Source organism: Cygnus atratus, chromosome 13 (assembly GCF_013377495.2).
Source record: "Cygnus atratus isolate AKBS03 ecotype Queensland, Australia chromosome 13, CAtr_DNAZoo_HiC_assembly, whole genome shotgun sequence".
Classification (NCBI taxonomy): Eukaryota; Metazoa; Chordata; class Aves; order Anseriformes; family Anatidae; genus Cygnus; species Cygnus atratus.
This window is the reverse complement of record NC_066374.1, coordinates 19,979,007-20,119,152: the sequence shown is the minus strand read 5'-3', so window position 1 is coordinate 20,119,152 and position 140,146 is coordinate 19,979,007. Positions and strand designations below refer to the sequence as shown.

The window sequence follows — 140,146 nt, the reverse complement described above, 5'->3', positions numbered from 1 at the left end:
GCTTTGCTGCTGGCCCTGCATAAAGCACTTAATGTCTTTGTTGCCTCCTAAGGCCTGGGAGCAGTCCTACGTGTCTCATGGACATGACCTGATTAGTTACTGCTTGGTGTCTGCTTGGCCCACTTGAGGCCAATACCTCAAGGCCAAGGCTGGGAAAAGATGGGACTTTTCTCACTCCAGACAAGTGAGACTGGGAAGGGAAGAGCACAAAAACTTCCTGCAGCCGTCACAGCTTCCTAGGGATTAGCTGGAGAAGGGAAGGTCGGCTCATCCCGGGGACAAGCAGCTCATTTGCTAAATTAAAGTGCTAACCGAGGAACCAATTTTTTGTGTGTGTAATTTCTCCCTTCGTAATACTTGGTACTTATCCTGCTAATTGCTGGTGCTTGGGGCAGAGCAGGTGGGTGTTTCCACAGCCCAACAGCACCCGGAGCTGGGCTGCTGGTGCAGGCAGGGGGCAGATCTGCCCTCCTGTGCCAGGGGGAGCGGGGCAGGGGGGCTGCTCCCATCCCTGCTCCCATCCCCGCTCCCATCCCCACTCCTATCCCCGTTCCCATCCCCACTCCCAGCCCCACTCCCAGCCCCATGCCACCCACTCCTCCCAGCCCAGCACCATGCCAGCTGCGCACCCTGCCCTCCTGCTCGGCACCGCTGCAGGAAGGGGAGGGAGGAAAAGCATTGCTTAATTCTCTTCACGAGCAGGCGAATTGCTTTATAGCCTCTCTTCGAGACGTCTCTTTTGCCACTGGCTTCCCTGTGCAGCTTCCTGGGGCACTGGCACTGCGATGGTTTCAATGAGGGAGATTTCAGAGGTGATGAGTAAGGCTGTGAAGCCTCACTCAAATACACGGACAAATCCCTCCATCAAAAGAGCCAGTGACTTTTAAGCAAAGTCCTCCAAATTCTTCCTGAGGCTCTGAGCCTGGTCCCTTCTCCTGCCCCTGGCTTTCAGGTGCCCTCTTGGGAGCTTTCACCTGTAGCTCTTGGTGGAATCAGCTTAGGTGTGCCTGCCTCCCTCCTTTCGGTGCTGACAGCGAAGCCGTCCCTGACCTCACCCGATTGCAGACAAACCACCAGGCAGAGGGCAGATGAAGAAAACGGCCTCCTCTGCCCCTCAGACCATAAGATGGAGAAGAATTGGCTTGTGGTGAGGCAGAGGCATGAAGCAAGGGGCAGGGACACGGCACTGCCCCCTGCTCTGCCACCCCCTGCCCCGCTCTCCTGGCGGGCTCCCCTGCAGCCGCCCCCCGCCGCGGGCTGCTTGCTATGCACTGAAGACGTCTCCACTTTCCCCACAACACATCATAAGGCAACCACACAAACCAGAGGATGTAAGTCTGAACGGCTCCGAGCGCATCGGGCAAATTTGATCCTGCCAGATTAGGGAAGGCATTAGCGGGGCTTTGAGCCCTCGCCTGGGTCTGGGGTTTATATATGGCCACGGTCACCGCTCCGAGAGTGACATTGCAATACATCACGCCTGCCAGCCGCAGCCCGCGGCTCCCTGGCACCCGGCCAGGCAAAGGTAATTTTGTGCTGAGTGATATCAGAAGTCAAAATGAGCCCCACATACTTCGTGCAATTCCCAGTGGCTGTAAAACACCTCGGCCGTCTCCCATCCAACATTTATGTGTTTTGCATTAAACTTCCCCAAATTAGTGCTAAGTGCATTAAAGTTGTAAAAATAGCCTGCGTAAAACCCCATTAAGTGCTTAAATATACGGACCCGGTGCACAGGGATCTATAATTCAGGCCGGAATTCGGGAGCCCTGTCAAGCAGAGGTCCCCTGCCTGGGGGACGTCGGAGCCCTTGGCTGCGCGGGTTGCTGCGGGAGGAGATGGTGCCAGAGCTGGGAACAGCTTTTCCCCCAACAGGAGCTTCCTCCGAGACGTCAGACATTGCAACTCTATTAATACTCGCCGAGCATCGGATGCAGACAAGACAGGCCGGGGGGATGGGAGGGGAGGAGGCAGGCAGGGAGGAAACATCCAGGCTTGGCCTTACGCACCACTGTCCTGGCACGTTTGGGGGATAATGGGGTGGAAGAAGGCCCGAGGGAACGCACGCTGGCCCGGGTTCAGCTATTGTGGGGAAACAGAAAACTCGCTCCTGCCCTGGATGAGGCTGTTACCATGTTTCAGAGGGAGCCAGGAGCACTGTCGTCACTCTGGGAGGAGGTTTTGCAAAGATCATCTCCCCCAGCACTGCCTGCTCAAGGTGGGGATGCGAGGGGGGATTCTCCAAGCACTGCCCATCTCCCCCAGGGGCTGTGCTGGACCCAAGTGCATCACGTCTCCGGGGACCTGGCACCCAGCCTGCATTTCTCATTCCATCCCATCTTCTCCAGCAACACTCACGTGGTTTTGGTGTTTGCATCCTGGGATGCACGGACACCCCGACCACATGCACAAGGAGGATGTCACCAGATGGCGGGTGCATTCAACGCTTCCCATCATCCAGAGACGTCTTCCTCGTGGTGCTCGTTCCTCCACCAGTGGAGCCGATCCACCGATCTCCAGATTAGCAACCATTGCAGGGCAGAACCAGTCAGGTAGGAGGCTGCCCACAAGGGTAGGGAAGGGAGATTTCCTGGTGTTTGCTTTTCCCACACGCTCCCAGAAAGGTGGGGATCTTTTCCAGGCAGATTTCAGGCTGGCTCATGGCCGAAGCAAACTGGGAAATGTGCAAACAGCCATAAAATCACCCAATCTGAAGAGGAAATAGCTCAGCCTCCCTGGTGTTTTTCCATGAGGGAGCAGACTATCAGCTCAGCCTCTGGGTCTAGAAAAGCAGACTGAGGGCCAGGGAGGGAGGTTTGGCTCCTTTGATCCCGCTGGTCAAACTCCAAAGGCTCTGTCCCACTCCCTCTGCTCTGCTCCTGCCACCACCACCCTCCGTGCACCTCCCCTGACAGCAAGTTGACCACGTTGGCACTTTGGGAGGGGAAAGGCACGACCACTTGTATCACACACCGTGCTGGGAGAAATAAGTGGGTGCTGCTGGTCCAGCACCCAGGCTGGGCACCTTGTGAGGGTCCCCTGCTGGAGGGGAGCAAAACCCTGCTGCCCGAACCCTTTCAATTGCAACTGGAGAAGAAATTTGCAACCTCACCTGCTTTTTGTTGGCATTATTCTTCTGCCCTGTAACACCTCTCCCTTGCTCTGCTCCTGCAGAAGAGAAAAAGCCCATTAGTGATGTCCCAGGCGGGGTGGCCTCGGGTGCGCGGCCAGGTCCTGGTGGCTCTTGGCCATTATACTCCGTGCTTCCTCTCAAAGGTACCTGTCCAGCTTTATTACTGTCACTTCCCAACCCTTTGGAAGCCTTCCCAAGATGTACTTACGGAATTACTGTTCCCACTCTGCAGAGAAAACAGCTAAAGCCTTGTTATAACTCCTTAATGTTAACATCTGAATGGAGGGATTATCCTCCCTTACAAAAGGCTACATGTTTGTTTAACGCTGTTTTCACTTGTTTGAAAGTGAATTTTATAAAGTCCCTTTCCCTCCCTGCACCTCCCCCTGGCTCCAACCCTTCAGTTTCTCGCTGGGGACGGAGCAAGCCGCGGGCACTTGTAGCTTTTCCTGCTGGAAACATTGCTTTTGAAGCTGCACCGAGATGGGGCCTTTGGTTTCCCTTTTTGCAAGGTTCCCAGCTCATCTGTGTGCCCAGCTCCACTTGCACTGGGAGGTCCCCAGCCCACTTTTGGTGCTGAACCTGCACGGAGGCTGCCCCGCGGCTGGCAATGCTGCTGATCTGGCTGAAGAAAATCCAACGTCAATAACAGTATTTGCCCGCTGCTGGCTGGCACTGCCATTGCTGGTGGCACTGCAGGGGCATTTGGGAAGCACGAGCAGCACAGTGACAGGATCAGGCCCACGGCTAGGCTGGAGAAGGAGCAGGAGCCAGTGGGGAGGAGACTTTCCTGCACTCAGAAGCAGCAGGAGCACAGGTTTCCACATATTCAACTTTGGGATGGGCAGAGAGGCACGAGGGAGTGGGGAGAAAGGGGAACGAAACTCCTGCAGATCTGAAAAGCTTTCAGTGGGTTCGTGCTGCCTGCATCGCATCCTGCACGGCATCCCATGCTGCATCCTGCACCACATCCCACATTGCATCCCATGTCACATCCCGCTCAGCACCCCGCTCAGCACCCCGCACCGCATCCCTGGCTCCCCCAGCGCCGCTCCTGCCTGAGCCACCCGCCCCTGCCTGCCTGGCTCTGGTGCACACGGAGCCGCTGAAGCTTTTGGACCAACTGCGTTGTTTTTTTTAGAAGCCACAATATTTATAAATGGTTGGTAAAATATTTACGTTATGAGCCAGTTTGCCTTGTTGGTTTAAAAAATTAATATAACATTAACTCCTCTCAGAACATTTAGGTTTTTAAGAATTGAGCTGAAATTTAAACAATCGTTGGATTTGTGGTGGGAGTAACGTGGCAGCAGGAGTATTTATCACGTGCAAAACAAATGGGATTGCCACTTCTCTGCCAAAGACATCAGAATTTGGGGGTATTTTTATGCCCTGAGTAAATATTCTCAATTCTTTGTGAACAGTTTAAAAAACAAAACAAAAAAAAAAAATAAAACCTGGTGGTTAAGAACGATCAAAACAAAGCCAAGACATTGATGTCATACTTAGAGAATATAGGAGGCTTAAAGATAAACTTTTACGTTGGTCAAATATAGAAACTAATTATACCACCAGAGTCCCTACAAGGATTTCTCTATAAGGTCCCTCTGGTTTTGTCCTCTTTAAAGAACTGCTGATGCCTCATGGAAAATACTGATAAACAATTTGTTCTCAAGTACAACCTGGCTCTTCCCTATTTCTTTCTCCTTTGTTCTCTTCTGCTGAGCTCCGTGTGAATGGAAACAGAGGCCAAACTCATTTGGGGTGTTGGTGCACTAAGTGGTTTGGCCAGGGCTGAGGCTGCACGGAAGGGCTGACGGTCCCATCGTGGTCACCCCCGGGCTACCGCCGTCCCCAGGCAGGGCTCGGGCCAGGGAGCGGCAGCACAGGTATGTAAAACCTCCAGCAAACATTGATTTTTGCTTTATTTTCTAGAGCCATTCCAGGGCAAGAGATGAGGCGTGCAGCGCGTGGTTGTGCCTTAGGTCCACAGTCGGGTGGAGAAAGGTCAGAGGAGGAAGAGGAGGAGGTGGATTTGGGATGGTTTCATCCTGCCCTAGAGACAAATCTTTCTCTTCAAGAAGCTACACGCTGGAACCTGAAATAAGCCCTCGAGTTTGCTTTGACAAAAGAAGCAGAAAAGGGTGCGAGAGGAGGAAAAGCACTTCTCATGGGGTTAAATATCTAGTTGAGTAACCCTAGTTTGAGTAACCCTACCTAATAACTCTCTTCCATTAATGCTTGGTGTTAGTTGAGTCATCAGCAGAAGAATAACAGCCTACATTTTCAAGAGCAACCAGTGATTTTGTGAGCCCAACTTGACAGCACTTAGAAAGCAATCAATTCTGCGCGCTCATCCTCCCAACGTCAGGCAGCTTTCAAAGGTCTTGAGATGGGCACCAAAAAAGCGCCTCTGCTTTTCAACTGCCAGGCCAACGCTCTTCGGGAATCCAAGAAATATTTTCATGGAGTAATTGTGCAAGAGCAGACTTGTCCATTAAACTGCTAGCCCTGCCCATGGTTATAAAACCAGAGGTGAAACGGCTGAGAAGGAGCAGCCGGCTGCGGAAGGGGGGTAGGGAATAATAAACCTCGCAGAGCACTGCAGAGGAGAAAGGCTGCCGAGAGTATCAGATTGGGCTTGATAAGCTGAACCATCAAGGGAGCAAGCCAATTACTGGCAGAAAAAGGACATCGTGGAGAAGGTCGGAGTGGATTGTCGTGCCAGTGGATGTGCTAAGGTCAAGGAGAAGGAAAAACAAGCCCAAGCAAGGCGTGGCAGCGAGGAAGGAGTCACCAACCCCCAGTGCTCCTCACATACCTTGAATAGCTAAAATAATAACATAATAAAATCCAAACTAAACTGAAGACGCTGATGTCACCTTAGAAAATATTTAAGAGACCTGCACTTTTATACCAGTAAAGTAAAGGCAGCGATTAATTAAACCCCAGCATGCCTTAAAAGGCGCTTCTCCCGACTGCGTGTCTGCTCTCAATGAAGTGGTTTCTGCGCGCGGGCTGGGACACTGCGGCGTGGGAACGGGATATTCCTGCACGGGAAAGGAGGTCAGGGCACTGGGGAAGGGCAGCAGGAGCCGAGGGATGCCCATGATGGAGGATGAAGGGCCACCAGTGCAGGCAGGTGGCATTTGGCACGGATGGTAGGAGAAAATCAGCCATGGGGACCTCGCTCTCCAGGTCCATGATTGGCAGCAGCCACCCCAAGTACGCATGGTGGTGGTGGCTCTTCTAGTTTGTGGTCTTCTTTTGAGCATCCAGCACCAGTCATGGTCAGAGAGAGGGGATGAACATGGGTGGGCCACCTCTCTGTGTGCCCAGGGGCCTGATTCAGCCCAGGAGGGGTGCTGGGGCCACCACCAGCCCGAGGATTGCTCATGTGAGGGCGGCTCTGGCAGTGGGCAGGAGCAATATGTCCCCGTGCCAGCTCTCCAAAGGAAGAGGTCCAGCCCGGCAGAGGAGCAGCCCCATGGGTCGGGCAGCAGCAGAGAAGCCTCTGCCTAAATTGCTTCATTTAATCTATTGTTCAGCTGACTACATTGAAAATGGAGCATGTAATTGTTTCCCCGAATAGAGTCGAACACCATTAAACACTGGTCTGAAGCTTTGCCATCCAGCAAATATTCCAGCTGGCTGGGGATCCTCGGGGATTGGCTCCGCGTCGCCATGGTTACGGACTGTCCACGGCTTTATCCCTACGGTTAATTAAAAAGCCTGTTTTACCAGGCGGCTCTGCCCGAGGTGCGCTGCTCGGCCGCCCCCCCGACCCCAGCCCCCAGCCCGCTCGGGGCACTGCGGCCTCGCTCGCTGGGTGGGCACCGGGAGCAGGAGACGCTGCTGTTCGTGGGGCTGCTGGCCTTCCTGCTCATTTTTTTCTACTACTTCAAATGGAAGGGGCATTTTGTGCACAAAACGCAGATTTTTGCTTTTTCTCAGATGTTCTTTGACACCAGGTGAGGGCTCACGGAGCTCTGTCTTGCTCCCCGGCTGCTCGTGCACACGCATTGCCAAACCCAGCTCGTGCCAGAGGTGGTCCTCGAGCAGAAACAGGTCCTCTGCACAGGACCTCTGCACAGGTATGAGCAATCCAGGAGCAGATGGGGGCTCAAGGGAGTAGGGGTGGGGAAAACCCTTCCTCCCCTGCCCCAGACCCCGAGGGGCTGCCCACGCTGCCAGCACATGCTCCCTCCCTTGAACTTTTAGGACAAATCCCAGTGCCAGAGGGAAGGGCATTGAGACCACTGCCCAGGGGAACAGAGGCGGGCAGCCGGGCTGTGCGCCCTCCTCCTGGCATTGGGGCATCACCCACCCATCCTGCCTGCGCCCCCAGGGCATCGCCAGAGAGCAGGGAGGAGGGAGCGGGGGAAGCAGCCAAGTTATGTGGGAAATTACCTAATTACTGCACAAAATGACTGAGCCACAGGGAAACTCAGACAATGCTCCAAAATGGCTGGGTGCAAATAATGGGAATGAGCCCCATGGAGAGAAGGAAGCCCCGACCACACACTGCCCATGACTGACCCTGGTGGAGGGGAGATGCAGACTGACCTGTGGGGCTCTGCCAAAAAATTAGGCCACAGAGGAGCCGAGCCCCATGGAAAGATGGAAAAGGGAGTTAGGATGCAGGCAATGTTAGTATGTCCTGCTTTTTATAGCCTTTCGTTCTCTGTTTCAAACCCCATTTGAAAAGTTCCAAGGAGCCTTGCTGGGAAAAAGTGGATCCGTTGGGTGACTGAAGTCCTCAAGGGCAGGATTCATCCCTGCAGCCAACCCTGAGAGTCAGCTGTCAACAGCAGGCAGAATCAGGGTCTCAAGATGAGGAGAGAGAGAAGGGGAAGAGAGGGAGAGAAAAGGAAAAAGGGAGAAAGAAATAAAAAGAGAAAGAAATAAAAAGAGAAAGAATTAAAAAGAGAAAGAAAGAAATGAAGGAAGAGAAAAGAGAAGAGAAGAGAAGAGAAGAGAAGAGAAGAGAAGAGAAGAGAAGAGAAGAGAAGAGAAGAGAAGAGAAGAGAAGAGAAGACTGAACGTAAATGAGGTTTAATTGTGATGATGGGATGTAGCTGATTATCAAAGCTAACGTTTAGGGCGGGATATCAGACACCATCTGGTGCTTTGCAGCAGGCTGGGAAGGGCCAGGAGAGAACAGCCTCGCGTTAAATCACTGCAAGCACTAGGTGTCGAGGGCTGAGCCGGGGCAGCCCTCACCTGCAGCAGCCCCACCGAGACCCCAGCACCCTCAGCAGGTTTGGGCCATGGGCAGGACCTGCTCTGCACCTCCAGCCCTGGCCAAGCTCCTTCCTGGGGGGGTTCCCAGCCACTATTGCATGGGAAACTCACCGTGTGCGGGCTTTGGGCTCGTGAGCAAGGCGGCTGCTTTATGAAAGAGAATTTCTGAATCCTTTTGTCAACAACTAAATGTTTCAGTTGACAAAGTCAATGCGTTATGCGAAATTATAAATATTAGATTAATAGTATTGTATAGGATTTATATCACACAAAGATCCAAAGAGTTATTTTTACCTTTGTGAAAAATAAAGCAAGAGAGTTAAAGTGATTTGTTCAGACACATTTCCCTCAAAAACTTTGTCAAAATCCGCTCATTCCCAGGGAACACTTTGATTTCGATAAAACTGCATTTCTCAGTAGAAAACTCAACCTGTCAGCGGCCTCAGCCAGCTCCAAACATTGCCTGAGCACTAATAAAGGAGGAACATGGCTCCAGAGAGGCATTTCCCGAATTGTGGGGGCTTGGTTCCCTGCCAGGGGCTGGGGGAGCTGGTGGTGTCCCCCTCCTCTGTGTGTCATGCATGTCCCCAGAGGGAAAGTTGCAGCCCAGCCCTGTGGGTGGCAATGTCCTGCACCCCCTGTGTGGTCCTGCACCCCCTGTGAGGTGCTCAACCTACCAAAACAGCCCACAGCATCCTGGGGCACCCCACCAGCAGCCAGAGGGGTCGACTGAGCACCCAGGGGTGCCGGGTCCATCGTGTCCCTGTGATGGCAAAGCCGGGGAGATGCTGTTCACCGTGCCAGCAGCTTGGTGCCAGCACCCCTGGAGCCACCCAAGCCCCAGCCCCGTGGCACTGTGCACACACCGGGGGACACTGGTATTGTCACTGCGCCCCTGAGCCTGCCCTGGCTGTAGGATGGAGGTGAGAGGCAGCCTGCGACTCCCCCCATGCAGCAAATGGGCAGAAACCCTCAACACGCCTCTGCCTCATTAACTGTGCTTTCCTGGCAATAAAAGGCAGTTAACCCACAGGCCCCTTGATCAGCAAATTCGCTCCAGCCTGGAGAAGCCCCCAGTGTGGCTGGGGCCGTGTGATGCCAGGCTCACCCAGCTGCCCCCATACCCACAGACCGCTGGCACACAGCCCTGCACAGCAGCGAGGGGATGTGCCCAGGAGCAGCCCCCCCTTAAAACCCTTTTTCGATAATGATCCTCCAACTTTTGAGCCGTCTCTTTCTAGCGCTGATGGTGCTCATGTCCAGAGCATGGCAGGCTGGATCCCAGACGATTGCATGAGTTTGTTTTGCTCCCGAGCCCCCCGTGCTCCCCGTGCAGGGGTCTCTCCCCCCCCCGCAGCCCAGCGCCACTCCCCTCCCACCTCGCCCCCTGCAGCCCCTCCTGGGACACCCCCCCCCAGCTCCGGTCCCGGCGGCTGCTGCTAAAATTAGCGAGGAGCTTCTGTCCATTCTAATAGTAATAGGCCCATTTTTAATAATGATGTTTTCGCAGCAATTTCAGCCCATCACGGTGTCACGGGGGTATTGACGAAAAAAGTGTCTAATCCCTTTTAATAGATTCCATTTGACAGCGAACGTGTCTCCGGGTTCGTTCCCAAAGGCCCCGGTGGTTTCGGTGTCACTCCCGGCTGACCCCGGTGGGTAACGAGACCTTCTCCAGAAGAATGGCTCAGTGTCCACCTGGGGCTGGGCTCCCCAGCCCCCTGCCCCTCTCCCCCACTTCTCAGAGGAGGGCTTTTGCCCGGTGCTGTGGCACAGGGGGTGCCATTTCAGTGGGTCCCATGGGGCTGCAGTTTGGTTTGCTCTTTCTTCCCCCTTGGATATGAAGAGGGAGGAAGGCAGGCAGGCAGCAGGGGGGTGCTCCCTGCCCAGCTCACAGGATAAGGGGTTCTGTACCTGGGCAGCACATGAGCAGGGCAGCCCAAAGCCTCGCAGCCTCTCCTGAGCCATCCTGCCGGACCTGTGTGGGTAAATACGCAGCACACACCTGCTGGAAGGTGCCAGACAACACGTAACAAAGCCGCAGCAATTGCAGGTCCAGGAATCATTAAGCAGGGAAGAATAATTGGCAGCTTCTCACTGGCATCACCGGGGTTGGGAGCTGAGGAAGCCACCTCTCAATGGGGGCTGCTCACCCTCCTGCAACCAGCCGGGACGGTGCCAGAGCCCCCCACCTCCTGCATGGCTCCCCGAGCCTGGAGGCAGCAGGGAACCCATCCCCAAGCCCCCCAGCACCCCACAGCCAGCCCCTGATCCCACAGCCCCATCCCGGTTCTCCCCCAGAGCCCCTTCCCTGCCTCCATCCGAGGCACGCCTGGCGGCAGGGGCTGCTCCCCTGGCAGCGGCCGGGGGCAGGAGGAAGGGCACAGCCCTGCTGTGGCTCACAGCTAAATGCTGCCTTTCACTCCAGCATTCCCAAGGAAAGTAATGAGAATAATTAAAGGTAATTTCACTTATTTCGGCTTCAGCATGTAAAGCAGATGGGGAGGGGGGGGGGTCCAGCTCCTTGCTGAAGGAGGGAGGGGAGCAAGCAGAGCTCCGAGCCAGGCGGCAGGACCTGCCTGCAGCCCCCCACCCCCTGGGACTGGCTATCAACGGGCTTACAGGGGCTGTAGGGCTGCTGGAGAGCGGGTACAGAGGGGAGAGGTGGTGCTGGGGCACCCAGGGCTCTCCCGCTGGGGTGGGGGTGAAGCGGTGTCAACTGCTCGTCAGCACCACGACCGCCCCGCATCAATACCTGACCCCAAGGAAGCTGGGAGCTGAAAGCGGGGACATTAGTTGGTTGTTAGCCACACCAGTACCCTGGGCCAAAGGGACCTAACCGGGTGGTGACGATGCTGATCTGGGTAATTACGAGGCCATAAACACACAGGTCACCGCTCTCAGCAGTGCCTTCGCCACCAGCCCTCCTGCTTCTGTGCCACAGGCTGGGGGCTAACGGAGCCACCCTGCAGCCCAGGACCTCATCTCCTCATCCTCCTCCATCAGCATCAAGCCCTGGTGGGGGTGAGCCGGGCAGACTGCTCTCTGGGTCATGTCCTAACTTCCTCGAGTGCAGGGGACGGTGCCCCAGGGCTCCCCAAAACTACGGGGACAGGGGGAGAGGTGGCACGCAGGGAGGCAGGGAGCAGCCCAAGCACCACCAGCCAAGTCCCCTGGGAGCTTGTTCAGGCACAGAGAGCTCTTTGATTCACCTGTGCTCTTGACCCCATTGTGTCTCTTCTGCATGAATAATGCCGACGCTCAAACTTCCCCAGCACGCACGCTCGTTAAATATAAATTCCACACTCAGATATTCAGTGGCAGCATTATGAGCGGTGCATTTGGGTGCGTTTGACATCCTCACCGTGCCGTAGGTGACGGAGCCACCCAGCTGCCCCCCAGGAGCAGGACCACCGGGATCGCAGCCGGCAGCACGAGCAGGAGCTGCAGGATGAACTCCCCGCCGTGCAGTCTGCAGGCGGACCCACAGAGGGAAGGGACGTCAGGGAGAAATTTGTAAATTGTTCCTTGTGACAAATATGATTTGGAGAAGCGATCTCCTCACTGAAGTGCCATTAAAAAAAAAAAAAAGAGGGAAAAGGCAAATCTCAGAAGGAATGCTTTCGCTGTGTTTTCCCCCAGCTTCACATCACCAAAACTTCATCAGTGGCTTCAGGCCTGCGGATATCTAAAGGGCCACGGGTGCCTGCAGTGTCAGACCAGGATCTCGCTGCTGTTGGGTCCTTGCTTGTCCCAGGGCTGTGAGGACACCACGTAACCTCGGAGCCAGCCCTGCCCTCGCCCCAGCCCTGATGTGGCTGCCCACCAGCCCTTCCCTCTGCTCTGACCATGTTCCCCCAGCAGCTGTGTGAACATCCTGCCCCTGTCCCCGAGGGAAAAGTCTGTGGGGACAGCCGGTGGCAGGCGGCCTGCAGTCCCCTCGGTCCCCTCGGTCCCAATCAGCTGTGATTGAATGCAGCCCAGAGCCCCCAGTTCCTCCGCACATCTCGTGACGAGCATCCGTGGAATCTGCAAGCCATTAACTCTCTGTTATCTTTCTGGAGATGCTGAGGTGAGCCATATGGAAGCACTTACTCGTCAACAGCCTGGGACAGAGTTTGGTGGGGTGGCCAGGACTCAGCCCTTTGTGAACTGCAGAGAAGCTGGAACGCGTCCATTGACCCATTTAATGAGCTCCGGCAAGGGGAATTTCACACTGTGCCTGGAGCTGCAGTAACCTTATATGTAGAGAGAGGGGGAGATAATTTCTAATCTTGTCAATCACGCCGTTGTGAAATCCGCAGCAGGGTTTCTTATAGCGTGAGGGCCAAGGAGAAGGAGGAGGGCCTGATCCCGGTTCGTGCAGAGCAGGACTGCACAAGAAAGGCCTTTCATTATTTTTCTTTGCAGCCTCCTCATTTCCTCACTGAAAAAAAACAACAATATATTTATTAACTAGACAAATATTTGACTGGGACAACATGCTGAAATGACCTGCGGACGCCTCCTCGTTCCCACCGCGAGGGGCTCCTGCTCCCCCCGGCAGCCGCCTGCACGCAGCAGGGGCAGGGCTCTGCCCGCGCTCCCCACGCCCCGCTGCCCCCCAGCCCCTTCCACCCCCTGGAGCAGCAGGAATAGGGCACAGCCTCTCCCGGGTCCCCTGCTGGGAGGGACACCTCAGCACCAATGTCACCTGGATGGTCCTGGGGGTTTGTTGCACCTCCCGACCCAAAGCTCTTCATGTCCTTGCTGTGGTGAGGAGCTGCTGCTCCAAGCAGCACTAGGCAGAAGGACGAGGGACGAGGCCACCAGCAGCTGTTGCACCTATTTCCCTCAGTGCCCCCAAGGGTGCACTGCCCCACGCTGGCCTCCTCCAGCCCCTAAAAAGAAACATCACCCCCAAATGTATATAAAAAAGACTTTTTCTAGAACCTGAGCACAGGACTTCATTGGCCTCGTGCCTCCAGAGAGCCATGTGCCCACCGGGGTGGGCAGGGGAGGCTCCTCCTGCTGTGCTGGCAGCTGTGTCCCTGCAGGGTCACCCATTTTTTGGGAGGGCAGCAGAGTTTCCCCAGTATGCTGTGACTGTGAAACTCTTTTAAAGACTTTTCTTTTTAAGAAAAACCCCACCACCCTCTGCTGGGCCATCACTCCCCAGCATAAGCAGGGTTTGCACCCGCTGAGGCCCCATCCCTGCTGCCAGAGCCAGGGGACGGCACCGCTCACCCCAATACGTGCAGGCTCCCCCCGATGCCAGGGCCCTGCCTGTTCCATCCTCCCCACCGTGGGGAAGCGCTCCAATAGTGAGCTGCAAGCTAAAGAAACAAACACAGCCTTTTTTCCCTGTTGTTTTTCCTGTTTGCCTAAGAAACATAATCTTCCCCCAAAATGAAAAAAATAATAATAACTTACAGGAAGGCCCCAAGCGTGAGCCGGTTTGTGTGCGATTTCAATCAAAACAGGCTTTAAAAAACAAATTCCTTCGATATTCATCACATGTGTAAAACACATTAAAGGGGGACAGAGGAGCAGAGCCCTCGGGGTCCTGCTGGCACCGAGGGATGCAGCCGAGCGTCAGCGGTGGCTTCTCCTGCTCGTCCCCATCCCCGGGGCCGGGGGGGGCGCAGGCACCCCCACCCTGGCAGGGACCCAGCGCTGGCTGCGCTTCCATTGCACATTACAGAACCGCTTTTATAACCACCACCTTAGATTCCCCTTGAAGCCCTGGCTCCCTGCACCCTGGTGGAGCTGAGGACGGCCACGTTCCCGGCTCTGCTCCTGGCAGAGGTGGGCAGCTGCCAGCATCAGGCTCGCCGAGCACCCTGAGTCCCGTACAACCCAACCTCGGCGGGTCCCAGCTGCTTTTTTTTTCCCCCCTCATCATAGTGGATTACTGCTTATTTGCACATATGCTAACACAAAGCGACTGCACCCCCCCCCTCCCCGGGTCACACTTTCCCTGGCAGGGTCTCTCCTCTCCGCCGGAGCCGCAGCCCTCGCTGCGCCGTGCCGTAATCATTATCCCCAGCGTAACACTGCCCGTTTTCTGTGGGTTCCTCTGCTTTTACGAGGTGTGATGGGGAAGGAATGCTGTGTACAGTTTAATTAGGGACTAAGTGCCGTGGGGGGGAGTGGAAAGCAGCAGATACCCCGGGCACTAGCCCTGGACACTCAATACCCTATTAAAGCAGCCCCTTTGATGTCTGCTGACAGCAGCCCCGGTGTCCCACTGCGCACAGCCGGGACCGGGGGATCGGTGGCCAGGGTCTGGCCATGGGGGCTGTGTGACCGGGCAGCGCCTGGCCCCCGCCACGACCCCAGTACACCCCGGGCTGAACTGGGCAGCCTGCTGAGCCGGGATGAAAGTCCCCAGGTGTCACCTTGCAGAGCTGCGGCCGGGACAGGCGGCACCTTAGGCTAGGCCCTTTCCCCCGGGGATGGAGCTCCACTTCCCCCAGCTTCTTTTTCTGCTTTGCTATCTTGTCCAAACACATCTGGGAGTGGGAACCAAGCGGAAGCATGGCCAGGCCATGGGACGGCAGGAGGAGAGCGCGCAGTCCCAGCGGGAGGCTGCACCTCCAGGGCACGGCAAGGGCTCTCCTGGCCGCTGGGCTGCCCTGCCTGGTGCTGAGCAGCTGCAAGGAAAGGGATTCGGCCCATGACACCCTTCAGAGCAGACCCCAGGCCAGCCCAGGAGGCCACAGCTGGATGGTTTTCCACTCCGTGGCAATGCACAGTGCCCGGCGGTGCCTGTCCCCAGTGCCGAGGTGCCAGCACCCGATTGTGCCAGGCGATGTGGGGGCCCCGGGAGCTCTGCTCCCACGCGCCGGGGCGGATGCCTGCTCCTCGCCCCATGACTCACGGCAGGGCCCGGCACAGGCTCCCAGGGAGGCTGAATCAGTGTCCCGGGGGCAGGATGGGCCCTTCCCCTCCCCTGTGCCGAGGAAGAAGTCATGACCTACCCCTGCTCCGTCTCCCGACTTGTTGCGGGCTGCAGGTACATGTTGTGAGAACGAGGGGGGCTGTGTCAGCGTTGGCTCATCAAGCCTGGGCTCCCACAACGTGTGACAAGATGTGGTGGCACACTGGGAGGTGAGAACACAGAGGGGTCCCGGCTGGGAGATGTGACACAGCCAGCACAGCACCTGCACCAAGGAGCTGAGCCTGGCGTCACGTACAGGCCTGCCCCATGGGAGCGGAGGTGCACAAAGCCCCTCTGCAGTGCCAGGGCCTTGAGGTGCTCTGCACAGCACAAGCTGGCTGAGGACACATCTGGGGACAGGCTGGAGGTGACCTCCCTGCCTGGCAGGCTGAGAGCTTCCCCTTGGCCTCAGCGAGGATGCTCTGTGGGGTGCTGCCTTCCCCAGCGGGGCCGGGGCTGAGGGCCAGGCTCCGGGCGCACGGTGCAGCCCCAGCAGCACCCTCCTCACCACAACACCTTCACTCTCAGGGCTGCTTCGAATTACAGAGGTAAAACCTCACTTCTCTTCCTCCCGGGCTGGCGGGGAGCCGGGAGCACGCGGGGCAGGGAAGGGGGTGTTTCTGCTGGCAGCGCTGCCAGCCATCAGAGGAGTTACAGACACTTCATAAATATCCGCTGGTTAAGAGCTTTCAGGCTGCAGATGGCCACGGCAGAGGAGGGCAGGGGGAACTCAATGCCCCCCACCAGGAACCCGACACAGGGCGAGGGAGCCTCCTGCTCCCTGGGAGGCCGCTGGGACGTGTCGGGAGAGCCCTGGCCTGGCTTCATGGGGCTCTGCTCGTGCTCCCCGTGCTGGGGCACAATACTGGGGTCCCGCACAAAGCACCCACTTGTATCCCACCTGCTTTTTCACCCCTTCCTCCCGAGCTGCAGGACGTGCACCCTCCTCTCCAGTTGCACGGGCACTCATCCGTCCCGTAAATAATTCCCATCTCCATTCCCCAGCACCGGGGTGACACGTGGAAGCGGAGATGTGGACTCGGCACACACACACATGCCTCCCCTGATTAGGACAACTTTTAAGTAGGTCAGAGCCTGGATTTAAGCCGCCTGACAGTTCCCCTATAAAACATACCTAGTTTAATGCCCTGTATATTTTTTGTGATGTGAAATAGGAGCAGTTTATAGGGGCAGTGTTGGGTAGCAGATGTTATTCCCATGCTGGGGGAGGGCAGCAGTGGGGAAAGTGACTGCTGCAAATGAGCTGGTGATTGAGGTCGTTAAAGACCCCTAACGGAGGGGCACGGAGGGGCCGGAGCCGTGCTCCTGGGCTGCCCCATCCCCCAGCTGAGCTGGTTCCATGAAGCCAGCGGGCACCTCCTCCATATAGAGTTCCTTAAAGCTCCAGCTCCCAGGGTCCTGTGATTATAAGAGAAAGGTGACTTTTGGCATCACCTTTTTTTTTTTTTTTTTTTTGGAATAAAAACGGTCACCTCTTTTTTTGTGTCTGTGGGATAAGAAGACATTTCAGAAACAAAACCCTACAGATCCATGTACCATAAGGCAGGCATTACAAAAAGCACTCATCCCGGTGAAAAATTGCAGCCACCAGATGCTCCAAAGCCCATCTCGCAGTGCCCACGTGCTTGGTGCCCAGCCCCTGCCCTGCCCAGGCTGTGGCTGCTGGAGAACCCACGTCCCTGGGGGGCTGTGCTGAGGTCCCCGAGGAGCAGGAGGCTGCTCACTCCCCCGTTCAGGGTCTGGGGGTCCTCGCCTGAGCCCAGCAGTGCTGGGATGGAGATAAAGGGAAAACCCTGTGTCATCAAAGTTCACCCCCAGGCCATCAGGGCAGCTTGGATGGGGGTGCTGTGGCGAGCCCGTTGGACCCCTGCACCTCCTGGGCTCCCTCCCTGCGGCCCATTGGAGCTCCCACAACCCAGGACATTTGGCAGCGGTTTGCTCCCCTCTAACACCCCCTCGCCCCAGCTTGCCCGCCCCCAGCCCCACTCCCCCCGCGTGCCTCCAGCCCCTGCGGACACGCTTTCTGACGAGGCAGGCGAGAGGCATGATTTAAACCCGACCTCTCACCCCGAGCTGTGTCTGTAATCAGACGAGCAAACGTTAATAGGCCGAGCCAGGCAGCGGAGCCCAAAGCCCAGATAAAACCCAGCCCCGACGACAATTCAATTTCCTTCCATGAGATCAACTTGCAGCTTTAGCAAAGCCACTTGTGAGGTCGCTGGACTGAAACAATCTGGGCTGGCAGGCACGGCCGCGCTGCCTGCAGCTGGCACCACCAGTTCCTGCACGGCAGCTCCCCAACCAGCATCTGAGAAGGGCCGCCCAGCACCCTGGTCCCAGCACCCAGCATCACCCTGCACCTTCCTGGGGGCTGCCTATCTCCCAGCACAGCCCCAGGAGCTGATCTCCCACCTCCCCCTGTACCAGGGGTTGGGAGCACACGGGACTCGGGCACCGTGTGCCTTGCAGGGAGGGCTGTTATTTCCAGGGGAGGCTTTTCTGTGCGCGTTTAACCCAGCAGGACTGGCAGGCTGCCCTTCTCCCACAGCACCCACACGCACCACAGTCCCAGGCTGCCCGAGGCGGTAAGAGGCTTGCAGTACGTTCCTGGTGCTGGGACCATCCTGCCTCCAGGCTGGCCACACTGATCCCTTCGATGTGCATGAAACCCTTTTCCTCCTCCTCCTCCTCCTGCTCAGAGCCGGTGTGTGCAGGGCGAAGGGGAAGGCTGGAGACTAACGCACAGCTGAGATGTGCTTTCTGTTGCGAGCAGCAAATCATGTCCACATGAAAGGCACGATGCTGGCTTTTGCTTTCTCTTCCTTTTTTTTTTTTTTTTTATTGTTGTTGTGCTTGCTAGTCTTTGACCTAGATAGCAAGGAAACTTGATGGGAGAGAAGGGGGCTGGGGCGCCGGCCAGGGCTGCAGCAAGCAGCATCCTGCCAGGGCATGGCACAGAGACACCATGGGGTCTTCAGGAGCAGTAATGGAAATTTTTGCAATACCCGCACCCAGCACCAGTGCACTGGACTCACCATGGTTCCCGGGGCTGCTCTCAGTAACCACCCAGCACCTCTTCCCAGCTCTGATGCACATCTTCTGCGTGTCCCCTGGGTGCCACCATGGGAGATGCGGCCCCAGATCAACCCCTTCGCTGTGGGTCTCAGCCCCACGGTGTCCATACCCCACAGCTGCCCCACACTCTTCCAGCCCCCAATCTCTGGGTGGGAATTGCCATTATCACTCATGTGCAAGCCCTGCTAGATGCCTCCAGTTTACAACCTGCTGTCACCGATTTCCAGCCCACTGTCACCAATTTGTAAGCCGTTTCTGTCGGCTGAGCGCACACGGGGATACTTTATTAAAGAAGCAAATCTGCACAAAGAAGCTTTTACTCTAAACGTGCACCTCAATAACCACAGAAAGACCGAATGTAAAAATAATCATCCGAGGTCTCAGTCCTGCATCTCCTGCATCGGCACTCACCGGCTCTGCCCGGAGATCACAAACTCCCCTGTGTGCTGCATGCACAGCTCCAACAACCCCGGTCTCAGGGAAAAGATTAGCTCTTAATTCCCCGAAGCCAAATCAGGACACGACACAGCCCATATTGTTCCAATTTACACCTCCTTATGAGTTTCCTCAGCTCCCTTTATAGTCTCAGTCTCTGTGCTGTGACTCTTCCCCATTTCCAGTCGCTCAGGTCTGGGGGCCCCTGGGTCCCACGGACCCCCGGAACCCTGCAGCCCACCAGCTTCCAACCCAGGGGGCTGCATGGACGGAGGCCCCAGCCCCTCGCACAATGCCCTGCGTGGCAGCAGCGACCAAGGCGGGGGGAGATGGGGGGTCGTGGCCATAGGGGAGCCCCCTGGGAACGTGCCGGGGGTGGTGAGGGACCAGCCAAGTGCGCTGCTCACAAGGGCCTTGGTGGAGAGCTGGGCTCCAGCCTCACGTGGGATGCTCGCCCTGGGCATTCCAGCTTCATGTGTGGCAGTTTTTTTTCCCATAAGACATTATAGACTTGGTATTTTGATGTAGGGGATATATATATTTCTTTTTAATGAAACATGAGGATCTGATGAATGAGGCAGCAGCCTCGAATAACCCCTGGCTTGGCGTGAAGGCAAGCCCTGGCTGCTTGGGATAAACACGAGCCCTGAGGAAGCCGCCCTCTCCGCAGCCCGACGCAGCGATGCTGTGGGTGGGATGCAGGGGTGGCAGGAGGGAAGCTGTCCCATCCCCTCATTCCACGGCTGCCCTGTCCCAGGCCAGCCCCAGGAGCAAACCCCGCATGGGTGGGCGCAGGAGGGAGACCCCTCCTTCCCCAGGCCCTGCTCCCCCTGGGCTGGCACCTTCCACACTGCTGGATGAGGGGCGTTTAAATGGAACTGCGCTAATTGTCCCAGCTGTGGGGTTCACCCAGGTGCTGGCTCGGATGGGGGGGCTTTGGGTTTGTGCTCGTGGCACTAACACAAACCCGCCTGGGACCCAGGCAGGGCAGCCACGGGTGCTGCCCGCTCCCAGCCTGTGCCCCCGGGACCCAGCAAAATGAGCCAGCGGAGAGCCACGGGCGCAGGCATGCCAAAAGCCCTCCTCGTGAAAGGCAATTTATTCTCAGATTCAATCCGCTGGCTTAAGGGATCTGATCTGGTATTTTCTGCTGTTAAACAGCGGCTCCTGCCATGAGATGGGAATGAAGAAATCCGGAAAAGGCTTTGTTGAGCCCAGAGTGTCTGCAGGAGGCCGGGGGCTGCCCTGGGGGAGCCCAGCACCCACCATGCAGAACCCTGGTGTCCCCTGTGGGGCAGTGAGAGCAGTTTCCAGCCCTGCTTCAGCCCCAGGCTCCCAGCAAAGCCTGGGGCTGGGCAGGGTCCTGCCCTCTCTGGTGCAGGAAGGAGTTAACGCGGTGAAAACCTCACCTCCTCCCCAGAAGGGCTTCCAGGGACCAAATCCGATTACAGTGACACGTACCTGGGGAGCGGTGGGGAGGGCAGCCATGCAGCAAACCTCAGCGGTTTGCTACCTCATTTTTTTCCCCAGGACCAGACTGCTTCTGGTGGAGCCCCCAGAGAGCAGCCCACGGGCTGGAGGAAACCCTCACAGCCCAGGAGCTGCTTTCCTGCTCTAAAAACCATAAAGGGGGGCCTTGGGGACAATACCTCCAAGCGTGCATTGCTCCCCTCGAGCCAGGATGGCACAGAGAGTGAAGGGAGAGGCAAATGCACTCGTTTGGGAGAGCTCTGGGCCAGCAGACTCACGGCACCCTGGTGCTGCCGGCGTGCCTGAGGCTCAGCCAGCCCCAGCAGGGAGCCACAGCTCGCCCCGGCCGAGCAGGGAGGGGAGAAAAAAGGAAGAAGGGAGGAAAAGGAGATCGATTACCCCAGGCAGAGGCAGGAGGAGCGGGGGCGGCTGCTTGCCGTGGTGCACAGCCCGGCGAGACCCGTGCCTGGAAAAAGAGCTCGGCAAGGAGGCGGCTGCTGGGCTGGCGGAGCGGGGTGGAGAGGGTTGGGTTGTGCAGGGTAACGGAGACCTAGTGGGGAATTGGCAGCAGCGGGGCAATGACACGGCCCTCTGCCGGAGAAAGGAGCCCTCCCGATGGGAGCCAGGTGGCATCGCCCCTCCGGCCCTGACCCCGGTCTCTGCAGAGCAAAGCCACGAGCACAGCCCTGTCTGTGGGATAAAAGCCACCGGCCCTCGCCCTGTCCCCAGAACAGTTCCATGGGGTGCCAGCAGCTGGGGGACCGCCACATCCCGCTCGTGCTGCCTGCGGCCGGGCTCTGGCACGGGGAGCAGCTGTGTCCCCAGGCCGTGGCACGCTTCCCACCGGGCTGCAGGACCGGCGGCACTGCCAGCGGGTCGCAGCCGGAGGCAGGCTGCACGGCTCTGCTGGAATGTCAGGGACGGAGGGGACAGATGGTCCGTGTCACTCAGGGAGCCCAGCGCTCCTTGGCCCTGTCCCCTCGCTGCCTGTGGGGATTTGGGGCAGCTGTCGGGGCGGCGGGCGGGGGGACGTGGGGACAAGCACCGGGGTCAGCCACGCGCGGCGATTCTTGTGCGGGACCAGCCTCGGCCATGAACACACCCCTATGGATCTGGGCACGGCGCAGGGGGTGGCAGCACCACTGCAGCCAGCGCTGCTCCTGTGCTCAGCATCGCTGCCAGAAAAACGTGTCCCCACGGCCTCCTTCGGGGGGGTGGCACGGCGCATGGTCCGGGTGGCACAGCATGTGGTCCAAGTACCCTGGAGCACCAGGACCCCTTGTGCAACCTGTCCCTACCCCAAACTGGGTGCCACCAGGAGGGGTCTTCTTCCCTGGGGGGATGAAGGGTCTTGGGACCAGGCCTGCTGTCTGGAGAGCAGAGCCAGTGCTCGTACAGACCACTTCACTTCTGGAAACTCGCGGTTTTTCCAGTGCCAGCTCCAGCTCCTGCCCCCCCAGCAGAGCTGCTCTGGCTGTGAGCTCCCTCCTGGCACCGAGACCCGTGAGATGGCACCGGACCAGACCCCGTTCTGCTCCCCAGCCCAGGGAACAGTGGGTGACTGGAAAGTGCTTTTATTTAACCACTATATCTGGAGGTACGGTGATCCAAGAATAGAGTTTATGCATAAAATTGGACTCCTCAGTCAGGGTATATAGCACCAGCACAGCAACCGGCCCCATAAATCATGCATCATAAATCTCCGATAATGCATAACCTGCACGCTGGCTGCAGCCCAGCTCCAGGTAATGGCTCAGAGAGGAACCAAACTTGGCAGCACCGTGGAAATCAGACAGGACAGACCCATTCAGACCTCCTGCAGCTGCCCCAGGACGCCCAGCCCCTGCACACTGTGTCCAGCAGAGCCCCACAATCCTCCCTCATCCCCAAAGAGATGGGAATGCTCTGCCCTGCCCCTCCCCAGCACGGCTTACGCACAGGGTCTCTGCTTTTTGCCCTATTCCTCAAGCCCCAAAGCAGAGGCCTGCCTTTCTGAAGAGCTGTGCTTTATCTGATGGTGCAACACCCATCATCTACTGGTTGCAGCCAGCCTGGGTCAGAGGCAAACCGTGACACAGTCCCCAGATTTTTAACTCTGACCTGGCTGCCTCGAGCAGAAGCCCATTTGGACTCCATCGTCCCCAACTCCCCTGGGCTCTCATCCAGAGGCAGACATCACCTCCCTGCGTGCTCCAAGCAGGGCTCAGGAACAGCTGCTGCTCCTCACTGACCGGTCAAGCACAAAGTCTGGCATGCGAAGGCCAGGAGGAGGCTGACAAGGACTGTGCCCTGCCCTGCCAAAACAGGGGAGGGCAGGATGTGCCCGCGGGCATGGGAGGCAGCGCTGTGCCTGATGCCAGCTGCTGGGCCAGGTATTTCCACGGGGCAGCCTGCAGGCATGGTGCCATGGGGCAGAGCAGGAAGCATCCAGGCAGGGGAGGCACATTTATAGCTCCCCACCCGGAGCCACCATTCCTGGACTTGGAGCCCAGTGTCAGGAGAGTCCTTGGAGGGCTCGGTCAGAGCATCCAAATGTTGCAGTTTTCATCCAAGGGTTCACTTAAGCCCCTTTCAGCTTTCCAGCTGTGCTGGAAGTCTTGTGAGGTTCCCGTTGCATCAGATTCCCATGAGTGCACTCCCCCGCAGGCACTTCCAGTTGTGCTCGAGCTGCTGCGCTGCCTGCTGCTCAGACCACGAAGGAGCCAGTTTATCCCTCCGTGGCAAAACCAAGATTCACCCCTGCTTGCTCTTCTTTGAGGTGTAAGAAGAGCATCTCTCCTTTGGTGCACCCCTCTCCGCGGTGCAGTTTCTATGCAACTTATCCTCCCTCAAAACAGCCTACCTCTCTCTGCCTGTGATACATAGGGCTTTATTAACAATTCATCTCAGTGGGGTGCACGGTGCCCGAATCAAGCCCAGCATCGCACAAGCCATAGCAAAGAAGAGGATCTGTGATGTTTCCCCAGGACACATGAGTAGGCATCCCCTCTGCAGCCGTGCCCAGAGCACAGAGCCAGGGCTGTCACTGTCCCCAGGGCTGTCACTGTCCCCAGGGCTGCCGGTCACCCTGCAGAGCAGGAGAGCCGAGCTCACGGCACCAAAACCCAGATGGAATGTCCTTTCCCTGCCGCCTTGCACGTATTTGTTGTTTTTTATAACACGAGGTTAGACTGTTTCCATCCCGACTTCCAAAACAAATCACGTTAGCATCCACAGCATCACAGCAGGGCGAAGCAGAGCAGCTCAACGGGGGCTCTGCAAAGCCGCGGCACGGGCAAAACTGGGTGCAGTGGGGATGGCCACCTCACCCAGCTCCCTCTCGCCAAGGCTCCTGCTCATGCTTGTGCTCATGTTCATGCTGGCCGGAGCAGCACTGCGCACCCAGGGTGGCACAGCCCCACGAGGGACATCGGCCACCCTGGGGTGTCCCCGCAGCATGGGAGGAGGTGTTTGTTATTCCCCCGTCAGGCAAATAAATGGACACTCACAGTGCAAAGCTCATGGCTCCTCCGCCAGATGTGCCCCGTTGCTGTTATCATGTAATATTAATCAGAAAGGCCTGTGTGTAATTTTGGAGTTTTGATTAGAGAAATCTCCCTTACAATAATAATCACGCTGGGGCCTGTATAAATACCAACGGCTCCAGGTTTGTTGGCTGGATAAAGTGGCATGTTGATTGCTCGGCTCGCCTGTTCATCAATCACTCAGCGTTGCCCCCACGTTCGCTGTCCTCCCGGAGAGCCCCCTTCGTCCCCGCTGCCCCAGTGCTGCCGGTTCGTTAAGAGCCGCCCTCCTCCTCCCCTCGCTCCCCGTCCCAACGCCGTCCCCGTGCTCGCTCTCTTCCCCCTTCCTCCTCGCCTGCTCCCTGATCCCTGCATTCATCTCGGATTATATAAAGTTTGGCTGCCTCGAGTAAAATAAATTGCAGGCTTTTGAAGGGCTGGGGCTCTGTATATTTTTACGGTTAATGAATCTTCCTGTTTGAGTTTGGAAGATGGGAACTTTAGTTTCCATCTGCCATGTGCAGCTCTGGGCCAATTAAACCAGCGGGGACTGGAAACATCGTCCTGGCAGGGGACACTGCTGGGCACGGCCGGTGCCACCCTCCCTGTGCGGTGACACCACCGGTGAGCGAGCCTGAGCCCCCAGCATCCCCAACATGTCACACCATGCATGGCACTGGGATAAAACGGGAGCAGCCCGTAAGTGGGGGGAAGGAGAGAGGCCACCGTGATGCTGCTGGGAGTTGGTGCTCTGCCTGGCAGGGGTCCTAACCCTAAAGGTTGACACCGTCTGAGCACAGACCCCTTTTTTTTGCTCATCCAAAGGGCAGAAGATGACCCATGGAGCCCTGCCCCATCTGCATGGAGCACAGCCCCATGGGGCCACGAGGGAGACACTTTGCTACGAGTAAAAGCGAGTGCTGGGCTAGCAGCTCGCACAGATCGTGTATTTGCTCGGCTTCTTCTCGCCCTCTCAGGGCCGCCTATGGGCAAACTGCTCCAGCCCCTAATTTATTCATCGTTGCGACTGATTCATCATCTACTTTTTACGTCTTGTTTCTTGGCCTGTAGACTATCCGCCAGCAGTTTGTTGAGCATATTTGACATGTGAAACTCAAGCTGTGTTTACTTGTAGTTCATGTACCATGGCGTTTGGGTTGGCCGCGTGCCACCGGCCACGTGGTGCCTGCGCCGCGCGCGGGTTGGCGGAGCGGGGCTCGCCGCCGATGCTCGCACGCCCCAGCGCCGCGCTTGCCGGCTGCAGGCGCTTCCCCCCGCTCCCCTCTCGGTGCAGCGAGCAGGGAAAGCCAATCTCTGTAAGAAGTCAGTGTATGAGATCCCGTACGATGCGGGGGCAGCGCTGGAGGAGAAGAGGTGGGGGGTTCGCCAGCCCCACAGACAGGACCGGCTTTCTTCCTCCACGTTTTCTGAGCACAGGGGGGTCTCCAAACACAAATTTCCACTCTCGCTGCATAACCCTGACCTCAAGCAGAAGAAAGGAAAGCTTTCCCAGCCCCACGTCCCGCAAAGAGCCAGAGGGGTGCCGTGCCCTGGTAGTGAGCACAGAACCAAGCCCAGGGCCGGGGGCGGGCAGAGTCCATGGGGCAGAGCCGGGGCGCGAGGCTGACCCCGCCAGGAGGGGAGCGCAGAGCCCTGCGGACGGCTGTGTGACATGCGTGTGACAATAACCCCATTAGCGTGCACACACATCAGAGACACACTCACGCTGCGGGAGAAGCAAAAAAAATGAGCCCTTTCTGTCCGATGTGCTTCAAAAATATGTATTTGATTTTCAGATGTGAAGCTGGAATTGCATCCAGATGGACTCGGGGTCACACTCCCTGACACTGGCTTCCCATCACTCTGATATTGAATGCAGATATGGTTTATGCAGCCAGCTGACAAATATAGCACAATGTTGTTTTCGGGGAGGTTTTTTATAATCCACGTCCCCCACCAGCCCCTGTTGTGCCACATCCCCAGCTCCACAACACCCCACACTGCCTGGGGCTCCCCGCATGGCCCCGAGCTCGTCCCACGAGGACAGTCGAGTGGCAGAGCCGTGTCCCCCGTGGTGGCAGCCACAGCTCCTGCACCCCCGCTGTGCTCCCCTCTCCATCCCTGCATGAGGATGGATGCAGCACTCAGACACAAAGCAAACTTCCCCAGCCACCAGCATCATCCTGGACACCAAACAAATGCAAACTGGACCGCAGCTGGGTAAGAACAAACATTTAACAAGACGGCAAGATTTGTGGGGCTTAATGTGTAGTATTAAACGTGGCAATAAAACTATACAGCTATTAATGGTGTCATTCCAGCGCTGAGGGCCTCGGGCAACTTCAAGGCTTGCTCTTGTGTTTCTCATCGTCACCATGATCTGTTGATGGAATTACAGCCACTTTATAATAGGAATAATAATAATAATAATAATAACAGCAATAATAATAACAATAGTAATATATTTTCTTGCCGTACAATTCCTCCCGATTCCCCAAGGGTACTGTGCAGTCAGTCCCACTGGTGCTGTCCCCACAGGAGGGGTCCTGCCCTGTCCCCATTCCCCTGGGAGCTGCAGCCATGCAGGAAGGGACATCGTGCACCCTGAGTGTCCCCCGTGCCCGGGGACAAGCAGACGCAGCGGGACAGGAGCTCTCCGGGTATGCACAGCCCCTAACGCTGTTTGGGGAAGGTTGCTTCTCTTTTTTTTGCTGGTTGTTGAGTTGTCCGGGAAAGGATCACTGTTTTCTCAAATGTATTCATTATCCAAAATTTTTGGGGGCCTAACATAGGGGGATCTTTCCACTGACTTAGCTGGGTTTTGGATTAGGCCCTTAATGAATAATTTCTGCAAATAATTCTTGGCCTGTGTCTTGTTCACAGGCAGTTTACTGCAAGAATTCAAAAGTCAAGCTGCTTTATTGGCCGTATAGGTCATATGGGATTATTTCCGTTCCCCGAGCAGATGACTCTTAGCGCTGAGTCTTCAGTGCACACATTTTGTATTAATTCAAAATTTGCTTTCTATGAATATTTTACAAGAGTGCCTTAAAATTCACTGTTTCCATGGACATTCCTCCTGGTAACTTGGTCTGTTTGCTTGAACATGAACCCACGGCAAACAGGGAAGGGGTGCGGGAAAGCACCGGGCACGGGGGCTGTGGGGAAGCTCGGCCGAGGAGCTTCAGAAACACCAGCACAAACAAAGCAAAGAGCAGTGCCTGCTCCCAGGGCTCACCGAGCTCCGTCCCTCCATCCCTGCAGCACCTGGCTCCAGAAAATGGGAATGTCGGGACCCCAGGCATGTCCCTCCCTCCTCTGCTCCCCCCTTGGGAACACAAGAAACAAGCAGGGCACCGTCACTTCTAGACAGCCCCGAGCTGAGTTCAGCCCTGGCTATAGCAGCAGAAATCCAGCCCAGCTCAGGCCCAGGGTGCATTTACCCCACTACAGACCAAGGAGGGATCCGTCCCGCAGCATGCAGGCTGTCAGGCCCATCACTTTCCCGGGAAGCCCTGAGAAGAAAGCGCATTTCCTCACCGCCAGGGAGCGAGGAGCCGAGTAACGGGGCGGTCTCTGCCTGGTGAAATGTGCATCGCATTTGGGCTGAGATTCTAATAGATTCTGATGCGATTTTTTTTCCTGATTTGTACCAGGCCATCTGGATTTGTTTCTGTGAGATGCTGGTTTAATACACTTAAAATTTCCCATTCAGTCTCATGCACCAAAGAGAGGGGGAGGGGGCAAATGAAAAGCAAATTTAATAACAGAAAGACCTGAAATCTATTAAATATACATTAAAATACATTTGGTTTCCCAGTGGGTGCAAAGTGCCATAACGTTTTACTGGGTTTATGACGCTGGCAGAGGCTCTGAATGAAAACGGAGCGGAGAGTCCAGGGTCCCTGCTCAGTAGTTCACGGTGGAGAGAAAGAGTCGTCTGCAGTTTGCTAACGCAGCAAAAACGGAAAAGGCTTCTCGGGTAGATCCGCAGAGAACGCGTTTCACATGTGTTTCCGTTAAGGATGTTCACAAAACCTGAACAGCGAGAGACGCTCAGGTTCTCAAGTTATTTGGGACTCTCGCTCTCCCTCTCGTGCTGCAGCGTCGGCAGGGCCCCTCGGTGTCCTTGCAGGACGGCGATTCAAGCCCTAGGAGTGCCACAGCTCCGTGCAACGCGCTGCACCCTCATCAGACGAAATCCCCACGTGCATTGCATGGCAGAGCCTGGAGTCATGCCATGCAGCCCATGCCACCCATCCCTTCCTGCAGGCACAGCTGCCAGCTCGGGGACCCCATTCCTCCCTGCCTGGGACCCCTAACACAGCGCTGGTCCTCACGAAGCCAGCTCCTGCCAAGGGGCTGGGACAGACCCTGGGTCCGTTCTCCATCTCTGGAAGGTTGGGACAGGAGGAGGGGGCTGTCCAAGGTGAGCTGCTGTCCCCTTAGCAGAGCCCACCCCGCTGTCAGTGTATGGGCTTGACCCCCTGCATTTCAGACATCTGCATCCAGCAGGAAGGAGCTTTTCTTGGCATAATTCTGCCTCTCCCAGCCTGGTCCCAGCCTGCACATGGTAGAGCAAGTCATGAGAAAGTAACAGGAGGAAATACATGCACTTGCAGCCACCCAGGGCTTCAAAAAAAAAGCTTTGTTTGCACTTATCCAAGGCTCCAGCTGCTCCTGCTTTGATGTAGAGCAGTTCATGCACCCAGACACCGAGCCTGCTCTGCAGCAGTGCGCGTGGCCAGCGGGGTGGGGCACACGTGTGTTCATGCGTGTGCAAGTGCACATGTGTGCAGTGGGGGCTGAGCGTGGCGCGGGGCATGTGCACTGGGAATGTAATGCCCAGGGCTGGGGATGTCCAGGGCAGTGGGTGCCCAGGGCAGTGGGTGCCCAGGGCAGTTGGTGCCCACATCTGCGGGTGCCCAGGTCTGCGGGTGCCTGGCCGTGCACAGGCAGCAGCAGCACGTCTGTGTGTGTTCCTGCAGCCCCGTGTCAGCCCTGCTCCCCGCCGAGCCAGCAGCAGATGTTCGGGGCAGCGCTAGCCAGCACTGGGCCAGCTTTCCATGCTGGGAAGGAGACTCCTTCCTCTGCCAAAGTCAGGACGAAGCTTCCCCCAAGATAGGGTTAGCCAGCAATACGGAGATAATGGGAAGATGTTAAGGCAACACAGCTGGCAACCATCAGCACGCTGCTCTGCGTCGGCTGCTGCAGCCCATTGCTCCATTGTTCTGGAGGGAAGAGAAATGCCGACCTCTGGCCGGCCGCAGAGCCAAGTTCGCTGGGAGGGTAGGGAACAGGAACAGGACAGGCTTCAGAACGAAGACCAAAACACAGCCCGGATGGGTCACAGATGATTAATCTCGCAGGGAGCCGCTCTCCCAGCTCCAAGAGCTACATGAGTCCCAGCACTAATGAGCCGGTGGGTGAATTCCCCCACGCAGACTTTAACGATGAGCTGGATGTGAGCCAGCCCTTCCTCTCGCCGTTCCCACAGCCACCCCTACCAAACCCTGCTGAGCCCTGCCTGGCCATCAAATCCCACCTCGCTTCAGCACCAGACTTGGGAAACGAGGGGGAAGGTGACAGGGCTAGGAGGGAGTTACCGGGGTGGCAATGGGTGGCTGGGCTCCCTCTCCTTTGTCCCCTGGGCAGCCCTCCATCAGCCAAGCCTCGAGCAGAGCTGGTGGCACTGCATGTCCCCAGCATCCCTGTCTCCAGCTCATCACCCTTTGCCTGCCCACGTGCTGCAGGTGCCCCTGGGCACTTTGGGTGCCACCGACCCAGCAGGCACACCTGCATCTGCCATCCCTGGGCTGCCCTGGGCTTGAAACCCCCCCAGATCTCCCTTTCTGCAGCAGGCAGGACAGAGCTCAGCCCTTGCTCGCTGCACGCAGGGAGGCCACGGAGATGAGCGTAATTCTTGGCTGCAGCCACAGAGGAGGAGGGAGAAGCGCTGCTACCCGGCCACCTGGCACGAGGAGCCCGCTGCAAGGATGCTACGCTCAGCGCTCTCGCCCGCGCTCCCAACCGGAGCAGGGGAACTTGGACAGGGTTCAGAAAAGAGCTGGGAGTGAGTCAAGACAGCGGAAAATATGCATTACAGTGACAGAGCGAAGAAGCTCCGGCTGTTTAGTTTATTGAGGAGACCAAGAGGTGGCTTGCTCACGGTCTATGAGCATATGCATGGGGAAGAGATTTCTGATAGCAGACGGCTCTTTAATCTAGCAGGAAAAGGCATTACAACATCCCTCGTTGGAAGCCGAAACAAGACAAATCCAGATTAGAAATAAGAAGCACATTTTTAGCAGTCAGAGCAATTAAGGGTTGGATTGTATCCCTGGGGACAGAGTGGGATCTCCATCACTCGAAGTCTCTTAATGGAGACCAAGTATCTTTCTAAAAAATATGTTTCAGCTTGAGCAAAAGTTGGGAGGTTTCTGCCAAGGCAGCGGCCTGTGGAATGCAGGAGGTCAGCCCGGCCAGTCGCAAAGGGCCCTTCTGGCCTGAACATCCATGAATTGTGCTCAAATTTTCTGATATGGGCAAAAAATTACCCAGGCTGGAGCATTTACCGCCCTGGGCATTGGGTTTTGCAGGTCCTCAGATGCTGGAGCCCATTCTGCTGCCCATGCTGGACAGGCGAGGACAAGGCAGAGCTCGGAGCCCCGAGGCCACCACGGCAGGTCTCTGCCCTGCGATGTCCCCATGCCCTGCAGCCACGAGAAGTCCCCACGTCAGGGGACAGTAGCTGTCCTCCCAGGGGGACATCCCCAGCCAGAGCTGAGAGATCTGGGCTCACAACCCAGCCGCCTGCCCATGGAGAGGTAAACCCAGGCAGAAAACCCGTCACGGCTAGAGGAAAGCCAATGTTGAATGGTTTCCTTCTTAATTAATTTAAATCTGGTTTTAATGGCTGTTCTAAGGCAGCTTTTAAGCCCAAACAAAAGGAGCTTTAAAGTCTCAAGGAGTGGTGACTGTTATAAAAGGGGCAGGAGAAGGTGGGAAGCCCATGGGACTTCGTTAGGAACACGAAGCCTGATCGCAAAGCTGCTGCTCAGCACGGCTCAGAGCGAAGCCTGGCAATTAGCACGATCCTCCGAAAAAAAAAAAAAAAAAAAAAAAAAAAACCATTCCCATTGTATACCCTCAGTAATGCTGAAGGAGCAGGGAAAGGAGATAGGGGGGCACAGAGCCACCCTACCCAGGGCAGTGCTCCGCTGGGACCCAGCACCTTGGTCCTACACAGCACCAACACTGGCCACGGCCACTGCTCAGGCGAGGGACGTCTTTGGCCGGGCACTGCACATGGGAAGCTCTCGGCAGGGCTCTGGGCTCTGCATCTCACCCCCGTCTGACCCCACTCAGGCTCCGGGGTTTCGGGGACACCAATGCCCAAGGCAGCTGGTGGCTGGAGGGGCTGCCAGGGCCAAGGACGTCCACTGGCTGCGGCACGTCCTGCCACCAGCTGGGCCCTGCAGCTGCCGTGGGGACCGCAGCGAGGTGGCACACGTCCATATACCCTTCCTCAGAGCGGGGAGACACCAAGGGGACTCGGTGGCACCTCGTGCTGAGCATCTGTGCCCAGGCAGCGGTGTGCCCCAAAGCATCCGTCTCTGTGGCAGGATCCGCCGAGCTGCGGCACGGCGGGCAGCAGACAGACGGCAGGACAGGACGGCAGCCCGGTGGGTGGAAGCCGAGCCTGGAACACCTGCCACTTGGCCACGGAAACCCAAGAGATGGTTATGACCCCATCAGCTAAGAATCTTCAAGCATTTGATACTTTATTTAATTTAATGCTCCTCTCTCTCATCCTTAATTGCATTTATCGTCATTAAAATATCAACAGAAGAACCTGGCTCGAACCCTCGAGCTCGTAGGAAATTTCCCATTTATTTGATGGATTTAGCTGATGCCCTGCCACCTGCTCTTGGCTCTGCCCTGCTCTGTTTGCAGAGGGCAAAACTTAGTCAGGGGTGAAGTAAGAGCCAAAAAATAGAAGCAAATCAACACGGGCTCAGAAATTCAGCCATTTTGGAACAGTCTGAGCAGTCATGGGGCAGGATGCAAACAGGCTTTCATGATCCCGAGCCTGGCTGAACAAAGGATTTCTGGTGGCTTCTGTCCATCTGAGCTGCTAATGCCCAGCGTTCACGGAGCCATTTTTCTCCCTCAAAAGGAGTAATAAATGTGATTAAGTCTCCTGACCACTTTGGCACGACTCGGATCTTGCAAGAGGCAGAAATTAGAAGCAGAGCAGAAAGTGGCACGATCCCCTTGCTGGTCACAGCAGGAGCTGAAGAAGAGGCAGGTGAGCTCCAGCTTCCCTCCCTGCCCCGAGCCATGACTTCCCCATGCCTCTTCTGCCAGGGGAGGAAGGTGCAGAAAATCCCCCTCTGTCCTTAAAGCCCAAGGGCTGAGCTGGAGCTCTCCCGGCAGACCACGAGCAGTGGTGGTGGCAGGGAGCACGCCACGGAGAGGACACCCCAGCCACAGGCGTGTGTGCATGCACAGCACCGGTGCTCATCATGGGATGCCTTTTTCACCCATCCATATCCAGGCACCCTGCGGAGGATGACTTTTTTGGGAAGAAAGAGTATGCCCAGCCAGGGAGCAGAGACGCAGCTGTGGGACCGCCGTGCCTGGGGATGGGGGAGTGCAGGAGAGAGGAGGAGATAATGAGAGCCACGGTACCTGCCCTGAAATATTAACAATTATCCAATGTGATGGGGATGCAGGTTCAGGTTTCCATCACTCCTTTAGCACATAATGCTGGAGGCATCCTCCATCCAGCCTCGCACCAGGAGGGACACCCAAGCAGAGGGCAGGCAGGGTGCTGAGGAAAGCAGCGCACCACGGCACGCGGCGCGGGGCTGCCAGCATGCCCCCGGGTGAGGTTACACCGAAAGGATCCTCCCCAAATGGGGCACCAGATCCCCAAGGACATACATCATGTGCTGTGAGGACACTGGCAGCGGCAGTGGAAAAATCCCGCACCTCGCCTGGGGATGTCTGTGGGGCCCCTGAGATGGGACAAGAGACGTGGGGATGACACAGAGAGGGAAGGAGAGCCAGCACAGCTCGCCCCTTCCCTTCGGATAGGGCTTTGATTTCCTCCACATTATGAGTCAGCGGGTCCCCTCTGTTTTCTTCCCAGAAGAAAGACAATACATGTCTTCAGATTTCAGGCTTCTGCCCAGGGCAGCTCTGTTAACCAGAAAATAGGAGGCATGAAGCTACTTTGGGCTCTGAAATGGAAGCGAAAACCAGACATGTTTGCATGTGAACATTTTTGCTGTCTCTGGAGCAGCAGAAATGCCTCTCTGCGGACTTCTGTGGTTTCTTTCTGTTTTTGTGATGAAATATGTGGCATGGGGAGGGGTTCATTAGCAAAGCCCCGGGAAGGTCTTGCAAAGCCCTCAAGTTCTCCAGCGCGCTCTTACCGCAGGGAGAGCCAAAGAAAACTCCCTGGCCCCATTTCAGGATTGCCTCTCTTGCAGCGGGCCTCGAAACCGCGTGGGGAGGCCTGAGCCTCCCCCGTCCTGCAGAAATGCGAAGTTCTGCCAGCCCCACGTCCTGCCCCCGGGGTGGGACACCCACAGAGTGCTACCACCCGGGGCACAGCCCGCCCAGTCGTGCCAGGGAAGGATGAAGTCAGCTGGAGATGTAGGCCGCAGAGGACATGGTCTGCACCCCATAACTCACGGCCCCTCTGGATGGCGTTTGTCTTCCTTGCATCTCCAAAGCCCTTTTGTTCCTCCCCCGAAAGGAAAGCTTTCAGGTTTTTGTATGGGTGATGTTCGTCAGACAAATCCCCTCCCGACGAGTCCTCTGAGGGAAATCAGCATCCCAGGTTCCTGGCTCACCTCCCCGCTCCCCCGGGGCTCTCAGGCACACCGACAATTGCTCTTGTGCTCCAAAAATGCCCATCCTTAAGCCAAGCCTCCCCTGGAGCTCACAGAAGGCTTCAGGGAGATGGGAGCCTTCGCCTGGCCGAGGAGAGGGCACAGAGAAGCAGGGGCCAGGCAGGCCACATGCCCTGTGGCATCTCTCGAGCAGAGGCAGGATGGAGACCCAGCCATGCAGAAACGACCAGCTTTAAAATGGTGGCACGGCACGTAATTCACGTGGCACGGCTCTCTTCAATAATTCAGGCACCCTGCGCCACGGATGGGCCCATGGGTGCGCTCTCCCTTGGCAGCCTGGCAGAATAAGCCCAGGAGAGTGGGAGCTGAGGCAGCGGGTGGGGGTCTCCCTGTGCTCAGGGTAGGGAGATGTGAACAGTGTGGGGATGCCGGAGGAGAGGTGGGCTCCGGCGAGAGCGTCCTGCCTGTGGCATGGGGCAGAGGAGCCCTGGGGAGAGCCAGGGGTGGCCCTGGCCACCCCACAGACAGCCACTTGCCTCACAGGCAGATTCAGCCCTCCAGATGGTAGGGAGATAACTAATTACCCGCTAATTATTAATCAATTCCCTGTGATTTTATCTTAATTGGGCTCTTGCCTACCCAGCCTCGTGCAGCATCTCCCTGGCTTTGCGCGAGCGGCACGGAGCCGCGGTCCCCTCGCTGCTGGGGTGTCCCCGTGCCCAAGCTGTGCCCCCCGGGTGGGTGGCGATGGGGCTGGCAGTGGCAACACTGGGACACGGGCAGTTGACAACGGGTCCCTCCTGGGAATACGGTGCCCTGGGGCATGGCCACCAGCTTTGTTTGCCTAAAAGAGTCCTCAAGCCCTTCTGCTGCAGAATGAATAATAAATACGTCTGCATAATCGATACGTGGAGGCTAGGTCAGGGCTGCCGGGGGGATGCGACAGCATCGTGCCTCTCCTCCCCACACAATTCCCCCCCAGATCAAGGCAGGACATCACCTCTCCACCCAGGGCAGGGCTGGCACTGCTCTGCCGCCCGTGTATGTTGGCAGCCCCCTGTGCCAGATCCCAGGAGGAGTCCGGGGGGGCTGAGGGACCCCGGACATGTGCAGGTGACACAGGCTGAGCACACACGAAGCACCTCACTGTGTCCCCACGGCGCCGAGGGAAAGGAACCCAGCCAGGGACTGCTGCTGGGATTTCCTCCCAGGAAAGAAACGAGGGCTGCAATTAGCACGCGCAGGCTCTAATGATCCCCTGCAACAACTGCGGGCAGGGGAGAGGTGTGTGGAGGTGGGTGCTGAGCGCAGCAGGGCTGGGGGCTGCCCAGCACCGCCGTGTTTTGGGGGCTGCGGCGGCTGGGCCGGTCCCCCCAGGGCCCCATGTGTGGTGGGGAGAGCTGGGGGACAGCGGGAATCCCTGGGAAAATCTTTTACATGATTTATTCATATTCCAGGTATTTCACTGCGTTGGCTGTAATTAAAGTTCAACATCTGAGGCAAAATAAGAGCAAAAATCTTCCAACCACTTTAAAGAGAGACTTTGAGAGAGGAAAGCAATAAAACATGCCATGCTTAAACAAATCCTCTTTACCTTTCATCATTTCCCTTCACAGCCCTGGCTAATTATCAAAGCTATCTGTGTTTTGGGAATGGGCCCCGCTCCTCCAGGTCCCTTCCCTCGCCTGGTCCTGCCTCTCACTCCCAGTCCCTCCTCCAGCGTGTCCCAGTGCTCCCCAGTACAGCGCCAGCCATGCCAGGCGCCTGCCACGAATAACGGAGCCCTTATAGTCTGCGCCCCGGCCCGGCTGCCATTGTTCGCCGGCAAGAAATTCGCCCCCAAAATGATTTATTTTGAAAAATGTGAACAAAGACGGGGCTCTGACTTGGCTGCGGGGCACGGCGGGACGGGAAGGGGAGGAAGGGCTGAAAGCCCCCATTGAGCGGGCCGATCCGGGCCGGCGCTGGGCTGCGGGCTTTGTGCGAGCCCCGTTCCCAGGCTGCCGGCCCCGCGTGGCCGCAGGCGCTTTCCCAGGACAGCAGCACCCAGAGTGTGAAGCAGCTCTTGTGGCAGCCACCGTCACCAGGACCCCCCGTGGGGCCACCACCAGGCAGGGCTGCCGAGCCCCGCCACAGTTTGCAGAGGTCGGAGGCGGTGGCAGCGCTGGGAGCACGCTCATAGTGCTGCAGGAAAGGAGGTCTGGGGTGACAACGCTGGGCAGAGGGAACCACCGTCCTCCGAGGGGCTGTGCAGGTGTTGCTGGATCCAGTGGTCCGTGCTTCAAAGCATCCACTCGATTCCCAGCAGCACGGGAAAACCTATCTCCCGCACCTGCTCGGAGCACTGATTTATCTCCTTGCGCTTCCCCTACGGCCTGGCAGGGAAACAAAGAGGGGGAAATATGAGAACGATCACTAAAATAACGATCGTTTTAGTGCATTATCAAGTGAAATGGTTTCCTAGTGGCGAAGGGATGACGGAGTGAGGCCAGCGGGGTTTGCGGGAAGGCGGTGTGGTGTTCCCAAGAGGCTGGGGGGGCCCAGCCAAAGGAGAATGAAGGTGCAAGTGGGAGATGCCAGGCAGGAGGGGAGCGTGCAGTGCCACCCCCCTGTGTGACATGTCCCATCTGTGATGGGCAGGGTGTCCCGTGCCCCAGCTCTGTCCCCCCCTTGTTTGCCTGCTGCACTTTTCTCCTCCTCTGTGGGGAAAGGTGATGGGGGAAAACGCTGGAGTGAGATTTCCCTTTGATCCTGAAAGCAGAACCAGCTGCCTGCTTTGGGTGCAGGGAGGCTGTGCTGCAGGAGGGGGGGGCACGTGGGACACAAATCAGCGTCAGGATACCCCCGGGAAGGGGGAACGTGGGCAGAGGTGCTCCTGTCCTGGAAAGCCGCCTTCCCCTTCACACAGAAGGGCTCCCAGATCCATCACTGTCTCTTGGCTTGCTCGCCAGCAGATGATGGGGAAAAAGCAGAGAGAAGAGAAAATACATGCAAGCCCTCGAGTGCAGAGTTCACAGAGTTTCAGCAGCATCCGCAGCAGCCTGCCAGAGTCTGGGGATTTCCCTTCCCGTTTCAAAGCCAACTGCTCAAGTTGCTGATCCCAGCCGAAGCGCCTGCTCCCTGGGGAATGCTGGCTGCGCTCCACTCCAGCGCGGCCGGGCAGTGCGCGTGGTGGGGGGGAGATGCAGCTCGCCCCCCAGTAGTTCCCCGAGACCCACGGCACGCCGAGCAGGCTGCCAGAGCCGCTGGTGGTGTGCGCCCCGCTGGCTCGTTCACCCTCTGGAGCCCCTCAGCCCTGCCAGGAGCCAGAAAAGGGGCTGAAAAGGTGAAACAGGCAGAAAGGGAGGGGAAAGGGGGCCAGATGCAGAAAGAGAGACTGTTTTAGGGTGGGAACCCGCTCCCGATGGTGCTGCCATCATCACCCATCCTGTGGGATCCCCATTGTCCCCAGGACACTCCTCAGACAACCCCTGGCCACCCTCTGGCAACTTGGGGCGGGCGTGCAGGCAGTATCCTGTGCTGGGTCCCGCTCCCAGGCTTGCCTTGGGGGCTGAAAAAACAGCCTGCACCCTACAGCTCTCGTCACCCACCCCATGGCCCCCACCCTGTGCCCATCCCCCAAATCCCCCACCAGCCAGCTCCGTGCCCACGTTACTGGGCCACGCTGGGACCGCTCGCTGTGCCGTGGCGTAGGAGGGCTCCCAGCCGGCACGGAGCGGAAAGAGGAGAGGGATGCTGCTCTCCAAGTCAGCACGTTCTTTGGTTTGGGTTTCTTCTTTTTTTTTTTTTTTTTTATCCAGCACTGAGAGGCTTTTGGCAGGTCAGTTCTGTGGCCATGCCAGCACGGCGAGCCGCTTGCCAGCTGCGTGCTTGCCACTGGCTGCCTTCTGGTTTGAGTTACCCGGGCTGGTCACATTCCAGTGTAAAGTGCATTTTTTCCCCCTCTCTTCCCCTTCCCCCTAGCCCCCCTCGCAGGAGCCCCCTTTGATTTAGTGCTTGTGAAAAGTTGCAGGACATGGCCCCAAGCTGCGGTTCAGGTAAAGAGCAGTGGAGCGGAGCACAAATTGCTGGGGATTAACCCCCCTGGGGAAATGGGGCCTGAGCATCCCCGCCATGGGAAGCTCACACTGGGGATGGGAGCAGGAGCGCCGACTTCCAGCCATCCCAAGAGGGGCTGAGCCCAAGTCCCAGCGAGATGTGCCGGGGAGAGCAGCGGGGTTCAGCACGTTTTTGGTCTCACCTCAAAGCATTTTCTTCTCTGCCCCCAACCCCAGAAGTGCAGGGTTTCCTCCTTTGGGACTGAAAGCCCCACAGAGGTGTGGGGCAGCAGCTTTTCTTCTGCACTGCAGGAGCAAAGTGCTCCCCGTGATACCCAGGGGAGAAAGGCGCTGGTGGGGCTGCACCAGGAGCCTCTGCCGGGCTCACAGGACCTCTCCCCAGTCTCTCCTCATCTTTTCAAGTTCCCCAAGTTACCTGCTAGTTGGAAATTTTCACAGAGACTGTGCACATGCAGAAGCCAAGAAAAATAAAGCCATCTACAGCTGCGCTGAGGAGGGCGGAGGGCACTGCGCAACCTTAACCCAACCACCTTTACAATAGATGCAAAGTGGTATTAAACCATTTTCAGGATCCCTTTTGGATTGGTAAGGAAACCCAGGAAAGCTGCAGCACCGGGCCCAGGAGCACTGCACTGGGTGTGCCCCAGCAGGGCTGGGAGACCTGAGCAGGGAGGCAGGCGTGCAGGAGCATCTCTGCCACGCCAAGCCAGTTCCTGCGCCGCTTGCAGCCCAGCTCTGCAGCTCTGAGAGGTCGGGATCCTCCCAAGATGCAGCCACACATCGGGATGATGCTTCAGAGTGTTCAAAATTTGACCACCGCTAAGGAAAAGATGAGGAAACTGAAAAAAAATAAAAAGGGCTAATGTGAAAATAATAAATTGCAAACATTCCTGTGGTGGAAGTGGATTCTCTGCCTCCTTTTATCCCTGCATATTGTCTTCGCAGCAGCCGTCTGTGAAATTGCACTGTTATTGAAGTAATTCTGGGGGTAATTAGAGTTAATAATTCAGTATTTTATTTCTATTCTCCAGTTACTGCAGGGGGAAAAACATACATATATATAATCCAGGGAGCAAAGGCGTGGTTCTCCTTTTCATGGCAAAAAATAGCCCTGCCTGGGTCCAATCCTTCCCGCGCCCACCCACGTCCCGCAGTGCCGGCCTCCTGCCTGCTGCTGCCTGTGAGCATCGAGCATCACATCGAGCATCGCATCACATCGAGCATTGCATCGCCTGGACCCATTGCCCCTAGAGCCACCAGGACTGAGCCCCAGGGCCACATCCATGTCCCATGGGGCATTTGGGCTGCAGGAGGACAAGGGGACAGGGCCAGGCTGGGGCTGCTCCGTGCCATTCGCAAAATGCCCTGGGCTAGCCGCGGTCCTGGTGCACTTACCCCCTTGAAACATTAAGGAACTTTTCTGTTAAATTATTTGGAATTAAGTTTGGCAGCCGAGCCCGTTGGGAGGGATCGGATTGATTTCCTCAGTGAAATGAGTTTGGAGAGGACTCAGGCTGGCTCCTCGTGCTAATTATCCCCTGCAATAATTAAGCCGTCAGCAGTTTGGGGGCTGCAGGGCTGTCTGGGGAGCAAAGGGGAAGGTGAGCCCCCCCAGGGGCTGCGCTCCGGCCCGGGGCTGGGCTCAGCCCTCGGAACAGGATTAGGGCAAGAGACAGAGAGAGCGCAGGAGTTATTAGAGCAGGAAATTTCAAATGATATGGAAATAATCTTCTGAGTGAGAGTTTATTTTGGAACTTTAGACTTAATAATTCAGCACTTCTGGGATTTGGCATGCGGAGTGACAAAGATTAAAGGCACATCCCCGGGCTCGCGATTCCCTGTTTTCAAACCTCGCGCCTCCTCACCTGGGCTGTAACGCTGCGGGACGCCCCCGGGACCCGGCTCGGTGGCCAGCACGGTGCCGGAGCGAGGGCTCGGGTTACCGAGACTGCAATGTTCCTCAGAACATGTGCTAGCGCATTATGAAGCATAATCATAAATAATTAAAACTCTGCTACACTTGTCAAATAAATGAACAAAGTACATTTTGTGATGTATTATCCCCGCTTTCTCTTGACTGTGTTTGTCACTCGCTCGTCGAACTGGGCAAACTATTTATAGCTAGCGATTTATTCAAAGCATTTTGCCCTTTCTTCTTTCTTCCTGCTTGTGAATTGTTCATGAACAGACTCCGATTCTTTACTAATTTCTTCACTCTTCCTAATTGCCCAAAATATGTTTCATGTGCATCGACTCCAGCATGTGGGCTGATTGCAAACAGCTTCCATTACATCCAGCCACTATTTTTGTTGCTTCCAGCCTTGGGATTGCCACTTTAGCCGCATTTTGTCCCTAGTGCAACGCAAAGGGACCAGAGCGTGGGTTTACCCGGATGCCGGAGGGAAGACGGAGCTCTGTTTTCCCACCAGCAAGGCAGCCAAGGACACAACTTCGATACGGGTCCCTCTTGGAGCTGCATTCAGTTCAGCCTCTGCAGGAGAAGGAGCCTTCCTCAGCCAGCACAGCCCGCAGGAGCGATGGGTGCAGGCTCCAGCCCCCAGCCCCTTTCCCTGCCCTGCGGGAGCTGGGGCGAAACTCCAGGTGCGCCCGGCCGGGGAGCCACGGCGTCTGGGGGAACGGTGCTCGAGGGCATCCCTGCTTGGGCTTTGGCTACTGGGGCAGGATTTTACATGACCAAACAGTTCTTCTTTGCGGCTGGTTTCGGAGCAAATATGCAGAACGAGTTACTTGGGGAGGGAAAAAAAGTGTTCAGAGCAAGCTTTTAGCATTCAGGTAGTTCCTCTTTCATTGGTTGGGCTATTTTCATACGGAAATACATTGCTTTGTTGTGTGTGGTTTTGTTTGTTGGTTGTGTTTTTTTTTTTCTTATAAAAGAGAAATCACCTTCAAAGTGGCATTTCCGTTAACCCCTCGCTGCCTGTGAGTCCCAGCACTGCAGGTAAATCCCTGTTGCAAAAGGCAACAGGGCAGCAATGATGGCTTCTGGCAGGCAATGATGAGTGAGGAGACAGAAGCACAGGCTCCCAAAATCCAGGGGAATCCCCGTAGCCTCCAGGCTGGTTTCTGCTGCTGGGGGACCCATGATATTAGCAAGGGGAGCTGTGGCCATGCAAGGCTGCGATGGGCTCCATGGGGACCCCATCAGCAGGTGTCAGTGGGGCGAGACAGAGCAGTGGGTTGACTCCGGGGACGGCCACCATGCAGCCACCAAGCCCAGAAAGCCACCAGCCACCGGCCCTGAGAGCGCAGCTGGGGGTGGAGGAGATGAAAGCGGGCGGCCGGGAAGACACCCGCAGACATCAGGATGCCGACACGCCCTGTGCCGTGGTTTCCGACTCGGGTCCGCGCCCAGGAGAAGACAAAGAGCCAGGGAAGGAATTTGACTGCAGGCTGCTGTCTCGTCAGGGCATCGTCATGCCGGCCTCGTCTGGGGCTCCTGGGAGACGTGTGTGCCTCCCGGGGAGCCCGCCGGCACCTGGCCCCTTCCTCGCCCACCCTACGGATGCTCCACGCCCGTCCCTCCTCATGGGCTTTCCCAACACCTTTCCCCTTCTCCTCCGCTCCAGACACGCAAATCCCAGAGGCAGCCGTCATGCTCCTGGTATTTCTGGTGCGTCTTTGCCCCGAGGGAGCTGGGGACCTTCCAGCTCTCCTGTTCCGATGCGGTTAGTCAGGAAATTCAGCCCAGTCATCGCAGCCTCCGTGCAGCCACCGAGCAGGATTCCCGGGAGCACCCGCTGCGGCGGGGCTGGTGCATGGGGGGACTCTGTTGGAAGGAGAAAACAGGGTGTGAGGCTCCATGAGTGCTCAGCCACCTCGGTTCCCACTCTCGGTGTCCAGGAGGAAGGATACCACCAAAAAGCTGAGGTTCACCCCTCTGGGGCATGGCCAGGTGGCTCTTGCAGGCGCTAAGCACCCAGCTTTCCACCCATCGCAATGTGCAGTGAGGCTTGGCCCATCTTTGCTCAGGGCCGCAATAATGCTAAGGGATTTGGGAGGATTTTAGGCCTTTCTGTGTCTTTCACAAATGCAGAAAATGAAGAGGTACTTAAGAATCTGCTGTTTATATTGAAAGCTAAAATCCCTTCAGAATTTAATCTCCCAGTGATGGATTTAAAACTGTTACAGGCAGTTGAGTTCTTTTTTTATCTCAGGAGTCGTGGCAACTCTTTGAAGCGGGGTTTTGTTGCAAGCACAGTATTTGTCTCCGAGGCCCCATCACGGTGATGTCCATGTCTGGCTCTGGTCACAGGCACTGTGACAGCCCCAGGAGGGGACAGCAGGGACATTCCTGCACCGTGACACAGCAAGGGCACGTGGTCCAACCTGGGGGTGCCAGCCGAGCATCGCTGCAAGGACCAGACTTTTCCCTTGCCAGGGGCCTCAGAGAGCATCTGGACCCCAAGGGGACAGGAGCCTGCAGGACATGGGGTCAGCAGGGTGCGAGCTGCCCAGCACCCAGAGAGGAGCGGCTGGACACAGGAGCAGCATGGCCAGACCCTCCCTCTCCAACATGAAAGCAACCCGCTTGCTTTAACCGGGTACAATTAGCCAAAACCCTCTTTGTTTCCAAGAAGAGGCGATGCCCAAAAGACGGTGCCCGCAGCAGCTCAGCGCCTGGCACGGCTGAATCAGCCCTGACTCAGAGGAGGCAGCCTCACCCCGAACCGCGGCCCCGCTGCCCGCCAGCGCCTGCTCCCACCGCGCCGCGCGGCTGACCCAGTTCCCACTTAGCATGTAGAAGCTGGTGAGATTATCCACCTCGGTCAGCACGCCACAGACACCCTGCGTGCCCGCAGGGGAGGAAGGACTGAGATCATTTTGATGTAACGAGGAATAAGGCGAAAAGGGAGAGATGGAGCCGCGGCTGCGTGGGGATGGAGAGGGAGCCCGCTCAGCCAGGCCCACAGCAGCAGGGCAGCCGAAGCACGCAGCTGTCCTGCAGGATGCGTCCAGCTCCTGCAGCAAGGAACGGAGCTCCAGACAGCCCGGGGCAGCTGCAGGGTGCTGGTCTCCAGGTAGCATCAGCGCTTGTAGGGTTTCCCCCGCTGACAGCCCCAGTCCCCTGCAATAGTTAGTGCTGTCACTCGGTGCCTGCAGCATGATACAGCAGTAAAAAAGCCCACTTGGACTCTAAATCAGGCATTGGGTGCTACCCCTGATTACCACGGTGTCCCCACCCCTCTGCTGTGCCCCCACAGCCCCACCGCTGTGAGTGCAGCAGCTGCAGAGGGCAGGAAGGTGCAGGGGTCAGCAGCTCAGGCAGCGTTAGCAGCACAGAAACGCACGGCTGGAGAGCAGCCCTCACTCCTCCCCAGCAAGAAAACTGCCATCAGGAGTCACCGACCTTGTCCCCATCTTCCAGATGCTGTTCCAGGAGCTCATAGGGACACACAGGGTCAGTGTCTCTGCCCGGAGGCGGCCGAGCGGCCGTTTCATTGCCGCGGAGAGGCTGGTGCTGAAGCATGGCTTGGCCCAGGGCAAGGAGCTGACAGATGGGTGCTGTGCGGGCAGGGCCAGGGAGAGACGACCGCAGCGCTTCCCAGAGGCTTCCACTTGGATTTAGGCAGCTCTTCATTTCACTCAGCAGCTCGTCCATTGCCCCCACCCAAGAGGTGGGACACGCTGTGCCCTGCGCAATGCTATTTCCCATGGGGAAGCTGCAGAGGTGTCTCCTTTTGGTGGCAGCAGTTGGACTCAGCTGCTCTGTTGCCCACATGCTTTGAAAAAGCTGCTCTAACCCCAAGCCCCTCATAACATTTAGGGGGCCTGGTCCAGAGCTTCCCACCGCAAAGGAGGCAGATGTGAGGCCCAGACAGTGCCATGTGCCATCCCTGGCTGCTGCCGCGACATGCAGGCACTGAGCATCGCTTCTGCCCTGGCCGGGCACCTGATACAGGGCTCCCGACCCTCCAGACCCTGCAATCTCCACTGACCCCAAACTGCTGCCTCGCTGTTATGCATCTGTCTCATTGGAAACTTGCTGGAATGACGTGCTTGAGAGAGCTGTCAGGTCTGCTTAAAATTAGCCCATGGACTCAGCGTTATTACCGGGGGACAGATGGACGCTGGTGCGCACACAGAGCGTGGCTGCCTGTGCCCAGTACCTCTAGGAAACCACGCTCACGTAACCACTGAGAGCCTGTCCCTTGGGAGCAGAGCCTGCAAGACACATCGGGTGGGCTTGGCGGATGGTGGAGGGATGGAAATTGGGCTAAAACCCGGGCTGGGGAGGACTGGCCCCGAGCCTGCCCAGCAGTGTGCTGTGCTGCTGCTTTCCCCAGCTTGTGGAAAACCACAGATAAGCACATCCGCGTAAGGCGCTCCTGAAACCCTCTATAAAAGAGCAGGAGGGGGCAAGCAGCCACCACCCAGCCTGGCAGTCTTTCAGCAGCTGTCATCAAGGAGAGACAGAAACACTCAGCAGAAAAACCTGTCATCTGAAAACGACCGTGAGGGACAACAGCTCCCTCCTGGTTCCCCTGCCCGGGCCCTGCTCGCTCTGCCCCGCCATGGGTGACGCTCGGGGTGCTGAGAGGCTGGGCAGGCAAACTGTGCAGAGGCTATACAAGCTGGAAAGCCCATTTCTGTGTACAGGGGTTGGCGAAAATCCCAGCCATCCTCCCTGACACCACCTGCCATCAGCGTGGGGATGTCCCAGGTGGGGTGAGCCAGAGGAGCTCCCATCATTTGCCCCATGCCGACTGCCCGAAGCCTGCCCAGCACAGGCTGCAAGGTGTCAGCATCCCAGGATACAGGCCAGGCCCTGCTTAGCCCCACCCAGGCCACTTTTACAAGCCAGGGTGGTTTGTGTAAAACCTCTCCACGCTGCGGCTGTGTTCATGGGCAGTGATTACAAGCCTTGCTGCAGGGCTCCCACAGCACTGCCCTCGTCTCGTCCTACCTGCCAATGAGCAAGCACACGGCCAATCTTCTTTTCTCTCCCAAAAAGAAAGGCCTCAGATGGGGAATTATCTCCCTTGCCAGTCCCTCACGGTCTCTCCGTGCTGGCCAGTCACTGAGCCTCCACCCACCCTTGCCCAGTGACCCTACGGGTACCTGCTGTCAGCACCGTGGCATCCCGAGCCAGCCCGTGCCATTCCCACCCCCTGGGCCCGGTCCCTTGCAGGCAGATAATTACCATCTCCTGGCCTGGGTAGTCATAATGAGGCCAGGTGCTCATTTCCCATCCAAGCAATTTACTTGGCAGATCCTCCAGCGAACGAGGAGTCCCACCGAAGGGCCTTGGAGAACGGCTGCGCCTGTGATAAATGCGTAGGACATCTGAGCAAAATTACCTCCTCGAGGGAGGAAGTGAAACAAAAGATAAGAAAAAAGGCTGGAGAGCCTGGGAAGGGGGGAAGGAAGAGACAAAGAAAAGAATGGGAAAAATGCAGCCGAGGTAGCGAAGGAAAGAGAGGCTCTGATAGATGTTGTTCTGTGGCTTCCCTGTGCCCAAGCCCTCCAGCACCTTAGCAAATACAGTCCAAAAATCCTGGTAAACACAGGCCTTACGACTACAGACATAGCAAGAGCCAGCAAGCTCCAAACGGTATAAAAACACAAACACAGGAACTCGAAGGAAAACAAAAACATCCTGCTCAGCACCAGAGGCATGTGCTGGGCAAGGGCTGGGCGCCGGGGAGGGGGCGAGGGAAGGGGGAGAGCGGACGGGAGCTGCCTGGTGCTCTGCGCCCTGCGTCCAAAGGCTGGGACCACTGCCAGGAGGTTATTTCGGTTATTTCCAGCGTTATTTCAGCCAGGCAGGTAGATTTGTGCACAGCCCCTCGCTGCCTATCCGTGCTCAGACCGACAGCAAAGCGCCTGCTGCTGTGGGTAGGGCGGGGGGATCGAGCTCGGCCAGCACCCAGCTGAATCTCTTGCTCCTCAGGTGCCCTCAGACCGGGCCTTGGCAGGGCAGGGTTTGGCAGGGCAGGATTATTTCAGTGACATCTGTGAGCTCTGCAAGACACTCCGTGGGGCAGGCGCTCTGGCAGCAACAGCGCGTCTGCAAAGGTGAGTAGAGGGGAAATATTATTTAAAAATAGCACCCGGCTTCACCTTGACACCTTTCCCCTGAGAATCCCAAACTGCTTTTCTCATGCTCCATCCTTCCTTCATGCATTGCAGGGTAGGAGATCTTCCCGTGTCGCAGTGTCTGTTCGCTTGGCTCTGGGCTCCTGGGTGGTGCTCAGCGTGCCACGTTTAATGTGGATGCATCTGTATGGATGCGCGCAGGGGTCCACGCCTGACTGCCACAGGTAGAGGGTAAGGTTAATGTCATGGAAGTCAGCTTACACACAAGGAGCAAATCACTTCCTTTGGATGCTTCGATCTAGCAGATCTGATGCGTGTACTCCCGTTTAACTTCCCTGTGCGTGGTGGGCACAAACTCCCCATGAAGCTGCTGAGCTCCCTCCTGGGCCCAGCTGGTCCCTGGCCAGAGCATCCCTCTCCCGGAGACTGCTCCGGACTCACCCCTCAGCTGGTCAGAAACCCTTTTTCGATACCTAGCCTAAATTTATTCACGACTAATTCACAGCCATTCGATCTTGTGCTGATATTATCACTTAATGTAAATGGTTTGTCTCCCTCCTTGGCAAGTGCTCCTCCAAATTTGTTTATTGAGAGTCATTACATCCGCTCTCCAGCTCCGTTTGGCCAGGCTGAACAAATCACCTCTTTTCATCTCTCGGCATGGGGCAGATAAGGCAGATCCTCTTCCCCAGCCATCCTCTCGGGGTGCCAGCCTGCGTCAGCAGCCGACACGATGCTGCCTGGGTCTGCAGCAAGGGACACCTTGGGCTTTGGCCTGGCTCCGGGGAAGGCACCCAGTCCGAGGGAAGGCACCCAGCATGAGCAAGGTCAAGTCAAAAGATGCTCTGCCCTTCACACTTCGATTTGCAAATGCAGGTGTACCCAAAAGAGACTTTTTCCCCACAACCACATTGCAGAATCGGGAAGTCTGTTAACAGGGCAGCCAGCAGTAGCTGGGGAGGCCTAGGCAGAGATAAAGCACTATTAAAAAAAAAAAAAAAAAAGAAAAACAACAAATGATCTAAATGTTAAGGGAGGAAAAGCTTAATAAATTAAATGTAAATCTATTTTTGTTACATCTGTTCGGATCCTTTAAGGAGCTTTAGGACAGATGTTTCTATATCCCATTTAATCTTGATGTTATTGTAATGAGCTAGGGCCTGGGGTCTGCGCTGGTTGTCTCCGCGGGCACATTCCTGAGCACCAGCGAGCACATCGCCCCCAGCCCCGTGGTGCCACCGGGACCCCGGGCAGCCCCGGGTGCAGACCCTGAGAAGGGGCCGTGGGGCTGCTGGAGGCAGAGAGCAGCCCTGGGGCAGGGGGGGGCGCACCCCAAACTCATCCGGGGGCAGCCCTCGCCCCCTCCCACTGCCCCCCCCATCACCCTCCGGGCCCGCCAGGCAGCCGCGCGTTGTCACGTCCCCCCTTTGCGCTCCATCTCTCCCCCCTGTTTGCTGGCGTGGTTATTACTCTGGCATTAGAGGCTTTGTTTTTAATTTCCTAAATTACAGCATAATTTAGGCTAATTATTGCTTTGTCCCTCTGATCTTATTAAACCTTTAATCCCTCGGTGATTCCCCACCCAGAGCAAAGTCTGCTTTTCTCACATTCAGTTCTGCACTGGGTCTGCTCTTGCCTCTCGCCCCAGGCAGCCTCACCTCCGAAACGCATTGCAGATGCCCCTGGATCTTCCCTCCCCGCTTCCCTCCTCTTTGGTGCCGCAGGAAGCCCTCCCGCAGGCCGGGCAGGACTCAGTGTGAATGTTTTTACCCTCCTTTTACCTTGCACCATTTGCTCCAGCTGCCTCTGGCTCCCGGGGGCTCTCCGGCAGCCATCCCGCAGCGAGGAGGGCACAGCTCGCTGCCATCGCCCTGAGCTTTCTACCTGTGGAGGTCTGCCCCATCCCTTCCTGTCAAAAATCGATGCGGCCAAGGCGCCAGGCGCAGAACGCCCGTGTTAATTTGCTTGGGCAAAACAGATTGCAGAAATGTACTTTTTATAGCTATGAAGTTGAAGGATTTTCTGACCACAGGCTGCAAAAATCCCCTTAATGAAGCCCCACAGTTCTCCGGGGCTTTAGGAAGAGCTCTGGCCCTTGGCCCCCCTTTTCCACTTGAAGTATTGTTTCTGTCTTCAGCCTCCTGCCAAGAATCTCTTCAGCTCTGCAGCTGGATTTGATACAGGGGTGGGGAGAGGAGCTTAATCACAGCAATAAAGAGAGCGGGAGAGAAGCTGCTCTGGGGGAGTCTTTCAAGGAGCAGGGTTTAAAGCATCCCCACGAGCAAAGGGGGCTCCCAGATGCACTGCCCAAAGCCGGAGGAGGAAAAAGAAGGAACAAAAATGCCAAACAAAACCTCTCCTGGGCCTTCTCTGCCTCTGATTGATCCCAGTCCCTGGCTGAAGTAGGTCACTGAAGTGGCAGCAGGGAAAGGGGTAAGGGCAGCGCTGCTGGTGTCGGCGAAGGGACAGCAAATCGCGGCCCCTGCCTTGGGGAGAGCTGCGGGCACCCATCACGGGGCAAGGGGACACGTGGGGCTGTGCTGGCTTGGAGCGAGGGGAGCAAGACAGGGGCACCGGGACCCATTTTTGAGGAGGGAGCTTCCCGCTGAGCGGGGCGAGAGGGGGCCATGGCCAGCCCGTGCCGTGCCGTGCCGTGCCGTGCCGGCCCCACAACTGCTTCCAATTACCTCCTGGGGAGCGCTGGCGAGCGCCCTACACCTGCAATTACCGGGCAAAGCGCCGCTGAGCGCGGGGGGCAGCGGAGCTCGTGCTGCTCCCAGCTCAGCACAAAGGGGCCCTTACATCAACTCGGCAGCCGGCATGCGCTGGAGAGGGGGACAATTATATTTTTATTCTCTCGTTTCGGCACTTATTAACATTCCTTCACACGGCAGCCGAGGGCCGGGCCAGAACAGACGGGAGCCGCAGCGAGGCCAGGCGTGGAGGCAGATGTCCCCAAGGCACGCTTGAGCCCGGCATCTGCCAGCAGCCCCGGTCCTCGGCGAGCAAGCGCCAGCATCCCCGGCAGCTCGGCAGTCCTGAGGCGGGCAGCATCGCACGGAGCTGGGAGAGAGGGGAGCCGGGGCTCGGCCGCGGCTGGCTGCTATAAATAATAGTAAGAAACCTGCTTGCCTCGGCCTTAAAAGGAAGTGCAAGTTGGAAGCCATCAGCTGCGGATCACGGAGCCCAGACACGCTTCGCAGAGCAGCGGGGAGCGGAGGAGAGGTTGAAATCCCCAGTAACACTAATTACACCAAGCACGAAACTGCATGGGGCCTGGGAGCTGTCACCGTCTGCCAGGGGCTCCTCCAGGTCTCAGCCTGCTCGCTGCACGCCGCGGCGTGCTCTCGCCCCAGGCTTCCCGGGGAGCCTGGAGATTTGCCGGGAAGCGCCAGGCTGGGAGGCTCGGCCGGCGCTGCGGGCACAGCTGGGGCTGGGGGCCCAGCAGGAGGACCGAGAGCCCCACGGCACGGGCAGGACTTCGGGCACAGCCGGGGCTGGGGGCTCAGCAGCAGGACCGAGAGCCCCACGGCATAGGAGGGACCCTGCCGTGAGACGTGCGGCCAGGAGCATCCTGTGCCCCGCCTCACCCGAGGGATGTTGGCCAGGGCGAGCAGAGGCTGGCTCCTACGGCAGAGGTGGGGTGGCCCTGTCCTGGGGCACCCAAAGCTGGCAGGCTGGAGCTGGGCCCGGCTCCGTGCCGCGGCGTGATGCGCGTGCAGGAGCGGGACAGGGCAACCCGCTCCAAGCCAGGCTGACTGCCGGCGCCTTCCAGGTGGCCCCGGTGGCTCCTTCTAGCCGCTCCGAGCTGCCAGCCAGGGAGGATGCTGAGAGCTGCGGGATCCTCCTGCTCCTCCCGGAAAGAAGATGCAATTTCACACCAGGTGCGAGCATTTGGAGGCTGGAGTGAAGGAGACGGGGGGGGCTCTCTGTGCCCCCAGCCCTCAGTGCCGTCCCATTGTCCCCGCAGTGACACAGCCTGTCCCACCTCCATCCCCATCCCGCGCCAGCTGAGGGCTCCTCCCCTGGCCAGTGGGACAGAGCCGCACTGCTGCCTCCAATTCATGTTTTGTGCCTGCAGCTTGGCCAGGCCCGAGCAGGTGTTTGAATGAGAGACCTTCAGCTGCCCACGAGCATCTCCCCAACTCCCCCAGCTCCTCACATTCCCCTCTCGGCTCCTGCCTGCAGTGGGGCAGGGGGAGATTGCACGGGGACAGAGGGGGCAGAAAGGGCTGGGAACGCCTCCCTGCACCTGGAATGACTCGGAAGCATCCTGGCTCCCAGTGCCCTGGCACCCCAGCCCGAGGGCTGTCCCCTCTCCTCTCTGCCTGCCTCTGGGGCCCCTGGGGACCCTCCCGGCCGGTGCCTGTGGCTCGGCGAGACCCAGCGCTGTCAGCGCTAACAATAGCGAGGAAGAGCTGGCTCTCGCTGGCGCCACGAATCCTGGGCAGCCAGGCTCACCACCCACAGCACAAAAGCAATTAAAAGTTGCACACAGAGGCCACTGTAAAGAATGAGGGCACGTAGCCATGTCGCTGCCGCGGCGTTCACGCCTGTCACACCAGCGGAGCCGGTCCCGGGGGACGCGGCCGGCCGGGGGATGCTGCTGGAGCGGTGCTGGGGCAGTCCCCAGGGGCTGGGGAGCAGGGGCCCGACCGCAGCCAAGGCGCTTGCGGAGGACCAGGGAGCCGCCGGCGGGTGCAGGGGCTTTCCCAGAGCAGCCGCCTCCCACGGCTGCCGTGTCCCCGGGGATAAATAAATCACCTCCTGGTGCCGTCTCCAGCCTCCGCTCGTGCCAGGCTGCCTCTGCTGCAGGCTGCGAGGGGTCACGATGGGCACCTCTTCGCCCGCCCGCATCCCCCCGCCACGCAGCCGACTCTGCCGCAGCTCCAGCCCATGCTCGACCCATCCGGGGCCATCCACGGAGGGGGGGCCCGGTGCCCGCAGCCCCCCGCCTCCCGCCGCAGCCCATTGTATAACATGGCCAGGCCGTCAGGACGCATCTCGTCAGGCTGCGCGGCCCCTCGCCCCCGGGGAGCCGGCGGCAGCAGCTGCCAGCACGCATTAGGCAGCGCCGCCTGCACCCAACGGGGTGGGGGCACAGCGCGGAGAAGGGGCTCGGCTCCCGGGGGGCCCTCGGCTGCTCCCCGCAGAGCAGCCCCTCCGTGGGTGCGGGGCACGAGGAGCGAGGTGAGCCCGTGTCGGAGCCTGGCCCTGGAGGCCACATCCTTGCGAAGCAGCCCAAAAAGATCAGCGACGGGGAAGCAGCGCGCCGAGCCACTCATCCTGCCGGCACATGAAGGCAGGCGGTGAGAAACCATTGCGGCAGAAAGTGGAAGAAAAACCGAGGGCAATGAGAGCTGTGAAAATGACTGACTTTGTTTTCCGTTCAGCCACCAAACAATAATAAGAATACGAGAGAGAAATCTGTTTGAGCAGACCCGGAGCAAACGAGAAATAACCACAAAAGGGAATGCCTTTGTCTCCGCGAGGGTAAACAAACAAGCACGTTGTGTACAGCTGACGAAAAAGTCAAGTTTATTTGGGGAAGGGAGAGTTATCTTTAAAAAAATGTTCCCTACAGCTTAACCTGAGCTCCAACAAGTCTCCAAAGGCAAAGCCAAAATATTGTGCTTAAAAAATGTCAAAGTGAGACATTTTTATATTTTTGAAAATCCGTTATTTTGGCCACGAATCCAGAATGCATGAATAGTTCAGGCCCATCCAACGCTGCATATTTCTGTCGAGCAAAGCATTCGTCGGAAATGTTTCACCAGGCTCCTCCAGAAACAAAAGTGCAGCCCGCGAAGCCTCTCTCATCACCCAAGCTGCGAAAGAGTGACAGGCTGGGCAGGGAGCGTAAACACGGGGAAGAAAATCAGCTGCTTCCAGCTCCTTTCGCCTTCCTGAGCGGGGAGGTGCCCCTTCGTGGCACAGCGAAGGGGGCTGGGGAAGTTTCGCTCCAAGAGCCCGAACACCCATCCCGGCGGCTCTTTGCAGCGGGCTCACAATGGGATTTTGGCCCCAGCTGTAGGGAGGCAGGCAGTGACCCCGTGGCCCTGCAGCGGGATGGAGCTGAGCACCGCACCCGCTGCGGGGACAGCCTGGGCACCGGGATGGCTCCCAGCCCTCAGGGTGCTGCAAGGCATCCCACTAACCCCCACCAGCAGCAATTCCTGGGCCTCCATCTGTCCTTGCTCTGCAGATTTTTCTCACCCTGGGGGTAAGGAAATCCCCCTGTGCATGCAGCTATGGTGCAGCGGAGGGGGAAAGGGGTGGCAGCATCCCCCTCCCTGCACACATCGCTCGGGGTTTTGGGGCCAGCCCCCGGCAGAGCAGCGTGCATGGCTGCACTCCCTGAAAGGCCTTTTCTCTCCCATTCACGCTGGCCACGTCAGGATTTGCCCAGTTACCACCGCGCATGCATCCCATCCAGGCTTGCACGCATGCCCGGAGGGTGCTGGGCACAGGCACGGCCGGCGGGGCACAGCCGGAGCAGCTCACCAAGGCAGAGCAGGGCTCGGGGCCGGAGGGAGCAAAACCCCACCTCTGGCAGCACATAAACCTTGCGGGACGTGGAGCAAAATGCAGCCCTTGTTGTGTTCCCTGGAGCATGGCACTTGGCTGCCTTTGCTGGAGCTGCAAGAAGCTCGCTGCCTGGGCTGTTACTGGGGTGCAGGATGTGACCCCGGCCCTTGGCTGCCTTCTGGCTCTCACAGACACCCGCCCCTGCGCGCAGCTCAGCAGCTCTGCCAAGGATGGCAGGGCTCGTCTTTCCCTTTTATTAAGAACTAATTACCCCTCTATTAGTTTGGGGAAGGATGGTGTCGATGTTTGTAAAATCAGCATTCATTAACCCTTTCACCCCAGCCTGGGATTAATTTCCTGCTGACCCCGCTGGGCGATGCGCGCCCGACGGGAGCGCGGGCTGGGGCGCAGACAGTGGGGCTTTGTTCGGCCGGGTTGTTGGGGCAGGATCTCCTTACGTGCGGGCGCTGCAGCCCCACCGAGGCTGCCAGGAGCAGCAGAGCCCAGCAGGCACCAGGATCATTACTGGAAGTCCGGGGAGGGCGAGGAGCAGGGGGTGGGAGGAGGCACCCCGTCCCACGCGCTCCCCAAACCCCGGTCCCCCTGTCCCCGGGGAGCCACCTCCCTGCAGCTCAACCCTCTGCAGGAGCCGCCGGCCCGCTCCTCCAGCTTCCTCCCCAGGCTTGCCTGTTAAGCACATAATTAATGGCCGACACCTTATTACATTAAGCAGCAGGAAGCCAAAGATCGCCACGCATCGTTCTCGCGCGCTGCTTTTTCATTTAGAGCGAGACCAAAGCGAGGGACGGGGCTGCCTGCGAGCCCGCGGGTCCCATCCTCACCAGGCACCGCTGCCCAGCACGGGGCAGGCAGGTGGAGCGAGCTGGCATCACCCAGGGCATGGGAATGGGGAAAAGAGGCTCTGGGTGCTCCCACACGAGCATCGTCCTGCGGCACCCAGGGCAATGGTGCCTTCTTTCCGAGGAGGACACACGTGCCCGGACCCACCACCCAGCCCACCCGTGGCCGAGGGCCACCGCGCGGTGTGGCACGAGCCACTTGCCAGCAGCAGGGGGAGGAAGGCCCCAGCTCCTTCCTCTCATTAGTGCAAAGGGAAATAAACCCCGCAGCCACCTGCCTTCCTGCGCCTGGCTCCACGGCCCCGTCTCTGCCAGGCTTTGCCCTGCCCCGGTGCCCACCCAGCCTTCCCCTCGGCTGTAACCCAGCAAGGACACGGACCCCGGGTCACCAGAGCCCTGCTGGGGGGGAAGAAAAGCCCAGCCCCAACATGGGCACAGCCCGGGGGCAGAGAGAGGCCAGGCACCAGCGGGGACACTTCCTCACCTGGGTCCCCCGGCCGGCGGAGGGGAGAGCGAAGCCCCCCCAAGCCCACTTCCCTTGGAATCGCCGTCTCCCTTCTCTTTCTGGCTCAGCTGCCTTACGCAGACCCCAGAGCCGCAGCAAGAGCCAATTTCCAGCAAGAACCTGGCGCTGGGCTCGCTCGGGAGGATTACACCAGGCTGCAGGAATTGGGAGGGGGAAAGCCCGGCTGAAACCGAAGCCTCGGCCGGCCCTTCCCAGCCGGGGCAGGGCTGGAGGCAGCCCAGCACCCTCCTCCAGCCTCGGGGCAGGACGGGGGCTGCAGGATGGGTGCAGGGCTCATGCCGCATCCCCCAGGACATGCCCACCCCGCGGTCCTGGTGTCCATGTGCCCCGTGCCCTGGGGACAGGGCACTCAGTGCAGCCTGAGGTGCGGAGCAGCCGAGCACAGCCCGCAGAGCACCCTGCCACGGCTGCACCTGGCCCAGGCAGGACCCTGCCCCGGTGGCCGCAGCGCTGACATTTCCCGTTTACCTCCCATCCTCCGTCACGGCCAGAGAAAGGAAAAGCTTTCTGTTTCCTTCAGGCCCTACTCCAGCAGCCAGGGGACCCTCTCCAAGTGTTTTGTTTCAATAACATTAAAACCTTGCACATAATTAATTTACATTTGCTGCAGAGCAATACTTGCATTTCGTTCATTTTTTTTACCAATGAAAAACTACTGAACTTGTCCTGGAGCTCCCTGTTTCGCTGGGCCTCACCTCCCTGGAAGAAATCTCTCTCCCTCCTCCACTTTCCAGTTCCTTTTCTAGGCTGCCTCACTCTCCTTCCAGCCTCGCACTCTCCCCACACCAGCCTACAACTTTCCCTCAGCTCTTGCACCCCAGGGTGCTTGCAGCCGGGCTGCTCACACGTGCGAGCCCCTGCGAGCCTCCACGTGGTGCCTGGTGCCCGCTGCCCAGCCGCCAGCAGCAGGACACACGGACACAGGCTTGGGGATGGCAGCCTGGGGGACAAACCTGCAGAAATCAGCCAGGATGAGCGTTCCCATCCCACCCCACGCAGAGCATCGCAGGCACAGAGCGAGCCAAGGGCGGTGGCCAGCGCTGGCACGGGGACGGTCCCCAGCCCCAGGGCAGCGCAGCCCCACGGGAGGCATCCTGCTGCTGTCCGGCAGCCTCCACGATGGGCCTGTGATGAACGGCCCGCCGGTGCATTGCAGTTATTGCTCTAATTACGGAGCCCGTGGGACTCGTTGCATACCACGACAGCCTAATGGATCTTCCAGGCTCCTCTTCGTGCGCGCGGAGACCAGGTGCAGCCGAGGTGGTGCGCGCTGCGAGAGCCCGCGGTGTGGGAAAAGCCCATCGCCTCGACCAGGAGAACCTGTTAGCTATTTCGGATATCCTACAGGGAAAATGAGGATAAACTTCCCAATCCTCGTTGCAGCAGCTGGCCCGGCCAAGGCTTACTGCGAGGGATCGCTGCTCTGTGGCCTCTCGCAGGCTGGCCGGACGCTCCCCACGGAGGGGATGCTGCGCACCGCAGCGGGCAGGGAGCGGTGATGCTGCAGCCGCACGCAGAGGAGCAGCACCCCAGCATCCAGCCACGTCTCCAGCACCCAGGGCATCCCAGCAGCTGCAGCATCCCTGCCTTCCCCTGGGTGCTGATGCTCTGCGGCTCCCCGAGCACGATGCCTGTCTCTGGTCGGTCCCATCTCAGCCCGGAGCTGGGCAGACGGTTTTGTCCTCGCCCACCCGCTGAGCTCAGCCCCCTGCCCGTGGCCATGGCTCAGGGCACGCAGCCTTCACAAACACCGCCGGGCCCGCTGGGCTGGCAGCTGCCTCAGCTTTGAGCGGGATCTGGCCAAGGGCGAGTTAATAAACTCGACAGAAAGCTCCTTTTACGTTAAATAATTAAAATAACTTAGCCAGTCCTGACGGATGTCCAAAAGCATCGACGGCTTTAATGAACTTTGCAGACCCGCAGGCTCCTCGGTGAGATCCCGCCGATCCCCCCGGTACCAGCCGGCCCTGGGGAGCTGAGCCCCACAGCTCGCTGTCCTCCTGTGCCCCAGCCAGGGCCGGGGATGCTCGGAGCAAAGCCTTTCCCGTGGCCAGGGCAGCGAACAGGGCGAGGTGTGGTGGCTCTCCCGAGCCCCTGCAATGGGGGCGATGCACCAGGGACCCCCGGGGCTGGCCTTGCTCTGTGCCATGCCCCAGGACACACAGAGGGAGGAAAACCCCGGGGTCCGATGTGCTCCATCCCACCGGGTGCTTTTGGGGGTGCCCCACGCCTGTGCTGGGAGGGACCCACGGCGCTGCTGCTCCCCGGCTCAGCGCTGGGCTCTGGGAACCAGTTAAAGTGCTTTCCTCCTCCTCTGGCAGGTCCGAGCAAGTTTGGCACTTAGAGTTTTACCCTTCGGGCATCGGGGACCAGCAAAGCTGTTTGAAATTAAAAGCATTATTTAATTCACCCTGGGATCAAAGCATGCAGAGGAGAGGGATTTTTCAGCCCAGCAAACCACATACAAGCAGGGCTGTCACACCCAAAGGCCCGCTCCCCCCGCCCTGACCCCGATCCCAAGCAGCCCCTGCTCGCTCCTGCAGATGCCTTGGCACCGTCCCTGCGTCTCGGGCTGCTCCCCAAGCACCCCAGGACCAGCCTGCCTCGTTTGATCTCCTCGCCCCACCTCGCCTCCCACCCCCTGCTCGTTGGCCCAGAAGAAGTTCCTCCTCCACCCTCTCTCAGTGCCTTGGCCTCATTTTTCCCCTGAGACCCCGGGAACCCAGCCCATCCCAGCACCGTACTCAGCACCACAGCCCCTTACCGGGCAGCCTGGCTTGAGGCAGGCGGGGGCTGCACCACGCAGGTCCCTGAGTGCCCCCCACCCCTAGAGCACGTCCCGCATCCCATATCCTGCATCCCGTACCCTGCATCCTGCACCCGCACACCCCTGCTGGCCTCTGCTCACCGGCAGGCTCCCCCCCCCAAAAGCCCACTGCCCCCCAGGTCCTTTGTGCCCCTATGGAGTGCTGGCCGTGGCACCTCCTCCTCTGGCATTAAGTCCATGGTGGGTTTAGAGGAAACATGCTCATTTGCTGTCCATCCTATCGCAAAAAGGATTTCATAGCCCCTGACGGCAGCTTCCTACTTCATAAAACATTTTAGGCTAGGCAAGTCCTTCTCCCGGTTCTCACCAGTGACGAGGATTATTTGTAACCTCCCCACCAGGGCTTTCCCCCGGGACCTTTCTTCCTGAGCATCCCCAGGCTCCCTGCGTGCTACCCCTGGAGCAAGCCCAAAGCCTGGTCCTGTCCCCTAGGGAGCCCACAGAGCCGAAATGCGGGCCCCAGGCTGAGCACCTCGGGTGACCAGCCTCACCGGGCGCTTCCCTCCCACCTCCCACATCCCTCGCTCCGAATTTATCGCCGTGCAGTGATGCAAAGTGCCACATTAAAGCTGGTTATAAAGAGCAAGAATGATGACTACGGTGGAGCCCATTTCGGAGCCGGTTAAAGCACCATCTGTTAAGGATTTATTGCCATCCCATTTCCTAAAACGTCTTTTTAATAACTTATTAAATGAAGGTACGCTGAGGAATGACTAAATAAATATCGGTCACCAGGAGGGATGGATGTTCCTGCCCCGAGCCATCCACAAAGTGGCTCTGGGTGCTCCCCAGCCTGGAAGCAGACCCCAAACCCTGTCCCCATCCCCTGCCACCCTGCTCCCTGGCTGGGGAGTGAGCACCCTGCAGCTCAGCACGCACCCAGCTGCAGGTAGGGTGCCAAGGGGGGGTGTAATGCTCACCCCAGCACACGAACAGCTCCCCCCACGCTGTGATGAGCTGCCCTGTCCCTGGCCTCCTTGGAGCCAAGGCTGTGGCTTCAAAGGACGACCCGGGGCAGCAAAAAAGCACACGGGAGACAGCCAGGGTTTCCATAGGAAAAAAACCTTTTATTTAACAATATATCAGGTTCCATCACGGCTCCATGGGGTTCAGATGCCACAGAGCTGGTTACCGATGGCGATGATATGCTACTGGGCGGGAGAGCTGGGGCGAGGGCGAAAGGAACCGAAAGGAGGAGGAACAATGACGAGAAGAAACAAAAGCCCCCAGCGCTGGGGGCGGCGCGGCTGGCGGGGCCGGTGCTGACGGATGCTGAGCGGTGAAGGATGCTGAGCCCCGACCCCAGGCTGCTGGCATCGCCCCACGCCACGCGGCCCCCCCCCGGGGCAGGGGGTCCTGGGCACCTCCACGCCACGGCCGCCCCAAGCCCCCGCGGCCCCCCGGGGCTGCGCCAGCCGAGCCCCCTCTTGCGTGGCACCGGGCGAGGGATGCGCGCGTGGTGGCAGCACTGAAATGTGGGAGCGGGCACGGGGGTGCTGGTGTGCGGGGCGGCGGGGGCACGGCCCTGCTGGGGGCTCCCCGAGCAGCAGGGGCTGCCGCAGCCCCCCGGTACCCTGCTGATATAATGCGGATTTAATGCATGGGCTGCTGGGGGCATCTGGGACCGCGGAGCGCGCCCAGGTGCCAGGTGTGACAGTGGCACCGAGATGGCTGCAGCGGGGACGGCCGCCTCCAGCCTGCCGGGGGGGCACCAAGCAGAGAGCGGGCTGCAGCCTGCAGCTGGAAAACAGGGCAGGGGGAGAAGGGCTCTGCGACAGAGCAGATCCACAGGTCTGGAAAAAGCAGATCTCAAGATGCTGCATGGAGTTACGTGTCTTGAGGTTTTGGTTTTGCTTTGTGTTGTTTTATTTTTTTTTCTTTTTTTTTTTTTTTTCTGTTAAATGAATAAAAGGAGATCAATTTGCTGCTGCTTGCATTTACTTTGCGTTAACAGGTCCGTGCCCAGCAGCTCCGCTTGGACCCAGCAAGGAGCTTTCCACGCACCAGGTCCAGCTCCCCCTGAGCACCGCGGGGTCCGGAGCTGCGCCCAGGGGCAGAGGGGCACCAGCCCCACACCACAGCGGGGGGAGTGGGACGTCCTCTCTGCTTGGGGCCCGGCACATCCTGCATTATACCGAGGGTACAGATCCCAATCCTGCCCCAGCACGGGCGGCTCGGGTGCCAGGAGCACTCCTGGACAGCAGCGCCCAGCACCCCTCCCCTCACCGAGGGGCGTTTTGGGGCTGGGGGCTCCTGTGGCGACCCCAGGACTGGCCCCCGGGACCCCCGCACACCAGCACAGACCCCGCAGTGCGGCTCCTGGATTTGATCGCAGTATGACAATGTTTTACACCCGTTCTCATGGTTAATTTTTTTTTTTTTTTTAGTTCTCATTTGTTTTTCTAAGAAAAAGCAACCAGAAAATAATTCGGAGTTTATACAAAACATCTTTACATTATTTCTCCCAAAAAAGACTAGTATTTACACAAACAAAACGAAACAAAACAACAACAAAAAAAAAAGAACTTCAACGCTTCCAATGAAAAGAACAGAAGGGACACTCAGTTTCAGGACCCAGCAGACCGAGGTGCTCAGCAAAAATCAAGAGTTCAGATTTCACCCTTTCTGCACATATTTACAAGTTTTTTTTCAGCTGCCCGCCGCAGAAGGAGCTGGGCTGCCCGGGGCCAGCGGCCACCCCGGAGCGCCAGCAGGGCCAGCCACAAGGACTCGCTGCTTGGCTTTTGGCACGCTGCGTGGCCAGACCCTCGGCAAATCAACCCAAAACCTGCCCCCCCCCCCCCCCCCCCCACTGCCCCAGCTTCGCCACGTGAAACTCCTGCACCGAACCCACCCCGGCTCCTGCCCGCTGGGCTCTGCTCCCTTGGGGACCTCCAGGTCGGAATTTGGGGGGGATTTTTTTTTTTTTTTTTAAGACACAATTTTCCGTGATGGAGAGCAGACCCCGTCCCCTTTGGCAGCGCCGGCACAGCGCAGCATCTGCATAGACGCCCCGAGGGGAAGGCAAGGGGCTGGGGGCGGGGAGGAGGGGGTCCGAAAGGTGCTGGCGGGGGGAGCAAGGAGAAGGGCTGGGCAGGGCAGCCCCCGCTCCCGGCTCCCCTCGGCCACAGGCAGTGACTGCGTTACTGCCCCGGGGCTGCAGCCGTCCCCCCGCAGGGATGCTCAGGCCGGGGAGGGGAGCTGGGGCAGCCCACGCTGCTCCATCCCGAACTCCCACCTTTCCAAAAAATAAAAATAAAAATAACTAAAGCAACACGAACAAACGCTCTGCTCGGGCCCACAGGCAGCGCAGAGCCGAGCACGCTCCTGCCCCAGCTGCCCCGAGCGAGGGCAGACCCCGCGGGGCTGTCCCCTCCGGGGCCCCCCCAGCTCCAGCCCTGCCCTCCTGCCACCCCCGGCCCTCTCCTCATCAAGGCACTTTTGCAGAGCAGCTCTCTCGCTCTTTGGGTACGTCCCAGCCCAGCACCCAGGGCCGCCGGCGCTGGACGCGTGCCCGGGGCAAGGCGAGGAGAAGCCGGGCAGGGGGGCGCACCACGGTGGGCAGCAGCAGCCCCTTCCTGCCCCGCGCTTGCTCCCTGAGCAAAAGCAGCTACTTCTGAAAGGAAAAGAAAGCGAGGAAGGCGCACGCAGCCGCCAGCCCCGGGCTGGGACAGGCAGGGTGGCAGGGCTGTCACCTCCAACCTGACCGCGCATCAGCTACGGCGGCGGCAGGCCCTCCCGGGCAGAGGAAGCCAGGAGCGAGCCTGCCAGAAGAGCCCAAGGCTCCAACCCTTCCCGTTTCGGGCACAAGGCGAGCCAGACCACAGCAGAGCACGGCCAGGCTGGTGACCCCCTGCAGGAGCTGGTGGGGCTGGGTGGGCTCCTACACCCAGAGCATCACCCAGGGGAGCTCCAGGCTCGGGTCGGGCCTGGAGGCAGGGTGCAGGGGGGCACCAGGGGGTCCTGGCACAGCAGGAGGGCAAAGGAGAGCCTCCAGCTCAGCTCCCAGCCAGGAGGAGGACGAGGAGGAGGGGGACGAGGAGGAGGAGAAAAGAGAGGAGGAGAAGGAGAAGGAGAAGGAGGAGCAGGGTTGAGCAGACCTGCCTGGGTGGATGGTGGAGACCCAAGAGCACCGTCTCTCAAACGTTGGCTTCCTCCTGGCACCGCCGCCCCGGCCCCGAGCCCAGCACCATCGTTTTCCAGTTTCCCTTCCAAGGAGAAGCGCCGCAGGGCTGCACCCCGGGGCGGCCAACTGCAGCACTGCCCCAGCACCAGCCGCGGGACGGGACCGGTGACACGGGTGACATGGGACGTGCAGCCAGCCCTGCCCTCCCTCCTCCCCAGGCTGCCCCACGCTTCACTTCCAGCAGTCCCGGCCCGACGGGAAGCAGCAGCAGAGGCTTCCCCTGCTCCTCGCTGCCACGGAGCCCCGGGCGGGAGGACGCCCTGGGGAGGTCCGGGATCGCCGCCGAGGCTGCAGCCTCCGCAGGGCAGGAGGAGCGCTCGGACTCTCGCACGCTGAATGCTTGAGACATCATATATATTTTTTTTTTTCTTTCTTTCTTTTTATAAAGAGACTAAAACAAGAGTCAACAGCTACGAACACAAAAGTTTAAAACGGCAGCGGCGGGCGACGGCGGGTCTGCCCCGCGGCCGGCGGGACGGCGTGCTGGAAGGAGGCGGCGGCATGTGCCCGGAGGCGGCGGGCGGCGGGCCGGAGTCCCGCCCGGGATTCACAAAAATAAAAATGTTACAAAAAAAATTAAAATAATTATAATAATAATAATAGTAGTAGTAGTAAATCGGGTTTGCCAGCTTCCTCCCTGCACAGTTCTCTGCATCTTGGCACCTAGGCGAAGCATCCTCCTCCTCCCCCCAAGGCCGCTCGCTCCTCGTCGGCCCCAGCTCCTCTCCGCGGCCCCGGCGTCCGTCCGGGCTCCTGGGACCCTCCGGGCCCGAAGCGGCGGCCGCTGCAGCACCAGGTGCACGGGCACTTAACACAAGGACGTGGAGGTGACGAGGGGAAATCCCAAAAACATAAAAGGGGAGGCAGAGTCTGCGGGGGCGCCGGCGGTGTCCGAGCGGGCGCGGAAAGGCAGGGTGCCCGCCACGGCGGGCGCTTGGCTCGCGCCCCGGCCGGCCGCAGTCTGGAGCAGGAGAGGAGGACGCTGGCGGCTCACCCTCGAAGTCCTGGGATTACAAAAGCTGAGAACTACAAAACTAAATACAAAGGGGGAGAGGCGGCGCGCGAGCGAGCGGCGCGCTGCCGGGCGCCAGCCCCCTGCGCTCCCCGCGCCGTGCCGCGGGGCCGGGGTCGCTGCCTCCCCCGGAGCCGGACCCGGCGGCCGCTCGGCGCTCCCCTGCTTGGCGGCGTGCCCAGGCTGCTCCTCACACCTTGTAGTAAATGTTGGCTGGGCTCTGCGGGGGCATCTCCTGGACGATGTAGACGGGGTGCCCGTAGTCCCCGCTCACCTTCTCGTAGTGCGGGCAGTAGTTGTTCTCTGTAGTCCGTAAGGGGATGATGATGTCGCTGGGCTCCGAGCCCGCGTTCCCGCTGCATTTGGGGCTGGCCAAGGTGCTGAGTGACAAGGCTGCGGCCCGCTGCTGCGTGTGCTTCCGGTGCCGCTTGCGGATCTTGATCAGGAGGACGACGAGGAAGATGATGATGAGGATGAAGATGACGCAGCCGGCGCCGATCGCCGCAAAAACGGCGACCTTGGAGCTCAAGAACCCGTCGCTGGGACCTTGGGTTTCCTGGCCATTTTGGTTGACGGAACCTGCAAGGCAAGGGGAGACGGGCGTCAGCGTGCACGGGTGGCCTACCCCACCTTCCTGCCCTGCTCAGCCCCTCGCGTGCCTTCACCCCTGCCTCCATGGCCAGGCACAACGTGACGGAGCCCTGGGGACCCATGTCGGAGGTGCCAGCCCATCCCCTCCTGGCTGGCTGGACCCAAATCTGGGCTGCGACCAGCACACGCCCCAGGAGCCTCTGCTCTCCGCAGCTGACCTGAACGGCGTAATGAAAGTGGGGCCTGGTACCCGGAGCCCTGCAATATCCGATTACTGACCCCCACCTCCTCCTGACCCCGGCCCGGGCAGCTCCGGGCCCCCGAGGGGAGGCCACTTGGCTGGCTGCACCGCGGGAGAAGAAAAGAGCAACTTTTCCTGACTTCATCTGATTTCACTTTTCTCTCAGCAGGGTCAGGAACTCAGGAAACCACCTTCAAAGGGCTTTCACACTGGCTCAGCTCAAAAACCCAAGGACCTCAACTCCTCCAAGCCCTCTCAGATGCACACGGAGGAACAGATGGGCAGCAGAGGGAGGAGGAGGAGCGGCGTGCTGAACCAGCGCTTCTCCGCAACGCTGCTGCCAGCACAGCCCGGCGCTGGGAGAAGGAGCCCAGGAGCCCGAGCTGCTCTGCTCAGCAGCCTCGCAGCCGGCTCCCTGCCCCGGCACAGCCCAGCAGCGCCTTGCCCATAACACCCAGACCTGGGCGAGGAGATGCTGGGGGACGGGGGTGCAGCTGGCACAGGGGCGCAGCGCCCAGCACCGCCCGGCTCCGCGGCTCCCAGCCCCTCTCCGGGACGCCGTGGCCACGCTACCTGGCTTGCCGGGCTCCTCCACCGCGGGGACCTTGTGGCGCGGGCTCTGCGTGACGATTTTCACCGTGTTGTCGGACTCCTTGCTGGGCCGACTCGTCGTCAGCTGCTCGGGGATGACCGCATTCGGATCTGGGCGGGCAGAGAGGCAACGGATGAGAAACCTCGACTGAACCTCAACAAAGGCAGCTCCCACCCCAATAAGTAACCCCTTTCTCCATCCCTACTGGCCACCCTGCATCCAAAAAGGCTCTCAGCCTGCCATCCACCCCGGTGCCGCAGGAGGAGCAGCTGTAGCACACCGATGGAAAAACCGCCCTCCCCTGTTTAGGCCAGTCCGTCCCTAGTGTAGCACCAGCCCAGACAATTATGCTGTTTCCAAAAGCTGCCAAGAAGAGCAAAGCCCTGTGGAGCCACACGCGGGGGACGGCGGAGAGGAGGCAGGTGCAGAAGGCAGCACGAGCACCCTGCGGCGCAGTGCCAGGAGCCGGGGGTTTCAGACGGATCGCAGCCACCAGGCGCCCCGCGGGGCAAAGCCAGCAACGCGTGGTGCACGGAGCAGAAAGCACAGGGCCCGTCTGCACAGAGCTGGGAAGGCATCGGGGGGACGGAGGAAGGGGCACAGGGCCAGCAGTGGCAGACCTGAGCGGGACACAAGACTCTCTGCAGGACAAGATGCCAGCCCATGGCCAACAACAAGCCTTAGATGATGACCGAGTTGCGTAGCTCCATAAATAACAAAGCTCCATGAAAACCCCCAGTGCTGGTAGCAAGGGATGGACCCAATCACACCACAACAGAAGCCTCCATCCTCAAACCTCTGACCTCCCTGGCAAACCCTGTGTTCAAAGCTCTGATTTGCTTTGCAAGCCATGGGACGCAGCCCTGCTCCTGCTCCCAGGCGCTCTGCGCCCTCCGCCACAACCCAAAAAATCACGGTGGCTTTTTGGGAAGCAAGAGGGATCCTGCCCTCTGCCGTGTCTTAAACGTGTGAGAACTGGGGCGAGCCCAATGGCAAGAGCTAGGAAAAAAGATGCAGCAGCATCACCCCAGGCTGGGCTGCCCTGGCTGCCTCCTCCCTCCTGGAAGAGACAGGAGGACGGAGGGAAGCAGCGTCCCCACCCTAATCCCGCACCCCGACGCCTTTTCATGTTTTCTGAACTCCTGCGCGTGGGCTGGAGCGAGTTTCTTGCAGGGGCAGCAGGAGGAACACGAAGGGAAGGGAGGCTGCCAAGGCTGCAGCGCTGCTTCTTTTGTTTATTATAAATACTGGCCCCAGAGTGAAAACAAAATAATGAGAAGCAGGCACCAGGAGCTCCACAGCCGAGAGGGGGCCGAAACAAGCCCAGGGCATGGCTGGGGCCAGGAGGCACTCGACAGCCCAGGAAGGGAGGTTTTGGGGGGTGATCTCCAGCAGCGGAGCCCACCCCACTGGGCAGAGGGGCAGGGGCACAGGCTCGTGGGCAGCGTCTGGCACGGAGGCCTCGGTGCTGGATGCTGTGCACAAGCCCGTGCCCTGGGTGGACCAGGGAGCTGCTCCTGCCTCAGTGCCCTTGCAGCACGCATGGGTCTTGTGCTCTGCTAGCTTCCAGCCTGGGCAAAAAACACCAGGCACTGCGGAACTGGCAATTACGCAGTCCTAATCCTAATGCGCTAAACATGTGCCAGTGTTGGCCAAAGAAAAAAGAAAGAAAGGAAGGAAGAAAGGACGAACCTAACAATGAAACCCTGCTGAACTTACTCAGGAAGCCATCCTGGCTCCCAACAGCCACTGGCCTGGCCTCAGTTTCCCCAGGATCCCGAAACAACCACATGCCAGGACACGGGCATACATGGCTCAGATTCCCCACCGAAAAGAGGGGCTGCTGTAACACAGAGCATCGCGGCAGCGAAGCAGTTTGAGGGTGACCTGCAGCCCTGCCCTGCCTCGCACACTGCTTTTCCTCCTCGCTCCCCTGAAGCAAAGTCAGGCTGATGGGAACGTTTTGGTGGGCCAAGGAGACGCTTGGCCTGCATCAGGATCCGGAGTCTCGCCCGGTCATTCAACTGCAGTGACCGAGCACTGCTCAATACCTAGCTGGCACTAAGCGTTTTTTGGATGGAGGAGTCTGGGGAGACTAGAAATGGTGTGTAAAAGGCAGGTCTGAGATGGTGCTTGGGCAGAGAAGGATTTGGGAGGGTTTCTCTGCTCCTCTGGTAGGCATGGAGGAAAGATGGGGCATGCCGGGAATGGTGTCCCGCAGCTGGCTGCGAGCTGGGGGCTCTGGGCACTTATTGTTGAGGGGAAAAAAAATCAAATAGATAACGTTATCAAGAAATGAAACCAGCTCCTCACTCCTCTTCTCATTGCCCTGGGATAACACGAAGCCAAAAGGAAGCCCTCCTCCCTCCCGGCGTTTCAGTGCCTGGGCACAGGACACTCACCCTGCCCCACTCCCATGCCCACAGCACACTCCCCCGCCCCACGTTCACACCCGCAGCACACTCCCCCTGCCCCACGTTCACACCCGCAGCACACTCCCCCTGCCCCACGTTCACACCCGCAGCACACTCACCCTGCCCCACTTTCATGACGATCTTCATGGAGCGCGTCTGGCAGACCCCCCCCTCTCGGTTCTCCAGGCCATCCAGCGTCCCGTTAGAGGTGGCTGTAAGGGAAGGAGACGGGCGGTTAAGAACTCTGCAGGAAACGCAAGAGCACTGTCAAGGCTTTTTTTAGCTCTCCCATCCGTGGCTAGTCCCTTTGGGCTAGCTTAGAAAAATCCCAAGGAGCAGAGGAAAAAAAATTATGAGTGCTTCCTCGCGTTCCCCAGCCTGAAGACCCTTGCCCCAAATGGCACCAGCGATGCTGCATTCACACGGGGCAGGTTTGTTCCCCCACGCCAGGGGGAACAAAATTCAGAGAGTTTTTACCAATAAGGCTCCATTTTTTTGGATTGCAAAGCAGCTCCTATCGGGTACAGGCAGGAGAGCACGCAAGGGTTACTCCCCGCTCTGGCACGCGGAGCAGCGTGCTGCCAGCAGGCCCCAGCAGCACGGGCGCGCCTCTTCAGAAGATGTTTGCAGTGGTGAAGAAGTGATACCTCCAGCTTCCCCTCGCCGCCACATCCACACAAGCGAGCCATTCTCAGTGCCTGCGCGCTCCTCCCCCTTTAATTCCTGGATAATTTCCTTTGCTCCTCGGTGTATAATAGGAACACATGCATATGCACAGTTTAAATTATACATATATAATTACACACTGTGCCTCAGTAAAGAATGTAAACTCAGAGCCCCAATGGGCTCGAATGGCTTTAATTGCAGGGCAGAAGTCAGTTAAATTCACATTAACTTTTTTCTTTAGCCGGCACGGATTTTTTCAGGCTCTCTCTCCCGTGGGAGCGCAGCGCGCCGCCCCCCCCCGATGCTGCCGCGCGGGCAGCCCCCCACCCACACGCCCAGCCGCCCGATCCCACGCCGGGGCAGGGGGCACGAGTGGGCAGGGGATGAGAAAACACATGGCAAAAGGAGGCATTACAGGATCAAAAAATGGCTTCTGGCCCCAAAAGGGCCCCCCGGTGCCAGGTGGCAGTGAGCGCCCAGTAGGTGCTGCACGGGGAGGAAGGGTGCTGGGCTGGGTGCCAATGGGTGCCAATGGATGCAGGGGGGCTCTGGCTCATGGCCCCTACCGAACTGAATTGACCCCCATCCAGCCCAGCATCGCCCACCAGAACCAGGCGCGAGGATTTATTCACGCAGGGGAGCCCCAAAACCCGGGGGGAGCACGGGGACGGCGCGAGGGGGCTGAGGGGGGATGCGCAACGCAGGACCACAAAGCCGCCTGGAGAATTCAACCGAGACAAGGCAGCGAAGCCAGGCAGGATCCGGCCACCACCTTCCCCAAGCCTCGGTGCCAAAACTCAGCCCCGGAGTTTCGGGTTACCGCAGAGCTCCGGCCTCGGCCGGCGGCACAAGCGCTGTGCCGGGGAGCGGGGCGATGACTGACGGTCGGCTGGGACAAATCCAGCAGACAGCCCTCGCTGGCTGTCAGCTCGCACGTTAGGGGAGGAGGCCAGCTACGAAGCGAGGTCTTTCCTTTCCTTCTGGGCTCCCCTTCCAGCATCGGGGGCCTCGGGGCGTTCGGTTGGTGCCGCGGCGAGGAATGGGAAATTTTTGCTTGGCGGCAAGGCGCAGGCTCGCGGAGCCAAAGCAGGTCTGGAAGGCCGTGCAGGGAGGGCTGGCGCTGCCCCTCCACGGGGCTGGATTCACCAAGAGCAGGGCATGGGCTCGGGAGCACCACGTCGCTCCCCGGCATCGCCCCTGCCTTGCCTGCGGGTGACGGTGAGCCTGGAGCAGGGCAGGGTGGGGGCTCCAAGCACGTCGGCTCCGTCTCTGCGATCCAGCCTCTCGCATGAGACCCCAGCAAATGTTTTCCTAATCAGAGAGCTGCTCGGGCAGCTGCGGAGTTATCGCCTCTCCAGCGACAGCAGCTTCGTTTGCCAGCAGCTCACCGGAGAAAGTCATATATCCACACGCTTGGGATTCGCCGGCCTCGGCTTTGACAGGAGCACTGTCAGCATAAATCCCAGTGCAAATGCAGGGGGAAACGGGAGAAACATCCCCTCAGTGCCTGCACAGGCTCTTCCCAACTCAAGCCGGAGGTAGGGCCCGAGCTCAAACGCCATAAAATCATCTTAGGGAGCTAATTCCTGCAACACAAACAAACAGCAGCTCTGTTCTCCCAGACCAGAAGCGCCTTTTTCGGGATAAAATAAGTCAAAATAAGCAGTTTCATGAACAGCCTCCCAGCCCAGCACCATGCCACATGGAATGGGGCCACAGGCAGCACACACACATCTGGGGGCTGCTCCATCTCTGACAGACTTCACCCATTCCTGTTGCAGCCCGGAAAGCTGTAGCATCTCTCTGGGACGGACCCATTTATGCTTGCTTTCACCCCAAACTGCAGCCCACCTGCACGTCTCGCCGCCCGGAGCATCGCAGCTCCCTGCTCCACGTGGCAGCAGCTTCTCTGCAGCCAGGAGCCAGCCCAGCAGGGCCAGGGAAAACATCAGTCAGCAACAACCGGCTCCAGCAGACCTTACAGAGGTGTATTTACAAGGTAATACCCAAATAATACCAAAACGATCTACAGAGAAAGTAGGGCTTCGGTGCACGGGACCGCTGGAGATGTTGCAAAGGTGGAGCACGTGGCGGTACCGGGAGACATCTCCTCCAAAATAACTCCCGAGACATCGCATTCAGATACGACAGAAATATGAAGTGTTCAAACAATATAAAAGAATGCCAGCTGGAGAATCACATGGCCGGACTAAAGAGGACACAGCTGAGCGTCCTTTCTCCCAAGCAGCACACAAGACTTTGTTGAAGAAGCCTCTCCTCATTCTGATCATAATAATTATGAGGAGAAAAAGTAGCTCTGAAAGGGGAGCCACATAAAAAAAAATGAAGAAGCTACTTGAGGGAACATAAAAGGGACAGCTAAAAGGGTAAAACGCTTGCAAAAACCATGGCGATCGTCTCCAGTACAGCCTCTTGAAACAGGCTTGAAACAAGGACGTGAAGGGCCCGGCTCTCTCCAGGCCCGAAATAGGCCACAACCGAAGCAAAGCGAGCTACTCCTCATGCTGCACAAAGCCAGGGCCACATCCAGATGACGAGGAGAGCACAGCTTCTGACAGGCTTTATGTAAACACCCGGCAGGGCCTCAGATGGCCCCGCAGGCGGGTGCGGGAAGGGGTGGTGGGAGCTGGTGCCTGCTGCGGGCAGCAGGGCTCCTGCGGGGAGCCACGCACAAAGCTGTTCCCGTTGAAAACGTTCCTTTTGCCCAAAAATGCAGCTGGAATGAAGAGGAAAGGGCATCTCGGGGGCACGTAACCAGCTCACAATGGACACCTGAGCTGTGCACTTTGTTTCTTGTTTTCATGGTGGAAGAAGATTTAGCAGCAGCACCTGCCCACAACCTGGGAAGCGCATTGCAAGCAGTGAAACGAAAGCTCACGAGCGATCCCGAAGTACCTGTGATAACAACTGCTAGGCCAAGTGGAGAGCTGTGGCGGCACTGGGTAGCACAGAGCAACCGATTTTAAATGGCAGATGAAATCCAGTGTCACCAAACGCAAGGTGACACACAGGAGAGGAAGGCTAAATAGACAATCGTAGGCTCAGATGAGAAAACTATTGCTCGGGCACGATGCAGGAGACAGGAAGGATCGTTTTCCAAACGACACCTTGGTGTCAGTAGGGGTGGACGCTGTTAGAAACGATGCAGAGGTGACGCATGGCACCGGGCAGGTCCAGCCCGCTGGGCTCCGTCCATCGGCGGGGACTCAGGGCGGGTGGCCGATGGGGGCACACAGCAACGGCAGGTGCAGGGCCCCGTGCCCGCATCCCCTTCGATTTCAGAGGGACTAGCACCGTCTTGTAGGAGCAGGAGAACAAAAGCAGCCTCTGGACAAACGACTTCGACACAGGCTTAACGCAGCGCAGCTCCCAGCCCGGAGAGCTATTAGATGCCTTTGCCTTAATGAAGCATTAAGCCCCAGGCTGCCGAGTGATGAGGATTTAACATTGATACTATTAACCATGTAATTGCTTGTCAACTCAGAGGAGATGCTCAGGCGGCGTGGAAGCAGTGGCAGGACCTGAGCTTGCTGGCGCCGCTCACCCCAACCCTCGTGCAGGCGCCCCCCAGGTGGCCACGCGGCAGCCCAGCCCCGGTGCCAACCAGCTGGCACGGCCCCTCTGCGGGGAATGGGGGCGAGCCATGCTTGTTCTCGTGCTCATGCTCATGTTCATGCTCATGCTCTGCTCTGCTCCGCTCCAAGGCAGCAAGCAGTACCGGCAGCTTTCTGTCGGCGCCCGCCCGCCCGCCCGCAGCTGCGCACCCGATTCATCACACCCTGCCTTCCCACCGCTACGACTTAGAGCTGCACCATCGTTTTTCTTCCTCCACTAAAAATATTTCAAACAAGAACTTGGTTTTGGCAGGCTGGAAACTCTGGAAGTAATACCTGGCAGCAGATAAAGGCAAGGGTCTCTTAAACGGTCAGCTTTGGACAGAGCGAGACGTTTGGTTTCTCTTCTGGATTCCCTCTAGCAGGACTCCGTTATGATTTGGGCCCCAAAGCACAATTAATGTGCTGAGACTGTAGCGAATCCAAGTCTCTTTCCTTTTATTATTCTTAATTACTCTTCCATCTGTGTACAGCGGCCCTGCTCCAGGCTCAGCCAAGCGCCGCATGGATCCAGCATGGACGCTGGCCCCGCAACCCTTCCCTCGCCCCCGAAGTGTCAAAGACTCAAGTTTCCCTATTTTATCTCACAGCCCGCTGCAGGGCCCGTGCTCGCAGAGGATTTCCCTTCCTTTTCTCGTGCCGGGGCTCTGCCGCCAGCTCCCACCTCCGGAAGGCTGCGGGAGCCCCGGGCGCAGGAGCACCGTGCCCTGCGGTGACAAGTGGCCTCGCAGCCCGTGGTGACGGCACTTTGGGCACAGAGAAGGGGCGGTGGGGAGGCACAGGCCAGCAGCACTCTGTGCATTGCATCTTCAAGCCTGCTAAGGGGCAGCTGGCATAGAGCAGCCTCGACACACGGCTCAGATCCAGCACAGCTCACCCAGGACACCCAAACCAGGCCGAAAGCCCTGTCCACTCGGGTCACCTGTGACCCCGAGCACGTTCCTCGTACACCTCCAATGTGCTCAGACACCACGCCAGCATCCTCCTGTGCAGATCTGCAAACAAACTCTAGGAGGATTTAAAATAAAAACCTAGCTCGTGCCATCCTCCCTGTCCTCCCAGTCTTTCAAGTTGTTTTCTGCACCCTCAAAGACCACAGTGCAGGTGTTGCATCGCTGCAGGTGGGTGCCGCATCCGTGCAGGTGTTGCAGCAGCACTCAGCCCCGTCACGGAGCACCCAGCTTCTTCCTCCCAGCGGGGCCAGCGCACCCCTCCCCGTGCCCTGGAGGACCCGCAGGGACACTTCCAGGCCCCCGGGCAGCAGCACCGTGTGCTCGGCTGCACGTGAACACTCTGCGAGCGCCTGGCTGGTCGCAGCCCCATCCCTGCTGAAGCACCGGCACGCAGCCACGCGGCACCAGCCCACGCTCCCGCTGCTGCTCTGATTATTTGTGTTTCCTTCCCGGGCCGTGCTGGAGGGCGGTGAGCCCGACGCCCTCTCCCCGCACACGTCACCCCAGCACGCTTCCCATCGGCTCCGGCACACCGGCGGGTCGGCTGCCAGAGCCCCGAGCTGTCACGCTGCCAGCAGGGCCGGGAGCCGCCTCCGACCCGATCCCAGCAGCAGCTGCGCTGGGAAGGGGCCCCGCAGCCCCAGAAACGCCTGTGCAAGCCAGGCCGGCCCCGTCCCCTCCCCAGGCTCCTGCAGGAGGTGCGGGGCTAGGATTTCACACACCCTCCTGGCAGCCGGCGAGCCGCTCCAGCCCTGCTTTCTGCTAGGGAGAGAAGGAGCAGAGCAGCCCATGCTGCCCCGCACCGCCAAGCCCCCACGGTGCCAGGGTCTGCGCCTCCTCGCTCCCGGCATTGCGGCTCCCCTGGGCACCCTCAGAGCACGGGGAGCCCCAGCACCGTCCTAACCCCGAGCTTGCGTTTCACATCAAGCACTCCCCGTCCGCTCTCTGCCTCCTCCTCTTCGCTCCTCGGGGTCCCCCAAATGCAAACAGTTCAGAAACCTGCGGGTGTTGGCTGGAAAACGCCATCCCAGGAGCGCAGAAGCTGGGAATTTAACAGCCAGGAATCGCGACTCCTTCTCAGTTCCCAGCAGCTGGTTTCACGTTCCCTCTGCCTGGAGTCTGTCACCCACAGCTCCTTCGTGGGCCGGGCACGGAGCTGAGGGCGAAACCCTCAGGGCAGGCTTGCGAGCGAGGAAGGAGCCTCCCAGCGCCCCCACCTCCCGCGCACACCGCAGCCGTGGGCACCCCGCGTCCCCGCAGCTCCTGTTTGGAAGCGCTCGGCTTTTGCTGACGGCATCAACCTCGAGCAACAGCTGGGAGCCGCGAGCAAAGGCGGCTTTTATGGCTTCACCTGGCGTGGTGAGAGCCCCGAGACGAGGAGCATGCTGCAGACACAGTGCCCGCCGGCACAGCCACGTCTGCTGGGGACCCTCACCCCAGCCAGCGCCACGCTACGGGGACGGAGCCGGTGCCGGCGATGGCCACATGGCTCCAGCTGTCCGGGGAGCGGGGGCAAGCGGAGAGGCCGGGCAGGGCGCGAGGCGAAGCCAGTTGCCGGCCGACACAAAGGCACCATTTATCGCAGCGGTGCTCGCGGGGGATTTGGGCGGGCAGGAGCACCACATCCTCCCGGGGAGCACGGGCCGGCAGGGAGGGAGCTGCTGACGCCCACCAGCAGCACGCGCCCAGCCCTGGACGTACCCGGTTAAATAAATACATGTTATATAAATAAATGCATGAATGTACATTTAAAAATGAAACGCATAAACAAATAAACAAGCTTATCTATAAATAAATAACCTTTGAACCAACAAAGCCCTATATAGCGCCAGGGAGGGAAATGCAAGCCCGGACCTCCTCCTGCCCGCCGCAGCGTGGGGCCGAGCCCTCGCAGCACCACGGCCAGCCTCCGCTCGGCCTCACGCACGGCATGAGGAAATGACCTGACGGTGCTGATTCCAGCCCGGGTCGGCTGCAGTCAGCATTTCGTGGTTTTGCACTGAATTTCCCGGCTGGCGGGAGCCCTGCTCGGATTCACCCCTTCAGCAGGGCCAGGGCACGCGGCCCCCTTGGGGCAGAGGGCACCGGGGGCTCGCAGCAGCCTCGATGCCGGGTGCCCCGACCCCACCACACGCTCTCCCTGCTTCTCGTACAGCAGGGACAGGCAGCCAGAGCCACTGTCCAAAACGGAGCCTATGCTGGACGCCGGCAGGAACTTGGGACTTTCCAGGCTGCCTTTTCTGCTGCCGCAAACTGCCAGCAAACGCCTGGTGAAAATCAGAAGGCTGAAAGACGCTTTGAACAACTCTAATCAAAATGGTTGCGCGGGGTCTGGCTGGGCAGAGTTTACTTCCTGCCGGCCGGGGTCAAACCACCACAAAGATCAATAAAGGGGCACAAACGGGAGGGGAAAACCGAGGGGAAAACCGAGGGGAAAACTGAGGGTAAAACCGAGGGACCGGCGTCAGCCTGCAAACCGGGCACGTGGTGCCGCAGCCGCGCCGGGCTCCCACCTCCACCCCCCACTCGTTCCACGTCTGTATGCAAACCACAAAGCGGGCGGTGTGCTCGATGTGGCAGAGGCAATTCTACAACAAAATATTCGGGTTTTTTAATGTTCTGGCTTGCACATTTACCTCCTCAACCGTAACGCTGCCTAGCGCTCTGCCTGCCCCCCGCGAGCGGCAGCTCCGGTGCTTTCGGACCCGCCAGCCGGGCAGCGACCCGCTGTGCCCTGCGGTCTCGGGGCGGGGGGGGAGAGCAGCAGGCCCCCCCCACACCTCGTGTACCCCGCACTGGTCTGGGACCGCCCCGGGTGCTCTGGGGCAATGGGCAAGCAGCACTCCTATTGCACAAAGGAAGATGCTTTAACGCGGGGAATGACATCAAGAGCCCAATTTCCCATAAAAACAGCTTTTTGATGGAAAAAAATATAATCAGCCCTAATTAGCAGTGCAATTAAGAGTCACAGCCACATGGCAGGTAAGCTCATCAAGGCCAGAAAGAGCTTCTCGGCTGCAAGACCACTGCTTGCTTACTCAGCCACATGCCCTTCAGCATCAAACTCTACTGAGACGTCCACGTGGGATCAGGTCACAAAATGAAGCCTTTCACTTAAGGTCCATCCGCCCCCTTCCAAAAAAAGACAGCAGCAGCAGGAGAGAAAGGTTATTTGCAACGTCTCCGTGGCAGCCCCAAGCAGCTAGCTACATGTCAGAAAGGAAAAAAAAAAAGTGCCACGTAATTCTCCACCTGATGCTCTGCCAGAGTCATTTGTGGGCCCCGCTGGGACCCAGGGAGGAGGAAAGCACTTATTGAGTTTTAACAGGGTGTAAATCTCCTCGGTTAGGTAGCAAAACATCTGTGACTCTGCCGGGGCAATCTGCCGTCGCGGGGACGGGGAGCGGCTGGCGGGGGAGAGTGCGGGTCCCTGGCGAGCAGGAAGGTGGCACGGAAGGACAGAAGGACAGAGGGACGGAGGGATGGAGGGACAGAGGGACGGGGACGTGCAGAGCAGCGCTCCCCTCCCGGCTGCAGCTGCAGCAGCGGGGTTAGCCAGGGCTGCGTCATCGCTACCCGGATGCCGAACTGGAGGCGGTTCAGAGAAAAAAATCAAAGTTATCAGGGACCGGAGCGGCTGATTTATGTGCAAATGTCCTGGAAGTGGAATCCGCCTGGCTTGGCGGAGCCACAAGCGAGGGAGAGCGCTCGGAGACGTGGAAGGCGTAAGGCGGCCGGGGGGGAGAGGAGCTCAGGGTGCGCTGCGGGACAGCCGGGAGGAAACCCGCCTGCAATTACAGGCACACTTTGCATAAGCATCAGGAACCTGCCGGCAGCGGGGAAGTTTACACGGGTGCGCAGAGGCAAACAACCCCACGGCGGGGATGGGATGCGGCCCCGGCCGCCCTCCTGCAGGTCTCAGTGCTGCTGCTGGGCGCTGCCACATGGACCTGGCGTCCCCCGAGCCACAGCACCCGGGCATTCCCAGGAGACACCGAGTCCCCCCAGCTACCCAGTGGAGGACGTGCCCGCTCGCTGGTCCTGCAGCCGCAGAGATATGGGAAGGATGGAGAAGGGCCCCCTGTGCCCCCCAGGGCAGGGCCGGCCCCGTGGCAGCGGGGAGCAGGCACCCGCTGCCGTCCCCCCGCAGCCCCGCGCCGGCTGCAATTACCTGTGCCAACACCCGCGTAGCGCCGCGGGATCAAAGAGCGGCGGCGTTACACAGCAGCAGCAGCAAAATCATCACTCCTAGGGCAAAGAAACTTCAAATAGCAACTCAAAGTCCTCCTCCCCGGAAAGGCGAGCTTCCAGAGGTGCAGCACGCAACCTGGGGAGCCTCCACCGGCACAGGCAAGCCGGCCAAGAGGATTTCAAAACACAGATCATTAGAAATTAAAAAAAGATGGAAAAGAGCTACGTATCGCAACTCATTACTGCCGGAGCCAAGCTGGCTTGCAGGCTGCACGTCTCGCAGCCCAAGCATTGCAATGCTCCCCGCAGCCCCAGCGTGCTCTCGCTCCACAGAATTGCAGAATCCAAATTCCAGTTGGATCTGCAGCTCCCCACCACTGCACAGCCAAGCGCCTACAGCTCCCATGCGAGCCCCCAGTGTTCCACCGCGCAGCAGAAGATACAAATCACGGTATTTCCATGTGAGGACAGGCCAGGTCACAGCTGAGGAGATGTTTGCAAGCCCATGAAAATGCAAAGAGGGAGAAAGCTCCGGCGGAGGCGAGCCCCGCTCCCACACAGAAGTGAGCTCCTCCGACAGCCTCGTCCCGGCTCCCCAGGGACAAGAAAGCACTGCAGGTGCACAGACAACAAAGAGAAAAGCAGCAAGAGGGTCTCGAGGCAGGAGCAGTTATTTTAAAAATACACCAAGCAAGTGGTTGCCGGCGCTTATCAGCTGCACACCCTTCCCAGACGTGCCTACACGCTGTGAGTTTTTTTCAAGCCATCTTCAAGCTGAAGGCTTCTTCAGCCTTTCAAGTGTCTTAGCAAAAATTTACTCAAATCGCAGTCATGTTTTTATCTTTTCCAGCGCTGCAGAGGAAGCCCTCAGCACTGCACACCGCTGAAGAGCAGGGTCCCTCCTGACACCGCCTGCCAGACAGAAGCACCGCTGAATTGCTGCACCACGGAGCATCCCCCAGCTGCTGGACGAAGACCGCAGGGCTCAGCCCAAAGCCCGGTGTCACAGCCCTGCCACCTGCGAGACCTCCCGGGGTCCCCGTGCCCCGGGCAGAGCCGGCTCCAGCTCCCGTGGCCACGCAGGAGGTCGGGCAGGGGCCGGGCTGGCAGCGCGCACCGGGCACGGCCCCGCGGGGCCCCCGGCCAGCAGCAGATCAAAGCGCTGGGTATTTACCTCCTGGCCGGGCGCAGGGACACTGGCCCTTTCTGATAGGGCTTTTCATCCCTATTAGCGCCATGAAAGGCTGAGCCATGAGATCAGCTGCCAGGGGCTGCGCAGGGACAACGCTGAGCCGAAAAGGTCAGGAGGGAGGAGGAGAAGAGAAAAGAGGCAGAGGCTTAAGGGACAGGGCTCAACAAAATCGCATTTACTGTGGTCACGGTCTTCAGACAAGCCCCCGAGACAAGTAACCGCGTGTTGTCTAAGGGCCATTATTTGGGTTTGACATGTCCAGCGCAGGGACTTTGAAGTTCCGAGGCGGGCACCGCTAGAGCCCGTTTGTCCCCAGCACCAGCCCGACGGCTCCCACACCGCCCAGCGCCTCTCGTGGGATGCCCCACGGCCGGGGCATCTCCTCCCCACCAAAACCACCTCCGCCACCCCTTCGCCCCCAGCCCCATCGGCCCCGGTGATGTCCCGGAGCTCGGCTCTGCTCGTGCGCCCCCGCCACCACGGCGCAAAGACGCAGAGGCTGCGCACCCGCAGCGCGCCAGCCCATTTGGGTGAAGAATGAGGAAGCTGGTTAACTGGGTTTTATATCAGCAGAAGTTCACAGCTCTCATCGCGGCATCAAACAGCACTTCTGCTTTCAACTCATCTTCACCAAACAAGTCGTGGGACGGGAGCTGAGGAGTACATGAAAGTGGCCACATTCAAATGCAGTCAGCAAAGAAACCTGGCGGAGAGCTTGGCCGGCGGGCACCCGGCACGGCACCCACCACACACGGCACCCACCACACGGCCGATGGGGAGGGAGGGAGGAGGGCTCAGTGTCCATGGGGACAGCAGGGGTGAGGGAGGAAACAATCGGGCTGCAGAAAGGCCGAGGCTCCTGGAGCAGCTCCGCGGACACCCTCGCGCAGGCTGCGACTCCCAGCTGGCTCTCAGGCCTCCTAAACCCATGGCAGCTATTTCGGGAGTCAGGGTGGAGCCAGAAAAACAAGTATGGCAGCGTGTCTCAAAGACAAAAAAAAAGAAAAAAAAAAAGAAAAAAAATTAAAAAAAGAAATAAAAAAAAAAGAAATTAAAAAAAAGAGGAAATGAAAACAAAAAAAAGGAAAAGAAAGGAAAAAAAAAACAGAGAAAAAGAGGAACAAATAGAGAAAAAGGAGAAAAAAGGAAAGAAAAGAGGAGTCTGGCACTTGGCAGTACACAGGTGACCCCCTTCTCCACATTAAAATTCCAACTAGAATAGAAATAGAAAAATGCTGAGGAAGAAAGGGCCAGGGATGAAACCCGCGTCGCAGAGGCAGCGATGGCCTACAACAATAGTTCTTGCCAGGTTGGGCCTAATTGCATCTAAAAACAGAAATGCAAGACAAGGGGTTTAAAGGAACAGTCGGTGTAATATATCAGGGCTCTCTGAATCCCGCTGCCAAAAACTGTTAGATTGGATTACGAACATCATTACATCAAAAATGGATTGAAGGGCTTAAAGACTAACAATCAACAGGAAACGCGTGAGATTTATGGGGCAAGCGTCTACTGCAGCCTCGCCTCTGCTTTAGCATTTTCTGCAAACGAACTGGAGGAGAAGGACGGCTAGTTATGAGTTGTTTTCCCCGCTGCTCTCCTTGGGGGGGACAGGTTGGGCACCACGAGAGTGCCCGGGGTCCCCACGGGGTACCCCAGAGATGCCACCTGGAACCCAGGCGGTGCCGCAGGGACAGGGCGCTGCCCGCCCCGTGTGCCAGCGGGGACTGAGCGGGACTGGAGGGACTTGGCTCTTCTGGAGCACTGGGTCCCCACCAAACCACAACCACGGCAACGGCAGAGAACAAATTGGGCAGGCGTGCCCGAGGGTACGGCCAGCGCCGGGCTGAAGGCACTCGGCATCCGAGGCATCCCCCTGCCAGGCACCGGCGGCAGCTGGGGCACTGCTGGGCTGCGGCCAGGGCTCCTGCCCCGGAGCTGCCAGGACAGCTGGATCCACATATCTCTATCTAGGCACCTCATTACCAGAGATAGCAAAACTGGAGCAGGTTCAAAGAATAGCAGCAAACGCAATTAAGAGCTGGAGAGAATTACGGAGGGGGGTGAGGAGAGCTAAACCTGTACGGCTGGCTCGGGGACGGGGAAGCCGGCGCTGCCCACAAGCATCCCGAGAGCGCAGCCACCAGGGAGGGGGGAGGAAGGTGATTCGCGTGGGACAAGGACGCGGCGGAAGCAGAGCAAACCACAGGAAATTGGGAAAAGTTAAGGCTGAGGAGCAATGTGGTTATGGACAGGCTCCGGGACCCCGCAGCAGGTGACCTGCGGGCGAGAAGCAGGACCCACAGCGACACAGCGGAGCCCCCCGAGAGTCCTCCTCTACCTTCCCAGCAGCCTGCCCACGGGCTTGGCTTCGTGCCTCGCAGAGGAAGCCCCAGATGGACTCTGCTAGGGGGCAAAAAGCAAAGACTCGTTCACCTTCCCACACAGCAATGCGGGAACCCCACAGGAGAGAACCCTCTCCCCTTCCCCGTCCCTCCCAGCACCGACCAGACACCCACGGCAGCGAGGGAGCCTGCAGGGGACCAAAGGCACACGAAACCGAGGATTGCCTGAACCTCCATCGGCCACGGAGCAAACAGAGGAGCAAAGCGCCCCGCTCCCAAACCGCCGGCCCTCCTCCTCCCCACGCCCCGCCGCAGCCCCAGCAGCCGGCAGCAGCCCCACCGAGCCTTTGTCTGCGGCACGGACGTGCAGCCAGGAGCTCCCGCATCTTTTTCTTTATGAAAAGGCTTAGGAAGAGGAATCACCTTCCCCTGTCCAGCCGCAGGAGAAAAGATGCTTTTAATGAAAGCCTCCAGCTGGCATTGAGGGGCTCGGCGCGAGGGTTCGGAGGATGGGGAGAGGTTACGTTTGCTTTCAAAAGCCTTTTTCATCGCTAAAGCAGCCTAAGCCGAGGGCTGAGTGTCCCTCGGTGATAAAAGTGGCCCTAAACAAGGCTTGGCATATCCAACGTGATGGCGGGGGAGCGGGGGGGCGGCCCTGAATGAGGAGGGACGGGGCCGTGCGGTGGCCGCGGGCTCTCGCAGCGGGGCTGGGGACGGCACCGACCCGCGGCCGCCCGCTCCCGGCTGCGGCAGCGCCGCTTCCCCCGGCTTAGGGCTGCCGGCGAAAGAAAAGGAAGAAAAGAAAAAACCTTTTGTGTGTCCAGGCGAGCTTGGGGAGAGGGGAATAACAAAAAAAAAAAAAAAAAAAAAAAAAGACAACACGTGGGTGGTCTGCTCGGGAGACTTTTGACTTTGTTTTTTTGGCTATTTTCTTTCTTGGCAGAAAGGGTTCCTGGGGCTGCCGGGCAGAGGCTACGGGCAGATCACAGGAGCATCCCCGGCCCACCCAGGGGCCAAAGTTCAGCGCACAGCGGCCGCCCGGTCCCAGCGCCGCCGAGGCTCGCTTCAAAGCGCGGAGCAGTCAAGAGAAATTAAAGTCAGAAACGGTCCGAGACGGGGGCAGAGCAGCGGCGGGCAGGGGGCACCGCCGGGGGCAGCGGGGCCGGGGGGAGCCCGCGGGGGGACGGGGACGGCACCTGGGCACCGGGACGCGGAGGTTGTGCTGGGTTTTGTGGCGGCCTCCAGGGAGACTCCCCAGGCTGGAGTGAGAACTGGATTTTGTTATGGATATAGAGAAAATTTGTCCGTATGGGACAGGATTCAGGTTTCTGGTGGCGGAATCAAGAGTGCAGTTCCAGCTTTCTCCCTCTGCAAGGGGAGAGGAAAAGCAGGGTGGGAGGTGCGCTTGCAAAGCAAGGGGAGGGGAATAAATAAAAGTGCATTCACAAGGCAGAAACTACAGTTAGATGAAACAAATGCGAGGAGTTTAAGAGGCTCGGCCAGGCCCCCGACGGGACGCACGGTGGGGACGGTGTGAGCCCCGGAGCCGGCGCGATGGAGACCCAGGTGCGCCCGCGGCTGGCCCAGCTCAAAGCCACCGGCCCTTGGGAGCCGCGCTCGCCCGCCGCAGCGCCGCCGGCTGCTTGTGAAAACACCACCGAGAGCCCCGGGCCGCTGAGGAAGCCGAGCAGCAGCTTTGGTAGGACGTGCAACGCTGCTCCGCCACCTGGGAAAGGCAGAGCCTGGCAAAGCCTCTGCCCACCCGGCCTTGCCCTCCGCCGGCACCGGGGCTTCTCCTATGGGGTGGCAAAGAGGAAACCCGTGCTCTTCTCCTCCCCGGGGCTTCCTTAGGCTCCCGAGTTCGTTCTGGAGCACGTGTTTGTCCCGGAGGGCTGCTGACCCTGCGTGCAGAGCAGCCGCTGCCCGAGCGCTTCAGGATGTTTGCCCTAAATACAAAAGGCAGATCTGTGGCGGTGCCTTGAGCCCCTCTCCCTCCTCTTCTCCTCTGCCTACTGAAGGGAAAGCTCGCAGCTGAATTAAGCCTTGCTTCAGCTGGCGAGCTGCAGGAAGGGCTGACCTTTCCGAGCCCAGAGCCACCGGGCTGCAGCCAGCCCTGGTCACTTGCAGCGAGCGAGACGGGACCGCGGGGACCTGCAAGAGGCAGCAGGAGCCGGGCAGGAGGCGAGCGGGCAGCACAGGGGGAGCCCCGGGGGAATGGGGCACAGGGCGGCTGTTGGCAGCCCCGCCTCTACCCCAAAAGCAGCAAAGATGGGGACCCCCTGCTACACGGTGCTGGGAGCAGATGACCAGAAGGGACATTTTGTTTAGAAGCTGCTGCAGCCCCTTTTCCACCATCCCATGCTCAAGCCAAGCGTTAGAGCTGAGCAACGTGTACGCTACGGATCCAAGGGCGGGCTGAAATCTGACCTGCAGGAGCCCATTTGGCTGCTTTCTCAGGACCAGGCACGCTCAAATTGTGCTGCAGTGAAAAGAAAGCCATCTCCAACACCAGACGGGGCTCACGAGGGAGCACCCAGGCTGGCAGCCTCGCGCCGCCCCACAGCCAAGCACCTCCTGCCCCTCAGCCCCGAGCCAGAGGCTGCCTGTAGGATCCTCACCACCCCCTCCAACGGCAAAGATCTCAGGCCAAAAATACCGTGTTTACTGACCCCAGTGCACCAGCCCCCACGTCTCGGCGCTGGCCTCCCACGCGGCCGGCTGACCCCTGCACTGGGCCACTTGCTGGCGAGCCCGCGGCGTGTGACAGCAAGCAAGTAGGGGACAGCAGAGCCACACCGTGCCCTTTCCCTGCTGCTCACACACGCCGAGCAGAAACAGCGCGACACGGGGCAAAGCTGGCAGGGAGCTGGCAGGCATCGCCCAGCCCCAGCACCAACCCCACGGCCACGAGGGAGGATGGAGATGTCCCGGCCGGCACCCACGGACGCACCCCGTGTGCACCATCTGCACACACGAACCATGGGCTCAGAGAAAATTCCGCCTCCTTCCTCCTACAAAGCCGAGTTGTACAGAGAAACAACAGCACCCGGCCCGCGTGCTGACAGCCATTTCAAACTGCAACAAGTTCTGGGAGCATCTCTCCAGGCTGCTTCCCACGGCGGTCAGCGAGGACGGCCGAGCCGGTAGCATTTGCCACTATCGCTCCCAATCCCTGACTTTATACCGGGAGCGTCCCAGCTCCAGGGCAGCCCTACGAGAACGGCCCCACAGCACCTCCGGCCCCGCAGCACCAAGCTCCAGCTGCGAAACCGCTCCAGACACAAACCCACTCGGCTGTGGGCAGGTCTCACCCCTGCTGGAGGGACCACTCCTGCTCCCAGCTCTGCGCAGCGGCCAGATAAGGGCCGGGACCCCTCGGCCTGCAGCGCATTCCTCCCCTTCTCCCATCCAGCGGGAAATATTTTCCGTGCGTGTCAGCTCTGAGCAGGAGCCAAGTCCCAGAGCAGCGCCTGGCAACACTGTCCAGGCCCCCGCAGCCCCCAGCCTGCGGCGCGGGGTCCGGCCGGCGGCGAGGAAGAGCGTGGCGACTCACATGTGATGAAGTAATCCTGCTGCCGCTTGAACTCCAGGCCCATGTAGTTGGGGCTGAACTCCTGGAACTTGATCGTGAAGCGGATCTCCTGCTCGGGCCGGTTGCACGTCACCAGCACGTTGGGGTCCATGACGGTGCTGCAGGCATCGGCCTGGTCCTTCTTCACCAGGTACAGCTTGTAGTACTCGTAAGGCTTGGACGGCTCCGCCTTGGGGCAGATAATGTCCAGTTTGTCCCCGATCTCTGGGTAGATGACCAGTCCCTTCCCAGTCATGAACCTGCAAGGAGAGGAGAGGGCGAGACGTTAGCGACGCTCGTGCCCAGGCGTTCCACCCCGCGCACAGCCCCGCTCCCCCACAATTTATTTCAGCCATAAACTCAGCTGTTCTCCCTCCACAAAACGCCTTTTTATTTGTCACCAACACCAAGTTCTCCTCTTCCTTCACCATCACTGCACAAAGAACCAGCACATCAGCCACCAGAACCAGAGGCTCGCCCGGTCCAGCCCTGCTCCAGTATGGCACCACCACGCACCAGTGAGCAGCGTGGCCGGAGAGGGAGCCGAGCCGCCCCCCCGCTGCCCTTCCTAGTGCAGCCGGCTGCAGACACCGCGGCTCTGCCCATGCGGCCGTGCCCCAGGGCCAGGCAGCGAGCTTCCTGCGGGACAGCAGGTAATTAGGGACAGCAGGTAATTAGGCACGGGAGCAGTCGTCAGGACGGGGCGCGGGGAGGGATCCCTTCCACGCCCCGGTTACGGAGGAATTCCTGTCCTTACATGGCAGGGAAGGAAGCATCTCGCAGGACAACTTCTACCCACCCGGCGGTTGCCACAGCTCAACGGCGTGCCCAGGAGCGTGGGAGGACCGGGTGGAGAGGAGCAAGGAGGGAGGAAAGCTATTTGGGGCTGGAAGGCAGGGCATTGTGAAGGGAAGGGAGGGAAGGTAATGTGCTGATAATTAACATTCAGATTTCATTATTGCAGAGCAATACTCTGACTTTTTTTTTTTTCACCGTGAAGTAGAGGATTAGGGCAACTAGGAGGGAAGCAGCAGAGCACCCACTTTGATGTAGGCAACATAATGCGTTCCTGATGGAAGATAACGTGGGAATGGATGTTCCTGCAAAGCTATCTCTGCTGCAACTCCCTCGCACAATTTGGGCACGGTGAAAAGCAGAGCACGTGCTCCGACGGGCTGCACGTCCACGGCTTCCCCTGCCTTCCTCCTGGCGCTGCCAGCCCCTGCCTATCCCCCTCCCGTGGCAGCGGGGCCGGAGCCTTGGGGCTGCCTCCTCCCAGCGTCAGCGGCGCAGGCTGAGACTGCAGGCACCAGGGAACAGGATCAAGCATACAGGACCAACCTGCTCCGTGGCTCCTGTGCAAGTCAGAGCAAGAAGCCAAGGAGCTGAAACCAGAGCCCGAGCAGCCCAGGCCCCAAGCCTCTCGCCGCGCGAGCTCCGGCACATTTCCACGCCGGCCGGGCTCGGAGAAGGCAGGCGGAGCCCGAGCCCACACACACCCCGGTGCCCTTGGCGAGGGCTCCCAGGCCGGGTTTCAGCTGTAGGGCAGCCAGGAGAGGCACCCGTCACCGGCACCTCTCCACAGGCAGAGGCCCAGCAGGTAGCATCGCCTTCCGTCCACGCTGCCCCCAGCCCCAGCGGGCTGCATTACGGGGTGCTGCCTGCCCCATCCCTCCTGCCCATCAGGGGAGCTCCGGCTCGGACCGAGGAGCTGAGGTTCTCCACCAGCAGCAGGAGAGCTGCCATGGCACCAGACATGGGGATAACCGGGACCATCCCAACCCCGGCACCACGGCGGCTCCACCGGCCATGTAAGCTTGCAGGAAGCAATTACGACTCCTGGAACCAGGCTCTCCTGCAGCAGCCCCAAAACAGAGCAGGGACCTCAAGCCCTGCGAGGCCCCGCTGCCGCCGGGAAGGTCGAGCGCAGGCAGCGCCGCTCCAGCCCCGGCTGCCGGCAGGTGAGCTACCAAGTAGGTCAGCTGGCCCCCGGCCAGCAGCGCGCTTCCAAAGCGTTACACGCGATAAAGGCTTCCCCCACCCACTGCCTGCGCCCTGATGCAATCCCCGGAGACGTTTAGTCAAAGATGCAAAGAAGCCCCTGCCCCTCCCTCCCCTTGCTCACCATCCCCACCCTCTGCGAGGCCACAGACATGCAACACAAGTAAACACTTGCATGCTCACTCACAGGTTCCCACCCTAAGAGGCAGCTGGATCCCACATTCATTTCTCCGCAGTTGGGCTGAGTCAGACGTTTTCTGGCAAAGGGCTCCCAAGTGACTCAAATTCCCTCCTTCAGCCTCTGCCAGCTCCCTCCTGCCCCAAAGATGCCAAACAGGAAGCCACAAACGAGTCAAGCAGATGTCTCGCAACTCCCGAGTGAGAGCAGAGAGCTCCTATCCGCCTCCCATCTCCACACCAGGAGGGCCGATCACACCCCCTGGGCCAGCGGGGGCATCTGCAGCGCCCGCGAGCCCGGCAGCCCGCGTGCCTTCCACCCGCGCTCACGGCGGGTCACGCTGGTTTTCAAGCACGGCAGGGCTGGAGCGACGCGGGGAGGGGAGAGCCGCTAAAGGCATCAAGGCAACGCGGCTGAGAACAACCAGACGCGACGTCCCGTTGGCATTCCCTCATCTCCCAGAACTCAGCAACGAGGCCAGGGCGCGCTTTATTTGTTTTAAGGACAAAGCGATAAACCAACTTTCTTACATCGGCGCTCAGCCTCAACTTCAGCAGCGCGGAGCTTCTGCCTGGGGATTAGCCTAGGAAGGCTTTCCAGACTTCCTACGTGAGAAAAAAGCACGAACCAGCTGCCGGCCGCAGTGGCCACGGAGCCCGGGGGCTCTCGCACGCCCCGGGGCCGCAGCAATCCCCGCAGCAATCCCCGCAGCTCCCCCTGGGGAGAGGCCAGGCGGGTATCTGCTTTGCATGGGTATCTGCTTTGCATCACGGCCCACCGCGGCTCAGACAATGCGCACCCTCCAACTGCTGCTTCCTGCCAGCAGCATTCCTGCGCGCGTACACATTTTGCCCTTTGTCCTTCAATTTCCCTGATTTTTTCTCCTCCATTTCCCCCTTAGTGCACTCCCTCTCTTCTCTAAAAGTAGGGCTGTTTCCAAGCTAAAAGGCTGTTCAGCATTAGCGATGATAAGAAACCCCTGAAACTGCCTTCCCAACACCTCCCTCGTTGTGCTTTGAACTCTTAACTCTATGTCAAGATTTTTTCCCCCTATTTTTTTTTTTTTTTTGTCACAAGCCACGGCTGGTGACAGTCGTTCTAGGGAAGACTGAAAATGGCTCCCATTAGGTAAGAGGCCAGTTCTCCAGGAAAGTCTCCTGTGCAATAGCGAGGGTGAAAAGCAACGTTCATCACCAGAACCGCAGAGGGAAAGGCATCCAAACAGGCTGGGGAGTCGCCTCCGCACGTTATTACAGCAAGTTTTGCATTTGAGAAATTTTACTTCTTAAGGGCCAAACCAGGCTTAGCCTCTTGGCACACGGGGACTTGTCTTTACAAGGACACATCTCCAAACTCAGGTTAACTGGGAGGAATGAGCAGATTACTTTTAAATTAAAAGGGAAACTCGCTAAGCCCTGAGAGCACACGCTGTAATTTTGGGGAGGATCTGCTGTATTCCTCATACAGACAGAGCTTGATTTCCCTGCTCTAAGGTGTGGGGGGAAATCAAATTCAATTCGACCTTAACGACGAAACTGTGACTGACATCTGCATAATAAAGCACTCTGGGATGCTCTTCGAGACATGCAGTGTATTAGACAACTTAAATTAGGATACGGCAGACTGGCGAAGCACTGAGAAGGAGGATGGCTGTTGCTCACAGCAATAACCTACTTACATCCCAACCTCAGATGGCTCTAGCCAGCGCGAGCCAGCTCCGGGGACACGCGCAGACCCTGTGGCCACCCGCACCAGCACTGCAGGAGCGGGGATGGAGCGGGCAGCATGCAGCTGGCCAAAGCAGGCGGCCTGGCACGGCACAGCACGGCACGGCACAGCACGGCACGGCACGGCTCCCGCAAGCAGAGCAAGGCTGGCAGGAGATGGACACGCAGCCGCTGCCCCACCAGCGAGCGCGTGGTGTCCCTCTGGGGGCTAATCCTGCACCGTGCGCGCTGGCACCGGTGTTCCCCTGCCAAGCCATGGAAACCATGAATGGGCAAGCCCAGCAGGCCTTCGCTTGCTCCTGCTCCTGCAAATGTGACAGCGAGCACATCCACGTGTCTTCAGCGGGCACCCCTGGCCAGACGCACGCAGCACCTTCCCCGACACCCCCAGCCTCCCAAAGCCCCCAGCCCTCTTGGCTCTTCCACGCGAACTGCGGCACGATGGCTTGGGGTGAGCGGTGCTGAGCTGCCCGGCCACCCCGTGCCCCCCTCTCCTCTCCCAGCGCCCCGCGGGGATGCTCTCGTGCCGGGGACATGGGGAGCGCACACGGCGCCTGTCCTGCAGCAAGGTCTGCCCGTGCCACCACGGACGCCAGGTACGCAGCAGAGGAAGCAAAAGCTTTGCAAGGCAGGAGAAGCCCGGGCTGCCGCACATGCCAAGACGTGTCTTCCCCAAGGACCTCCCAAGTCTAAAGGCTGAAGCCGTCCAAGTCGCTACAAAACCAGAGGCAGGCACTTGAAGCCGATGCGAATCGGGAAGCGTGCTCTGCTCAGCTGGGCCTCCTTTTTATCTGGAAATCTCAAGTGCTTCATGAGATCGAGCCTCGCAGCCACAGGAGACGGTTGAAGGACTTTGTCACCCCCAAGTGCAGCACTGCTGTGACCGGGCAGCAGGCCATGCAGCCGACTCGAGCTCAGCTCCATCTGTACCCGCCAGCAGGCACCTCTCCGGGCAGCATGCTGCCTGCCCACCGCAAGGCTCCTCTTCCCCGCTGCCCCCCTGTGCCCCCCCCAAGGAGGAGGAGGACATTTCTGCTTTGATTCACTCGCCGTTTGTACCATCGCCGGTTAAGAGCTCAGAGAAAACATCTCAGCACCTTTTCTTTTGGTGTCAAAGGTGGGAAGGATTAACTGCAGCCATTCCAGTTCGAAAAATAAAAATAATGTACCGGTGCTGCACGCATGTGCTGGAACAGAGCTGTTACCAGCAGGCTCATGATGTGAAGGCCCCCGGGGTGATTTGGGGGGCACCGGGAGCTGCCACCCGCAGACCCGCTGGGGCTCCCCGTGCCGCCGAGGAGCATCCCGGCGAGGCGGCCCCGCGCACCGGCCGGCCCTGCGGCCCCGCAAATTCCTGGCCCTGCAGGTTCCTTGGGAGCTATCAGGTGGCAGCGTCCAATTTCCTCATTGTTTCGGGAGGTGTTTTCTGATGGGAAAGGTGAAAAGGGTATTTGTGAGCCTTGTAAACCGATTCCTCCGAGTTGGGTAAACAAGGGGAGCTCTGTTGGCAGCCAGCCTCTGCGAGCCGGAGATGCCTGAGCAGAGAAACCCAACCAAGGGGCAGCCCCCCCGGCCCCAGTCAGGGGCTCAGGGGTCACTGGGAGAGCCCCCAGCCCCCCTGCAGTTGGAACCCAAGGGGCAAGCCCATGGGCAAGTCCCTCCAAGGGGCAAGTCCACTGGAAGCCCATGGCTTCCAGCCCAGGCTCTCCCAGGGCCACCCCCTCTCTGTGCAGGGGCTTGGGCTCCAAAAAGCTTCGGTGGGACCTCATGGAGTGACACGGGTGTGACAAGTGGGACCCGATGGAGTGACACGGGTGATGTGCTCCCCGCCTTGGAGTGTCTGGTGTCAGGTGTAGCCACGCTTGTATCGCAGAGGAGATTTAACAGGAGAGGAAGAGGACCGGGGTGATAAGGGATAATCCCTCAAAATATGCCGCTGGGCTACCTGGGGGGGTTTCAGTGGCCTTTGTTTCACTGCCCAAGAGAGAGTTTACACAACACTGTGCAGCCCCAGCAGCTTCCCCAAGCGAAGGAAGGGGCCTGCTACCTCCTCCCCCTTGGGTCCACACCACGGCATCCCAGCCCCCAGCCCTGCCTGCCTGCGCCGGAACGGCACAGACCCAGCATGATGACAGGCAGGAGGGGGCATCCCAGCCGCACTCCCACCAAGGGAGCACACCTCCACCAGCAGCTGAGATGCTCAAACCTCAGCCTCAAGGAGAAGCAGCCCCACAGGAGGCTGGTGGGGCTCCTGACACAGCACCTGCAAGACCACAAGTCACACCAGCCACATCAGCCAGCCCAGGAACAAGGGGACGAGGAGGAAACGTATGTACGCTTGACCCGAGCAGGCTCAGGAGTCACTGTGGGCACAGCACCTTGCTCCTCCTCTCCATGTGCACGTGCAGTGCTGGCTCTCCTTCTTCCCGTGGGCATGCACGGGCTAGCAGACCAGGTCACGTTTGAAAGTGGACTGGCTAACATGGTCAAAACAACACCTGCAAACCCCAATGCTCTGCAGATAGGGCATCTGGCACCTCTAGGAACACGTCAGTGGTCAGGCAGTTCTTCCTTAGGGAGAACATGACTGGTAAATTGCTTGAACATGTGTTGTGTGTTTTTTTAAAAGAATGGGTTAACACACTTTCAAGCAACCCATCTCCCAGCCCAGGCGCTCCTTGAATCCTGGGAACTACAAAACGTCTGGGCAGGCATCACGTTTCCCTGTGTCTGAAGAACAAAACACACCTTTCACTTTATCTCCAGCTTCGCAGAAAACAGAACAACACCGAACAACAACCCCCTCACTGGATAAGATACTCTAAAGCATTAATTCTGACATACATAGAAGATGACATATGCTAAATGCTGTTTTCTTCAAAGAAATCCAAAAATAAGCATCTTACAAGGAGGACATCTACTTTTAGCAGCTGAGGCTGCAGGAAGGCTTAGGAGGCCTGGCAGAGCCCTGGCAGAGTGATGCACAGCGAGCAGAGGACAGCAAACACCGATTTACAGAGGGCATTTACTGGTACACAAGAGCTACGGATTCGTCCAGGCTTTCAGGACTTGAAGACCACATTAGAAGAGCTCACCATCCGAAAAGCACACAGGCATGATTTGGAGTTTTCTTCCTTTCATGAGCTCCTCAAGAATGAAATTAACAGCTGGAAGAAGCGCCCAGCTGAGCGGTGTTGGGCATTTGCTGCCATTTTGTGTGCCTCAGCTCCTGCAGGTCCCCACAGCTCGCGGGAGCTGGGAAACAAGATCAAACACGGGAAACAGCCAACAGCTCTGTAAGCTGAAATGACCCAGTAAAAACGCTGGAAAATCCATGAAAAACTTCTGAAAAGCATTAATGCAGCATACGGAATCTGCGAGAGCTGTGCAGGTGTCCAACCACAGGCAGAAGCCATATTTTCTGCAAGCCAGATGAACCAAGGGGTTGGGAGCAAGCTCTGGGACCGCCAGAGCACCTTCACACCACCCCTGCCATGGCAAAACAGCATCCTCAGAGCAGACACAGCCCAGCCCAGCACCCACATCCATCCCAGAGCGGCAGCACTGTGCTGGAGCACCAAAAAAATCAGGTTCCTCCCCGCCGTTACCAGAGGCCAGTTCATGCACTGAAGCAGGAGGGTTCGTACAACTTTCTTTTCCAACGTCTAGTGTTATTACAGTCCAATTCCTTCCTTTTGACTCTTGTTAAATTCTTGGGAACAAAGATATGCTGTGGAAGGAAGTTAATTACAACTTGAATGAAGTGGTACCCGGCTCTCCTCTACCTCCCATCTGTGTCTGTCGCCTTCCCATTTGTGCAGTCAAGTTGTTCGTCGCTGCAAGAAAGGGTAAATAGGAGCACGCCATTCCCTATCCCCGCGCTTTCAGATCCCACTTCTTTCATGTGCTCTTCTATTATTAGTCTCCTTTAAGAAGAGCCTTCGATCTTTTTATTCCTGCTAATCTCGGTATAATTATTTCCACTGCCCTTCTGCAGACCTCTTCTATTTTGGCTGCATCCGCTCTGCGAGGGGAGCAGAACGCAGCGATCTGGGTGAGTCCTGAACCAGCCCGGCAGCGTGCTCGTGCCTTTGGCCTCGGCTGCTCGAAGGGAGGTGCTGTGCACCCCAGCACCTCTGCCTGGCTTGGCTTTGTCCACCGCTTGTGCCACCTGCATGGTCCACTTGCCATCCCACACGGCCTCTGCAAGTCCTGCATCGCCCACTCGTGAAGGCACGGCATGGCACAGCACGGCGAGCTCCTGCCCCTGCTCCAGCCACCCCGAGTCCTAGGGGAGCCCGGGGGGCTCCTGGGGGCCATTTCACACCACCAGGACTTCAGCAAAGGAATCACCCACCGGTTCGGCCCCGTCACCACGACCAAGGAAGGCTGGCTGGTTGCTACCCCCCCGCGTTAAGTGGCCGGCTAATCTCCCCAGCCGGCTCCTTCCAGCAATTTATCTGGCTCTGTAGCAATGCGCCCCAGTCCATAATTCTCAGGATCATTCCTAATACCTTTAATGATAAACACAATGCTGGCTCCCTGCCCGCCCCCCAGCAGAGCAGCTGAATTAACGAGGGATTCCACCTCGTTAGCGGCGCAGCAGCGCGAGGGCAGGCGCTGGGGGTGACCACGTCCTGGTGCCCCCCAGCGTCCCACTGCCCCCCGGCTGGAGGCCCCTCGCCCGTTTTCAGCATCAGCTGGGGCAGCATGAGCAGAATCCACACTTTTTTGACTTAAACACGGAGCTGGGGTGCCAGCGGCCCCTGGGAAGGGCAGCCCTCGTCCCACAGCCCTGCCTCCTCCTCTCAAAACCACCACAAGGAGCCCGCTCCCCACTCGACCCGTCCCCCTCCCAGACACACTTTAAGGCCTTTTTTTTCCCCATTTCAGGTTTAATGAGGCCCATTCAACCCTCCCAAAGACAAAAGGCCCTTCTCGTTTCTAAATGGATTTACACGACAGCATCAGTGAGGCAGAAACGGGTCGCCATGGCAACCCCCCCCCCCCCCCCCCCCCGCAGGCGGCTGCCATTTTGTAACTCCGCTGCTCCCCCAAACCCCCCCTGCTGTAACTAGGGGCACGCCTGGGGAAGGTGGATGGGAAAGAAAATCGGCCCTGGAGGAGACACAGGAGGGATGCCCTAGGGAGCGGAGATGCGAGGCCCCTCGGGACCCCCTGAACGTGGGGTCCCTGCTCTGTGCCCCCCCCCCCCCAAAGCAGGAGCTGCTTGTCCCAGGCTCCCCCGGCCCTGAGGAGGGTCCTCGCAGTGGCAGGGAGGGACAGAAGGGACATGTCCCCCAGCACCACCAACTCATCGCCCTGCGACACCTCACAGCCACGGCTTGGCCGCTGAAGGGCCAGTGTCCCCCCTCCCAGGAGCAGCATCTCCTCCGATGAACTTAAATCCGCTTAAGTAAATGTTTCTCCAGCATATGTAATCCCCTGCAAGTTTTGCGCTGATGACTGATTGGGGTTTATTACCAAACCGGAGCTAAAATGTAAGCAGCAGGCGAGTAAACACCAGCTGCAAGGGGAAAAACACGAGGAGGACACCCAAGGCTCCCCAGGCAGAGGCTGTGACGGGAAGGCCAAGGGGGGGGAACGCTCCCCTCTGCCGCCCACGACCGCTGCATCGGGGGGATGGAGGAGCCCGGCAGTGCCAGCCCCTTCCCATGAGGCACAGAGGCCTCGCCGAGGCACGGAGGCCTCGCTCTGGGCTGGCCTCCACGGCCACATCCTTGCCCAGCAGCACCAGGGAGCGTGATTGCAAATGTCAAGTACAAGGTGATCAAACAAGCTGCCCGTCCACCTCAATTTAAGCGCGACGGGCGTTCTTCACACCTCGGCGAGTGAATGTGACAGCAGCCTTCTAATAAACACCACCAGCAGCTTTGGTCGCAAGGTGCGCGGTGGCCGCCGAAACGCTGAACAGCAAACGTGAGCGGGGTCGGGGGCTGCTCTGCCCTCACGGCCGGCTGTGCCCGACTAGGAAAAGGACAAAGAGCAGAGAGACCCTCCTTTACCACGAACACACAATGTGGAGGGTTTGCTGCAAGAGGAAGCCAGAAGGAGGGCTCGTGTCCCCCCTGCCAACCTGCAGCTCGGAGGAGGCTTTGGTTTCCCCTCTCCAGGCACAAACACCTTCTCTAGGAGAAAATAAATCCATCACAGCAGCAGGCAGGCTGTGGAACCGGAGCTGAACCCAAATCTTCACCCGCTGCCATCGCCCGGCATTTCCATCAAAGGAGGTGCTCTTCATCCAGGACAGCCATCCGCCAGGCGACAGCACAGTCCCTCCAACGTGGAGGCACATTCCTCCTTGATTATCGCTGCACCAGAAGACATGGCAGAGGAAGTCTGGTTCAGGAGCAACTAGCAGAGGTCACCAGGCAAAAAGGACAATTCCCACAGCCTCGGGCTCGCTCTGTTCCCCCAAGCAGGCTTTCCTACCCACGCTCAGATCTCCTTCCACTCTTACAGTCCGCAAGCACTCGAGGCTCCAGACCGCACCACACTTGCCACCAGCAGCACCAGGCGAGTAGAAGAGGGCTCCAGGGGTCTTGGTATGAGGATGCTGCAGAAAGCGGGACGGCCGTCCAGGCTGCAGGGTGGTGGTGCCCACAGACACCCAGGCAGGCTGCGTGGCCCCGTCCCTCAGAGCTGGGGGATCTCTGGGTTTTTATTGTCTTGGGGTAACTTTGGGCTTTCCTCGTCTGGATGCAGTCGCTCTTTGATGCAAACTGGGTGCTCTTCTGATGCCCCCACCAGATCTCCAGCAAGGCCGTGAAGCAGGATGGATGTGGCTGAGGCAGCGCTGACCACGTGCTCATTTCATCGAGGAGTCACAGAGCCGCTGTTACGCCTTGCAGCCGCCTCCCAGCTCCAGCCTGCACAAAGGCATTGCTCTGAAGCAGCTTATTTATAGCTACACCGCTACACCATGCCGCCTGCATGCAATGGCTGTGAGCGACGTCCGCGGCCACGGGCGAGCAGGGCAAGCCATGCCTGGGCCACCCGCTGTGGGGGAGATGCGGCCTCCCACTGCCCAAGGAGGAGGAGGAGGAAGAGGAGGAAGGCACACGGCCCTCACCAGAGCCAGGCGCTGATGTGAGCAGCCTGCCGAGGCTCCTTGCTCCCAGCTCCGCACAGCACCCCGTGCACTCAGATGCTGCACCCAAGCCATCTCGACAAATGCTATTTACCCAACCCCGCGAGGAAAATTAAAAACAAGACCGTAATTGAGGCAGTTTGGAGGAGATTTAATTGGGGCCAGGCCACTCGCGCGGGCTGCTGCTGCCACCTGCAGCGCTCTCCGCAAGCGGTGGCAGCGGCTCCGGGGGGACCACGGGCCCCGGACCCTGCTCCGGGGGGGTCGCAGGTGCTGGCAGGGCAGGACAAGGGGACAGCACGCTGCCTGGGCGCCCAGCCCTGCCCCGCACGCAGAGGCACTCCTGCAAACTCGTTATTCCTCCAGGACAATAAGCGGCTGAACCCAGGAGCTGGCCAAAGTAAAATAAAATAAATAAATAAATGCGGGCGGCTACATTTCCCTCCCTCGAGTGGCGCCGTCCCGCACCTCCCCTCAGAGAAATGAAGACAAGCCGAGCTATCTAATTAATGCTGTCAGGCCGCGGGGAGGGGGCCGGCGGCGGCGGCCCACAAAGGCGGCGTGGGGAGCGGTCTCCCTGCCTCCGCGGCCGGCATCTCCCGCACCGCCGCCATCAATGGGGCCCCACGCTGCGCATGAGGTAAGATGCGATTCAAAGCGGGGTTTGTAAGGGGTTTTGTTTTTTAAAATGGGGGAGGGGAAGGGAACAGGGCTTGACAAGAGCTGACAGACAACTGAACAAAACCATAAGGGCCATGAATGGCAACACGGCTCTTTAATTGGCGTAGGAATGGAGAGAAAAGTGAGACAATGAGGCGCAGGCTCTGGCCGCGGGGCCCCAGCCCGGCGAGGCACGGAGGAGTGAGCGCTCCCCTTCTGCTGCTCCCTGCAGCCCTACACCCTCGTTTGAGCTCCACCAGTCCTACTGAGGTCAACATCTGCATTCAACAGCCCCAGGGACCAGCTCAGGCACCCTCCCAAAAACAGAGGGCGAGGGGAGAGGCAAGCAGGAAGGGCAGGGCGTGCAGAGGCTCTCCTGACGTCGCCCCAGAGCGCAGCGAGACCACCTGGTCGGCGAGGGGGCTTCCTGCCCCCCAAAGAGCCCGGGCTCTTCTTGCAGGACCCCGGCCAGGAAAAACGTCCCGCAGCCAAGCCCCGCTCACCACCAGGAATTCCTAAAGCTAGAATTCCTCCGAAGCGGCACGGACCCAAAACCCGAGGCCTGGATGCTGCAGACATGAAGTGATCTGCCGGAAGCAGCTCAGGTTCCCCGCTCGGCTCCATTTGTTTTTCTGTTTTGCTTTGGTTTGGGGGAGGCCCAGGAACGCCTGTGCCCGTGCTCTGGCTGCAGCCCCGCTCCCGCTCCACTCATCTGGAGGCCAGGGGGAGAGGGAGAGACAGGTTAAAAGGGAACAAGGTCCAACCAGCGGGGTTCCCACTTCTTCCCTGACCCCTCTGAAGTAAGACGGAGGAGATTTCGCCTCCCAGTTCCAAAGCAAAGAATTACTTTGGCATGGCACACCGTGGCGGCTGCGCGCCCACTTGGAAGGGAAGACGGCAGCAGCGCTCCTGTGCCCAAGGAAGCCGAGAGCGAGACCTCCCCGCCAAGCCCCGCACATTGTAATGCAGATGCGGCCCCAGAGCAGAAAGGAGGCGTGCTGCAGCCCTCCGCCCGCCAGACCCCTGCACAGGGGCTCAGCCGAGGGGACGGCACCGCTCGCTGGGTCCAAGGCCTGGCTCCAACCCTGGCACCTCCTGGAGAGCCCTTCCTGCCTGCTTAACTGCAAAGTCGGCCTCAAAAATTAAGAAGTGAAAGCAAACAAGGGAAGAGATGAAGTTACGGGCTGTGGTTAGGCCCCACGGTGCAGGGAAGCCATCATCTGCATCACCAGCACGCGGGGGCTCCAGCAGGCGCACGCTGTGCCCCAGCGACTGCTGCACCCCACAAACCTGCCCGGTCCCAGCTGTGGGAACCCCCAAAACCAGGTCATGGCAACAGCCGGCTCCCCGCACGGGGGGCCCGCAGGGAGAAGGCTCAGCACATCCCCGCTCCGCAGACCCCAGGGGCGCGGGAGGGCTCCCCAGGCGACTCAGCTCCCCGCGCCCCATGTGCCGACCCCGGTCCCCGGGCCAGCTGGGGCTCGGCTTGCCTTGGGTAAGCACCGCTGCGGTTCAAAAAGATTAATCCCGACATTAAGAACTGGGCACGGGGAGGAGAAAACCCCCCGACCGGTTACCCGCAGCGCAATTAGGGGGTGCTGTGCCCCGCTCCGACAGGTCGCGCAGGCTCCGGCGGCCCCTCCGGTGGCGGCTGCCAGCCGGCCGGGCAGGGCCAGCGCCGCGGCCGGGGCTCCCCTCCTGCGGCTGCGGCGTGACTCACGCCCGCTCCTTTTGATCTCCTGACTCCCAGGGGTGGCGAAACGAGTTTTGTAATTTGGGCTAAGTCTGGAAGCACCGTCTTCCCAGGCAGCCGTAAATCACCGTCTCTCCGAGCCCTCGTGTCATTACCGGGAACTTGCTCGACTAGAGGCCGTGTTCTAACTTATTCAGACTTTCTTAACCACCCCATTACAGCGAAATGCACGCATACAACAACCATAACGACTGTCCACTCCAGCCATGTAATAACTGCCCCGGTAACCAGGTCACACAATATTCCTACCCTCTGAGTCAGCCCTGTAATCTTCACGCTATACTTGGCTGTACAGGACTTTCAGCCCCACACCACAGGCTGGTTTGGATGGGTCTAGGAGAAAAAGCCGACGATGAGTCATAAGAGCTCAAAAGACTTGTTTTTCCCCCCCCTCTTTTCCTCATGCACGCAAAATGTAGGAGATCACCGAGGACCGGTGAGCCAGTTCCACAAGAAAGCATAAAGCCAGCCTCCACCTTGGGCCGTGCTCCCTACAGTTGCTCAGCAGGGAGGAAAAATGCCCTTTTCTCCCCAAAACCCCTTCCAAGCACCGCTCACAGGCGGCAGAGCCGGCACAGCACGGCAGTGTCAGGTTTAAACCTCGCCCCTTGCTGAAGGAGATCTGGCTCGTACTCGCTTTTATTTTTAGGCTGGATACACGTACGGCTGAACTTTAATAAAATGTACAACCTCCTTTTGGGAATATGAGAAGCAAGAGAGGAACAAGAAAGCGCGTTACTGTCTCAGGTGTCGGAGACGCTGCCAGACCCGAAGGTTTTGCCCTTCTTCAGGGACGCGGTGCAGAGCTGCTGGGTGGGCGCAGAGCCCCCTGCACCCAGCCTGGGTGCAATCGGGGCGCACGGCGGCGGGCGAGACCGCAGGGATTGCAGCTGGGAGAGCACACAAAGAGCTTCCAGCTCCACAGCAGACACGATGCTGAGCACGGAGACCAGCAGCAAGCCTGATGTAGAGATGTCCCTGCCCGTGCCATCTTTAAGGTCCCTTCCAAACCCAACCGTTCCTTCAGTCTCCAAGTCGTTCCCTTCGCAGCAGCACGGTGCCAAGACCTGCATCTCTGCAAGAATTCCTCCCTCACCAGCAAAGCAGCGTCTCATCGAAAGAGACTTTTAGCAGCACGCTAAAGAAAGCTCTCCCCAGCCCAGCAGCAAGCCTTTCTTCAGGGAGGCCACCACCACAACGCTCAGCTCTCCAGACGTGTCATTAGGAGCTCCGCGGACTTGCTCCTGCCCCACCAACCGGTCACGCTGCAGACCGGCTCGTCTGTCTTCAAGGCAGGACTTGTGACTGCAAAAGGGAAATGGGGTTGCTGGTCTCAGGCTAGTCCCAGGCGTTGACTTCTACGAAACCCCAGCAGTTCGGGTGACGGGCACCCATCAGGGTCAGCTTGTGTCCCAAGAGCAGCCTGGGGAGGGCCTTCACCTTCCTGCTGCCCTTCCAGCAACGGGATTACACCAGACACCGGGGAGGACTGTAAGCCTCAGCCCCCTGGCTGGCCTTTCCTCTGCAGCTCTAGGCAAATAGCAAAGGAGTTAAAAGCCAGCAGTCCCCGTTGGCAGAGCCTTCTGCTATTTGCTTTAAGGGGAGAGGGCAGGGAGAGAGAAATTGCCTGTCTCTTGGAAGGACAGCTTCTCTTACGGCCCCAGCCCCCCAGCATTCCCCAGGCCAAGGAGCCCGCCTGGGGCTGGCATCTCCTGTTTGTTCTTGTTCTGAACCTGAAAATGGACCAGCCCTGGTGAGGACAAAGAGGAGGAGGAGGAGGAGGAGCGGGGCAGAGCCACCCCAGCACGCTGCGAGCCCACCGGCTGTCCCCGCTCCCCCGCCGCCCTCGCGCCACTCCCGCGCCAGCAGTTTCCAATTGCCGGCAGCAGAGCCTGCGGACGGGGAGCATGCACAATCCCCACCCCAGAGACAAAACCCCTCCAACTTGCCACCCACGTGCAGCAAGAAAGCTGACGAGATGCCGCAGGAGAGACCAGAATTCCCCCCAACCACTTCCTCCCCCACAGTTTCGCTGCCAGATGCGATTCCCCGGGGCCATGCCCCAACATCCCGCTAGTTACGGCGCTCCCGCCTGCGGTCCCCTCCCCACCACGCGCCGTGCCACCAAGCTGGGGACACGTCCCCGCCGTGCCAACGCTGCCAGCCCTTCCCCTGCCACGCTGGAGGCCGTGCCTCGCGTGGGGTGCTCGGTGCATTTGATCGGGAGCAGAACCCTCTCCTCTGCTTTACTGCAGCAGGGATTTTATCGCAACGCACCCGCTGTGTGCACGGGGACGTTGCGCAGCAATGTCACCCGGCTGTCCCCCTGGCATGTGGCACAGCCACAGCTGCGGGCGCTGGCCACAACACAACACTGGGGACATCTCAGGGCCCTCGGAAGACGCACGCCCCCTGCACACTGAACAAGGCTCCCGAACCCACCCGCCCCGGCACACGGAGGCTTTGCATTGCTGCAGTCACCCAGCGCCAGCCCGCACGCCCTGCGGCGCCTCTCCATCCTCTCGCACATGAAGAAGAGGTCACACACACACCAGGAATAACCAGTTTTTGCAGAGCAGACGCCTAGATGGCTAGCGCCAGAAAGACCTGGGCGAGGAGCTTTTGGCCGGTATTGTCTCAGCCCATGGGGGTGCACGGCGATGCCTGACGCAGGGGCTGCAGCCGTGTCCACCCAGGGACCAACCCAGCCAGCCCTGACCCACCACCACCCGGCCTCTGCCTCCTTCAGCCCCGCTCTCCGAGTGCATTTTAATCATGTTTTGCACTTGAGGTCTCTCCTTTTTTTTTTTTTTTTTTAAACTTATTAAGGAGAAAGTTCAAAACGCCTGCAATGTCTGCGACGCGCTAATTTAGAACTTACTGCGGTGTCGACATTGCATTAAGTATTTCTGTCAACCGTGAGGACAGACTATGTCTATGTAAGAAATTACACTAGCAATTATAGCTAAAGAGGCATGTAAAATTTCAAAAAAAAAATTAATGTATTCAGAAATGATAACTGACATTCTTATTAGGATTAATCTAATTTTAGTGGAGTCATTTAAATCCTGCCTTTGGATAAAAAATGAATTTCAATTTTAAAACCTGGATAAAAATTGGCATTTAAAAAAGTACTTTGAGAAGTCACCCTGCGTGATTAAGGGTGATAATATGAGAAAGTTTAAGGGAAAAAAAAAAAAAAAAGCCTTTCTATGAAAGAAGATATTTGTTAAACTAAAGGGAAGCAGGCACTTAACAACTTGTGCAGGCCGCTTCCGGACTCGGCGCTTTCGGGTGTCATTTTTAGTTGCGGGTTAGGCTCCGACTTGCTTGTGGCTTTTTCCAGCTCGGTGCCACGCAGCCGGGAAGGGCCGAGCCGAGGCGGCTGGAGCAGCAGCAGCAGGCAGGGACGTCTGCCGGCACCCTCGGGAGAGCCCTCGCCGTGCCGCAGCGGGGCTTTCGGACCTCCGCCGGCAGCCACGCCGCGCTCCTGCGCTTCGGATCTAAGTTTCAGGGCAGAGCCAAGTTGAGGCCTTCAGAGAAATCATCGCCTTCCACCGCAAACGTTCGACGGGGAAAAAAATTATAAGCACGCTTCAGTCTCAAATAAAGCCTTTAGCATAGATTTGTATGCACACCAATTAATTGCAGCCCACACCTCCTTACAAAGAATGGCTCTGTTTGACAAACCTGACATCGCTCCGCGAGGAAATTACACGTTTAGCTGATAAGGCAGCTGCACTGAAGCACCGACTGCAGCACGGCACCGACCCAACCCAAGCAAGCAGCAGCACGGGGCCGCTGGTGGAGGCACTGGGGACCCGAGCTTCCCCAGTGCCCGGGGCGAATCCTGATTTCATCCCCAGTTTGCATCGCCTGGAAGCAAGCAGAACATCGCTGCTCACCAAAGCCAGGGAGAAGAGGAAGGTTAGCACAGCATGACGGGCGAGAGGGAGGGCTCCGAGCGTCTTTTCAGCTTCTTGGAGCCCACATCAGAGATCTGGGTGCCAGGAGCACAGGACAGATCCTGCGCCCACGATGCACACACGGGGAAATGCCGGGCCATGGAGAGAGCAACACTGCCCGCAACCCCAGAGCACAGGAGTGACTCAAGGATGAGAAAAAAGTGGGAAAGCTTTGGGTGCACTTAGCTAATCCAAAAAATAAAAATAAAAATAAAAAAATCCCCCAGAAGGAGGTTCAGCACCCTCCATAGGAAGAAACTTTAGGGCACCGAAGTCTCCATGCGGAGAGGCCAGCCAGGACAGGAGGCGCAGCTGCATGCTGGCTGCGCGCTCCCCTTCCCCCAGAGCTCTGAAATAAATCAGTTGTCTTGTAGAAAAACGCATCATTGGCCTCACGCACCAGCCTCACCGCTGCTGAAACCAGAGGCAAACGGGTGGCCTGGGCCGTAAGGGTCCTGCCCGGCCCCGCTGCAGGCAGGCCGTCACGTAAGGATATGGGGGACGGGAGTCAAACGCCAAAGAGAAGGGGAAAAAAAATGTCCTGGGCTGATTATTTTATTTTCTACTGACAGTTTCAGCCGCGAAGGCCAATAAATCCCGATTACAGATTTTAAAAACGCTTCCTGCAGACACTTGGACCATCAAGGCAATTCCGGGCTCCCATAACTCCTGTTTTATGATGGTCATACATGTCAACTTTTCACGGAGCCCAGCATTTCAATAAAGATGACCATAAACCTAGATTAGAGATTAAAGGACTGACTCAGAAGTTTGTCAGAGGAAGAAACAAGTTTGTCTGCAGCCGCCTTGCACTTTTTAATGGCTGTTACAAATGGTTCATTTTTGACGCTTTTACGCCAGCAGTAAATTTCCCGGCTGCCGACAGCTTCACGCGCAGCGACAGCTCCGCAAAGGTGAAGGCGGCGCCTGCGTCCTGCGGGCAGGGGAGGAAAACGGAGCCGGAGCCGAGCTGGGAGCAGGCAGCAGTGAGCGGAGAGACCCCAGCCCACGAGGCTGGGCCGGTGGGAAAGATCCAAGAGCTTCAAATCCACGGGACAGGAAAGTGCCACAACAAAGGAAAACAATGCACATGGACAAAATTCGGAGCAGGGAGGCTGCGGCGAGCCGCGGGGCGATGCGGGGACAGCCACGAGCCCGGCGCTCAGCTCCGGCAGCAGAGACGAGAAGTGACGGGCGGTCCTCTCCCGTCGAGATCGCTGGAGACAGCACAAACGCAGCCAACCGCCAGAACTGCCCGACCTTCCCGGCTCCTCTCCCCCCACCTGTCAAATCCCCCTCCCAGGGAGCAGCTCTGTCCTCGTTTCTCCTCCTCTCCTCTTCGCAAGGTTAGCGGCTGCCAGGCAGAGGCAGGCGAGCACGTGGAGAGGTGACAGGAGGAGACCGACCGCCCCCAGCCCTCCCCTGGTCCCGACGAGCCGTGCCAAGCAGGATGGAGGTGCCTTTTGCACAATAAATGCCGTGCATTTGTTTTGCTCTGGTTTACTGGATCAATCTGCTGCTTCCTTTTCATAAATGCTCTGTTGGGAGAAGAACCAAAAAAAATGCAGCAGAAAGGAAGAAGAATGACTCACGACAATGCCACATCTCCACCAGCGCTGGAGAGCTGTGAGACGGTGCCAAGGACAAGGGCTGGGACCGGGCAAGATCAAAAGGACGACGGGGGCTGCAAAGCCAACCCTCCCCAGAGCGGGGACTGGTTTGTGGGAGCCGCTCGGAGCACGGCCAGGACGCAGCCGTGCCCTCCTGAGGTTCAGCGAATGAGGCTCTCCAGTCGTTTGCTTTGAGAAGCGGTGGGCGAGGATGAATGCGGGGGCTCTGCCCAGCACCCAGCCCCTTTGCCTTTCCTCTCTCGCAAAAACACTTCTCCAAACCAAGCCTTAAATTCTGCCCTGTTCCCAAAGCCCTGCCAGGAGGCAGATGAGGAGGAGGAGGAGGGGGAAGGTGACCGCCGGCTGGAGGTCTGTCCCTGCAAAGTGTGACCGTCCCCATCCCATTTCTGCCCGCCTGCCGGGCACGTGGGGCCACCGCTCGCTGGGACACGGGCAACGATGAGGACGGGAGGAACATTGGGTAATTGTAGGTGCACCTGACAAAGCGCCTTGGTGATCAAAAAGTGCCCTTTCCTGACCACATAAAGAGCCCCGGAGCTCTGCACGCTGAAGGGGGCCAGTGCCCTTTCTGCTGGTGTTTCTTAAAGTCCATCAAAAAGTCCCATTTACATCAAAATGCACTTCCAGACATGCTTCAATTTTACTTTTCCTCTTTCATCTCCTTCCACCCTCCCACCCCACCTCTGAGCTCTATTGTTCGCGCAGCATTCGCGGCACCTCGTGCCACGGAGAAGGCCAAGAAAGCTGCCAAAGTTAAAGAAACAGGACAGGAAGAATGAAGCTTTAAACTAAGCAAGAAGCCGGAATCGCTGCTGGTTGTGCTCCAGCATCCGAGCGGGGCACGAGGGTGCCCGCTGTTGGCGGCCGCCCCGGGGGGACGGCGCTGGCCGTGTCCCCAGCCCGGGGGACTCGAGCTGGCCCAGCCTCCGTCGCCGCTCGGGCTTTCTGGTCAGGCTCCGGCAGCCACAGATGGTTTTAATGAGCTTTAACAAAAGCCCCGGGCAGCGGGGTTGGAATCAGCAGCCCTGCACCTTGCACGGAGCCGCTCGTTCCGCCTCCCCTCGGCGCGGCCGCACGCTCCCGGCCCCGAGCTGGGGCTGCCGGGGGCTGTCCCGAGCCGGTGCCACCGCTGCAGCCCGGCAGCATCGCTGCAAATCCCAGCCGGCAACGAAGTGCCCAGGGTGGGCAGCGCTGGATTCGGGTCCCCCCCCCTCCAGATCAGGGGTTAAAAACGCAGAGGAGCTGGAGCGTTTGCTTCCAGTGCCGGATTTTTCTTTGCTGTTTGGCAGCGGAAGCTGTTTCCCACCTGCCCTCCTTCATTAGGGCTTAATTAACTTCTTTCTTCCCCCAGGCCAGACCCCTGGGCTCCGCATCCCAGCGAGATGGGCGCAGCATCCACCAGCGACAGGGGGAGTGGCAGGGAAAGGGAACTTTTGGGACACCCTTAGAAAAAGGGGCAGTTCCCCCGGGCTGACTGACATCCAAAGCTGAGAGCAAAACCTGCTTCTGGTTAGGACAAGTGCAAACGAGCTTTAATTCCAGTCTGAAATCATTAAAGCCAAGCTGTAGTAGCGCAGCGTAATCCAGATGCCTTTCACCCAGCTCCTGTCCACTTCCCTTAGCACGGAGCTTTTTCAGTCCTTCCTTCCTATTGTCAAGTGTCTATTTTTAACCCCAAGCATTATTTCTCCCCGCACGGCTTCAGAAACTCTCTGGGGATGGTCTGGACTTGCTGAGCTTGTACATGGCAAAGTGACTCAACTCTCACCTTCAGAAGCACTAGAGAAAGCACGGGAGTCGTAAATTTCTCTCCGTTCACATTTTCCTTTCTCCTTCTCACCAAGCTTTGTCGAGGGCTAAAACCAGGGGAAATTGCGGAGCAGCAGAACCCGCGCCCATCAGCCAGCAACACGAGGCGAGCCATTTTGCTCCCTCTTCTTCCCGGCACCTTTCTCATCAGGCTACATTTACCCTCATTACAGTTAGCCTGAAACAAAAAGAAGAAAAAAAAAAAAAAAACCCACAGCATCGATACCTATTGCCGGTGTAAATCAAGGTCAGAGCCGCAGCCTCAAAATAGGTCGTAGGAACCGAGGCTCTTCTTTGCCAGGCAGGGGGAAGGAGCGCAGCGGAGCTCGATAAATGCGCAGGGGCAGGCGCGGGAGGGAGAAGGCATTTTCCTGGGCTGGGAGCAGCGGCTAGCAGCGCCCCACTCCTCCCTTTCACCTGACAGCCCTGGTGCCGCACAGCGATAATTACCAGGAAGGTCAGCAGCGAAGCAGGTTGGGAATCTCTACCTTGAGGAAAGTTTATCAAAACAAGGCATTTGTAAGGCAACGCCACCTCCTTTGAGTAATTCATGAAGTGCTTCGAGCCCGGCGCTGAACGCCGGAGATAAGCCCGCGTCCCACCGCACCAGCACATTTGCACTGCATTAGCCAGACGTTTACATTACTTGGCATTAAGAACCAATAAATAATCATTAATACTATTGCCAGCGCCGATGCTCTGTGCAGAAAGCCCGGATGCCAACAAGCACAGCCTCCGCAGCACAAACAGCCCGAGGCGACGGGAGCCGCAGGGCCGCGGGAGAAGAGGAGGGCAGGCTGCTTCGGAGCTCGTTTCGGAGCTCGGCCCGCGGAGCACAATGGAGCGAGCGCTGCCAATTCTGCATTTCATCACGAGTCCCACCGCGCTCCGCATTCTTCAGAAAGCCCCAGCTCGGGGGCTCATGTAACCGGCAGGGGCTCAGCTGCAGCCCGCGAGCCGCCCCGCTCCCACCAAAGGGGAGCCGGCACCGCGGGGGGACCCGGAGCCACCCCGACGTGATTCATTTCGGTTCATTCGAGATCGCTGGGGCCGGCCCCGGCTTTTGGCTGAGTCCCGCGCTCGGCGAGGCTGGCAGGGAGGAACACACACGGCACCGGTGTCCCGGCGAGGGGAGGGAGCATCTGGAAGCAATTAGCCCACCACTTCGCTATCTGTCACCCTCTCTCAATACTTGTGTAAGGAAACCGTTCGTACTATCAACAGATCTCTTTATCTTCCATAAACGGGGAACACAATTTCCCTGAGCCCCTGCGAGACGTCGGCTTCCCAAAGGGGGGTGCGGGTGGGACCCCTCCCGCCGGGCGCAGGACGCGGGGGTGACCGGGGCGCACGGGGGGCATCAGCAGGAGAACGGCTCCTGCCACGGGGAAACGGGAGCTCCTCGGCTCTGCCTGCACGCCGGTACGAAGCCACAGCATGCTCGTGCCCTGCTTGCAAGCCCCACGTCCTACAGATCTCGAACTGCTTTGCGGGCATGGATTAACTCCGGCAGCTCCGCGGCAGGGCCTGCGCACCTCCACCCCCAACCCCTGCACCTCCACGCTCAGAAAGGAGAAACAAGGAAGGGACAAAGGGCTGCTCCTCGGACAGGCAGCCCTCACCTGCCACCAAACGCCTCCTTTCCCCGCTCCTCACACCGGCACCCCCAGCACCGACGGGTGCCCCGCTCCGAAACGAGGAGGAACGGAGCCAGGAGCGGTGCGGGGACGTCCCCCCGCAAACCAAGGCGGGCAGCCCCGCTGCCGGACAGGGGGCACCCGGCACCCGTCTCTGTTCGGAGCACAACAAAGGGAGGTGGTTTTGGAAAACTTTCGTGCCTCTCCTGGATGTTATGAAACCGGTGAAGGAGCACGAAACTGCCTGCCGTGGGTGGGAACACCCAGGGCTATATGAACAGTGCTCCAGGATTCCTGCGCTGTATGGGAAAGCACGCTGCTCTCCCCCACCCTACACACACCCTGGCAGCAGGTTTTTTATTATTTTTTCCTGAGAGAGATGGGATAAGCATAAACAACCCCAACAGCCCTACACACAGGGGGTAATTATGGAAGCAGCTCCCATCACTAACCAAGTCAGGGCAAAGATCAAAAGCGTAACCAAGCATTAAACCTCCCTGCTACCCGGAACCTCTCCTCCCGAAGGGACTCGCATGGGACCCCCCCTCACTCGCTGTCCCCCCGCACGCCACCAAGCCCCCCCGACCCCAGGAGCAGTGCAGGGCCCATCCCTGTCACACGGGACTGTCACCAGAGCTGGTCCCTGGGAGGGCTCAGGGCACCGGCTGCTCCCACCACTGTCCCCGGTGCCGTTCCCTACCCATCCCTTTGGGACCAAAGTTTAATTTCACAAAGGCGCGCACAAAGGAGCGGCCCTGGAGGTGTTTCCTTGGCCGATCCAGGGAGGAAAAAACCCAAGAGCCAAGGTGGGCAGGCTGCCTCGTGCACCAGGGTGCTGGGTGCCAACCCAAGCACCCGCAGCCACCAAAGCTGCCGGGGTTGTGCCCCTCTCCTTGCCTTCACCACCGCTACAGGGGTGGCTCCAGCATCCCACAGCTTTCCTCCATCCCCTATCTCTACCGATGAGCTTTTGTTTAAATCTGGGTGAGCAAAAAGAACAAATAAAACCAGTTATCCAACTGCAGCAACATCTGCACTCTCCCAAGAGCTTCGGGAACGCCGCCCTGCTGGTGCAGGAGCAAGCACCCGCGCTCCAGAGGGGCGGGAGACAGCTCGGCACATGATGCCTGCTCCTGTCCTTGCCTCTGCCAGCCCTGACCCTGCCACCTGGCCAGGCTGTCGCTGTCCTGAGCCCAGCAATTAGCCACAGCCACCATGGGGAGCATGGGGGGAGCACGGTGTGGGCACGCACGCCACTCCGGACACGCAGGCAGGGGCGCGCACCCAGGACGTGTCTCCGCAGAGTTTACGCCGAGTAAGAATAATACAAGCTTAAAAACAAACACAGCTGAAGGGGAAATTCCAGCCGCCTTCAGCTCTTCGCACCTCCGAGCCGCTTCCTGAAACTTTAAGCCAAGCAGGCCCCCGCTCTCCCCAGCCAGGACGGGGCTTCGGGCACCGCAGCGATGTGGGGCACAGAGCTCCGAGCCCCCACTGCCCACAGCACCGGGGGGCCCTGCCCCACCTCGGAGCAGAGCATCTCCTCCTGCTGCTGCTCCAAGGGAACCTCGAACAATGTGGCACACTGCTGCCAGCTCCGGAGGGACAGCCCGTGACGCACGGCTGCCGAAGGACAGTGCAGGGGGCAGCCAGGTGCGGGGGGACCGCAGCGAGCCCGGAGCAAAGCCCAGAGCCAAGCCCCCAGCCCCTGCTCCGCACAGGCGAGATGCAGCACCCTGTCTCGCCGGGCAGCAGTGCCTGCACAGAGCCCCCTGCCCACCACAGCACTTCCCAGAGCCCGGGCCACGCAGCAGACGCGTGGGCTGGACCCGTGCTTGCTCGGGGTTCGAGTCAGCAGCACGAGCTCGCCGCGCTCCGGCCCCCACGCCTCCCGCAGGAGAGGGGCTGCTCGCTGATGCATCGGCCAGGCCTTCCCCTCCCACCCCAGGACAGGTTTTCTTTCATGTTTTCTTAAAAAATTTCTTATTCTGAACTAATTGACTAATTGGCCAAGCCCCAGTTCTGTGCTCGGAGTGAATTCCAGGCTCGCTCTTGCATGAAGTGTTTATTAAATACATCAGAGCGGGAGATTAGGATAAATCACAACACCGGGCAAGCCAGAGAAACCGGGCGGTGCCCGCGCGGGGAGGCAGCGCCAGGTGGAAATTTCCCATCGCGCCCAGAGGGAGGAAGCCCAGAATTAATCCCGGCCGGCCCCCGCAGAGCTCCCCGGCCCCGGCGGGCCGTGAGTCAGCCGGGCCGGCACGCCGCGGGCCCCCACGGCACACCGGGACGCACAGCGCACGAGGTGGCCCCCAGGGACACAGCCACTGCTGCCCCCAGCCCTGGCCACGGAGGGCCAAATCCCGCTCCCCGCGCCGAGGGCTGCCCCCCTCCCTTTAATCCCAAGCGCCAAAGCAGAGCCCTTTTAGGGGAAAGTGTAACGCAATACCTGGAAAATTTCTCCCACCCGCTCTTCGCTGCCGGCTGCCAAATTTAAAACATATTTGCTGCTCCGCGCTGAAGAAATGTAACCTGCTGCTTAATTCCAGCGCATTGATTCTTTGGGGGCAGCGAAAAAATTCGCGCTGCCGCGCGCGGCTCCTCTCCTTACACACCACAGCCCGGGGAGGGGGGAGCACCAGGAGCCAGCTGGGGCCGTCCCGCGCCCCGACGGGGAGGGCCGGGGGGCTCTGCAGGGCCGGCAGCGGCGGCCGCAGGAGGGGACACGGGTGGCAGCCACCACCTGAGCGCACGGCAGCGAGGCCGCTGGCATCGCCCTGGGCCCGCTGTGCCTGGGGGAGGAAGCGGGAGCGGTGGCAGCTCAGCCGGAGTGCCGCTCGGGGACACGCAGGGACACCCAGGCAGGCTCATGGCGAGGGCACCGCACCCGCCCCAGGCACACGGGAGGAGAGAGCAAGAAGGCTGGGAGCATCCCGGGCTCCGCAAAGCATCTGAAAGAGGTACCACCAGCCCCAAAGCCCTTCAGACACAAAGTGCAGCTGCCAGAGCAAGGGACAGGAGCCACCCCAGCCCTGTAGGAAGAGGACCCGTGCTGGGGACCCTGCTCCAAGGACAGCGGCGCCCCTCCTCTCCTCGTCTCACAGCCCTGCGCCCCCTCAGCCCGAGCAGCCCCCAGCCCCTGCCTGCCACTCTGAGGCTGCAGGAATTTTCCAGAGGGGCTCGGTTTGTAAGCAAAGGCTGCGTGAGTGGAAAAAGCCTGCCGAAGTGCGGGCCGGCCGGGCTGGGGGAGGGCACAATGTGTTTAGCAGACTGAGCGATCCGACAGGGCCCATTAAAGGAAACAATTTGTAATACAATAATTATTATGTCGTTTCTCTGGACTCTTTCCTAAGCCTCTCTTTAAACAGTTAGAGGCTTGACGTGCCTGTATAAAACAGACATGATCTGTGGGGCTGAGGATGCTGAAGTGCCCGCATGTGTCGAGACGACGCAGACGGCGGTGGACGCATGGGGCGCGCCCGACGCTCGCCCGGATCCTGCAGCCGCCGGACCCGCTGCGGCCACGGCCCCCGTGGGGCCGAGCCCCCGGCATCCTCCAGGCAGGGAGAAACCCTCCCTGTGCCGCGCTGGGCACGGAGCCGCGGCCGCCGGAGCCCCTGGCAGAGCCGGCCGGGTACGCGTCCTGGCAGCGTGGCCGGGACCCCCAGCTCCCCCGGCTCGCGCTGGCTCCGCTTTTATGCTCTGAAGTCCTCGGCCGCACATCTGAAGAAAGCAGCGGTAGCGAACAAGAGAGCGAGAGGACGGGAGAGCAAGCAACACAAATCCCCGGGATAATGAGCCCGGAGGAGGGAGACGGTGGGCTCTGTCTGAGAAGGGAGCCGTGCTTTTATTGGAGAGGCCTAAAAGGGCTATAAATCCTCAGATTCAAAGGCGAGCTCGAGCTCTTTCAAGTCTGAGGAAGGCCTGGGATGTGTCAGCCGGGAGGACTAACCGCACCGCGTCCCCTGCTGAAGTGGCCTCTTCAGCAAAGCTGTTCTGCAGCTCGGGATATTACACCCAGATCCTTTCCATATGCCGCCCGGGCGGCTGCAGAGGGCTGTGCCGGCAGCCCCCCCGCCTGCCCGCGGCCCCCCCCGGCACCGGGGCAGCCCCAGCCCCGCTGCCACCCACCCAAACCCGGCGCGCCGGAGGCACCCGCACGCGTCGCCCCTTTCCGAGGGGGGTGGACGTGAGCCGCGCGGCCCCTCGAAGCCAGGTGGGGAAGGGGCTGGATTCCCGGGGGGGGCCCCCAGACCTCCCCCTCGCGTTCGGCCGCGTTACTACAGCGAGGCCAGACAAAGGAACCCGGAGCACCCGGAGCACCCGCCGCCCGTGCCGCCAGTCCGGCACCCCGGCACGCACCAGTCCGGCCGCGCGCGGGACCCACCGCGGTGCCAACGCGGGCGGCACGGGGATAGAGGCACCGAGTCCTCGCCTCGCCTCAGCCACTGACGTGTGTGCAGTGTGTGCGGCGCTGCAGCCGCCCCTCAGCCTCGGCGGGAGGGAAAATCCGCCCGCATTCGGAGATCAGTGTCAGCGGTGTATTTGTACCGATAAGCAGCACGAGCGCGCGTCGCTTCCCCGCGGCACGCACCCGGGCGCTGTCACACACCAAAAGCCAGGTCCCTGCTGCGAGCGGGGCGGCTGCTGCCCAGCACAGGGAGAGGACACTGGTGTCCCCTCGCTGCTCGGGGTGGCCGGGAGGGACACAGGGCTTGGCAGCCCCCAACCTAGCCAGGACCCTTCTCCCCAGGGAGGGCACCTCTCTGGGTGCAGACTGGGACCGGGACGGCGCTTCCTAACCCCCTGCCTTTCTAACCCTCCGCCTAAAAGCAGGCCCAGGGTGGGGACACGAGGAGCACCCCTCAGACATCGCGCTGCTGGCACCAGCGAGCTGCCCACGTGAGCTGGGCTAACAGCGAGGCTCCAGGCGTTGCCCAGCCCCTCCTGGGGCACAGCACCCCCAATTACAGCGGGTACCACCGCGCACCGAGCAGGATGGAAGACGTTTGCTGCTCCGTGCAGAGCCAGGCGAAGCCCTCCCAGAGCCCTGCCCCAGTGCCAGGCGTGGGGCTGCCGCTGAGCACCTCCGTGCCCTGCTGGACACCGGTCCCAGCCCCGAGCTGTCTGGAGGGCACCGAGGGAAGTTCACAGACGGACACATCCAGGGTCTGGCCTCTCCTTCGCTCACACCCGAATGTCACAACACCAACAAAACCACAAAGGCTGAACTTCAGATCCAGGAAAAACAGGAAAGGACAACTTAGACTTGGGGGAAAAAGGCATCCAGGAGGCGTGCCACCAGCCCATCGTAGCACAACAGCCGTCACCTGCTGCGCCTCCAGCCCGTGCCTCCCCGCCTCTCCCTGAGCGCAGCCCAGGCCCCCTCACCTGCCCCCTCCCCAGCAGCAAAAGCCCCGGGCTCAGGGCAGGCAGCCCACCTGGGACGGGCTGCAGCCCCTAAGGGTATTACAGAGCAGCCAAGCCGGGGTTAAAATAGCTGGCACGGTTGGAGCGCAGCTGCTCCGCTCAGCCCGAGCGGCACTGCCACGGCGGCACCTGAGCGGTGCCAGACCCCGCGCGGGGGCACCCCCGGGGGGAGCTGCCACGCGCTCAGACCCAGGGCACGCCAACACCAGCATGAGCAAACCCCCCCGAAACTGCCCCTTGCTGCAGAGTGGGCAGTGAGCAGAGCCCGGGGTGCCCCCCAGGCACCTGCCTGCGCCACGCACCCATCCAGCCCAGCCCAGCAGGTTTAGCCCCAGCTTGTCCAACGCATCTTGGACCGAGCCTGGATGGACTGGCAGAGCTGAAAAAGCCTCAAAAGCACGGGCATCCCGCTGCTGCACCCCCGGTACCATGCACGGTGCTACCCAGAGCCCGGCATCGGGACCCTCCAAGCAGGGACAGGGCCCTGCCGCTCCAGTATAGCTACTGGCTGAGCACCGGGGCTAAACCGGGGACAGCATGCGAGTGGCAGGAAAAGCCTCCTCGGAGGACGCTTGGTGTGCTGCCCACGCTCGGCCTCACAGCCCCCGAGAACAGGAGGGGTGGCACCAGCCCGGCACAACGAGACACCTCCTGCTCCCAGGGGGATGCTGAAGAGGCGCCTTCCCTGTTACAGCAACCGCCCGAAGCGGGGAATGGGAAGGGAAGTGCAAAAAGCAGCAGAAAGCAGCAAAAAGGAGCCCGGCTCTCCACCGCCGAGCACAACAAAAGCCCCGCACCAGCGCCACATTCCTGCCCAGATGTGACGCCGCGATAGCGCCGAGCCCGGAGTCCTCCTCCTGCTCTCCTGATACAAGCAATCATTAATTAGACACAGAATGGATTTCAGCTTTGTTTCTCCCCACCCTGTTTCGGCTGCCAGACTCCAAGTAGCATGTGCTACTGATCGCTACAAGATGTTTTCCCACCGGACTCCGGCGCTCCTCGGGCAGATTGGCTTCCGAGCAGCGATGCCGCTGCTGCTGCGACGAGGGGGTGCCGCCAGCGGGACGGAGCCGGGCGGCGGGGCCACGGGGCGTGCGAGGCCGGGGATCCCACACAGAACACGGGGTCAGTCCCACTGGCGAGCCACCAGCTCCCGGGGAACACCTCTCGATGTGTGCCCTGCAAAGGGCTGCGCAGCTCCAGCACCCTCTGCGCCCCCAGGGGCTGCTCGGAGGGGACCCCTGCCCCGCAGCAACCCTGTGCCAGGCGAGGACGCGGGCACGGCACGCCTCCGCTGTGGGGGACCCACGGGCAGCTTACAGCTAGGAGACACGGACGCCAGGCCCAGGAGCAGCCCGGCCGAGCCCCGTGCAGGAGCCATACAAAAGCCCCAGCTCTGTCGCCGCTCCCGACACAGCTCCAAGGAACTGCAGCAGCTGTTTTGCTCTGGAGAAAGCTACAGCTCCTTTTACAATCAATCAGCCACCCCATCACGGCTCTTTTTTGCCTTTTAAAGGAAGCAGTTAAAACCATTTTATAGAATCCAATGGTATTTACCCAGCTACTGCAATAGCCGCAGCTCGGCGTTCACTTTTTTTTTTTTTTAATTTAAGTTAATGAAGCCATTCCCGAGAGACACGCAGGCAGCCCCGGGTGCCCCTTTCCCCCAGGAGGGAGCAGAAGGGGAGCTGCGCCCCGAGGACCCTCGCGGCGGCACCCAGGGCGCGGGTCCCTGCCGCTGCGCTCCTGCCGCGACCTCCTGGCACGCTCGGAAGGGGCTCCTTCGTTCCAGAGGGAAACATGAACCCGGATTCAGACTGTCCAGGCTTGCTTAATCCAAACCAGTCTTCGGAGATTAGGCAAAGCCCCTCGGATGCAGCAGGCGAAGGTGCGCGCACGCCATAAGATCGGTTACGCGGCCATCTGGATGCCCCGGACCCCACGGGCCAGGGGCCAGGGCCGCAGCACCCGGCCCCGTTCTCCCCACAAGGACAACGTCCCCAGCGGCACCACGAGCCAAACACGTTTTTTAATTAAAAATAAGCAGCGTGTTTTCAGTATTTCCCAACTCCTTACACTGCGGAGCGCCTCATGCGCCCACTAGTACGGTAATTAAATTACATCTGCTCCGACAAGTGTTAGCCCACTGATGCAAAGCTCCAGGCCAACTCTTCCCAGCGAAAACAGCTTTCCCGCAAGCACTTTGTCCCTCATAAAAGGCATTAAAAAAAGCAAAGATACACCAGGCTTCAAACTCAATGCTCACAGGATTCAATAGGACACCATAATGTCATTAAAGACAGAATAAAAATACCACAAAGGATTAGACTTTAGTCTGCGTCTGGATTTTTTTTTCCTCCCCACCCCGCTTACTTTTTTATTTTTTAAATGCATTTGTTTTGTTTTTAGGAAGTTGCTCGATGGCTCCACAGAGCTAGCAAGTGAGCAGATCTGAGTAAAATTTATATGAGGGAAAGAGAGAAAAGCAGAGCTGCAATGACCAATTCTTAAAAGCTCCATGGATGATGTGTCCCATTTCCCCCACCTCCTTATTAAAATGCTTTCTGGAAAGGCGAATTCCAGCCTGAAATGAATTTTCCAAACCATATTTTATTAGGAATGCTTCCTTTTAACGTTCGGCACAGGAGCCCACCAGGGTCAATATTTCTCCAGAATTATAGTCGAGGGATTTCAGAAAAGATTTAGTCAGAATTTCTGTGCAATTCCAGGTTGTTTAACAATAGCGAGCTCCAACCAACAACCCCGAACGCTAACTGCTAAGTAGCAAAAGGGCCGATTAAATCATTGAAACCACACTTCAGCTCCCCCCTCCCATAAACGCAGAGAATGGTTTTCAAAAAGCCCCCTTCAGACATGATGGAATAAAATTAAAACCATATTGGTTCACTGAGACCCCTTAAAGAGGCTCTGCTCACATCCCAAGGAAAGCTCGCTCAAAGGGGATCTAATTGAGCCTAAACTTGTCCCAAGCATAGGTTTGTGAAAATTGTAACCTTTTATCCTGCGAAAGCATTTCTGGGCTTGTTTTTCTTTTCTTCCCTCCCCCCCCCTTTAAAGACACAGAGTTATTCACAACACAAAAGCAGCCACGATCCACTTCTGGCTTCAGAACGAGCACCCAGAAGCAGAAGGAAAGCATTTTCCCCGGCACCGAGTGCAGTACTAAAGATTAAGATATTCCTAACTCGTTTAAGAACGTTAGGAAATTGCTCTTGGTATCAGACGTGTTATCAGTGCCCCTTAATAACAAACATCAGATCAGAAACCTGCCCGTGACACACCGACGGAGTCCCACACTCACACTTCACAGGAGCAGCAGCCCAGAGAAGAAAAGGGCAGAAAAATATTTTCATTATTTACAGTGACACTATCAAGGCCGAGCGGTCCAGCACACGGTACTTTTTCCTTGTATCTGCTGGAAAATTCCACTTAACGGTGTTATTTTTAAAGGCTTTAGCTCCCTTCACTCCGAAAACAGGCAGGCACCCCGGTGCCGCGGCCAGGCAAAGCCGACAAAGGCAGGCTGGGGCTCTCCCCAAGCACCACGAACAGGCTCTGGAGAGCCCAAAGCACCCCAGAGCACACGCAGGGGTTGGGTTTTGTAACGTGCCGGGCCGGGGAAAGTAATCCCAGCCTAACAAAGAGCGTGGGTTTCCGGCACGGGGCTACTCGCGGCGCACGCCTTCCAGGCCATTTCTCAGAAACGTGCTCGCTCGATTGTGTTCGCTGGCAAGAGCGGCTCTGAAGAGGTCCTGCCTCGTTCCGCGCGCCCTGCAGAAACCTGAGGAGGAGCACCAAGGCATAAAAAAGTGAGGAAAAAGAAGAGAGAAGGAAAGAGAGGGAAGTTTGAGGGGCATTGGGTAATCTGGAACGGGAACCAGCCCCAACACGAGCAAACGCGGACGGAGGGCGCGAGGCACCGCGGCCCAGCCGGAGCTCCAGACGCAGCGGGCGGGTGAGGAACCAAGGCCCCACGGCAGGCACCAACGCCCCGCCGCCTCCCGGAGCCTCTGCTCACCTAAGAGGCCTCGCCTTCCTCGCCTAGCACAACATTCCCTAGGACACCCTCTGCAGAACCCATCCTGCCCCGGCCACAGCACCCGGAGAGCCATTTCTGGGCGGCTGCGCTGCCATTTCGGGCACTTCCACCTCCTCCTGCCACCACCGCGGTGACAAACCAGGCGGTGTCCCCACGGGTAGGTGCTACAGCAGCGCGGCTGCCCCCAGACCGAGCCGCGCAGCCCCACGCTGCAGCAAGCACGACGCCCCACAGCTGCCCGCGGCTACGGCCAGGGCTCGGGGCGCAGCCACCCCGCTGCAAGCCCAGCGAGAACACAGGGAACCAACGGGTCACCGACACCCACGGCTCCACTGCCACCCTGCCACGGGGACATCCGTGAGGCCACCAGGCCCAGGGCTTCGCACGGGGACAGCGGCGGGCAGCTCGCAGGCCCCTGCGGAGGGATCGGAAAAGTTCCCCCGCATCCAGCCCCGAGCGGAGCCACGCTCCACACCAGCAGGGTCGTTACTGCCATGGACGCCTCCCAACTTTCCAGGCCTTGACAATTTAATAAATGCAAACGCCAATAAACCAGGTTCACTCGAGCAGGGGCAAGCCTCCCAGCTGCGGGTGAGCACCAGCAGCGCGGCGGCATCCCCAGCCGCTGGGATCGGCCGTGCCAAGCAGCCCTGGGAATTCTCGCCCTGGTCTGGGCAAAGACGACGCAATTGCCAAGCGCACGACGCGGGGAAAAACAGCCTCCCCTCGCTGCCCGGCTTCACACGCCTCTACCTGCACGTTCCTCAAGCTAACGCAACAAACTCGAAGAGATTTCTATCTCCAACTGCCCTTTTTGAAATAAAAAGGTGGCGGTTTCTGGAACCAATTTGCTTTTTCCTCGCTCCCCGCCCCCCCAGCCCTTCGTGCTGACATAGCAGACTTATAAACACAAAAGATCAGTTCCTGGGGGTAAAAGTTCCTTTGCTTTTTGCTTCGAGCTAACAGACAAATCTTCAAAAAGGGAGGAAAAAAAATCCAAGTAGGAGAATTTACTTATTGCAGTTCTTATAACCACCAGAGATCTCTTCCCAGCTTTTCCAACACACTGAATTCAGGAGTTTACGCGCAGTAAAGTTGCCCCACACACACACACCCAAAAAAAGATAAATGTTTGGTTTTCGCTTAAGTGTCCAACTGGAGAGGGCTCCCAAATCGTGTCAGTTTTCTCCAGCTCTCAAGAACTTTTCTTTTTGTTCTTGAGAAATACGGTGGGGGTGGGAAATCAAGATAAAAAGCTGGATTTTTTTTTTTTAAACTAAGAAGAGAAGGGGCTAAGATAAACAAACAGTCCGCGATTTACAAGATAAAGCCCAGCAAGAGGGCTACCAAAAACATCCTGATATAATCGGTCCCAAAACATCGATAGGTCATTAGTAACCATGTCGAGCGCTTAAACATCTTTTAAAGCTTTTCCTTACTCTTTATTCCAGGCATGCTGGAAAGGCGACGCTCATTGTCCGCCGCTTTAAGCCCCGAGCACAGCGGGCAGGGGCTGGGGGAGGCGGCAGCGAGCGCTGGAAGCCCCCCGCGCCCCCCCCTCGCTCCGCCGCCCCCCCAAACACAGCCGTCACCGGCCGGGGGGGGGGGGGGGGAGGGGGAGAGAAGCGCCTCTCCCTTCGCCCCCCCACGCACCTGCTTTTGGGGCCAAAAGCGCCGTTTCCGAGGCTCTGCAGGGCCGCCCGCCCCGACGGGGGGCGGCAGGGACCCCCCCGGGGCACCGAGCCCCGCCGCCCCCGCCCTGCCGGGCCCCAAAAACCGAGCCCCGCCGCTCAGCCCCCGCAGCGGGCAGAGCCCCCCCTGGCCCCCCCCAGCTCCGGGGGCGTCCGTGGCCGCCAGGCCGGGGGGCTCGGCCCGCTCCCAGCCCCGCACCTACCGCCCGCCGGCGGCATTCCGCAGCTGCCTATTTATAACAGGGGAGCCACGGGGAGGAAAAAAAAAATACCAGGCAGCCTAATATAGCCGCAGCCTTCGGCACACCGAAACGCGAGCGCGAAGCCGAGCCCGGGGTGGGAAGGGGGCGGCGAAGGAGCCGGCGGCGGTCCCCTGCCGGCGCCGAGCCGCGCGGGGCGGGTGCGGAGCGGGTGCGGAGCGCGGGGCGCGGCGGCTGCAGGCGAGGAGCGGCGGCTGCGGGACGCTCTCGGTGCCGCCGGGCTGCCTCCAGGCGGGACGCGACACGCTCCCCAGATTCCGGACAAAAAAAAAAAGAAGAAAGAAAAAAAAAAAAAAGAAAAAAAAATTTAAAAAGCCACCACACGCTCGGGCAGCAGCCAAGCGTGCTGCGCGGCTGGAAAGGAGCAAACCACCACCGGCTCGAGCTCTGCGCTTGTGCAGCGCTCCGCGGGCTCTGTATTCCAAGCGGGGATATTTCTATTTCTCTCCGTCCGTAGAAAGCCGCCGCCAGCTCCCGGGCGGCTCCGGCGTCCGAGGCGCGGCCGGCGGCAGGTCCGCACGCAGCGGGCGCTCTTCGCGGCTCCCCCGGCCGCTCCGCTTCCGAGGCCAGAGAGCGCGGGGCGATATTTTCTAAATATATATATATTTTTTTTTTTTCTCTCGCTTTGCCTCTCTTTTTTTTTTTTTTTTTTTTTTTTTTTGCCACCGGGGGAGGGCGAGGCGGGCGCCCCCCCGCACCCCCCGCGCCCCCGTGCCGCACGTACTTGGGGTTGCCGGCGCTCCAGGAGACGGGCTCCAGGCTCTTGGCGAGCGGCGCGGCCAGGCGGCACAGGGCGAGCAGCACGCCCAGCAGCCACCGCCCGCCGCGGGGCCGCGCCATCGTCCCTCGGCGGCGGGACGGCACCGGGCGTCAGGCGCCCATGCCGCGGGGGCGGCTCCGCTCCTCAGCCCCGCATCGGCGCCGCGCCGCCCGCGGGCAGCGCCCCGACGGCGGCTCCGCTCCTCCGCGCTCCGTGCCGGCCCGGCCCCGCCGCTCTCCGGTCCGGTCCCGTCCGTTCCGTCCCGTGCCGTCCCCTCCGGCGTCCCGGCTCGCACAGCGCCGCCGCCCGCCGCGCCGCCCCTCTACTCCCCCCGGCAGGCAGCGGCGCGGCCAACCCGAGGCGGCGCGGCCAATCGCCGAGCGCCCCGACGGGGCCTTCGAGCCGCCGGCACGCCCCTCCCCGCCCCCCCCGTCGGTTCTTAAAGGGATCGGGCCCTCGGTGCTCCCCCCGCCCCCAGACGAAGCGGGCGGGGCGGGGGGACGGGGACGGGGCCGGGCCGTCGGGGCGCCGCCGGGCGGCGGCGCCCCGACGGCCCGGCCCCGTCCCCGTCCCCCCGCCCCGCCCCCGGGCTCAGCCGCGGTCCAATGGCGCCCCCTGGCGGCCGCGCACCGCCCGCTGATTGGCCCGAGTGCGGCGCCGAGATTTGCCGGCCTTTCCCACGCCCCTCGGGACGGCACCGCGCCGGGGTGGGAGCGCTCCGCCGCGGGGGTCGGGCTGTTCCCGAAAAGTGGGATTGATCCCAAAACGAGGAACTGCACCAAAACGAGGGATTGATCCCGAAACGAGGGATTGATCCCGAAACGAGGGATTGCCCCCAAAACGCGGAATTGCCCCCCAAAATGAGGAATTGGACCAAAATCAGGAATTGCCCCCAAAATGAGGAATTGGACCAAAATGAGGGATTGATCCCAAAATGAGGAATTGCCCCAAAATGTGGAGTTCCCCCCAAAACGCGGAATTGCCCACAAAATCAGGAATTGCCCCCAAAATGAGGAGGTCTTCCCAAAATGCAGAGTTCCCCACAAAATGAGGAATTGATCCCAAAATGCAGAATTGCCCCAAAATGTGGAGTTCCCCCCAAAATGCAGAATTGCCTCCAAAATGAGGAGGTCCCCCCAAAACGCAGAATTGCCCACAAAATCGGGAATTGCCCCCAAAATGAGGAATTGGACCAAAATGAGGAATTGCCCCAAAATGTGGAGTTCCCCCCAAAATGCGGAATTGCCTCCAAACTGTGGAATTGCCCCCAAAATGAGGAATTGCCCCCAAAATGAGGAGGTCTCCCCAAAACGAGGAATTGCCCACAAAATCAGGAATTGGACCAAAATGAGGGAATGATCCCAAAATGAGGAATTGCCCCAAACTGTGGAGTCCCCTCCAAAATGCGGAATTGCCCACAAAATCAGGAATTGCCCCCAAAATGAGGAGGTCTTCCCAAAATGCAGAGTTCCCCACAAAATGAGGAATTGATCCCAAAATGTGGAATTGCTCCCAAAATGAGGAATTGACCACAAAATGCGGAGTTCCCCCAAAAATGAGGAACTGCCCCCAAAATGAGGGATTGCCCCAATATACGGAATTGCCCCCCAATGCGGAACGCGCTGCCTGTGCAACAAGAGGTTTGTCTGCACAGAGAGAATTCACCAGCCTGCTCTCCCCTGTCTGGCTGCTCTTCTTTTTCCTTCGGTCCACACTCGCTAAGCCTCAGGGCTGCGTGTTTTAGCTGTGTCTCGAGGTGTGAGGTGACTTCATCAATGAGAAATCTGAAAGGAACTCGCATTGGGTGGTTGGACCGGATGATCTTGGAGGTCTTCTCCAACCTTAACAATTCAATATTCAGAAATGCACCTGGGATTGAACGTGAGACTCTTCACCACAGCCAGTTTACTTTCTACTCCAAACATCCTTTAAAAACTCCAAAGTTGCATCATTTTCTGTTAACACAATTAAAAAACTCCTTGGTTCACAACAACCTCAAATGCACTCAAGCCCATTACTTGTTTCTCATTTGGCTACTTGCGCATTTTTTTCCTCCAGCACCTCACATGGCACAACATTGCCATCAGATTTGGATCGAGCTTTATTAGGTTTCTGTGTTTAAAAAGAAATTAAAAACTGGAATGAAATGTGTTGTTAAATTGAAGCTGTGCAGATGCTTTCCCGAGAGCGTGAGTCTGCAGCACGGCCTTGTCCGAGCCGTTCCCTGGCTGCTTAAATTAGGTTATGCCGGGCATTTTACAGAGTTAGAGTCCCGAAGACAATGTCGGTTTGATTTAGGCTAAATGAATGAGTCTATCAATTGCTTTTCCAATGACACCTTAATTCAAAAGAGACAAAAAACCTCAAGGAAGGAGGAAAAAAATATTTTCAGTTTAGGTGGGAGGATTTAGAGCCTACCATAATGAATTACATTGCAACAACGGTAATTATTCCAAGCAAGCTGGCTGGGGAATTGAGAACCGCATTAGAGCGTCGGTGACTTCCCTCCTGCGCCTCCCATCGCTGCTTCCCGTCGGGAAGCCAAGCGCCAGGCAGGGAGCTGGCACGTCCCCGGCGGGGCGGTGGCACAGGGCGCTGCAGCCCCGATGCCCCCGGCCCGGCCAGCTGGCGGGCATCCCTGGGCGCCCCTGCCCAATAATCTCTGCAAATGACATCACGATTAGTTGCCATGGCGACGCCGGCTCTCACAGCACTCGGGCTCAGGTGGGAGACGGGGAGCCGAGGAATTCAGAAGCTGGAGGACGGCGTTTCCACGCCTCCCTCGCGCCAACGGGACCGCGGTGGACAGGCAGGGGACGAGGCAGAACAGCTCGGGAAGCTCCTCACCCCCTGCACTGGGCTCTGGCACCCACCACCCTCCTGGAGCCCTTCAGCCACACACACGGGACCTGGCACGGCACCCACACCGCGGTGCCACCGCTGCGCCCCCCTGGCCAATAGCTCCGGCAGTTCCCCCAGGGGCAGGCCTGTAGCGCGCAAAGGCACCTTGCGCTCGGCATTTCACGTGGGTTGTCTCAAGGGAAGCGGGGCACGGGGTCTGTTTGCAAAGAACCCTGGCATGCCGTGTTGTCTCTGCATCTCTGAGGTCTCCGTCACCTCAGACCAGACCGGTGGGGACCAGTTTGGTGCTGATCAGTGTCGGTGCATCCTGAGAATAGGGGAAAACAAAGCCATGCAAGTGGGGCGAGCGCCCCGAGCAGCGCAAGCGCCGGCTGTTGTGGGTACTCTTTACAAGCTTAAGATAGGCAATGTCAACAACAAGCATCCAAAGGTCAGCCAGTGCCTCTTTATCATGGATTAAAATGGTATGTACATACCTGACACACCAGTATAGCCGTATGCTTAAATGCTGTGTAAATATCCAGTTTAACTTCATGTTTGCATCATTTCTTCCCCTGTTGGAATTTCTCAGTGGACAATGGACACGGGGAAGACCAAATACTTCTGGCATGGGAAAGGTACCGGGGCTCAGGGAGAGGTTTTGCTCGTTGCAGCCTGCTGGTGTGGAGGGGTGGACGCCCGGCTGTGAGAACAGCAGAGCACCTTTCCAGGGTCACCTTACCATGGAGGGCACCCACCCATTAAGGTCACTCAGACACAAAATCCCGCTTTTCCAACCCGGACCAAGTAAGGAAATTTGTGATGCCAAACAAAGCTGATTCCTCAGAATTAATTGTTAAGAAATGAAAGCCACTAAACCCACTGAGAAATGGTTCCTAACCTCGTCTGTGCTGGTGACTACTGGCAACCAGTGAAACCAGTGAAATCAGACGGCCACGAGCGGCGCAGGCGGCAGGAGGAAGGGCTTGCTATTTTGGAGCGGGCGGAGGCAAGGATTTTTAGCAGTTGCCAGGAAGAACATTAGCTGGGCAGGTGCAGTGGAGGCAACGACACCCCATCCTTCTCCAAAAATCCCAGGCTTTGTGAGATCTCCTTGTGTTTTGACAAGTAGCTGGGAGAGGGAGAGAAGTTGCCAGGAAGCTGTCGCCTTGCCCATCCCTGCCTGTCACCCCCGGGAGCGACGGTAATTCAACTCTCCCTTCCCTTTTTCCTGCCTTTCTGCTTCTCCCCGGAGACACGGAGGGCCCCGAATCGAAACTGTGGGGTGAAATGCTGAAACAAAGGAAGAGCTGAAGCCCTGCTGCACTCACATGGGGAAGGGCAAAAGGGAGAGGGCGTGCGTGGAGCGTGTGTGTGCCGAGCGTGCGTGCATGGAGCATGTGCGCACGGCGAGAGGGTGCACAGCTCGGGCACACCTGCTAGCCAAAATTTGCACACTTTGCCACAGCAGCGAGAGATCAGAGGGCTCACGCTGCGCTGGACCGAGCCCCCCACCTGTCAGAAGGATTCACATGCCATCCATCAGGGAAAGCAGCGCTTATAAGATCCCATGCCAAGGGCACGTATGTGCACACAAGCGTGGGGGGCAAATATAAATACACATGCGGCCCAGACCCGGGCCCAGCTGTAAGAGGCATTCCTCCGTGGCACAGACACACAAACACACACGGAGAGCAGACCCGGAGGCAGGCACGCAGCGGGAGCGCTGCGCCGGGCTGCGCTGCGGATACAAAGGCGCGACGCGGGGCTTGGCCCGCGCTCCCCTGCTCTGGCAGCGAAGGGCTGCTCTCGCGGCCTTTGATGTCCTGAGCAGGGACAGCTGGCGGGCGTATTGGGTGTCACCGGGTGTCACGAGTACCGGGGAGCTTCAGCTCCTGCTCTGCAGCTCCCAGGACCGAAACGAGCCGCAGGAGGCTCCCGTGGGAGCTGAGGGGTCTCCAGCAGACCTGGTGCTTCTCCAGGGTGGTCGCGCGTGGCTGTGGGAGAAGAAAGGGCATCGCCCCTTGGATGTGCTCCGTGCATGCGGGCCTAGGGCTCGCCTTGCGCTGCAGCACCACGTGCACTCGCATGCCAGTGCTTCCTCTGCCCAAACACCGCATGCCCCTTCCGACCGGCGTCAGCCCGTCCCCACTGCTCCCTCCCCGCACGTGCACTCCAGCCTCTCGGCTTCCATCTCCCCCTTCTCTCCCCTCCCTTTAAACCTGATTTTAAAAACAATGCGATTCCTGGGAAGATTCACCTCCACCTGCCCCTTTTTTATTCCCCAAGCGTTTCGTTGTGCAGGGACAGGGCAGGACCCGAGTCACTTTGCCCCCTTGGTCAGGCCCAGCAGCACCCACATTCCTGCAGCCTTCCTGCAGCTCACCGCCCCCCGACACCCCCCTGCTGCAGTGTCTTGTCGTGCACAATCACACCCTCATCAAGTAACAATCTGCATCACAAAATGTATTCCACAGCCACTTCATATTTAAATTACCTGAGACATTTTAGAGCAAAAGAGTAATGGGATAAAACAGAGCAAAAGAAAAATTTAGGCTGAACACCAGGAAAAAGTGCTTAGTGCAGAAATCTGTTCGGCTGTGGGATGGCTCCCCCAGGGAAGCCGTTTGGAGTTATTTAAAACTCACCTAAATAAGAAGCGGTAGGGAATAAACTCCGTTTGTCCCACAGGCATGGCCACAGTGGGACCTGGTAGAGTTTCCCCCAAACTACTTTCTGTGATGAGACACGTGAGATAGGAGACCTCACGCAGCTGAACCCGTGCGGCACATTTATCCCGAATGCTTCGCGGTCCTCCCGTGGAGATGCACGGCCCCGTCCCTGAGCAGAGCCTTTCCAGAGAGAAACCACCACGCAGTGTGGGCCCTACTGTTGGTAGCAGGTGAATCGGGGCTGAAATTCGGGGTTAATCCAACCCTCTTCAAGAAAAAAAAAATAAAAAAGAAAAAGTGGATTTGTGAAATGCCAGGATACCGGCTGCATGGAGATTTCTGACAAGCCTTCTACCTATTAAATAGCAAAGAGCCAGGCAAAACGGGTGCCAGAAAGCTGACATTACCCTGCTAAACCAGAGGATCAAATTCAGAAATGAAGGTGATGTCAAGGATTTTCCTCCGCTGTGATTTATACCATCATTCTGGTGCTCAGGCTCCTGGAAACTTGCACCTTCTGCAGATGTGCCGGCTGATTAAAATGACGCAACTTAGTCACTAGCTGTGCAATATGATTTAAATTAAAAGCCCATATTCTAACCGAAAATCTGCTATGACTGCCTGCAGCCTTCTCACCGCCTCCCCTCTTCCTCCCGCATGTGTCCCATCCGCACGGGGCCGCAGGTGTGGGCGCTGCGGGAGCCCAGCCACAGCCCTTCGCGTGCTCCCCGCTCCAGCGCAGTTTTTCCAGCCCTGGGAAAAGGCAGCTCCCACCCGCTGCGGGTGCTGGGCCGGGGGAGAGGCAAGGTGCTGGCCGCAGGCGCTTGAGTTGTCGGGGTAAGGAGCGAGCCGGGGAACGCAGCAGCTCAGGGCGGTTGGGTTCCAGAAGGCACGTTTTATGGGGCTGAGCAGTCTGCTGCATAATGGTCTGGGGAAGGAAGTATTAAAATCTTTAACCAGTTTTCAGAGACGTGATAATGAAGGTGTTGTAAGCTACAATTGCCTGGAAGAAAAAATAAAAAAAAGGCAAGGAATACAATTTTTATCACTCCAGAAGTGGCCACTCATGGACTTGAGGTTTCAAAAAAAAAAATAAAATAATAATAATAAATGGATAAAAAAAAAAATCCCAGCAAGAAAAAGAAAATGTAAAAAAGGCGCCTGAACAAGGGTCTGGCCAGGGGCTCCGGGGGAAGAATGGTGGCAGAAAGCAGGAGCTCAGTGTGCAGCCGCAGGCACTGGGAAGTCAGGGAACCTGATTCAGGAAAGCACTTAGCATTGTCCCGAGTCCGGTCATTCACCGCTTTAATCAGGCACTCTAATGGAACTTGAGCACAGGCTTAATGCTTAAGCATCTTCAATAGAGCTGCTCTCTTTCATCGGGACCTCTGGGGAGGAAAGAATATTGGCTTAAATTAATGAGGCCTCAGAAATGGGTGAGAGATATTGAACTCGGTGCTTTGCCCCCTCTCGGGCGCGGGGTTGAGGCACAGAAGGCAGCAGCTGCTGCTCCCCGGCGCGGGCGGTGGGACGGGCAGGCATCCTAGGGCAAGAGAAACCTCTCCCCGTTTCCAGAGCTGGGAGCAGATTAATTCCGCTGGCTGTGCTCTAGAGGAGGGCAAGGCCAGCAGGGAGCAGAGCCTGTGGGAGGATCTGCGACCGCTGCCCTCCTGCACGGCCAGCCAGCATCCCCCGGGACGCTGAGCGGGGAAAGGGATGCTGAGCGCCCAGGAGGCAACCAAACACGAGCGGAACAAACGGGGGGGCCTGCCAGAAATGGATCGCCTTGCCTAAAGATTAATGTCAAGTGGTAGGGAGGTATTTTTAGCTCTTTTAACAAGATTGTAGAAAACGTAATGGGAATTGCTGGAGCTGGCTGGAGCACGAGCGGCCCTGAGCTGAGCGTGATGGGGTGGGGATGGGGGGGGCGAGGTGAGGACCTCCCCAGCTGGAGCGCGGCGAGGAGGTGGAGCCAGGAGGATCTCATGGGGTTCTGCGGGGGTCATTCGTTAACATCTTCCTTAATGACCTGGCAGAGCGCGTAAACAGCATGTTAATGATCTGGCAGAGAAGATAAGCAGCTTGTCAATGAAATTCCCGAGGATACGGCGAAGTGAGGGACCGTGCGGCTTTCCACAGTCGGGGCAACATGAAAGGGGCCTAAGTGGCTAGAAATATGCACAGGAAACTTAATGATATTGTTAGGGGAAAAAAAAATCTAATCTGATCTATCTGGGGCAAGTGATTAAAAACATGTCTGGGGTGGGGGAGGCGAGGAGACTGTCACAGCAAGAGCTGGCAGGCGGCAGCTTAGCCAGGGCTGCTGCTGAAGGCTTTAATATGCAGCTATGCCAGAGCTGGCTGCACGAGCTCTTCTCATCTACCTCTCCGAGGGAAAACACAGAGTGCATTTTCAGGTCACTGATCCACCAAAAGAAGGAAAAGCCCCAAAAAGGAGCAGAAGCTGGAGGAATGGTATGTAAGCTGAGATTTTCAAACACATGGATCTGTTTTCTTTGGACTGGTAATGGCTAAGGGAAGTCACAACAGCATGCAAATATCCCGCAAGGTTTTAACACCAAAGGAAAGATGATTGAGGGTGGCAGAAGAACAGAAGGCGACCTGAGGCCGTATCCTGCCCAGGGGGAAAAGGCCGGGGGCCTCAAGGCCGTGCTTCACAGCACGGCAGTGTTGTGCTGGGCACTTGGCTGCAGGTGGTGGTGCCTGGGGCTTTGTGCCATGCCCAGAGCTCACAGCAGCCCGTGCCCTCATCCCGCTGTCCCTGCTGCGTCCTGGCACCACGGCGGGTGTCTGCCATGCAGTTGGGAGAGGCTGGCTGGACGGTGTGCACAGCCACGTAGTCACGCTGCCACAGCAGGAGGAGATGGGCTGGAAGGGACGAATTTTTCTCCCCTCTCCCCCTGGGCAACCCCCAGGCAGGCTGGGACGGGGCAGGGTCCCCGCAGCAAGCTCAGCGCACACGTACCCGCACAAGCGCCCCGACCGCCTCGGTGATCTCACGTGAATGAGCTAAGAGCTGGCCGGGTCCTGCCAGGATTTACATGGGAGGCTCCAGAGAGTCTGTGTGTACTCAAAACCCTCCTGCGAGAGCCGCAGCGCTCTCCCCGCGGGGCGGAGGAGCGGGGCTCCCTTTCCTGCTTCCCCACCCTGCGCTGCCAGCTCCGGCTTGCTGGCAGCCCTCCTGCGCCGGGCGGCCCACGCGGCCTCCCTGCCCCGCCGGCTCCATCCCCTGCTGCCCCGGGCCAGAAAGCCCCTGAATCCTGCACCCTGCACCCTGGGGTCCTGCACCCTGTGGACCTGCACCCTGCACCCTGCAGCTCTGTAACCCTGCGGCCCTACAGCCTGCGCCCTATATCTCTGTGCCCCTACATCTCTGCACCCCTGCACTCCGCGGCCTATCCTCCCCCCTTCCATGGGTCAGGAGGGGACCCCAATTTCACCCACTGCACCACGGGGATGAAATCCTCCCATCGAGGCAGTGTGGTGTCCCAGAGCCTGTTTGGGCCGCTGCTCCATGCCCCATCACAGGGTGTGTGCCACGAGTTTCATCCCCACAGCCCGTCTGCCCGCTCACCGGGGAGCGCTGGCTCACGGCACGGAGCAGGACGGGGCAAAAGGCGGAAAGAGGAAACTGCAGGAAAGATGTTTTATCTCAGCAATCGCCAAGAGGGATAAACTGACATCATGAGTAGTTGCACAGCAGCATTTCTTTTGTGGGGCTGGTAATTTGTGACACCGAACATCACTGAAAATATCTTAATTAATGTTTATTTTGATGGCTGTGTAGGTTTGGGGTGACGTGTCCCTGAGTCTGGAATGGGGAAGGGGGCAGGGTGGCAGGAAAAAAAGCAGATTTTTTTGACTTGCTGCCCAGAACCACAAAAATGCCTTTTAAAGACTCACTCCCTCGCCCTAACAGGCTCATCGGGAGAGGAGAGGAGATCACGGAAAGAAGGGAGATAGAAAGATAGAAATTCAGAGGAAGGGGGAGAGGGGCAAAGACATGGGAAGGAGACAGACAAACACACACTGAGCAATTTGCATGTTTTATGAGTCTTTGATTTCAATGTATTTACAACCCCAGTGCTAACACCCCGGTGGGAAGTTCTGGAGATTACTGTATTTACCCTCTATTTCTCTTTACATCTTTATCGAGCGATCTGTCTGTCTCGCCTCCAGCCAGTCGTTTTAACAAGCTGCATCTCGGGGAGGGACCGGCCCCATCGTGAGGAGCCCCTGCTCCTGTCTCCGGGAGCGGTTCCCAGGAGTGCACGCAGCCGGCGCTGCCCTGGCCGGGGTGCACGGGGTGGCTGCTCACAGCCAGCACCCATGGGTGCCCCGGCTGCCCCGGCCCTGCTCCGGGCCTGCGGGTGGAGGAGGCTGTGCCCCTGGAAACATGGAGATAACCTCAGGAAGCAGCGCAGCTCTTGAGGTCTTTGGTTTTTTTCTCGAGGTGCCTCATCTCTCTGCTGCTGTTGGCGGTTTTCCCCAGCTCCAAGGATGCGCCACAGCACTCCTGTGGGCAGGCTGGGTGGCTTCTGGTGGAGAGGTGGGTTTGTTCCGCAGAGGGAAAGGAGAGGCTGAGGGCAGCACTTTCAGTCCCTGAAGTGAGACAGACAAGGCTGCCTGCCCCTGCTGCCTCCTTGGCGATTGCACCCTGCCCTGCTCAGCGGCTCAGGCCGTGCCCTTCCCAGCACTGACACCAGCTTGTCTTTTTCTCCTATTTCTTTCCCCTTTCTCCTTCTCTTTGAGCCATTTTCTCCCTGCATTCCCTCCAAAAGAACCGAGTTCCCTAGCATGCCATGGCCAAACGAATGGGCAGAGACGGCAGCTCCCGTTCAGACAGCAACGCGCAGCCAGCCACTTTTTTTTTCCATTTGACATTTGAAATAGTGACATCCAAATTCTGTACAGCTCCGTGCAGGAAATGTCTTTTCTACCAAGGACAACTCTGCTGGGAGAGCCAATTTTCTGCAGGAATTTCGAGATCGGCTGGAGATCTGTCATCTCTCCGGAGAGCCCCCGTCACCCAGACACAAGTGTTTGCTGCGCAAAGAGCAATCGGCTCGCACCGGGCGTAGCAGCAACATCATCCCAGAAATCACGCCGTGACCCCAATTAGCACTCCGGAGGAGAGATAATAAGCGCTTTTTCTAATGCCCTTTTCAGCGTGTTTGGTTAGCATGAATCTTATGATCTGCCCCCATCAGTCAGCGCGCACCCGTAAGTCAGCTATTATTCCCCGACCCTCTGAGCGTGCTGAGTTGTGATCAAGGGAAGATTTCCGAAGGATTTGGCTTCCTTTTGCGCTTGGATTTCCCCCAGATAAGCATGATTTCTCTCAGATTCAGACACCCCCACGCACACACAAAGGAAGGATCTGCCAAGAGAAATCAGAGGGTAGCTCTGCGCCTGGAAGTGGTTCCTCCCTGGCTGGCAGGGGGCTCGGAGCAGCGTTTTGCAGTTTGAACCATGAAATCTCGCTCCAATTGGCTGCAAATCCCCCAGCATCATTTCCATGCCTTAATTGGGCAAGCGATGCTCTTCATATCAGATCTTCAGTGCAAGCGCTAACTAGTGCCTACAAGTCCAACGGCTCTTCGGTGAATAATAAGGAATATTCAAGGAAAATTTTGTACTTTTTCTCATCTCGTTTCTGCCAGGAAACTCATTTTGGGGGATACCTGTGGGAAGCGAAAGCAGCTGAAGCAAAGGCAGCTCACAAGCACAGGCAGTGCTTGCATGACTATTCATGGGCAATCTTCGGAGTATTTGCCTAAATGCGAAGCAGATTTGGAGGAAAAATAGGAAACCTGCAACCCTCTGAAAGCTGGCGCCAGGGGAGCAGCGCGACAAGCCTTTGCCTACGACTTCTTGCCATAGCTCTGCCTCTGCGAAGACTAATCATGGCACTAAAGGAAGCTTCTCTGCGAGCTCATTCAGCTCATTTATACCGTGCTTTTTTTTTTTTTTCCCCTGACATTATTTAAATCTTGTTCCTTAATAACTCTACAACTAAAAGCAATTAAGGAGTTCAGTGAGCAGCATCAATTTCAGCTGTGCCTCTAAAGCATGTCCAGCCGAGATAAGCTGTCGCTCGCAGGCGGCGGGAGGGCAGGCAGAGACCGGGGGGGCACCGGGGGGGCCATGGGGGCCATGCTGCCCCCAGCCCCAGCCGCTTCCTTAGGGCAGCCCTGCTGAGGATGTCTCTCCCCCAGGCCGTCACCCGCTGCATCTCCCCTCGCCCACCCATGTCTGTGGTCCCAGGGGTTGCTCCACCTCCCCCCCCCCAAGGTTTGCAGGCCCCTCAGCAAGGCGGGGGCCGTGGGGGTGCAGCCCCTTCCCCCTGCCCACATACCCTGTGACCAGAAGGTGCTGCTTCCTATGCATTTTTTTTTAAACATCATTTATTCCCAACGAATGATGTTTAAAACAAAATGCATAGAGAAAAGCCAATTTTTTGTCAGTGGAGCAGCAGACCCGAAGCAGCTGTATCTGCGAGGCAGACGACAATTGCCAGCAGTAAGCTCCCAAGCAGGGGTTCGGTGACAAACAGGGACAATTCACCTCTTGGGGAGCCCACTAAAAAGCTGGGCCATCCAACAGCCCAAAGGGCAAAGCTGTGGGGACCTGGGTGCCAGGGACGGGTGGCCAGGAGGGGTCCCCTTGCCTGTCACCCCCTGCCCCCATGCCGCCAGCTGGTACGGATGCAGCCAGGTGCCCAGGCACCAGCACAGCCCCGGTGAGGCTTTCTCCTGCCCACTGCCTCTCCTGGACCCAGGTACAGGAGGCCCAGTGGGTTCAGAGCACCCGGAAAGCTCTTTCAGCCCAAACTGCTTTACACCCTCCCTAACAAAGGGCTTTTGCTTCCATCTCAGCAGCAATAAATGCCGAGGCAGGAGAGGTAACCTCTTCCCACAGCATTTTAATGAAGAAAACACCCACTGAGATGGAAACGGCAGCCGCGGCTCGCTGCCTGGCGGTCTTCCTTCCACCTTGGGCTCACCGCCTGCCCCGGCCACACAAGGAGGCATGGGCACACATGAAACAACGCCCGTGCATCCAAGTGTCCCCAAAGCAGGGCGAAGCCACACGTGGCACGGGCTGGCACAGGTTAGAGGGGCACGGCCACGAGGGCACCGGGCGGCAGCAGTGAGGGAAGGGGGAGGGAATCTGCATAAATTAGCAGGAGGCAATTTTGCGCTCCTCTGCTAATCACCCACTGCACACGCCGCTCCACAAAGCTAATAACAAAGCAGGGTGGTTTTAGTCCGTAAGCATGCTTAAACAAAGTAGAGATACTGGGCTTTTAATGTCAACATGTCCTTAATTACCAGGAGCAGGTACTTGATCCGGATAAGCGAATGCCAGCTCCCCGGGAAGCAGGCTGCCTGCAACCCAGGCAGGAGCAGCCCCACCACGGTGCCAAGAGCTCGGGGCCGGTTCCTGCCCTCCATCCCCTGGGCTCGCAGCCTCCCCTGGCCCCACTCCTTCAGACGGCACCAGCCCGGGCTGCTTTAAGTCTGCAGCTCCGTCCCTGTCCCCATTATCCCGGCATCGTTCCCGGCTGCTGCCATCCACACCGCAGCAAAGCCCTCCTTGTCCTTGCAGTGTCACCATTGCTGATCAGAAACTGTGCTGAGCCTTATTTCCCCTGGGGCTCCAGTCCTTCGAGATCCCATCCCATCCCATCCCATCCCATCCCATCCTCTGAGCTCCCGCAGGCTTTGCCAGCCGGGGCACATCTCACCCAGCTGCCCCCGTTTATGTCCCCGCTGCCTTTCCTCCACAAGCAGCCAGCAGCTCCCGTGCCATCTTTGTGTTTTGTCTGCAAAAGAATCGAGTAAAAATGGGAGTGATTTATTGAAATCTTTTGATTTTCAGTGAAAAAAAAAAAAAAAGTATTTTTGGTCTCAGAGATGTAGTTTACAGCTGGGGAAAGTATGAAATGGGTGTAAGTGAAAGAAAAATTGGGAAAAAAAATTAAAAATGGCTGAAAGCCCAAATATCTGTTGGAAAACCATTGCTGGGAAGTTCTGAAAGCCCCACTTCACCAGGCAGATAGAAGCTGCCCCACACTTGGCAGCCTCTTAGGGGAAGCAGCTTCACCCTTGCAGAAAGCGGCCCCAGGAGAGGGGCTGGGTGGGCACCCGCCTGACCCACGGGGGAATTTTGTCCTGCTGCACCTGGAGTCACCCAGCTCCTAGTGCCAATGATAAGAAAACCAGAACTGAATTAAAAGCACTTGGGCACAAGCCTGAGCCACCCTCGGCTCCTTCCACCCAGGTGAGGAGGGAAGCTGAGAGCCGAGAAGAAGCCGCGTCCCTCTGCCCTCGCGTCCATCCCGCCTGCAGCATTGCACCCAGGGGGGCTCTGCTCCGGGTCCGGATCTGTCCCCACGCCATCCCCACAGCATTTTCCGTGATCCAAGGGGACAGCCCGGCTGTCTGCACGGCTCCCAGCCTTCCCAGGGCCCCGGGGCTCCCGCAGCCCCGAGATGTGGCTCCCGCGGGGGAGCCCAGACGGATGAGGTTCGCTTCTGTCAAAACATTTCAGAAAAATAGTCATAAAGCATGGCCAGGCTTCAAAACAAGTTAAAACAGAGCCGCCAAGGTCTGGTCACCTCATAAACCACAGATAAAGCCAGAAAGGCCTCGCGAAAGCAGGTTTGATCTTCCTCCCTTCCTGTATCTCTTTCATAAACATCTTGGGGAGCCACAGGAGAAGAATCTTATTGATGAAGTCCGAAAACTAACATCCTATGGGTGCTGGGAGAGCCCCGCTCGCTATCCCACACTTAATCTTGTCTGTCCATGGCAGGGCCGACCTCGGCAGGCTCTGCCAGCGCGGCACACCGCTGCCCATCCCGCCCCGGTCCTCCTGTTTATGTTAGCCCAGTTCCTGCCTAGCTCCTCACTCGAGGAGAGGGAAAAAGAAAAAAAACAATAATAATAAAATAAAAAACGCCCTTTAGCCTCCCTCCATGCTGTCTGACCTTGCGGGGTGTTGGCCAAAGGAGCGGGTAGCGTGGACACCAGGGGAAGCATCTCAGGGGTTTTTGTCGAGCCCACAGTGCCTTTCCAAAGCCCCCCTCACCTCCTGGTGCTCTCGTGCTCATGAAGTCAGAGCTTCCAGAGTCCAGCCCAGCTCCTGGCACCGAAGGACGGCTGAGAAATGTAACGACAGGGCATGACAGGGCGGCAAAATGGCAGACAGCCTCGCCGTTCAGAACTGTAAAGTGATGGACATGAAAAGCTTCGCCCGCGCTGTCCATGCACAGAGACAGGCTCTGTCCCGGCAATTACTGTTCTTTAAAGAGATCCTGGAGACGTTGCAGAGCTCTTTGAAGGCATCCTTTCAGTGATTAGCCAGAGTCAGAAAAGGCAAGTGGGATATGAAGGGCTCTCGGAGACAGAAGAGAGAACAAAAGAGGAAACGTCATTATTCCTCCGTCTGGGGCTGAGGAGCTCCTGCAGTTCGGCCCCAGCTGACCCATGAAACGGGCGGAGGAGAGGGTGCAGAAAATCGTTGCAACAGGGATCAAAGGTTCAGGAAAGCATCCGTACGGAGTTAAAACGGACTGGGTCCCGTCTGCCTGGAGAAGATGAAGAGGCAAATAACTGAAAATTACAGAGGCTTGCAGAAGCGTGAATAGGAGAAGTGACGAAGAGCTCCTCGGGTGGCAGCTTTAAAACAAACAAGCAGAAATGCTTGTGGCTTCGGTGGGCTTGGGGCTCATCCCCGCAGGAGTCTCCCCCTGGGCAGCCCTACCCCTGGCACCAGGCAGAACCGGGAGGGCTCCTGACAAACCTCTTTGTCCTTGTTCAGAGCCAGCCCGCGGACACGGCGCCGGGGCTTGGCCGTGCTGAGGCTCACACCGACCCCGGCCCAGCTGCCTTCCCGGCCGAGCCCTTTGATGTGCGGTGTCCATCCGAGCACGGCCGTCAAACAACACGTGGGGGCTGCGAGATGAGAGGGCCCTGTCCCAGCAGCTCGGCTGTCCGGGAAGGATGGAGAGCTCACAAGTGAGGAAAGAAAACCGAAGGAGATCAAGCACCACGTCTGAGCCCTTCACCTGGAGCCCCTTGGGAAGCGACTGGAGCTTTCTGGGGACCCAGACGTCAGTGCTCTCTAGGGGTTTTTTTCTAGGGCAGACTGTGAGTTCGGGGAGCGGGTGTTCCTCATAAATCCTTCGTCCAGCTCCTTCCTTGCAAAGCCCCACTTTTGTCTAGGAATTTTCCAGCTCCTTCTAGGAAATCCTCAGTCTAAATCCTTTCTATGATGTTCACAGGTTGTTCTTTGCCTTGTGTCTAGCACTTTTCCAGGAATATTCAAGGGCTTCATGGGACTTCTCCAATCAGGAACACTCCAAGGAGTGCCCCAGAGCTTCATTCACCTTCATCCATCTCAACCTTCTCAGGAATTTTCCAGGCTTCCAGGGAGTTTTCTGGTATTTCCTTATCTACAACCCACCCAGGAGCATCCCTTCGCATTTCAAGAAGCCCACAAGTGCTCTCAAGAAATTCCTCTGTCTAGAATCTTCCTATTAAATTCTCCAAATGCTTTTCAGACATTTCCCCACTGAGGAAATCCTTGTTCTAGGGCTTTCCCCAGACTCTTCCACTGTTTCCCAGAAGTTGCACAGCCGCAGACCTTCCTAGGACTTTTCCTGCTGATTTCTAACCATTTTCTTTGTGCTTTCTAGAACTTTTCCACCCGCACTTCAGCAACACCCCCAAAGTTTCAAGGAACTCCCCCAATGCTTTCTAAGAGTTTGCCCCCCGCTCTGGAGGAGTCTCCCCAAGCCCCCTGGTTCCTGTCTCATGCCCGCCGGGGTGCCAGCAAACCCGCACATCCCTCCCAGCGTGGAGGAACCAAAAATCCCCAAAACTCGGTGCGCTCCCAGGACCTCCCCACGAGTCCCCACCGCCTGTGCCGGGGCAGCGCAGCCCAAGGTCCCTGCTTGGTGGCAGGAGGCCGATCTGTCACTGTCACACCAAGCTGTCCTGTGGGGTGGGAGCCGCGTTTCTGCTCCTTCCCTCATCCGTCAGCGCCAATTAGCGGGGCACACATGGGCGGCAGGCACAGGGGTGCAGCCGGCAGCCGGAGCTGTCACGGGGCACTTGTGGACAGATGTGAGGAGAGAAGGGAAAAGCAAAGTTGTGACAAAGGTGAGATAAATCACGGGGCTACGCACCTGGCTTACTGCTGAACATCTCCCACCCGGGGCCTGCTGCTCTCACTACTGCCCTGCGGGGTCACCATGGTCAGACCCCGCTGAGGTCCCCAGAGGCACAGCGGGGTTTTGGGGTACAACCAGAGGCAGCTGTGAGCACTCAGGGCTCCTCACAAGCCCTCCTCCCCGAAGATCTGGGAGCCTGAAGCTGGGATCCTGGTCCCACGAAGTCAGCAACAACTGAGCAAGCACCCCCTTGCTGCGCAGCTTGGCACCAGGAGCTGTGGGGCGAGCAGCCCCCTGGGGGAGCTGGGGGCACCCAAGGGTCCTGGCACCCACCCTGGTGCAGGGTGACCTGCAGGCTCTGCACAATGCACAGAGGAAGAGTGGGGCTGGAAGAAGCAGGGGCAGGAAAAGCCGGGTGCTGCTCACCCTGCACCAGCTCTGGGGAGCCCCCACGGGTGCAGGCAGGATCCTGCCACCGTCCCCCCCCGGCACACCCTGCCTGGCTGCTGACTCACGCCGGGCGGGATGGGCACGTTCCTTCTGCAAACATTTTCTGAAATGAACTAGCCAAGGCCGTATTTACTCTGTTTATCTTTCTGGCATTATTTATTTCCTACCTGTCGATTACAGGCCGGGGTCAGCCAGCGCTGAATGGGTCGCCTGGGCTGCGTTGGCTTTTGGCAGGGCAGGATGCGAAGTGTGGCTGCGGTGTGCAGCGAGGAAGAGGAGGCGAAGAGGAAGGCTGGGCTGTGGTGACAAGGGGAGACAGAACCAGCTCCGGGTCTCCTGGGAGGCACCTGGTGGTGTGCCGAGCGGCTTAGAGAGGAGCCGGGGGATTTGTGTCCTGTTTCTTGCTTAATTCCCCTGATATCCGATCCCCGGGAGCGGGGCCGGGGGGGGCGACAGTCGCTGGTGGCCACCTGGCCCTGCACCATTTAGGAAAGCGGATGGCTAATGAAGCTGAGATCGCCTTGCTGCTTAATGAAGGCCATTTTCTCTCCAAATCCTTTCTAATTCCTCGCAGATATTAATTATAGCTTATTGTCCCCAGGCCTCGGGAGCGGCAGCTTCCCGCCGTCCCAGGCCGAGCGCCTTCCCGGGGGCCCCATTTGCAGCCAGCACTCCCCGGGCTAAATAAATCCCCGGCCTAATGCGCCGACTTAAATTAGATTTGGGCCCTCCACCTCCTCTCCGCCACTTTCTTCTCATTTCCCTAAATACGTATCACAGAGAAAACAGGAGGGATTTGGAGAGGCAGATTTGGCCGCCTCCTCCAGCGCTGCGGATACGAGGCCAGCCTTGCAGAGGCGTGCCAGGGGCAGGATGCTGCCCTGCTGTCCCCACCGTCACCCTGGTGTCTCACAGCCCCGGCAGTGCAGAGGTCGGGCTGTCTGTCTGCACGTCTGTCCCACCACGAGCACAGCCTGAGGCTTGAGCAGGGTGGGCTGTGCCCCCTCCCAGCGCAGCGAAGCTCGGCGTGGGCAGCTCGCGGGGGCTGCGGCGCGGCGGTGAGCTCAGAAGGGGTTTGCGCTGACCTTTCGGCTGAATTCCACTTTAATGAAAAGGCAGCTTCACCGGAGGGACGGGAGCGAGCTCTCAGCCCATCTGCAAACAGATCGCTCCCCTGGGCCCTGAGCGTCCTGCATAGACAGCTCTGGGGCACAGCAGCTCTCCCCAGCCAGTGCATGGCTCCTGCGATGCTGCCCAAAACGGGTGCACCCAAGGGTGCTGGAAGCACTTCATGCTGCAGGTGGCCACTGGCCGAGCATGCCCGACCGGTACGGCCACCATGCACGGGACGGTTGCAGAGATCCAAGGAGAGGAGCCCCGATGCTGAGTGGCAGCCCCTGGATTGCTTTGGACAAGCCCCCAGACCCCCACAGGGGCTCTGCACAGTCCTGCTGCCTGCAGCCCCTGCTCAGAGCCATCCTGCTGCGGGGCACAGCGCGGGATTGAGCAGCTCAGGGCTGCTGGCGTGGAGGTGTGGGTGCTGTCAGCGCGCCTGGCCGGCACAGGCTGTTATTGCAGATCCCCTTCCCAGAGCAAACAGGAAGACCCCCGGGCAGCGCCCTTTGCCCGGCGCCGCTGACCTGTGAGCAACACCTCGCTGCTCCCCAGCTCCGGCCACGCTCCGCAGCGAGCCGCAGGCTGCAGAGCCCCCGGCAGTGATTCATGGCCGGCCTCGCCTGCAGAGCCCCTCCGCACCACGGCCACACCTGGCCGGGTCAGGGCTGGGGAGGGGGCTGCCCCCCGGGGGCAGGAAGGCATGAATCAGAGCTTCAGAAACGCTCCGAGGGATGCGCGGGGGGTGGGGGAGCCCACAGGGCTGGGGGGGTCCTGCCTGGGGACTGGGTGCCTCAGCCGTGCCAAGAGCACTGAGCAAGCCAGGGTGGGAGCACGGTCCCATTACGGGTGCATGGCCCCAGCGTGGGTGCACAGCCCCATTATGGGTGCACGGTCCCATTACGGGTGCACGGCCCCAGCGTGGGGGACGCCAGCACCCAGGCATTGCCACAGACCCCCCCTGGGCTCAAAGGCACCCGTGCTCTCTGCTCCCTCCCCCTGGGGAGCGCTTTCATTCCGTTTGGGGTTTTAGTTTCGTGTTTTCCCTTCTGTTAATGTTTGCTCCGCTCGGTCCCCGGGGTGGGAGGGCAGCCAGAGGTGCTCCCTGCCACCCCCAGGGCTGGGGGGGTGCAGGAGGCCCCCTCCCCATCCTCCCTCCCCTCGCGCTCGGGGTCAGGGTGAGCCCCAGCGCCCCCCACCCAGCAGACACCGCTGGTGCTCGGGCACAGCCTTCCAAGCAGCGCTGCTTCCTTCGCACCCAGGTTTTCCCAGGTCCCAGCTGGTTTCTGCCAGGTTTCGGGCGGCTTTCCTGCCAGCCTGCCCCCCGCCCCCCCCCATGGCTGCACCCTGTCCCAGCTGGTGGCAGCAGCTGAGGTTCGCCCCGGGGTGCAGCCCTTGGGCTCCCATGGGTGCGCCCAGCCGGCCGCCCCCTCACCACATCCCCCCGAGCCCGCCTGACCCCTCATTGCTCATTAACCAGCTCGTGTACCGAGGAATAATGAGTCATAAATCACACCTGCAGCCTGCCCGGACTTTACCCACCAGCCCTGCTGCGCTGGGAAGTCCCCGACCCGCGGCACCCACCCGACCCCGCTCCTTGGGCCTGCCTTGGTTTTTTTTTTTTTTTTTTTTTTTTTTTTTTTTTTTTTTTTTTTTTTAGGCTCTGCCCTAATCTTGGAGCAAACAGGCGCTGGAGATAAGGCAGCCGAGCGACCCGCCGAGCCCTCCGGCCCTCTGTTTTCCTTTCGCCCTGCCCTGGCGCGGAGCCACCCAGGTGTTTGCTGCGGGATCGGCCCTACGGCAGCGGGGTGCCGCAGCGGGCAAAGTCTCCCGGGGCAGACGGGAAGCGCGGCCGCAGCCCTTGGCGCCCAGCCGCCACCCGGTTCTCCTCCGAAACCCTGCTCTGTGCTCCCTGCACCCCCCGCGTGCCCTTGGCTGCTGTCCTGAGCTCTTCCCCCCGGGCTGCACCAGGTGACGGTGGCCAGCCGCCTGGGACTGAGGGGGATTTTGGGGCCACGGGGAATACAAGGAGGAACTTCCTGGCTTCCATCCTGGGTGATAAAATCGCTTTCTTCCCTTCCCGTGCCTGACGTCTGCTGCAGGGCACGCGGCCTGCCCGCAGCCACTGGCATGTCAGGCTCATGAAGCCGGGGAACAGCCGTGCCTGCCTGCCCTGCGCTCCCACACGGCTCCGGCAGGGCTCCCCGGTCAAATAAAGGGGTGGTGGAGCGGCTGCAGGACGGCCAGTGCCTCCCCCACGTGTAGGAAAGACGGAAAACTGTGTGTTTTCAATGTCTCCTGTAGAAACCGGGGGGGAAAGGGGGAAGCTGGACAACAGAAATTCATTTACTGATATGTAATATAGAGGGAAAAAATAAAAATTCCTCCCAACATTTTTATTTTCAAATTCTTTCTCTCCCCACACAGTTTCCACGTCCAGACCGACAAAAAGGCTGTCCCAACACCAGCACCCCCCTGGCTTGGCACTGCGCGTGGCAGTCCCGCAGAGGACGGACTCGGTTCCCATCTGGATGCCCCAAAGTCCCGTCCCTGTGCCCCCGGCCTTGCGCACGGAGCCCTCGCGCTCCCTTTGAGCCTCCCCCTCCGAGCCTCCTCCCGAGATGCGCCTCTGCTGGGCCGCCTGAAGGACATCACCCGGCAGATGCTCAGCGGGAAGGGAGCGCTGGGTGGCTTCAGATGTGTTCGTGGGAGTGACCTGCCTTTGATCGGGACCTTTGCTGCCCCGGCTCTTTCCTCCCCAGTGCTCAGCAGCAGGGCTCTCCGCACCCGGGGGTGCTGAATTCACCCAGGCTGGGGCTTAGCAGCCCTGCCAGCCCTCTGCTGGGGTGTCCCGCGGGGTCCCACAGCCCTTACGCAGGTGGCACTTGTGCACCAGGAGCAGCTCCGCGCTGCAGGTGACAGCCCAGTGGCACATCTACTCTCCCCCCCCATAACACCTAACAGAAATGGGTGGCACTGCGCTTCGGGCTTTGCGCTCAGGACCACAGCAGCAGCCCCATGTCACTGGGATGGGCTCAGCACGGGGGGGGGGGGGGGCCGAGCGAGGGGGAATTCCTCCAGGAGCCCCGGGGACAGGAGGAGCCGCATCTCCCCCCATCCCCGTTTGCACCCCCGGGGGCTGGGAGGCCGTCAGCAGCGGGCAGAAGGACGGCTGCGCTAAATCGTGCGTCCCCGCCACACAGGCTGCTCCGCTCCTCGCCACTGCCTGGCCCAGCCCCGCGCATCCTCCCGGCCACCCCCTCCCAGCCGGGGCTGCGCAAACGCTTCCAGACACGGTTCAGGACGCCGGGGTCTTCCCTGGCCCCCCGCCACGAAGATGGGAAAACAAGACCCTGGCCTGGCTCTGCTTTACCCCGCCACGTCCAGCACCGGGTTATCAAGCGGACCAGTGGGACAGGATGCGGCCCGTGGCATCAGCACCCTGCCTGCTGCCCTGCTGCTCGCAGCACCTGTGGGTAAGGTGGTCCCCAAAATGCAGCAGGGGCTCTGCCCCCAGCTCCCAGCACCCTGCCAGCTCCGGCTGCCAGCGGCGATGCCGGCTCCATCCGTCCTCCTGCCAGCCCTGCACAGGCACCGCTCCGGGCACCCAGGAGCAATCACTGCGCAAACGCCTCTTTCAGCTTCCTCTTCAGCACGAAAAATCCCTTTTCCAGAGGTGCCTCGTGAAGCTCCTCCAGCCTTCGGGTTCACCTCTGTGTGTAGCAGGAATTTGTCCCATGATTAATCTTTGCAGGAATCCTCTGCAGATCCGCTTTGCGCTGGGAGGGGACATTTCAGCCATTGCCCCGAATTTCTCTGGATTAGCAATTAAGACATCTTTTCTCACTTTAAATCCAATGGAGGGAACTTCTGCTAGAGCCATTACTGCCTTCACACAGCCTCGCTCTTTGTATGGCAGAGATTTCCTCTACGGTATTTTCTCAAATCTTTCACTAAGGTGTCTTTTTTTTAGGGACCACAAGCTTAATTAAAACATTTGTTAAAACCTTAGCACCTGGTAATGCCTCGAAGGCTTTGCAATCCCTCTCTGAGAGTCCTGGGGGCAGAACACCAAATGGCTCCCACGTTGCCTTGAGATGAATCAAGAGGAAGAGTTGTGTTCCCCAGCTCGCGGCGTGTCCCCCCCAACACTCCCTGACCCTCGGTGCCCCCCCCCAGGGCTCCCCACCCCTGGCCAGCCACCACCACCAGCCCGAGCTATAGGGCAGGATGTGGGGAGCCAGAGCTCAGTGACTGAAATAGGGACGTGGGGAAGGGGAAAAGAGGAGCTGAGGACAGTCGAAACGTGCTCTCCCAGTGTTTTCATAAGCTTTTGTTTCAGTCGTGAAGACCATTTATTTCTTAATAAGTTTTCCTACAATTAGATTTAATTTCAGGATGTTTGAGAGAGAAAAAGCTAAACATTCAGTAATTTGGACAGCTTTTCTCTTTTTTTTTTTTTGCAGCGGAAAAAAAAAAAATCGCAGTTCATGACAAAGTTGATGAATCGGCATTTCTAATAGAAAATTCTGTTCCTTGGACAGTTCCCAGCCTGATGTATTTAGTTTAGCAGCTGAGCTGCTTCATCCTTCTGGGCTCTCGGAAAAGGCTGCCTGTCCTCGGCGCTCGCTGGCTCTCCAGTTATTTTGGGAGCCCTCATCGGAGGCGGCGGCTCCCTCTCCCCCGCGCGGCAGGGCCCTGTCGCAGCTGCACGCTCTGCAGAAGCCTGGGGAGGAGGAATCACCCCCGCCCTCTGCCGTGCCCTTCCCTCCTTGGTTTTGCTCTTACTGCCTCTGGGTTTCTCGTGACTGCCCAAATCCTCCTGCAGGATTTCTCCCTCTGATGTGCTGGAGCGCTTTGTTCCGTACCCTCGCCTCAGCCTCCCGGCATCCCCCTGCATCCCCCGTACAAGTGACCTGCTGCAGCTTCTCCTGCCTTCGGGCAAGCTGGGCTCCTTGATGTGAAAGAAGCCTTTTAGCTGCCTCCCCGCGGGCCCCTGCCCTCTGCCTCGCCAGCCGAGCCGTGCCAGCCGCTGCCGGGCTCCCCCCGTCCTCCCTGCCCGAGGGCTCTGCC

The 140,146-nt window shown here is 58.8% G+C and overlaps 1 protein-coding gene across 1 annotated transcript; it reads right to left on the bottom strand.

Annotated features, from left to right (window-relative positions):
- Positions 1-61,283: 61,283 nt before the first annotated feature.
- On the bottom strand, positions 61,284-117,103 carry EFNB1 (ephrin B1). Its single transcript, XM_035541899.2, has 5 exons — positions 116,759-117,103; positions 82,098-82,375; positions 65,682-65,774; positions 63,130-63,258; positions 61,284-62,303 (listed from the first exon to the last, which is right to left on the bottom strand). The coding sequence occupies exons 1-5, from the start codon at positions 116,872-116,874 to the stop codon at positions 61,915-61,917; spliced, it is 1,005 nt and encodes a 334-aa protein (XP_035397792.1). The 5' UTR covers positions 116,875-117,103; the 3' UTR covers positions 61,284-61,914.
- Between the last annotated feature and the right edge of the window lie 23,043 nt (positions 117,104-140,146).

Bases quoted from the DNA above. Each gene is read 5' to 3' on its own strand.
- EFNB1 (XM_035541899.2), bottom strand. From the start codon at position 116,874: ATGGCGCGGCCCCGCGGCGGGCGGTGGCTGCTGGGCGTGCTGCTCGCC. The intron at 65,775-82,097 runs GTGAGTCGCCAC...CTTCCCTTACAG, and splicing joins GCAGGATTACTTCATCACAT to CCACCTCTAACGGGACGCTG. The intron at 62,304-63,129 runs GTAGCGTGGCCA...CTTGCCTTGCAG, and splicing joins GGAGGAGCCCGGCAAGCCAG to GTTCCGTCAACCAAAATGGC.